The sequence below is a fragment of the Emydura macquarii genome, unplaced genomic scaffold, assembly GCF_026122565.2.
Source record: "Emydura macquarii macquarii isolate MOO-44397 ecotype Brisbane River unplaced genomic scaffold, CSIRO-AGI_Emac_v2 contig_1119, whole genome shotgun sequence".
NCBI classification, from domain to species: domain Eukaryota; kingdom Metazoa; phylum Chordata; order Testudines; family Chelidae; genus Emydura; species Emydura macquarii.
Window position 1 is genome coordinate 8,376,763 of NW_027131256.1, and position 142,236 is coordinate 8,518,998.

Below are 142,236 nucleotides of genomic sequence, written 5' to 3' on the forward strand. Positions count from 1 at the left end.
ATGATGCTACATTAAAGCACATTAGGAGACTTTTAGTGTACACCAGCACACAGACCCATTAATGCGCAGCATCTTAATGCACTTTAGAAATCACTCCACCCCTGGTCCTGATTGCCGCAACAGGTAGATAAGCCCAAAGTATAATTTCTTTTTAGTTTTAGTTGATGCATTGTTCTAGAATTCCTGTCCGAAACTACCGTGCAGCAGTTCTAACAAACACAGGATACATTCCACTCCAGTGACCTCCTTCTAAGTGCAAAGTGACCAGTGCAGAAAGAGTTTTGGCAGATGGGCCCTGAAAAGCACTACAGACTGTAAATGTAAGGGATGGTTTCTAAAAAGGGTGCAGATCTGAAAACATCCCATTTATACCGGTAAAATAAAACAAACAAAGTCACAAGTGCCTTAGTGATGTCCAAATGTAGAGTTCCCATTGCATCCAGCCACAGTTTTATTATATATCATATAACACCCCATCTTCCTGAGGTTGGCAAATTGATCTGGAGGAATGCATACAGGGGTAGGAGTGAAAGGGTCTTGAGTTCTAATCCCAGCCAACGTAGCCTTATGCAAGTCACTTCACCTCTGTGTGCTTCAGTCACCACCTATGTAAAATGAGGCTGGTGATCCATACCATTCTGCCAGGGATATCATGGGTCTTTCTTACTCAGTTTATGTCTGAACACGAGATGCCCTGTGAATTGGAGCCATGCCTGCCCTGTCTGGTTAAAGCCAGTGGAGAAAGACTGGGTTTGGTATTAGTAGAGACTGAGACTATTGCCCTTACAGAGGGCAAGATGCCAGGGTCCTTCACTCTAAAGACTACCTCTTGCTATGGACAATCTTCCCAGCTAGGGAAGTATGACACATTTTCAGCTTCAGGGAAAATAAGGGAGATGATTGTGGCAAAGTTTCTGGAATCCTCAGCTTCCTTGACCTCAGTCAGCCTGGTCTCAAGCCTGGGTGTTGGCTGATCTCCTCCTGGCTACGACAAGGAGAAGGGTCAATGTTGATTCATAGATTCCAAGGACAAAAGGTACCACGGTGATTATCCAGTCTGACCTCCTGTATGATAGAGGCCACAGAACTCTCCCAAAATAACTCCTTTTTAACTATAGAACATATTTTAATAAAGCATCAAACCTTGATTTAAAATTTACCAATCACGGAGAATCCATCATGAACCTTAGAAAATTGGTCCAATTGTTAATTACTCTCATTGGTAAAAATCTACATCTTCTTTCCAGTCTGAATTTGTCTAGCTTCACATTCCAGCCATTGGATCTTGTTATTCCTTTGTCTGCTAGATTGAAGAGCCCATTATTACAGATTTGTAGACCGTATTTGTAGATTACGTATTTATAGATGATAATAAAATCACCCCTTAGCTTTGTCTTTGTTAATCTAAATAATTTGAGCTCCCTGAATCTTTCACTATAAGGCATGTTTTCTAATCTTTTAATTATTCTCATGGCTCGTCTCTGAACCCTCCCAATTTATCAACATCCTTGAATTGTGGATACCAGAACTGGACACGGTAGTCTAGCAGCAGTTGCACCAGTGCCAAAGACAGAGGTAAAATAACCTCTCTACATCTACTCAAGATTCCCGTTTATGCAACCCAGGCTTGCATTAGCTCTCTTGGCCACAGTGTCACATTGTGAGTTCATGTTCAGCTGATTATCCACCACAACCTTCAAATCTTTTTCAGAGTCACTGATTCCCAGGATAGAGTCCCTCATCCTGTAAGTACAGCCTACATTCTTTGTTCCTAGATGTGTGCATTTATATTTAGCTGTATTAAAACATATTGTTTGCTTGCACCCAACTTGCCAAGAGATCCAGATCACTCAGTATAATTGGCCTGTCTTTTCATTATTTACCACTTTCCTCTGTCTTTGAGTTGTCTGCAAACTTTATCAGTGATGATGTCATATTTTCTTTAATGTTAAATAGCACAGGGTAAGAACTGACCCCTGCAGGACCTCACTAGAAACACACTCTCTGAGTGATGATTCCCGTTTAAAATTACATTAGGCGACTGTTCAGTTAGCCACTTTTTAATCAATATAATGTGCGCCGTGTTAATTTTATACCGTTCTAGGTTTTTAAATCAAAATATCACATCGTACCAAGTCAAATGCCTCACAGCAGTCTAAGTATATTATGTCTACACTATCACTTTTTAACCAAACTTACAAGCTCATCAAAAAAAGATATCAAGTTAGTTTGACAGGAGCTATTTTCCATAAACCCGTTTATTGGCACTCATTATATTACCCTCCTTTTGTTCTTTATTAATGGAGTCTTGTATCAGCTGTTCCATTATCTTACCTAGGACTGACGTTAGACTGAAGGCCTATAATTACCCAGATCATCCTATTCACCCTTTTAAAATATTGACACAATGGTAGTTTTCATCCAGTCTTCTGGAACTCCCCTAGTGTTCCAAGACTTATTGAAAATCAATGTTAATGGTCCACTGAGCTCCTCAACCAGCTTTTTAAAAAGCTCTTGGATGCAAGTTTTCTGGCCCTGCTGATTTAAAAATGTCTAACTTCAGAAGCTGCTGTTGAACATCCTCATGAGTTACTACTGGAATGGAAAGAGTGTCACCATCATATGACATGACTAGATCATCTGTAGCTGCCTTCATTACTATTGATTAGGAGGCGGTGGTGACACCCCGCAATGCTGCCACAGTTGCAAATCAACAGCTGTGCTTGAGCTGTGAGACACTGGTTTAAAAGGGAGAATACCAGAAGCGGGAGTTTTCCAAAGATGAGAACCCTTCATGAAGTCCATCGTGAGAGACGAAATGCCCTGACCTTCAGAACCCGCCTAGTGGCTCTTCTATTTTCTTAAGATTTGTGGCAGCTGGGAATGCTAGGCAGGAGGGCAACAAATTGCACAGCTGCTTCTTTGGTTTTCATTTTGTGGGTGTGGTTTGGTTCAGGACGGGATACCTAATTTCAGTTTTTTGGAATATGTAGGTTTTAAAATTTGTGTCAGGGGCGTCGATCCTGGACAGGCAATTTGTCAACTGAAATTAGAGCTACTGGATTGTGAGGCATAGTACTTTTTATGCACCAATAGTCAACAAGAGCATTTCTATAAGACATCTCAGCGGTGGTTTACAAACACTAATTAATGGGGCCCCACAACACCCCACAGACAGGTGCTACCCTTCATTTAGAGAGGATAGACATGAGCAACAGTGTTGAAGGGACATACCTGAGGCTACAGTAGCAGTGGCAGACTCGGACATAGAAACTACACCTCCACATTCCCATCCTGCACCATAACCACATGTTCACATCCTTCCTTAGCTGTTAGGACTCACGAAAGAGATCTTGGAGTCATTGTGGATAGTTCTCTGAAAAGATCCACTCACGGTGCAGCCGCAGTCAACAAAGCTAACAGAGTGTTGGGAATCATTAGGAAACGGATAGATAAGACGACAGAAAATGTCATATTACTTCTTTATAAATCCATGGTACACCCACATCTTGAATACTGCAAATCTGATCACCCCATTTCAAAAAGATAAATTGGAATTGGAAAAGGTACAAAAAAGGGCAACAAAAATGATTAGGAGTATGGAAAAGCTTCCATATGAGGAGAGATTAATAAGACTGGGACTTTTCAGCTTGGAAAATAGACGACTAAGGAAGGATATGATAGAGGTCTATAAAGTCATGGCTGGTGTAGAGAAAGTAAAAAAGGAAGTGTTATTTACTCCTTCTCATAACACAAGAACTAGGGTCACCAAATGAAATTGATAGGCAACAGGTTAAAAAACAAAGAAAAGGAAGTATTTCTTCACACAATGCACAGTCAATCTGTGGAACTCCTTGCCAGAGGATGTTGTGAAGGTCAAGACTATAATGAGGTTCAAAAAAGAACTAGATAAGTTATAAGCCAGGGTGAGCAGGGATTGCTGTTTGCCAGAAGCTGGGAATGGGTGACACGATGGATCTCTTCTGTTCATTCCCTCTGAAGCACCTGGCGTTAGCCACTGTCAGAAGACAGGATACTGGGCTAGATGGACCATTGGTCTGACCCAGTATGGCCATTCTTATGATCCTCGCTTTAAATCAAGGACAGTGGTTCCCAACCTGAGGGTTGCAAACAGTTATTGGGAGTTGTGACACCTTAGCATTTCCCTGTTGCCGAATGGGGGGCATAGTATGGACAAGGGTCAGAACTACTGATTTAGGACAGGAAACCATTTTCTGCTGGAGGTCTCATAGGAGATTGAATCAGTCACCTCTCCTACCAGTTATAACTAGACTCACTCGGTGACAAGAACTGGAATAGAACTTTTTTCTTTAAATCTCTAGAAGGAGAGGTGATTTAAAACAGTTTATGGCAGCTGTGAATTTTTAATGAGAGAATGCTTGAAAAAACAAGTTTCTCTGCCCCGTTCTTCACCCCTGCACTCTCACAATGAGACCAAATGGGGGAGAAGCTTCAGTACTTTGCTTCCAAGGTTAGCAGTGGATGCTCAGTCTGCAAAGGCCCATTTCAACCCTAGAGATTGCACAAACTTGGGGTTTAAGGCTAGGTCTCATGTCTTTCTTATGGTCAGCTATTAAGGATAACACCTGCTTCTACAAGAGACAGAGACAGACAGACAGACACACACACACACACGTCAAAATACCAGATTTAGAGGACTGGGTCTCCCTGTTTTGTGACTTGATCCTATGACCCACAGAAAGTGATGCATGAGCCAAGATAACTTTTATCAATAACTGTAAAGTGAAGCCCTGCCCCTGGCTCGCACCATGGAAAGGACAGCAGCCTCCTAGAGAGAAGCCGCTGTAGGTCACCTGGAATGGTGCATCCCCGAAGATGCACAGGAATAGAGGGAGGGCCGACAAGGCAGAATTACAGTACCGGAGCTGAGACCATGCCTGAGAAAGAGGAGACCTTCCCATAACACCCACTTTATACCCCCCCCCCCCCCAGCAATATGGCTATGGTGTCAGATGACTTCTCCCAATTCTCTTCTTTCACTGTTAGGTCCATGACACGTTCAGACCTACAAGCATGAACTAGAAAGATATCTACAAAGCATGTTCCCCTGCCAAGGAAATATACCCTTGCTCTGCTAAGCAGGACTTGAGAAGCCAGAGGGTGAAACTGACACAAAAGTATTAGGGTTTAAGTCTCTGGCAAAAGAGAAGAGCCGTCACTGTTTCTTAACATGGTCTGAGCAGTCTATGTCGCCTCCTCATGCTAGTATATGCTTATAGAGGAATGTGTTAAGGCACATCGAGTCTCTGCAGGTGACAGCCAGTGAGGAAAGTGTCATTTTGGTTCCTTGAAATACCTAATGGAAGAAAACTTCAGTCTGGCTTGATGCCTTCCATTCATAGCAAGGGAGATAAGGTGGGTGAGGGAATATCTTTAATTGGACTAACTTCTATTGGTGAGAGAGACACACCTTCAAGCTCCACAGAGCTCTTTCCTAGGTCTATATACTCATAGCAAAATACACAGCTTATTCCATTCCCTGTGAGACCAGAAGACATGGCCATGGCCATGCTCAGCCATCGGCCTGAAGCAAGAAATCCCTGTACTTATATGATCCCATTTCAGGGGAGAGCAGAAATTTAATAGTCATGCTTCTCTGATCCTGCTCTACCAGGGCCTAAAAATCCCCCTATGACTCCACTTTAGATTGGACAGATCCTGGTTACTGAAGGATTCTGCTTCATTTGGGTGATTCTACTGTGCCTAGGGCAACTGTGTGTAATTCCCGACATCCTGGAGAGTAACACCACTCTTGTATTGGGACAACTGAATAGAAAGACAACTGTAGAGTTTAGGGGGAAAAAATGGCTTAATGTAATTACAGCCTTTTGCTGCCCTCTGGTGGAGGACTGAGAACATTGTTCAGTGTGTGGCCATCCTGTTACAAGGGACAGACACAGGTGGAGGATGAATTCATAAAGCTACTTTCCAAGCCAAGGTCAGTCACTGGAGCCTGCTGTCAGTTAAAAGGGTCTTAACACGAATGTCAGTGGTATCAAGATAGTTGTTAGCTATGAAATGGTTTTAGCATGTCACTCCCTCCTTATCCACCCAGTTTGAACCACTTCGAGTCAGACAACACAAGGCAAAGATGTTTTGGTTCTTTCATTTCTCGCTGCTTAGGAAACATGTCCCTGGCTGGGAAATGGGCTGGATCAGCTAAAGATGGAAGAGTGGTAACATACCTATACATCCCCTTCTTCTCCCACCTCCAGCTTCCTTGCCAGGGCTGCATTGTTCACTCCAGCAGCTTGTCCAAGCAGTTTGCAAAGTCTCTCTTTGAGCAATCCTAAGCAAAGGCGTTACTGTCTCTTCTGGTGGACTTTTCTGCAGTGTAACAAGTTTTGTTGGTGGGATATTTTGTCTATTAGTGGCTCTAGAACAACCCACCATTTATCTTTAATTTCCAGCCATTATTTCAACCTGCATGACTGTCACCACAAGCTGTTAACAGTCCTGTTGAAAGAAGCTACCTAGAACAATTGTCAAATTCTCACCCCCTACAAGCTGAGGGAGGAGAAATCTGCCTTTGAACAATATTTGTTTCAACGGCTGGTGTTAATAGGCTTTAAGTGGATTTGAACATTCAAATATACCAGTGAGCCCTCCCCCTACAGTTTGAGTCCCTCCCCCCCACAAGCAGTTTACTCAAATGCTCTTTATTTTTCCACTTAAGCTTCACAAAGCATCAACATGGTTCAATTCATAACAGCTGAAAGCGTTCAAGGCCAGAATAAAAGCAAGGTACCTAGCTGAGATCAACTAACTATTGCAGGTGGTGATGAAGAGTGACCAGTTACGGAGAGGAGCTTTGCTGGCACAGTAGACAGCCTCCAGAAGAACTCGAAAGCATCAAAGACACACTTGCTTACAAACCAAGCCTCAAGCCCTGCTGTCTGTCTGCTGGCCCTGGCTAGAGTCCTGCTCTGTATCTGAATCTGTAGCTAGTTGCTGGTGATTTTAAGAGAGCCAATTACTTGGTAAGGGGGTGGGGAGAGAGGTGGGGGAGTGCGGCAGTGTGAGCATGAGGATGGTTGGTGCTGTGATCACGTGACTGGAAGTCCCATTCCCCCCCAGCAAGTAACAGAGTGTTGGGGTGAGAGTGTTATTTCACTGTTTTAGATGATGGGGATTGCCCTGCGGCAGTGACTACTAGATTTTCATTGTATTTATGGTGACAGCGTGTGTGGCGAAAGATGACATGTTAGCGGTGTGGCACTGCTTCAACATTTATTATTTAATTTATAAAAATAATTAAAAGCCGATTGCTAAGAGCCACAATGTTTTACAGTACTTCACTCTAAGTGAAGAACAGCTGTGCCTTCCGGCTAGCCAAGACCAACCAGCAGGGGGTCTTTTATTCAGGCCTTTGTCAATATATACATATAGCTCTGTTATTCTCACACTCTTACTTCAGCTGAAAAAAACAAATCAAAACACACAATAACGTAAAGGAATCTACAGGACAGGAGACATGGTTGGAGAGGAGTCATTCCAATTCAGTCCATGACCTAGATCTTTTCCTGGGAGGGATGCATTGCTGCTGGCTGGAGAGGACATGCAACAGGTATTGCTCACATTTGGTACATATGTCCATAGAAGGCCAGTCCATCATGGTCTTTCTGTGAGAGGCAAGAGGCCAGGCTAGGCAATGGGGTTCAAACATTAATGGTACTCTGAAAATTATAAAAATGAATCCAGGCTTCAGTTAAATGGGTAGAGTACTCCGCCAACCCCTCTCCCCATCTGACCCAACACACATGTTGCACTTCACCTAGAACACAGTCCTGCACCTTCAACTCCCTTCAGGGTACGATGTCAGTGGAACAAGCACACAACACAGCATCTGCATTTTTTGAGGGAACGTGGCTTCAAATGATCAAGATGGTCTGCATCCTAAAGGTCACTGCTAATAGAGCCCCACAGCTATTAAGATGCCTCCTTTACAGCAGTGGTTGGCCGGAGGGGAGAGGGGGGGCGGGAAGGGGAGGTATCACAGCCTTCTGATAGGTGGCCTAGTCCTGGTGATTTGTATTTGTCACCTCCAGCCTCAATCACCACCATGTACCTCGCCTAGCACTGAGAGCGGCTACCCTGACAGAGCTGTAACTGGTTCAGAATGCAGCTACCCAGCTGTTAAGCAGCGCTAGCGGGTCTGATCTCTGAACACTCTGAAAAATAGATCAAATCCAGATGCTGCAATGGAGTCTTGTCTGCCCCAAAGGGACCTTCCACCTCCAAGAATTTCCTCCTACTGTTCTCATAATGGACTATGCAACTCAGACTGGAAAGCAGAGACCTGAGAAAGGAGTCTTCTGACCTCCCACCCACCCACCCAGCCAGCAGCCCATAGCTATGGGGCTCCTTATCACAGAAGCCAAGAACATCTAGACTTTAACACATTCAGGACAGAGTATAAAACTTATCTTTTTGGAAAAAACTTTCCCACAATAGGAGGGGAGGACTAAAAAGTTAATGTACTGGCAGAATGGGGGAAAGAACCAAGAGACTGCTTGTTATCTTTACATATTCTGTGATGCACTCAGCTACTGTAGCCTATACACAAGACGCTATTAGTTTGGCCAAATGGAGGACTCCTCTGGGTCACAAAGTTACCGTCTATGAACATGAGTCCCAGTTTGCCTCTCAGATGGGGAGAAATTCTACCAGCTTTAATGAAGTTGTCCCAGGTAACAAATCAGACTCTGGATAGGTATTACTGGATGAAGTTTTCTGTAATAGCAGTAATGTTTGGGCATTAACTTGGAGAAGGATAGAGATATCATGTGTGGATGTCTTTCAGGTGAGATCTTAAGCTGTAGTCCTTATACCCATCTCTGTCCAGAGCCTGTGATCCAATGGCACCTTTTCAAGAGAGTCATTAACACACCAGAATAATGAGAAGGCCAACAGTCATTCAGTATAACATACACATCATTAGTGTCTTTGGCCAATAGCATAACAGCCATTGTATTTGCCTACACAGGTCCCACTTCACAGAAGCAATGCCTTCCCTTGAAAGGAACTTTGAGATACTCAGAAAGTGAAAGATTATAGAAAGCAAGTCTCATTTCAAAAAACTCACCTAGAACAATACCACTGTTTTACTTCAAACATCTGTGAGGATTTCGGATATTGGATAACTGGGTCGTCCTCCTCCTTCGAGAGTCTCAGTGCTTCTATTAAGCTAAGTGGAAGATGTACACATGATCTGAAGGGCATGGACATCTAGAAGCAGAATGTTATGAAACTTAAGTCACCGAGAAAGCAAATTCTTCATCTGTTTTAGAACACCAAGGCAGTATGGCTCAGTGCAATTTTGACAAATGCAGGATTAGTTGATATGTTAATATACTCCTTGGGTGTGTACACATATTTCATTATTGGATTGGAATCTTGAGAGACAGCTTCTTCCATCTTCTTAGAGGCAACCAGGAGAAAGGTTAAAGGTAGATTTCAAGAGTCAGTGGAGGAGAGAGGAAATATTTTCCTAGGACTAGTTGTTAAAACATGTGAGGGGAAGGAGGTGTCAAGACATAGAAATTAATCACAGACTACTGTACAGAGTAAAGGACTTACCTTAATGCAGCAATCACGGCAGATGATACTAAGGAGAAAAAAACCCATTGTTATTACTTCAGTGGTGTTCAGGAGATCCAATACTGCAGGCAAAGATGCATCTTCCAAATAAACTCAAAGGCATCATTTGTCATTATGATTTGTTCACCTGGCTTCATAGTTAGAACTTTCCTATTCATTGGTAATTTATGAACAGACTAATACTTACTAGTTTAATTACTGATGTTGTGTGAAAAAGCTTCAGCCTATGGAACTGCTCGCTGTTTACCACAAGTACTCAATATTCATAATTCAGTACTAGTGCTGTGTGAATGGGTAAGCCAAATGACAGGATATTTGATCACTGCTGGATGACCCAAGCTTAATGAACTACTTCTGCCTCAAATTTAGTTAAAGTGACTAAGAGTCTGTAATAGGTCCCAGATTTGTTTCATCCATGAACAAATCTTAACATTTTATGATAAAACAGAGGGATCTCAACATGCTCAAAGTCACTGAAGCATTCACAGAAAATTTCACTGTTCGCCCACAAAATCCTGACCAGGAGCTTCCGCCTAGGAGCCTAATCCAGAACCAAGCCACCCTCTGCCCCAGGACTTTGGGGCAGATCAGATTCAAACCTTTGCAGCTGAGGGCAGTCTGCAACATAGGGGGAACAAGCATGGTTCTTGAATTGTAAGAATTTAATTATCTTTCCTGAATTTTAAGAATAAATAAACAGACACTACAAAGGTGACCGTCTTCCCTTCACCCATAGCCATAAGAAAACAATTATGATAGCGCTCCACTATGCAGGCAAAATTAAAAAGCTAAACAACTTGCTCCATTGAGTGCTGCAATTGGCACTTTAGACTAGTTTTATGACCCTTTCTTCTTCCCCATAAAGTCCTTCTACATCTGCTTACCTGCTACAGAGATGACACCGGTAAGGCCACAGAAAGACCATCTGCTTATGGCAATGGAAACAGACCTGTAGATAAGAGTTACCTATGAATGCCAATGGGAAGCAACTCTTGGCAAGCAGTAGATGTTACCAGTTCAGCATAGCATATTCCACATGACATAAGCCAGTGTCCTGAAGGCTTTAGAGCTACATACAGTAACAGTTCAAATACAGGATGGCAGAAACATAAAAATTCAGAGCCAGAGACAAAGAAGTTTTCAGATAAGATTTGAAACTCAAGTGTTGATGACAAGATTTGATTCAGACACCAAGAGCTGCAGTCAAGGCTCTTGACAATGGCTAGATTATGTGGAAGAGCAATGAAGAAACCAATGAAGAAAGCAAGGTGCGGATAGGGGAGCGGAGACATTAAGACAGACTATTATTTCCAGGGAGATTAAAGTGTCAGGGCAAATTTGAATCTGATCCTGAAGTGGATGATGAGCCACAGAATAAACTGAGGAATAGCTTGAACTTTATTTTTAAAGAAAGCACACATGGTGAGAAGTGGTATAGCCATAGATCTCAGCCTAGAGAACCAGAAGCTGGGGAGGCCAAAGAGAAGAGTTTCAATAGTCAAGAAAGGGAGGTGATAATGGAGGATTGTTGTAGAAGAGGCAGAAAGAAATCAGGGTGTCCACAAGCAGTTTTGGAGAGACAGGCGGAAGTGGGAAGAAAGTGAGGATTCAGGGTCAAGGGCAAGAGTTGGACAGTGGAAGTGAACAACTGTGTTAGAAGAAGCTCCTTTTGCACAAGAAAAGCACTTTGGTCTAATAGTCCAAGTCTATCAATCTGAATGTCCTTCAGCTAAAAGCCTGGGGTTTGCATTTGCTTTTATCTTTTAGGGGTGTCAGAAATCGTAGACAAGTTTTTCATTTTAAACCCATTTGATTCTTGTGGGCCAACTATGCCAGAGTCCTTTCTATTTTGGGAGCAAGGGGGCAACAGCATGGCATGCTAGAGGACTGATCGGTCTAGGCTCAGTGTGCAAATTAAATTTAGTTAGAAGCTTAACGTTTGTGTGGTGTCTAAAGCTTCCATGTGGTCTGGGCCAGGACTCCTGAAGATCAGTGTATAAGAGGGATTAAGTGAAGCTACCTAGGATCCATTTGCCTAACAGGCACTTGTTATTCCCAGGAATAGAAGGACATGAGTGCACGGAAAGGAGTGAAGCCAGCAGACTCTTAAGAAAGGGCAGTACATCAAAAGGGAATGGTAAATACCCTGATTCTTGAAGATATACTATAACCATATCTTTGGCGGGAGTCCTCCATTTCAGACACCATCATGGCGTATCTGATGCCAATCAGTTCAGCAATGGTCGGTGATGGCCGCCTTGTAGAAGACGGATAGTCCTAGGCAAAAGAACAGCTAAGAGTTAAAGACCAAAGAAAAGCCAAGGAGAACAGTCATTTGTGAGAGTGATTCTAAGTCAGAATTGAGCTCCAGCCCCAAGTGACTGATAGGTCTGTAGGACAGCAACTGCCAAACTGATTTCAAGCATCTCCTCTCAAGTTCAGTTCTGAAACTATAGAGGGAGCCTGACAAAACGGTGTCTGAGGGGAGGGAAAGATGGCAAGGAAAGCACCTGGCTCCCAACGGGAAGGTGAGCCACGTTCTGAAGTAGTTTTTGAGAACCAGCCATGGAAGACAGCTTCAGGCAGCATTAAACAGTTGTATTCCCTGTTCCCCGCACAAAGAATGACCTTTTCGGATTAGGAAGATGAGCCCAAAAGGCCTCCCGTCCCCGTCACACAAATGTGGTGTATCCCCTTCTGCAGCAGACAGCTGCTGAGTTCTTACTGCTCTCACTCTGGCCTGCAGAGGAGGCAGCACCGACACAATAGCTTTCAGCCCAGGCGTTTGAGCACTCATCTGGGATGGGGGAGACCCAGGTTCAATTCTCCCCTCTAGCTCAGAGGAGAAAGATTTGAACAGGGCCTCTCCTACCTCTCAGGGGACTGCTCCAACCCCTGAGCTATGGGATATGCTGGTGTAGGCTCCCTCAGTCTCTCCTGTTGAAGCTGATCCTCTATAGATAAATACTGAAGTAGTAATTGAGCCAGAGATTACTCTGTAGTCCAGTGATTAAGGACCCACCTGAAAGGTGGGAGACCCTGGGTCCAGTCCCCTTGTTCCAACCACTATTTATCCACAGTGGAACAGCTTCACCAGGAGACAGCCTCACACCAGAATATCCCATAGCTCAGAAGGTTAGAGAAGTAGACGGTCCCCTATTCAAATCCTTCCTCTCTGCCCGGAGATGGAGGAGAGAACTGAACATGGGTGACTGCTCTAACCACTGGGCAAAAAGCTATAAGGTGGGCAAGCCACATCACCTTCCCTCTTGTCCCAGTTGTGTGTGCAGTGAGCCAAGCGCTTAACTCATTCTTGCAAGAAGTGATTTATATGCTTTAGCTGCCGGATTAACTCCTAGACGCATGTTCCTAGTTTGTGGATCGTGAGCAGATAGGCGCCTGTCTCAGAGTGGGGTGGGACTTAACACTTCCCCCTCCCCCTACTGGCATCTCCCATTGGCTAGCTGAGTTGGCTCCCTGTCTAGCATGCTGGCTTTGTGGCTCGTATCTAAGGCACCTCTCTCCCCATTCATTGTATGTGTGCCGAGGCTCCTAGCTCAGGCTTCGTGGGATTGCACGGTCACTCCTATGATTTTTCTAGGCACCTAAAAAAGTTCGGTACTGCGACATTCAACTTCACAGTAGCTATGGTTCTTTGTGGCCTAAGAATCAAGCTACATGTTCCTTGCTAGTCAGTACACAGGGTTTTTAATTTATTTAAATATTTCAAGATGGCTGCGGAAAGGCCATCCACACTCAAGAGTTCTTAAGCCCAGGTTTCTACATAAGTTATTTCCCATCCAAACAGCTACATTGAGCGTACTTTGAAGAAAGTTTAGACAGGGTTTAGATATTCAGCTTCGTCACCGTATGCCTTTGGCTGTACATACACTAGGAAAATAAGTTATGTTTGACAAATTCTCACCAACCCTTCTGTGTTCAACAGTCTAGGGATGGTAGCGACAGTAGACAGAACCTTGCCATATTTAACACTCTGAAAGGTGTTAAGAGTATTAACCTCCCCAGAGTGCATGAAAAAGGGTTCTAGGAGTCTGTACAGAAATCAAGCACTCATCAGCACCCATGCTAAACTACTAGCTGACAGGAGTTGGGCACTACACGATTCACCACTGTGTATGGAAATTTGTTCTGAGCTGGTGAAGATGCCACATTCCTGCTAACAGCAGATCTGAGATCTGTTGCCACTGCACAGCTGAGTTTTTTGTACTGCTTGCTGTAATATCGGTGTTAGGCCTTGTCAACTGGGAGGAAAAAAAGAAGAAGTCAGAGCACTAGATCTCTAATAGTACAGAGTAGCCAGCACACTTACTGTTGCACACTGTTAGTCAGGCTGTTTTTCCTCCTCAGCTTCCATCACTGGTGGGGATGGAGTAGAAAGAAGTGGCTCCTGTGTGACACCTGTTGTCAATCATGGGCTGATTTTCCTAACATATGAACACCCCCTTGAAATTCCTTTTTCCTGATGTTCACTTAGGAGCACTTGGTAGCATGCTTGTCAACCAATTTTGACATGATAGCTTACCAGGGTATGCATTATCCTAGTTTCTGCTGAACATGCACTTTCAGATGCATTTTTAACATTCTTCAGGAGCTCTAAAACTACAGCCAGATACCAATTTATTTTAAACATTACTCAAGGGATAATTACCCCATCGCATATTCAGAAGAGCCAAGCTGGAAGGGAAGTCAGCACCACCTGTGTTAACAACTAGCCGAGGAGCAGGTATTGAAGAGCAGAGCGGTGTGAATAATGGATTTGTTTTGCTTGCTATCAACTCTAACCCCCCCCCCAAAAAAAAAGTTTGGGTCAAACAAAATGTTTTGTTTTGATGTAGAGTACTTTAAAATGGGATTGATTTATATCCTTTAAGTGTTTTAATCAGTCATTTTTAACCAAAAGAAACTAAGTGTTTTTTTTTGAAAGAATAAAAATGAAATGGTTTAGACTTTTTTAGGGTTTTTTTTTTTTTTTTTTACTGAAACAATTCAGTAAAACTCACTAATTCATTAAACATTTTGGTGTTGCCCCACCTGCGGTTTTTTTGTTAAAAAAGCTTCCCCCCCCAAAAAAAAAATTTGTCCAGCTCTATTAAGAGCCCAAATTAAGAAAGCTGGGGGAACCCCATTTCCCTCCCCATTTCATTTTAGAGTTCACTTGTATCCCAACATCAAGCTGCAACCCTTGGGACAATACGCCAGGCCAACGCATTACCAGCTTGTTGTATCACTGGGAGTGGAGCTGCAGGCCCATGCAGGACTCACATGTTTCCTGCTTTGTGGAGCACTCCCTAACGACTGGGATTTCCCTCGGCAGAAAGGCTGTTGCTGGTTTAGCTTCAGAAAGCTGCTCGTTTTAAAGTCTCCTCCCATGGATATTCTCTTGGGAGTAAACATGCAGTCTGCAGAGAAATCTGGAAGTGAAAAAGTAGGAAAGGATGACAAGGTTTTAAAGCATAGACATGATCTGGTAACGTCTAGAGTGTCTCTAGATGACTAGAATGCTTAAGTATTACAGGCTGATCAGTTTCTGAAGGCAGCGAAGCCTGTTCTAAAAACCCTCTTCTCTGCCTTCCCTCATGTAAGATCACAGAAGCACTAAGTAATTGGGTATATCCTGAGTAGAAATTAAGCAAGCAGCTGCGATGTTTTGTTTTTATGTAGGTCCTATTTTAAAATCAAATGATTAATTATTCCTTTTGTTCACGAAAGGAATAATTATTTTAAGCCTCACTGAATGTTTGCTACCATAACATACATCCTGAGGTCTGAAACCGGAACCATGAAGAATTTTGTCACTATTAGAAATGTAAAGATTCAAGAACTCTTACAGCCAGTGCAGTGGAGGAATTGATTTCAAATATCATGCTCCATTCCAGCAACTTAGTGTTATGGAGATCCCATGTCAGATGGCTTAGCAGACAACTGGCTTCAAAAGGAGGGAGAAGCAGAGGAAGATGGACTGGGATGGGGTCATAAAAATGTGGAGCAGCCATTGATTCAAGTATTTAGACCATGTTGTGACAGAGGAGAGTAAGGCAGGAAAGGGCATACTGACCTGTGCTGCTGGATGTCAGTACAGACGATCTGTCTGAGATGGAGCCCAAGTTGAACTCCGATGCCCAGTCTGTTTCCTGTGCAACACAGATGGGAGATTCTTAGAGTGGGTATAAGACACCCCACCCAACTCTACCTCTCTGATGTGAGGGTCACCTCAGCATAATCTACTCCGCATTGACAATGAATGAGACAACAGGGGTTCTTATGAGAGCAAGCAAAAGTAGTGGCAAGATTAGTTTGCTTGTTCTATTCGACTCACACATCATGCTCCATATTATTCAGAAGAGCAATAGTGAGACAAATTCCCCTGGAGTCAATGGAGTTACATCAAGGATGAATTTGACCCAGTAAAAGTTTGAAGTAGAGATGGGACCCAAATCCTAACTTCAACTCCAGCCACGCTCAAAAGTTTCAGGCAGCTGTTCAGATACAGCCCTTGAATCCAGACTCTTCCCCTACAGCTTTGGACCCATGTTGGAAGCTAAATTTTTCCTGGCTCCAGTTTGCATGCAGGAACTCATAAAAGCAAGTCAGGAGATTGTGCGGTGACAAATCCAACCCTAACCCCTAGATGGATACAGCAATGGCTTGGCTTCTCTCTAATCTAAACTAGTGGAAGTCCAAGACCCTACAATAGACAGTTTGAGAAGAGGTCCTTAGAGTATAGGCGACCTTAATAATTGGATTTTGTTTAAAGTCCTATTAGATTGTGCTGCTGCAATCCTGGTAGCCAAGAACATTTGTACAAGCCTTACAACTAAAGATGCACCAATATGATTCTGATGACAGTGTCTCATATAGCTCCACTGATTCTGAATGATCACAAACGTTTCTACCAGCCATACACTTGCTGTGCAAATGCAGTTCATGAATATTTGCAAAAAAAAATATTCACATTTCCATGCCCCCCCCAACTTAAGCAAATCAAGTTTTGCTGACAAAAGTGCATGTGGAAAATAAACTTCCAGTTTATGTGCAAGAGTATTTGTGCCAGAAGTAGTAACTTGCATTAGGGAACAGAAACAAAGACATGTAAATGACTAAACAGATTGAATTTCAGATGCCAAGTAGTCAGAACTGTTCATGATCAATCCATAGGTGGGTTTTTTGTTTTTTTTTTATTCTGATTATTCTAATTTTTGAAGTAAACCATAGTTTGCTCAGATATTCCACAAGCAGAAGAGGTTAAATTAACTTGCAGTGAGCAATCATTCATCTCCACTATGACTATACCCTATACCACATGAAATGCAAACACCTCTGGAGTGGAGAACAGTGATAAGGGGAAGGGAGCAGAAGACGTTTTGGCTAACGTTGGCTACACAGATCCAAACTCTTATGAAAAGACCTATGGGATTTGTGCTGAGAGCAGTGAGAACCTCCGTTTTAAAGGCTCCATCTACACTATATTTAAAACAAAACAAAACAAAACAAAAAAAATCACATTTTTACGCATAGTTTGGATTTCTGTAGGGTAGAACTCGAATTGAATGGTACTCAATTTATTCACCGTAGCAGAAAGAAAGGCCAAGTTACCCATGCTGGGATTTGAACCTGAACTTTCAGGATGCCAGTTTATTTCAAATCAAAATACTTGGGCCATTTCAGCCTCTCTAGAAAGAAATTTCATTTAAAATGACTTACCTGAAATCCTGGGACCAGCAGGTCAGGGACCAGCAGCTGTTTTTTAACTTTGTGAATTTTAAGTCCCGTGCTAGCATTTTGGACAGATAAAACATTGCCACATGGGGAATTCAAGGAAAATATTGACATCACAGAGATATCTGGAAAAAAAATGAATACAAACAAAAACAAACTGCAACATAAATGAGCTGTAGATGCAAGATACTGATGACAGACTCCATGAGTCCCACAACCAGACTTCTCAGAGATGGTGATGGCTCAGCAGCCCTTTGCCTCCTTTTAGTCTCACAGGAGTTGAGCCTTTTACCCCATCTTTCTTGTAAGAGGTCAGAGACTCCAACCCAGGCAACTGGGCCCTAGCAGAGGACATAAGCCAGAGAGGTATGAAAAATAGCAATGCTGGTGCCCCCTGAAAGCTGATCCAGAGCTCCTCTGCGTCCCTTACTTCACCCATGATCAACTCCCACATCACAAGTATGCCTACTGCTAGTGGGTGTCCAGCAGGTACCTTTGTTCCTGCTCCCGTTTTTCTCTGTGGAAGATGGCCGAAGCTTCTGTGGCTGTCTTATTTCCATCATGAGCAGGTCATGCAGACTGGGTTCCTTGGAGGAATTCTCTTTCAGCTTCCTTTCTGCCACCTGCAACATGAAGCTGAGAGCTACGAAAAGCCACTGGATACAACAAAGATCCCCAGAGCAATAGACATGTGTGCTGTTTCACAAGTCAGACTCAACACCTGCCAGAAATACTATCGCCCCAGTACTTGCACTATTTGTAATCTGTGCACTTTCCACATGGATACCATGCTATAGGAGCATTTTAGAGTTTTGCTAATCAATGGAGAACATTTCCATGAACCAACTCAAAGTGGAAGCTTTAGTAAGTGAACCATAGCTTCAGTAGGATTGTTCAGAAACATTTCAGGAGCCCTTTGAGGATTAAAGGGGTTTTCAAAAAAAGGAGGAGAAGCAGTCCTTTTCTCCCTTTGTTATGTCTAAGATCTGAGTCATCTTCCCTTCTCCCTGTATCCTGTTGGCCCCACTATGGCCTTTGAGGGTACCAAGCTTTTTAATTTGTCTTATATAAAAGGGGTGTTCTATCCCATTCCCATGCTAGGTCAGTGTTGCTCCAGCCAGTTCAGTCAGTGCCAGGATCCTTCTGTTCACTCCATCTTGGCATCACAACTAAACAAGTCACCTACTGGCCTTAAAGGAGGCTGGGAAGCAATTGTGTTGCCTTCAGAGCTCTCGCATTTTTGCTCACTGTTGATCTGAAAGGGAGAAAAGGACACTTATGAAGTGATGGAAAGTTAGGTTTTTCTTGCAAAGCCTCCTTCCCCAGAAATGGAAGATGAACTAGGAAATACAGTTTCAAGAGCTTATATAGTCACTGATGGCATTTCACAGGTATGTGTCTAACTCAAGTCAATCTTTTTAGGCAAGCACTTAAACAGGAGCCCTATTATAAGGCAGTCAGTTTGATGAAGTGGCTTCTCACAAGGCTTACCCAGCACTAAGTTTAGGTCTCGGAAAGAAGGGAGTTGGTGGGCGAATATGGTGGCCATTATATGCTCAGTTACAGCTCAAATGGAGCTCATGAATTCTCACCCACCCTTGGAAGTTATTCTGTGGGAAAGACGGTCCTAGGCTACAGGCTGGGTTTAATCAGACAGGTGTCAGATGCCAGGTAGCCAGAGCAGCAGATTCCAAACTAAGCGCGTCAAGAACCACTGCTCACCTTCACCTTGCGGAGGGTGTACCTCTTGTGTCGGATGTCATCTGCCAAGAGCTCGTAGGGAGAGCGGGTGTATGCTTTTGGAGGAATGTTATATCGGGGTTGCTCCATGGCCTTGTGCAGCCTCACGCCATTCTGCAGTTCGCTGATGACATCGTGCCACAAGCTAGCCTGCCACAGGGCAACATGAGCCAGTTAAAACATCTCTGGACTATCTGAGGCGGTATTCTCTCATGTTTAACAATAAGGGGCTTGTCTAGCAAGTACAAACCATTTGTAGCTATGCAAATATCTGCTTGAGATTCTTATTTAAACCTATTTAGAAATCCAGGCAGAGTAGTACAATGCTTACAGTGGGAAGGGGGAAGAGACCAGGACTCAGGTGTGTTCACTTCTCAGTTGCCGCTAACTTCTGATGTATGTCCCTGTGCCTCAGTTTACCTATCTGAGGAAATACAATAATTTAGCTACCTTGTATGACTGTTGAAAGGCCTAGTGTTTTTGAAGGTCTGTTCAAGGTCTTTGAATGAGATATTAGGCAAGATATTAAGGTCATTAAAGACGGCCCTCTGTACAAAATGCAACTTTTCTAATCCTTCTGAATGCCCCAAATATGGGGGTAAGAAGGTTGAAATAACACAAATTAATTTTCAAAGTTTGGGATCCAAACAGACAACTACAATATGTATTTGTTCTGTTCTTACATAAATTTCCAAGGCACCTGCTTTTAGGTTGGTGCTTGGGCCTCCAAATCACCCCATTAACACAATAAAGTGATCCAAATCAGATCCACATGTTTAGGCAACATTGTCAAGCTGCTAATTTATCTCTTTCCTTATCTGGATCTTAGAGGTGAACTGAACAAGATCAAATAAGTAGGTTTTTTGGATGACTTCTTATTTTTGATTCAGGACTGTCTTAAAACTTAAGTTTTCTGCCTTCACCTCTCCCCCCTCCTCAAATCTGCAAGATCAGGTCTTGATTTCTCTTAATTGCAACACATTTGACAAGAGCCACAACTGAACTGCAGCCCCCAAGCAACAGGGATGAGGAGGATGTTTAGTTGTGTGCCTTGACAGTGAAGAATCTGGACTGTCCACAGGTTTAGCCTGGCTACATGTAAAGTCCTATCTACACTAGGAAAATGAAGTAATGTTGTAACTGGAGTAGAGGACAGTCATATTGTGACCATCTTTCCTGAACTATTGTATTTCTGGAGTAGGAGAACATGGAGCTATATTTTTAACTCAAGGATGTCCAAGAAAAGATTGCAGGCACACTCACCAATAGTAAAAGAGAACACCACAAGCAGCTGTAGGACCGTTTAAGCTGAACTAAGACTAAGCAATACAGAAGAGTACTATAATTACTGCCATCTGCACCATTGGAGTCACTTTTCTGGTTGTAACAATACAGTCTATAAAGTCAGATGAGGTGCTAAGTACTACACTAGCCAAATATCCAAGAGACCAACCCATTATTTTCATGTCCAAACCTTGCAACCTTATTCCTAGGTAGACTTTTTTTAAGTGCAGTATGCAGATACTAGTTCTAGCACATTCTCCTCTGCTAGCCTTCATTTGTGTAAGAGGTTGAACCCTCTCAGCCCTAGACCTTAACATGGTTACTCAGATTTTTGTTCCCTCCAGACTACATCATTTCAAAGTGCTCTGTAGGGGGTTATCCTGACTTCAGATGAGAGAATGCTGTTCTATAAACTCGGACACATGTCCCAGGCACAACTGGCATCATCATTACCCAAGCAGAGGAAAAGTTAATAGCATTAACCTCATTAATGCAAAGGGGTGTAGAACCATGGTATATGGATAGAGCATGTGCAGTCATCTGGCAGCAGGAGCACACACTCAAAGGGCAGTGCTACAGTTATGCTCCCAAGAGGCATCTAAGCACTGAGGTCAAGGCAATAGGTGCCTTAGATACTCCAACATACATATTTAGCTCCTGCTAGGATAGTACAGCTCTGCACCAGAAGTGCCTAAGGAGGGCTCTGCCTAATGGTGATGTTCAACATACTAAGTGTATTAATCCAGTGCTAGCCACCAGATGCCATTCAAAGTGTTGACACAAATCTATGGAGCTCTACTCAACTTGGGCCCTGGCTACCTGCCAGGATGGTGCAAGCAGCTGGCTCTTGGGGGACTGGAATCTGGGAGATTAGTGGCAGAGGATTTGTCCTGGGGCTCTTGTTTTTGGAACTTCACTTTTCTTGATTCAGTGAAGTGAAGTCTGAGGGCTTTCAGGCACCACTGCAAAGCCATGCATTTACTCGGGTCTTCCCTGAATAAGCTATAGAGGCTGATTGAGTTAGTGGTCTGGGGAGTGAGAGTTCACTTGTCCGTTTATTTTAATACATGACAAAACTGAAACTATGCCTAAACACAAATTTCACAAACATTTTCATATGAATGGTTTGTTATGTTTCAAAGTGAACACTATTTAGACAAAGGGAGTAGGAGCAGGTCCCTGGGGGGTTCCTGTTGCTGTCTCTTAGACTCCAGTGCATTGGTTTATCCTGGCAAGGCTCCAATCAGAAGAGCTATTTACTTTTGGTTAAGCACTGAATTCACTGGGCTCTGGACAGAACAAAACAAGTCATTGTTCCTGCCGCAGAAAACTTGGAGTCCAACAACTGGAGACTAGAGTGGGTGGCAGGGAAACAAAAAAAACAAAAACATGGAAGCTCAATCTATACCGAGCTGTTCCTAGGAATCTCTCACCATTGCTTTAGCTCTGATGGAGCTTAACAGAGGTGCTAACAGTTAAAGCCAATGGCTTTTAGCTACCTTGACATCTAAACCCACTCACAACAGGTCTCTGTGACATGGTGGCTAGAAGGTAACTGTCTGATCTACAGTAGCACCTCCAACATTGTTAGCACCAGTTCTACAGTAGGAAATCTCCCCAAAGCAGACAGTGTAGACAGGTCCAAAGAGAAGAGAATTGTTCTTGGGGTGGATAGCAATTGCCACAGATAGTAGAGAGCTAGAATTTAGTACAACATGTCGCTTTATTTACTTGGAGAGTTTTAATTAGTTGAGTTTATCTGCATTTGTTTTAAGCTGGGAAGTCACTGGAAGGCCTCACAGAAAGGGTATAAAAAACAAACCAAGAACTCTAAACTCTTACCCAGTAATTATCCTTCTCCCTCAGAGAGTCATTTTCCAGCAAGTCCTCCACATCCATTCTTCTTAGACTCTGTCAAATGAACGTATGACCTGATCATTATCCTGTATTGTGTCCAGTCATTCCTAGACCATTCCCGTCTATCCAGCCCAAGTCACAGTACTGACAACTTGGAAGACAAATATCCGAGATTCATGTAATCTAGCTCTTGGGAGAAAACCCACTCCTTTCACATGCAGGGAGCAGAACTTCAGCTAAATAACTTTCTCCTCGGGGAAAGGTAAGAGGACTAACCTGGAATTAAGTGGGCAGGGTAGGGTAAAAGAAAGAGATGGCACCTTAATGATGGTCCCAACACACCTCTTTGGAGCTCTGTATGGTGAGCATTAGTTTCTGAAGATCTATGTACTCTTCAAAGAGAGCCCTGCAGATCATTCTGTAATAGCTGGCAGCCTCAGAGGGCCTAGGTAAATGATCCTCGCAGATCTAGAAGGAAACGCAGCTATTTATTCAGCATTGATGGTCTGAGAGAAAGTTCTTCTTGACATAAAGGATTTGAGGGGGAGGGATTGCACATCTCAGTTTCCAGTTTACCCAGGTTCTGGGATTAGGGTCATCTTCCCTTGTGTCCCTTGCATATTATCGCTCGTAACAGCCTTCCTTCTGCTCAGAGGGCAAAGGGAAGAGGAACAGAGAAAGAAAAAGCCCAGTTTTGTACCACTTATGATGTAGGAAGCTATATAATTTATTATTCTCTTCTCTTCTATAAACAGGAACTTTAGATAACTAGTTGTCTTCTGGGGAAGCTCCCTTTTCTGAGACAGACACAGGACGTTAGAGGAAGCCACGGTGTACCCTCATGAAGACTTTTGTTCTTATTCGGTTTTCCTTAGTCTAAAAATAAACTTGCAGACTGAAATTATGGCTGCTCTGTGCATTGAGCACACTAACCAGTGGACCAGAGAGTGGAGTGAGAAAACGCCATTGAAAACAGTCTAACGGATGGACCACAAAGTAGGAATCATTAGCATTCAAATCCCAGCTCTTCCAGGAACTTGCTGTAGGGCTGTGGACAAATAAGTGCCTCAGTTTCCCCATGTGTAAAATGGAAAAGGGGTAGTGAGGCTCAGTGTCCGGACAGTGCTTTGAAGCTAGAGCATGGACCAGATCGTGTGTATTGCTTTGGATAAAGCTTCTCTTAGTGGCTGCACTCTGCCTAAGTTCTACTGATAGAAGCTCCCCATGTGAGCAGATATTTTTGTATTAAAAAGATTAGTCTAGCCTAGAGGTGGATTGGCAAAACTACATCATGAGAGTCTGGCCCGCTAGAGGCCAGAGGCCTGGAAAGAGGATAGCTATTATTAAGATTAGATGAACTGCTTCCTTTGGCCTCAGTGCTGCTTTTGAGTAGAGGGTCCCATTAGCCCTGGGGATATGGGAAAGGTTGCTTTGGAGTGTCCACATTCTGACTGTACCCTAGTCTCTCCTGAGTGTCTGCACTTACATCCAGCTGCCAGGCAAACAATAGTTTTAGGTAGACAGAATGCTGCAAGTGCTGACTCTCCTCTTGTCTGCAGAAGTCTCTCTTGAGGCAGCACAGGTGCATTAACACCAGACGTCCTTACAGGTGTGCCCATCACTTTCTTTTTACCATGTGGGGTTGAGCCCTGCAAATCCGCAGATACCTGCAGACCATTTTTGTGGACTGGATGAGGATACACATTTTGTATCCACACAGGGCTCTAATCTGGGGTTTATCAGGACTCCACCCAAACAAGCCAAATGCCCATAGGCAACTTGGAAACCCAGGCAAAGGGAGAGTGGGACAATGGCAGGGCTGCCTTGCAGGCATGTTTCTATGAGGTTAGGCTCAAGGCGGACACTGACACCAGGAGACAGCCACACAGGAGCGAACCGGAGATTAAGGGCCAAGCCATGCTACAGATATTGACTAAGTGTGTAACTAGTGAAGACTCTAAACATGCTGCTGCGTTTTCCCATCTTCATTACAATTAGTAGCTGTGCAAGCTAACTGCGTAGGGTCCTTGCTTGCCAGTGGCTTACGCTGGCACGCAGCTTCCTGCAAGCAACATGGCCTTAACAACGTATGCATGGCCTTAACAATGCCTGTAACTAATCCACCCATTCTTCCTTCCTCCCATCTGTGTGCAGTAGGGTCTTCTGGAGTGCACCATCCCACATGCACTGCTGGGGCCATTGTGAGTACATCCAAGTTTCTACTCAGATTTTCCCAGAATGCACTGGAACAGCCCAGTAATGAGGTAAGAGCACATTTGAGAAGTTGACATGGTTGTCTAGTAGAAATAAGAGGGGGGGAAAAAACCTTGAGAACATCCTGGAAAGTGATTCCTGGTTTTGTTGCCTCAATGTCTAATTTCAGAAGGAGGGAGATCAGCTTCTCCAGGGGCTCACTCAGCTCTCGCTCCATATGGTTGTCAATCCCCCAGTCCAGGGCTTTATAGATCACCATTCCCAGATGCTCGGTCAGCTACAAACAGAGGCCAAGGAAATGGTCTTTCAGATTAATGCAGAAGTAGTTTGGTATTGTGGAAATAAAGTTCACAAATGGTACCCCAAGATTTCTACCCCTCCCAACCATGCCTCATGCTTCCCCATGTTCAATGACACCTGCCTCTTTGGACACACAACATAATCCTACCACAGTCATTCAAGAGCTATGAGATGCTCCCTGGATAAACTGGGGATCAGAGATTGGGGCCAAATTCATTTGTAACACCCAAATACAGCTAAATAACTTGTTTAAAAGAGCTGTGGCAGCAGCAAGAGCAGCCTGCTTTATCTCTTACCCACTTCTGACAGTTTCCTGCCACATCTCAACCTCCCCCACTCTTTCAGTGTATATCTTATGCCCAGTCAATTTGCTTCAGTTTTGAATTTAGCTTGGAGACTTCACCTAGTCTCCTGCATGGCAGTGGAAGTCAACCTTCTAGGCAAGCCACTGGGGCAGCATGAGTGCCAGGACTATTAGAGGACCACGGAATCTTATGAACCTGCTGTGTCACTGAAGAGCAAGACGTCTGAGATTCCTTTAGCTAGTCCTTTTACCAATGCAGGATTAGATCTGTGCATTTGCCAGGTTTAAAAAAAAAAAAAAACCTCACAGGTTCTTGAGAGTGTAATCTCTCAGCTCCAGAGTCTTACCTTGCCCTCTAGTTGTTGAGTCTTGTTAATATCTGAAAGGGAAACAAGTGAGAAAGTAAAGCCGTTTACCAATCCCTACAGGGATAAGTCTTTTGTTATATGAAGTCTACACTAGAGAGGGTAATTTGAGCCAATGTTTGGTTTCTCGCTGGTGGTGGACTCTTCCAGAAGCCTTGGGTCACGTCGATCCTCCACTTTCCAAAGGAGGTAAATTGAATAGGACTATCTGGGGGTCACTAGGGAAGATGGCTGGTGCATCTTGGCACTGTGGCTATGATATACTAGTGGAGGTTTAACCGAAAGAATTAATAATTCTCCTTTCTTTCTGTCTTATAATGTACCTGGTAGTGGGGTTAGGAGTGCTGGGAAAAGAACATACCTAAATATAGTTCAGTCTTTGCACCAATGTTTGATCTTTGGTAAAGGAAGGCATATTTATTATTCTCCTTTCCCCCTCCAGAATACAAGATCTAGCAACATCCACAGAGAGATTTCAGGAAAAAGGAATGTGGGTGTGGGATTCGGTTTTGTCTGAATGAACCCAGGGAGCAAGTAACCTCTGAGTCTTTATCAGTCACTTGTCCCTCTACCCTCATCACCCACAGCCAGGTATAATTCTCCCACTTAGTAGCTCTTTCTTCCCCACTCTCTGTAGATACCCTAATTGGCATGGAGAATACAGCCCTTCACATTAGTATAGAAACTGCGTTCAAAGACATATCAGGAAATACCACACCTTAGTTTTCTATTTGTAGAGGCATTCATGGAATTCACTAAGGAAAGTATTTTAGAGACAGACTCAAATGGCTGTACATGCTCATGGACACGATATAGAAACCCATAGCATTCTCAGAGGGAGAAGACTTTTGTTTAAGAGCAGGACAGAAAGAAGAGCTCCCCCCACTACTGCCATCACTCTTACCAGACTTACGAAGAACTTTGAAGGAAACGGCACCATCAGAGTGGATAAAGATGCTTCCAAGACCTTTAATCATCCCAGGGTGGGGGCCTTGAGCCAACTGCTTCATTTTATAGCAACACTGAAAGCAAAGGGCCCAGGCTTGCTCCTCACTTATTGGCTGGTCACAACATCTCAGAAACTCTCCCAGAGAGACCTTAGTGATATTCCACTCAGCTCTTTTATAATCCATTTTTTACTTTCCCCCATTCCCCTATGCTAGTGTTTGGGGGAGGGCTATTTTACATCTACTCAGATAGCAAGAGATGCTTCTGGCAGTCTTTTATCCATTCTACCTTGACTCTCCTTCAGGTGTGACCATTTAGAGTGACTTTTTGCTACATCTCCTTAAAGGGACACCATCAATTTAATCATCTACTCTGTATTTATACAAACATCAGTGAAGGAACACAGAGAAAAAAATTAAAAGGGGCCTTGAAAGCTTAGAAGCATGAAAAAAAGTAATGTCTGGTGTAACTCCATGAACTGAAAAAATGTGGCTCCTGGGCTCCAAAAGTTAGGTTCAGCATGAAAAAAATACATCCTGAGTGGGGTTGGTAATAATCTACATGAACTATACATACTCAGTGGGAAGGAGACACCTGGGAAACAATGATGCTGAAAGAGATCTCTGGATGGGTGGACAGCAAGGAGGCTGACATGTTTTTAGAAGCCTAGCCCACGGGCCAGCCAGGCAACCGCATTCTGTGCAAACTGGCGCCTCTGCACTGCCTCCAACTCCAGCCCCAGCAACAGGGAGTGACAATAACCCAGCCTGGAGGTGATGCACGCGTGGCTCACTCTGGCCTGAGCCTCATCTGGAGGAAGGGGTAGTGTCTTAGCAAAACGCAGGTGGAGGGAGGCTTTTCTTTGTGTTCAGCGCTGGTGCTTCCCGATCCCCTAGCTAGTAAGGCCCTGCTTACACCAGCAGTGCGGCGGTGGTATAGCCATACCCGTAAAGCATTGCTAGCAGGGACACAGCTTGCCTTGACACACCAGCCTGTCAGTCTAGCTTATTCCAGTCCCCCCCCCCAGGAGTGATGGGACAGCCCCCCCGCGGGTTTCGCACCACTTTGCTGAGAGGGGGCTGGATGGCTGGGATGGGAGGCCAGCTGGGAGACAGGCGAGGGAACATCTTTTATTGGCTCCACTTCACCAGCCAGCGCTGGGCGCGGGCACGGAGCTGCTCCCGCCCAGGGCCGGGAAAGGGGCTCAGGCCATGTCTACACGAGGCGATTAGGTCGGCAGAGCGGTGTCGCTCAGGGGTTGGGGGGGACACCCATTCTCCTGACAGGATGCCCCCAAACGGACCGAACCCCCCCCAGTCATAGACACAGCGCTGGGGCAGGCGGAGGATGCTCCGGACAACACAGCCACGGGCCCGGGGCGGGCCAGGCTGTACCAGGGCAGCTCTGTCCCCCGCGCGCGCTAGGCACCCCAAGGGCCCGTGGGGCTGCGCGCGGAGGCCCCAGGGTGGCCCAGACCCGCACCCACACCCTCCCCCCCCAGAATAGTCGACTCGGCACTCCCTCCGCCCAAACCATTTAGTTCTGCTTCGCATTTCCTTTATCCTCCCCCCCTTTCCCGCTCTGATTTGGTTCCGCCCAGCCCCGCCTCCTGCCCTTGTAGCTCCGCCCCACTCCTCGCTCGTCCTCCGGGCGAGTCCGCGGCTTCGGTCCCTCCCACCCCCGGCAAGATGGCGGCGCCCCTGCAGGGGGAGGCGGTATGGAATCGGCTGCACGTGCCCTGGCCGGCGAGCTGCGCTACGGTGGCCCTGCCGGCCCAACACCCCGCAGGTATAATCCGAGGGTAAAGGGCAGCAGCGCCTGGGAGGGGGCACCGGGCGGGAAGAGCAAGCGCGTGCCCCTGTGGGCCGTGAGGGAAGATGGGAGAGTGGAGGCCTGGGGGCTGCAGTGGAGGGATGCGGAGGGGGAGGCTGCAGTGGAAGGCAGCCCTGGGGTTCAGTGGGGAGGAGGAGGATAGTAGAACTCAAAAGACCAGGCCAGTGTGTGAAGTCCCCCATATCTGCAGGCCCTTCAGTACTTTCCATTCCTGTCTGAAAAACTGGGGCACACCTATGTGATGCTCAGATCATTTGTGACTCTGAGACACAGCAAGGCGCACACTGCATGGTGTGTGTGTGTCTGTCTGTCTGTCTGTCTGACGGGGTTTGTGAAGAATCTGGGAATGGATTTTTAAGGGGTCTGATCTCGTAGCTTTAGTCCCAGAGTTCTGCAGGTTTGTGGTTTGAAAACGGAACAGAACCTGACTAGAAGTGAGCATCAGGATTAAAAAACCCAACACCCCCCCACAACTCACTACCTGGTCATTTTATGTCTTATCCCTTGCAGTTTTAAGATGACAAATCCAGATCTATTGGACTCTGTCTAGTGATACTGCCTAGACCAGTTGAGTTTCACTGTCCAGGCTGAATGAAATGGAAAACAGAAAAAGTGGGGAGAAGTCAATGACTTAAAATTCTGTTGAAATGAAACTCCAATATGTTAGCATCACACGTAAGGACTAAAGAATGTATTGAAGCAAGACTAACAAACTGGTATTTGTTCAAATGTATTTGAAAACCAGACAAGTAGTCCCTAGTTTTTGTGTGATGTGTTTCTTTGGTCCTTGTGCTTTGAGATGTGTATGTTGACAGCATACATTTATGCTGTCCTAATATGATTTATCTTCTATGGAACTTGAAAACAGTTAATTCAATGTCTCTATTTTTTCCCCAGTGAGATGCCTTCCAGCTGTTGTTAAAAGATGTTACAATGTCAGCACACTGCTAAAGAGTAAAGCTGTGGATTCAGAAGGAAGAGTTTTACATTCGATCCTTTATGGTTTCCACAACAGAATGTCTCACCATAAAACCTATTTGTCTCTGAAACAGGTCAGCAGGAAGAAGCTTCATGCAACAATTATGGTTGGAATGAGCTTTCTAAATTTCAGTTATGAGTCCAAAGCACTTTCTTAAAACTTTCTTTTGAGGAAGAAATTTGGCAGGCTTGTTTTGATTCGCAAAGTGTGGGTTTTGATAGTTTCATAACACTTTTTGCTTGTCTTTAAGACCTTGTAAGTGGGTTCCACTGGTTTTTGAACCAAGTCCTGCTCCTTTGTAGTCAATGGGAATTCTGCTATTTATTTCATTAGGAGCAGTATTTAGACCTTTTGTGTTCAAATGAAGACCCTAAATAAATATAATTAGATGCTTTTATCCATGTTATGCTTCTTACAGTTCATGAATAATAGAAATACAAATCTTTGTGTCCCATTTTTAATCGGTGGGGGAAAATAATCCACAAGCTACCTCTGAAATACAACTTCTGCAAACTCTATCCTTGGGAAAGAACTGAGTTTTTCAGAGCAGCTTTCAAAAGTGAAGCTGAATATATTTGCTGACTATGATCAATTTTTTTAAAATTCAGTGGTATTTTGTCTACATATAATAAGCATGCTGCTCATTGCTGTAACAAAATTGAGGTTACAACCCAGGTTTTCTGACTCTCTATCTATCCACTTGACACACTCCCTCCTTCTGAAGTCATTTTTGGAAACTTAATTAAATACCCCCAAATAGCAATATGCAGCCTACAGGATTCAGCATTAATCAACAATCTGTTTGACCCAGTGTAAATTCCAGTCACAATAATGTCAGAGAGAGATCCTGCCACCCTTACTCAGATATTTGAATGTACCAATGTACCAGACCCAGAAGGTCCACAAACTGTCCCTGGCAGACTGAGAAGGGGAAATGTTGCCTAATTTAACAGACAACTCTTAGGCTAAGAAACTTGTTTTTCGGAAAATATCCACCAAAGGAGTTTCTCTTTTCAGGTAGAACAATGCTTAAAGCGTTTAAATCAGATGAACTTGATGGGCTCCATTCAAGACCTGGCTGAGCTGTGCCCCAAGTAAGTTGCATGAAACTGCATATCTTACCACCTGTTATCTTTGGCCATATCTACACTGCAAAATTTGGTTGACACAAGTTAGGTTGGCATAAAGCTGCTGCAGTTAGTATATTGCTTGTGCGCATGCGTGCTTGGCTCCTTGCATCGGTGCTGTGCATACTCACCAGGTGTGCTTGTGTTGATGCACAGTGTAGTGTGTTATCTCTTACACAGTGCACCATTGATAGGTACCCCAGTGTTCAATTTACCACCGTCCAGCTCACTGTCTTTTGGGAAGTTTTGGCAATGCATGGTGGGGCAGAAATGAGTTGCACATGGGGTGCCTGGGAGCAAGGGCTCAACTTCCCAGTACACAACTGTCTCCATCCCCAAATGTCATGTATATCCCATAATTTTCACGCCTTTTTGAAAAAAATCCCATGAAACTGCATGGCCCTCCTCACTGTCCACCATCTCTGACAGAAACAAGGAGCCTGCACAATTCTGCACTATAAATGTTGCAAGCAAAGGACACACAATTCTCCAGTATTTGCAGAGCTGCATGAAGAACCAAGTCAACGAGGAACATGATGATTTCTTGAAGGACAGATTCGCTGTGGGACATAGCCAGAACCAATTCAAGTTGTTAGTGGCATTAACAGAGCAACTGCAGATGGTGGAGAGCCACTCCTGGTCCCAAGAAATGAGCATTGAATGGCGAGATCTCATCATAATGATTAGGGTGATGACCAGTGGCTGTGGAACTTTTGGATGCACAAGGCCACATTCCTGGATCTATGTGCCAAGTTCACCCCATCCATCCAGCACAGGGAGACAAAATGAGAGCTGCATTGACTGTGGAGAAGCAAGGGGTGATTGCGTAGTGGAAACTTGCAGAACTGGATTGCTATCAGTCAGTGGGAAATCATTGTGAAGTTGGAAAAATCCACTACTGGGGCCATTGTCATGTAAGCGTGCAGGATCATTGTCTCCTGATACCTCTCTTTGTACCACTACCTCTTCTAGTACAGGTAAGTTGATGAAAAGTTGACAGGTGTGTCCTGTTACGTTGGAGGCACTATCAGTACATTACTGTAATGGGAAATACAATTTCACTTACCTCAGGTTCCTTCTTCTGCATCGGGCTTGCCCATGCTCAATTGCCTCGACCTCAGTGGACTCTCAAACGTCCTGACTCACGCCATAGCTGGACCCTTGGTCATGTGTCCCCCTTCCTTCTATTATTCCTCTTTCACTTCCCACTCATCCTTGCTGTTCATGTCAGGAGCCTGTGGCTCAGACTCCTTGAAGGTATTCACAATGGTGGAGGGGTCTCCACCAACTATGGCATGCAGCTCTCTGCAGTTTGGCACCGGATTGACTGTTGACCTGTCTGGCCTTCTGATACGCCTGATGTCGTTTCTTTGCTTTCATGCGGTACTGCTGCTGATCTGTGACGTACCCCGTCTTCTGCATGCAATCTGCTCGTAGATGTCCACGTTTTTTCAGCCTCTTCTCCCTGCGGCCCAGGAGAGCCATCATCTGTCTACTCCAAGTTGGAGCACATCTGGAGTATGTAGCCGTCATGGTCAACGGGGCAGTTGTACACAGCAATGGAGAGCAGCTAGGTGTGGTTGCCAAGCTGGACAATACGGAAAAGACATTTAAAAAATTCAGGGGCCCTCAAAAGAGAGGGAGGCCTTCTGATTTCTGTGACTCCTAGGCAGTGGAGTTCATAATTGTGACCAGAGTGGGGTCAGGCATTGTGGGACAGCTGCTGGAGGCCTGTTAGGGTGGACCTAAGTAACAGTTTCTACACTCGTGCTGCGTCAACCTCAGTACATCAACCGTGGCTCAGTGCCACTTGGGGGAGGTGGTGTTACTACGCTGCTGAAACAGGGTGCTGACATTGGTGGGAGACCGATTTAAAAGTAGACACGTGCACAAAGGCACCTAACTTTGTAGTGTAAACATTCCCTCCAAGCTGCTGAAATCCGCAGAAGAAACTATGAATGTTAAGTGTAACCATCTCCTTACCCTTCTATCAATGTAGGAAAAATAAATCTGAAAGTCCAAGGGAGTGCTTAGTTCCCAGCCAGCCTGTGATAGAAGTAGTGGCGGTGAAGATCTTGGGAGGCTGCAAGCTCTTGCTGCGCTTACTGGACTGTTGTTGCAAAGCATTTGTGTATCCTTTCTCTTTACAAAATGATTTTCTAATATATCTCTTGCAGCCCTTCCTATTCAGCTTTCTGGTGAGAACAAAACTGGAACTGCTGTAGGCTTGTAATTGTTGATGGACTCAGCCAAGTAATTTTTTTTTAATTTTATCAAAGAAGCTTCAAGTTTCATGCATCTGTTTTTGTTATTAGGTGTGAAACTCAGGCTGATGGCAGGTTTGCTATTGCAGCCCTGAGTAACTCAGGGTTTGGATATCCGTAGCCTAAACAATTACCAAGGATATTGCTTTTTTGAGCTGCTTTCTTTAAAAAAAAAAACCAAACAAACAAAAAAAGCATTATGCTCACTGAGTTCCATTGTACATTGTTATATTGTTGTCTAACCTTAATCAGCTTAATTTTCAGCCTGACTGTTAAGCATCTGTGTTTGGAAGAATACATCCTCTTGAACACTGTGGTTTCAGGATTGTTGAGCAGGTTATGGTTTGTACATTTTAAAAACTAATCTTTACTTTTCGTTGTCTGTCGTCTTTCCCCTTGGTATTTTAACCAGCAGATGGCATGGTTGTACTTTGGCCTTTCTGCTTAGTGAGCTATCTGTCACCAGGATAGGGTGGTGTAGTCAAGGTACTTTCCTTCCCACTTGACCTGTTGATTTCAGATGTGACAAACAATGTTCTGACACTGGATATCTTGTAGGATGCTGTAGTGGATGTGAAGTGTGCATACTTGGCACTTAGAAAATTTCTCTAGCATTAACTATACCACAGTAAGTGTGGTTGGAATTATTATTATTAATACAAGGTATTCCCATGACAGCAGTTTAACCATAAATTCCTTTATTAAATCCAAAGGCCAAATGATATTTATTTGCTGCTCCAAACATGCCTTAAATGCCTAAGCGATAACCACATCCATATAGTAACATGCAGTTATACATATGGATCAGACACTTACAACAGAACTAGACCCGTGGTACTGAAACCAACTGGACGGGGCAGGTACTAGAAATGACGCCTTTATCAGCCCCTACATAACTGAAATTTTATTTTTGTTTAAACCAGTTTGAACCACCCTTGATAAATAGGGCGTCATCTTCAAGAACTTTTTCTCCTATCTTATCAATTACTTCCCAGGTCTGTTTTTTTCCAATCAGCCTTATTCTTTCAAAGCTTTGCCACAACTGCTAATAGGACCTGCACTTTACGTACACTGCAAAGCATATATTTTCTCTAGCCAAGTTCATTTCACCCTGTGCATACCTGTCTAAATCCTACACAGTGTCAATTTGTCACAACGTTTTTTAACATCTGGGTCTTTCCAGTAACCAGTCTGACCTGCCTCATGCTGAAAATGAAATGGATAGAATGGAGCCCTTCCCCAATGCCCCTGATTATTTTTTCATTGTTTGTCTCTCCACATCATTGCTTCATGCACAAACTGTGCAACTAGACTAAAAACTAATTCATTGAAAAAAATGTAGAACTTCTTGCATGGCTTAGTTCCATATTGACCTGACACCTCCCTCAGGCCAGAAACCAGCATTGAGGAAGCAGTTTACCTTTGGCGGTCAGGCTATTTCTAGGGAAGAACCGGTTTTGAGATACAGGGAAGGGAAGGTGGTTGGAGAGCATGAAGTCAGAACCCAGAAGTGGGGGTGAGGGAAGAAGGAAAGGACTCCTTTAGGAGAAATGGGGAGGGAGAGGGAGAGGCAGGTACTAAAGATTAGTGTACCTGCTCAGTAAATACAAGTTAGCTTGTGTCAGCTGCTGGCTCATGCCCATGTATTTTTTTTAATTTTCCCAGGATTCTTTCTAGATGTGTATTACAAAGCCTCATTTCTTTATATGGGGTGTTGTCTGGCTTGCTGCAGGAGGTGTCCAAGACCCAGCAGATGCCTTATATTAAGGGGTTTACCTTCCCTTCTGAAATCACCAAGTTTCTGGGACCCCTTTATTTGGAGATTAAGAAGAAAAGACCTAAAGTACTTGCAACAAAAAAGGCTACTGGATGGCTGAACAAACTATTCGCAGGACCTGCAACAGCATCCAGGCCCAGTAAAGAGAGAGGCCTGGCAGCTCCCACAAAGGTCAGCAAGAAGACCAAGAACATCCAGCGCCCCATTGACATTGGGAAACCAGTTCTGGTGAAGAGAGCTAACAAAGGTAAAGAGTTCTAATGTAGTAGTTTTGGTGGGAAGAGCCCTGTTAGCAACTTGCCCCAAACCTTGAGGTTCTACCTAATTTGCATAAAATGGAGCAAAATCCAGCTGCCATCCTCGAGGTGTGAGCTCAGGGATACCACCACAGGCCTCTGCATGAAATGTTTCATCTTAAGTTTCTCTGGTCCAGATTCAGGCTGGGATCTGTAACAGAAGAGTGGCAAGATGATGTGCTTTGGCCACTCTTGCCTTTCACATTCTCTTCTGAAGTGTAAAGGTTGGCCGTTTTGTTACTGTTTTTCTGGAAATTTGTGAAGGCTTGTTTGGGGAGAGTGTTAAGTAATGCTTTGCACGTCCACGGTGCATTCCAGTACAGGATCTCAAAACCCTTGACAAAGATGAACAAATTAAGCCTCCCAACAGGCCCTGTAAGGCAAGGCAGGTCATTCTTACCATTCCTCCCCCCATTTTATAAATGGTGGGGACAGTGAAGCCAGGTAAATTGGCCAACTCCCAGTCAGCAGAATCTAGATCCTCTCACTCCTAGTTCTGTGCTTTAACCACTACATAACCCTTCCAGCGGGGATGGTGGCAGATGCCAAAAGCATCAAATTGTATGTGTGTCTATTTTTATCCACTTAATTTTTCTGTTGTCCTCTGTGAATCTTCCCATCCATTTTGTTCCTTTCACCTAGCTGGCGGAGATGTATCGCACATGTGGCTCCTTTTCTCGCCCCTCTTTGAGCACTGATATGAGCCAGTTGTTAGTTAGCAGCTTATGACTTGGTGTCTTCGATATGGCTGTGCAGACTGAACAGCCAAGCTGGGGTGAAAATGTAGTTGTGGGAAAGGACTCTTACCAAAACTAATTCTCTTCCCATTTTTAAGCGACAATCTTTTCTTTCTCTCCCTCCCCAGGGAAGCAGTTGGGATTTGACATCAAGACCTTATGTAGGAAACTTAAACCCGGAGTCCAAGAGGTTTGTGTGGCTTAAATTAACACATGTTGTACCTTTTAAAGATATTAGGGCTCAAAAGGCTTCTTCTGTATTTTTGTGATGGAAAATAATCTCTCTACTTTGCCATGGAAGCCACTAGCTTCACTTTCCATGGCTGACCTTTTCTTAGCTCCTCGGATTGGCATGGAGGCTTTGAGTAGACAGTGTCATTTTATCTTTTGTTTGTGGATGGGAGTGCTTTACAAATGAGGGTATCGGTCTCTGTTTCACAGATAGGGAAGCAAGCAGAGAGAAGTGAAGTAAGCCCCCAGAGTCACAGAGCGAGTCAGTGCTAGAGTTGGGAATAGAACTGTAATCTCCTGAACTCAAGTCCCTTGATCTTAACTACTAGACCACTGTCCCACTGCCTCCCTGTGTAATAAAGGATGTTTCTGTAACACTAAGCATCTGGGCTTCTCTCCTGTTTAGGATCAGTAGGACACTTGGATGTTTTTAAATGCGGATTTCTTCCCTCGTCTTTATTTCAGGATGTAGACTTCAGGCTGACACTTTCCGAAGCAAAAGCAAGGTCAACACCAGTTTCTTGTCAAGCAGTGAGATCCCAGCATGCCAAATCTCTTGTGTTGAGGTTTAGGGAAACCTGCTCTTTCAAAGAACTCTCTGAAGCACTCAAAACAGCTGTTCTCTGGTGCAAAAGCAAAAAGCTCAAGTCAGAAGCTTTCTTTCTGGGAACCAAACTTTTGAAGAGCAAACGGCTGCAGCATGTGGAGGCTCAGGGCTGCAGGTATGTGTAACTTAACATGGATTTGGGGTTTTCAGGGGCGATACTTCAATACATCTTACTATTTAGGCCTCACCTATAGGGGAAAGGTGTATTGGTGTAACCTAAGTGTTCAATTAAAACTAATGTAGCTAGGGTAGTACAAACCCAGGTGTGGATGTTGTTGTTCAGGTATGAATGTGTTTTTTGTCTTGTCCTAAATCAATTAGGAACAGGTTTAAGAAACAAATAAACTTTCTTAAATCAAAGTAAAACTTTAACTCAAAATAAAAGTCCACTGGTGTGCAGTTGCTTAATTAAATCAATTTAATTAAATGGCTCCAAGTTCCTGTGTAGACAAGTACTTGAAATGGTCACAGATCTAGAAATGCAATTGAGAGGAGATAAATTATTCTATGAATGCATTATTCTATTCAGTGATCTGGAGTGAGTTTTTTTTTTGTTTGTTTGTTTTTTTTTAAATGAGTGAATGAATATTCTCTACATCATGGTAAGATGCAAGGGCAGGCAATTATATTTTCTATGTGGGATGGTGACTTTTTGCAATCTTGGGCTTATGATTTTCAGAATGCTTTTATATCTCCTGGCTGTGAAGGAAATGCCATAAAATGTCCAGTTTCCTAAAGCTGAGATGGTAGAATTATGCCACAACAGAAACCATTGTCTTTTTTCCTCACTGAAAAATTGTTTTTTTCCCTTCCCTTTAAAGCTTGCAAAAAAAACTGAGCTGTGTTAAAGCATCTATCTGCAAATACCTTCTCTCGGGCTTGCAGAAGGCATGTTGGCCAAAGCAGTACTGCAGAGCAAGTTCCTGGCAGCAAAGGAAGATCAAACTGTCCAGAAGGTCAAAATCTGTCTCAAAGAAGAGTCCAGAGTTTGTTCAACAAAACACAGCTATCCTTTTTGAAGACAGTATGCCTAGTCCTGTGTCCCTCTGTCCTCATCAGCAGTGTGAGCATTCACTTCACGTAAGAAAAGCAGGAGACTGTAGTGCTACTAAGTGTGTTGGAGACACAGTGGGCACCTCTGAACCAGTGGTGGTGGAAAGAAACCCTTGGCCTACAGTGAAAGGAGCTGGGGAGAACTATGATGATATTGATGACATTTTTGCAGCAATGGGTGTGTAAGTCACTGATAGAATGCAGCAGTCTAGCTTCTTATAACTGACTGTAGAAGATGAGTTGGTGTCTCCCAAGTGAAACTATTAGAAACACTGCTGAAATTAGTTTCTATAATCCACATGCTTAATTCCCCCACAATAATTAGGGGAGGGGAGAGGGGGCTAATGAGGCTGTACTGTAGACAAGGTAGTGGCCCTACTAAATGTTTCTCTGTAAAATGTGACTTTAGGGAACATGTGTCTAATGGACAGTCCAATAAATCATCAGGGGTGACAGGGCCCTGCTCTGAGGGAACAGTGGTTTTATTAGGTACTTTCATCTCTTGAAGAAAAACACAATACCTCCTAGTCCAACTGCATGAGGGTGGGAGACGTGTGTTAAGTGGTGCAATCACAGCAGCTAGCACAAAACACCATGGTTGAAACCACATCAAGGGCGAGGTGTGGGTGGAAGGAGGAGCTGGGCCACCTGCTTCTGGTTATCAAAGGAGCAGGGACTTGTCAAACCCCTCCTATGCCAGGAGAGAGAAGTTTTAAAATACTAAATGTGTGTACCTTAACTACAGAGGTTGTCATCCTTTTTTTTTTTTTTTTTAAGTATATTTGCTGCTACTAGAGAAGCCAAACGGTTTGGCTCTGTAACATCACCATGGTCTGACAGCAGTCTTAGACTTCTGGCATGAGAACGACAAAGGCACTGCTGTAGGACCCAGCCTAAGCTACCCACACTCTAATGGCTTGGCCAGAGCGTGTAGGATCTGAAACCTAGTTCATGGGCGAGTGATCCCTGTGGTAAGTCTAGTGATCAGGTCTGGAGGGACAATCTAAAATCAGTGTCTCAGAGCCGTTAAGGTTCCATGGATCATCCCAGTTCTTAGAGAGACCCTTGCCTCTTCAAAGTGCTGCTTCTGTGCATGAAATAGCTCAGCTTGGGGAAGGGGGTAAGTTGGTGTTTCAGCTTGCACGGAGTATAGCTGAGGCCACTTTAAGGGTAGCATCCAACTACACTGCATTGAAGTCGGCTAGCTGTGGCGTTAAGATTTAAAAAAAGCCTGCCTTTATCCATCAGAGGACACAAACCTGCTTCCTCTGAATTACTACACTGCCAAATAAAAGTACAGAGGATAGGTACAAAGCCTGCCTACTCTTTAGATAGTGTTTCAGTAAAACACTCCATAACATCGCTGGCAAGCCCAGCCAGAAGCAGCTTTAAGTTGGTTACTTTCTGGGAAAGATACAAGTAACTGAATAAGGATGGGGGATGGATACTTCTGGCTAGTATGGTAGCCTGTCTCTACCAGGGACCAGCACCCGATGCTTCAGAGGAAGGTGTAAGAATAGCAGCACCCCCTTAATTATGAAATACTTAACTTCTCTAATGCCCAAGGGCCCCAATCAGCATTGAGGCATGTTGCATTTATTTGTATGTACAAAAACATACAAAGCCTTGGTCTCTGCTGAGAAGAACTCAGTTTATGGTCCTACTTCTACACTCAGTGCTGTACAGGAGTAGCCAGTGAATTCACTGGGACTACTGTGCAGTTACTGTGTGTTCATAGGACCAGACCTTAAGTGCCAGAGGAGGGGGAAGGATGCAATCTCATTTTTAAGTTCTACATTCCCTGTTCCCTAGCTATCACTAGCTGGTTGGTTTCTCATACCCATCACAGCAGAGTAAGCTTGGAGGAGAGGGAGGTGCTCTTGTGATGCCCTTGAAATCTTGCATTTATCACTGAACATCCCCATTGATCTATTTTCACCTGGAAGAATGGTGGATGTATAGAATACCCTCCTATTTATACAGCAGGTACCACATTGGGATCCTGGGCCACAGCTGGAGCTGCTAGATACTGTAACACAAAATAAGCTAGGTGCACATGCCTCCTTACAACCCATCTTTACACTAGTGCCCACAAGAAAGATGATAAAAAGATGGGGTAACTTTGCTTTTCCATCCTCTAAGTATCCAGCCTAGCGTCTCCTCTGGTATATTTTACACTGCACCATACACAGTGTTAAGTATTCAAATAAGTAAAAGTCACACTACCCTAAATCTGAAGACTGATGGTGTTCGGGAAGTGGGAAAAGAAACGCATGCCTGTTTTATATATCTCTATTTAATGATACTGGGCTTTCAGAGTAACTATGCCACTTCTGAATCGTGCATAAAGGTTTTTTCACAAGTTGTGATCTTATTTTCTTTACATACAAATAAATTAATTTCTACAAAAGTTCTCTACGCTGTTATTTACAAAGTTAATTGCTAGGTTCAGACAACAGGCTTGAGTAGTTCTGCAGCATAATACAGCAGGCCAGTCACAGAGGAAGCTGGCTATTTCTTAGTGGTTTGATTGCCATAAGAATTCACCCTTAACACCTTTCTTCTAGAAGATTCATCAGCATTTACAAGCTATCAATGTACAATCCCAAATGCTGTCACCAGTGGATTAGAGGAGTAAATATGGTAATGCCTGCTCTTTCAAAAGGAGCACCATGGGATCTGTAGTGTTCCTACCAAATAGGCAGGATTTCTGTTCATGGTTTTCGGCAGGAGACCCATTCAGAGTAAGATATATGGAACAATGTGTCTTAAAGATGAAAGGTAAGTCAACCATGGTGGAATTTAAACCTAGATTTGAAAGACTCCCTCTAGCGTATTGTATCAAACATTAAATCAGCTATGAAATACCACAGCTGCTGGATTTTCTACCAGCACAAAACTATTCAATGAAAATTATTTCTGACTCAAGTAATAGAATCATTAAGCTTTATGCATTATGCTAGAAGGAAGGAGGAGCCTGCAATTTATTCATCTGTAGCTGCTTCCTCTTGGTTAATAAATGCCTGAAAACTCAGTCTTGTCTTCTTTTAATACATTATGTGGAAAGAACTATTAGCATGCAGTTAAATCTAGGGGAGGTAAGCCTAGAGTCCCCGCTAATGGTGAATCCAAATCTAAAAAGTCAGCATCCTCACTAATATCTAGCAGCTCATTTAAAAAAAAAAAAACAAAAAACCAAAGCCATTTCCATGAAAACATTCATATTAGATTAAGACCTATTGTGGGCCTAAGACTGCTGGACAAGCAGTATTTTAATGCAAATAAGTTCTCATTCATTAGCATAGAGAAATATTCTCCTGTGCCTTGAACAGATTTAACATCAGACTAAAAGCAAGAGGAATGTAAAGCAACTGTTAAAACATTTTATTTTTCATAAATCCCCCTACAAAGAGAACACATGGGAAAAGCAGAAATTCCAATACTTTGTGCTTGGAGAGGTTTATGCAGTGTCATTAGCCAATGATCTCCAGGCACTGAGCATTTGCAGTTATTCCTCTGAAATCCACTTAAGGTGGATCAGGGCAAGGGTATCTGAATCTAATGAGAACTGCAGCACAGTGTCAAACATCTGTTCTCATTTTGGCTTCTAGTCTTCTGGTACATGACAGGCTGCAATAGCTTAAACCAAGAGTTGCTACAAACAAGCATGAAGAACTAGAGCACTTCTAGTATAAGCTTCCCCTGCCTTTTCTTAAAATACTACCAAAAAAACATTAAGATACATTTACAGGCTTGTCTGGCAATTCTAACAAGTAAATGCAGAATTAAGGCTGAAAGCCTAGGCAGACACTCCAGCACTAAGAGCCATCCTAAAAAACCAAACCTGAACCATTATGAGTTACTTTCTTATTATTGAAAAAAATACTCAAATGTATAGAGAACATGTAGTCATAATGTTTACCATCTCAGCACAACACAAAAGCATCAAGATCCATAGTTTGCTTCATCAAAAGCCTTCCTGGCACGTTTCAGTTCTTCATTCATAGTCAACAGGTCTTTTACTCTGGCAAACTTTCGCGGGTCCTTGCGGATCAAAAACACAATGTCCTCAACTTGTACACGACCCTGCCGTCCAATTGACATAGCCTTGTGTGTCTGTTAAAAAATGTAGTAAATACATTTCAGTTAAATCATATTCCCTTTTCCCTCTTGTAAGTTACCTTTCAGTGTTTTTAGATGGTACCCAAGCACTTTGGTTCTAACAAGTGGGGCTTAGCACTTTTGAAGAGGAAACCATTGGTTTCAGAGTTTTAAAGCCACCATGCTAGCTAAACTATGGTCAGGACAGCCTCTCAGTGGTCCGTCAACTACCTTTCACATTGGTCAAATCAGTCTTAAGCAGCAATGTTTCCTGCCAGTTATTTAATATTTGCATATTACCATAACAGGTAGGAGCACGGTTCATGGATCAGGATCCATCATGCTACTCAAGTGTGCAGCCCACTCCAAAACTTAAATACATGAAATCTGGAAATCTTATTTCCTGGCAACTCCCATATCAGTGCGAAGTTTTGAGGCACTTTGTCGTCATTTAAAAAAAAAAAAAAAGCCATAAACATAATATAAAACCAACAAGCCAATGTCTGCACCCTGCACAGTTGCTTCACACCTTCACTGAGTGTTGTGTGTATACAGAATTGTGATCAAACTTGCAGATGACACCAAAACAGGAATAATAGTAAGTGCCCTGGAAGACAGCCCCCATCTGCAAAACCACATAGAGAGAAGAGTCCTAAAGGCTGTAAGCCAATGTAACTTGCTTCGGCAAATATTTGTAGTGTAGACATGGCTTGTGATAGCTTTGGAAGTTACTTTGTTCATTGGGAGGGGGTGGGGACAAAGTCCTGGCTGGGATGATTTAGTTGGGATTGGTCCTGCTTTGAACAGGGGGTTGGACTAAATGACCTAAAGTCTCTTCCAACCCTAATTTCCTATGATTTGCAGGCAGTGAGAAGAAATTAGGGAGTTTTATAAACTGTACTACAGCACTCACGAAGAGGAAATATACAGCTCAGTTAAAAAATGGAGTTCAGGAATCCCTGGCTAAGGACAATAAGGCAAATCTTCTCTTCCAAGAATAGAAATGGGATCCAATGTCCACACAGAGCAGGCAGGACCTTTTTTTTTTTTTTTTAAAGTATAATCTAAAAATGTTATACACACCGCTGAATGCATGAGACTATCAACCTTGGAATGATGAAAGGTTCGTGACTGTGCTGAGATGCAAATCAGATGTTTAATGAGCCAGTTACTGGATTAGCCCAAGACCTTTATTAATGGTTTAAATTTCTGTAGGTATTTTTAAATGTTAGGTCTTTTTAGGGGAAAAATAAAAAGAAGTCTAGTTTTAAGGTCTTTAGAAAAGTAACCTATTTCCCCCCCCCCCCCCTGAGCATCTTTTTTAGAAAGGGCTTTCCTAACCCCTGTCCCAGTAAGAGTTATTTGTCTTTAAATGGACTGATCTCTCTAGTCATCACAGTCTGGAAACAAATTAAGCATCTCTCTTTAATAGGACCTACCATCTCTGTGATGAACTCTATCACCAGGTCTTCAAGAATATCCACTGATTCTGTGTAGGGATTCTGGTCATCCCCAAACCCATACATCATACATCTTACTGGGGAAACAGAAAACATGGTATGACTAAAAGAGCTCCCTTGTTCCAGCTATGAAGCTAAAGTCTTCAAACACACTCAAGTCTACAAGTCTGTGCAAGCCAAACATGAGAGAATTGTGGCAAGAATGGCATGCAGATGCCATGCGGATGGGACTACATAGGTAGATAACAATGGGCTGTCAACAGAAACCATACTAGTAACAACCATTTGAAAAACATACATGTAATATTACCAAAACCATGCTTGATAGTAAACTCTAGGATCAAAATACTGGATTAGATGGATCCAGGTCTGATCTAGGGTGACAGTTCCTATGCTTCCCAAGAACATTTTCTATATTGGTGATGAAAGTGATTTGTAATTAAATTGCTTTCAGAAAGGTTCAAAGGGCCTCATTTTTCAGCTGACGATTTTCAGCATCCTAGGTCAGTCTCTCAGGACTTAACATTTGGAGCCTGTCTACAGAGACAAAATGAGCATATTGAGGGATCATATTGATTCTGGTGTGCTACGGATGCAGGGACTACACAACCCAAATCGTGAATCTTTAATTAGCAGTATGGTGTGTTGCCTTTTTCACAGTTAGGCCGAGCTGTGTTACAAATGATATAACAAGACTTCCATAGAGATGCTGGGGCCTGTCACCTTGACTGGCTTATTTCAATGTACAGCTACATCCTCATTTCACATAGACTATAATCCCTGGAGGAGCAAAGGGTGCCCTTTTGTGTCACCGATGCAGCTCTCAGAGAGCCTGGAGTGAGAGTCCTTACTGACCCAGACATAGACAGACACACGGGTGACCAACTCACACTCTTTGGAGAACAGCCTCTTCCTCTTGCCCTGGCCACCATCTGAGCCTCCTCCGGCTTCCTCAGTGTCCTCTTCAAACTAGGGGGAGGCAGACATCAGAGAAGCAGATCAGACACAGCAGCATAGCAGACAGGCCAACGTGGTCACAGAGCCCAAGGCTCTCCCCTCCCCACACAAGGGTCTCCCAAGCCACCCCACACCCAGGGAACCTCCGAACCACACCACTGTGACAGTGTGGAGAATATATGTGTGTCTAATTATGAATTCCATTTGAGCATGTTAATTATCTGTACTTAAGACCTGAAGAAGAGCTCTATGGAGCTCTAAAGCGTGTCTGTTTCACCAGGAGAAGCTGGTCCAGGAAAAAAAAAATATTACCTCACCTGTCTTGTCTCTCCAATCTCTGTACTCACACCAGTCGGCATGGAAGAGAGCTTCCAGTTTGTGGCAGAAAACAGACTATGTCAAAGAAGCTGAAACAGGGCCACAAACCTTTAGTTGCCCTACCCTGGCTGGACAACGGGGGCTACCTGCTAAGCCAGTGACTTTTACCATCCTCTGCCAACAGTCCAGTGTGTGGGAGAGTGAGAGAGAGATCTCAGGATGGGGAGGGAGGGCTGGAGAATGGCAGGTGCCAGTACAAGACAGGAAGCAGGAAAAGACCCCAGGCATCTCTCTCCATGTCAGCACCAGAGGCAGCAGGTAGAGCGGAGGGAGCCAGCCTTCCTGTAGGGCTGGAAGAACCACCTGCCCGCCCACAGCATCAGCACAGGGATTGGGGTGCCAACCCTCCAGGATTGTCCTGGAGTCTCCAGGAATTAAAGAGCAACCTTCAATTGAAGATGATGTTGTGGGATGAAACCTCCAGCCAAAGCCGGCCACCCCCGCCGGGGATGAGCCCACACGTGGCTGGGTCAGTGACTCTCCTCCCGCAGTGCGGACACGGCCTGGGGCTTTTACAGAGGCTCCGTCCTTTCTTTGCCCATCCCCGGCCAGTCTGACGGACTTCTAGGCCAGAAGGGACCGGCGGGATCCCTTAAGTCATTCCTTTGCTCCCGGCTCCCTTCCGCCCTGGGCTCGCCCGCAGACGGGGAGCTGCCTGCCTGGGGCAGAGCGCAGGGGAACTCCGGCCGGGCGTGGACAGCGCCTTGCACATGGGGGGGAGCCGCCTGCTGCTGCCGCCGCCCTACACACATGCCATCCTGACCCAGCACGGCCTGGGGACAAGCGGGGGGGGGGGGGGAAGGCGCTAGACCTTCCCTTAGCAGGCAGAAGGGGCCGGGCCTGGGCAGCGGGTCCCTACAGCGCTTCTCCCCCGGGCTGGCCGCTTCACTCACCGGCGGGTCCTCCTCCTCGTCAGCCATGTTGCTGCTGCCGGCGGCGGTGAGAAGGAGAAGAAACCGCCGCTCACTTGACTTCCTCTCCCGCCTCTAGGGGCGCCGCCATCTTGTTGTACGGCCCGACCGGCTCCGCCCCCGCGCCCCGGCTGTTTCAAATGCCCCGCCCCTTGCCAGCTAGGGGCGGTGTGGGACGGGCACTCGCAGCTGGGCTCAGGGCTGCCAGGCCGCGCGTGCGGCGCCTGTGATTGGTGGACCCCGCGGCTCTGAGTTCTCCGTGCGGCGCGTGGGGACAGAGGCGGGCCCCCTGCTGGGCCCTTGTAGCGTTGTAGTAGGGGAGAGCACCGTCGGCATCCTCCTGGCGGTGCAGCCCCCCCACCGCACCCCGCAGACCTGGGGGCAGAGCTGTCCCCTCCCCTGCAGCGTGGGGCGCCCAGACGCTGGGGGTTAGCATATAAATATCCAGCTGCCCGAGTGGCCCGCCCCTAATATGTAGCTGCTGTTTGGAGGCGGGAGAGAGCCTGACACCAGTGGCTCTCGCGGGATGAGGCACTGATCAGATACTCCCGTGCTTCTCTTCCCCTCCCTGTCAGAGCGGGGTGTGGAGACCAAACGTTCACAGCCCAATGAGGCTGCAGTCCGCACTCTGCTGGTCCTACATGTGTGGACCGTGGAGGCGGTGTGCGCCTTCTGTGGGAGATCTGGGCCCTCTCTTTTCATTGGCACAGTTCTGTGTTTCTCTGATGGAAACAGGCTACGAATTGTATCCTATGCTTCGGTTTTAGGAGAACGGGTGCGGCATTTCTGAGGAGTTGAGGGGACCAGAAGAACTTTTCTTCTCTGCCACACAACTGAGTGGGGAATCTGGCTTTTGGAATGGTCCCCTGCCACCCTGTTAGAGGTTTTGAGAATAGACTATACCTCTACTGGAGGAAAGGATCAAGGGATGTGAGATGTGGGGGCTTGATTTAAAGGGGGCATGGGGGAGTGGAAGTGATGGGCCATGTTTCTGTATCAGGGACTCCACAGAAGAGTTAAACAAACTAAACCAAAACTGGGCCCAGGCCCCATGGAAACTGTTCTCACCAGCCAAACTGAGGAAAAGAGCTTGCCTGAGACTCATTAACATGGGGGACTTGTTTAATACCCTCTGAGCTGCTGCTTCCCCCATTCCTGTCTCTGGCCTGGTTTCATGCTTGGCCTGGGTTTTCCAATAGTTGCTCTGAGATATAAGATAAATATTTCCTGTTTTCCTTTTGAGGGTTTTTTGGCTGACCGTCCTTTGTCTTGCAGCTTAAACAAGATGAAACGGAGCTCATCTTCTAGTGGTAGCAATGGCCAGGCCTCCCTGCCGCCCCTTCGAGTCCAGGACAGAGGCAGTCTGCATACACCTCAAGCAAGGTGTGTGCTGCTGCTCTCAGAGTATTATGGTGATGTAACTGGGAGGAGGAGGGTTGTGGTTATTTGTTGTGGCTTTGGTGTGAAGGGATTCACTGTTACAATAAATGGCACTTAGATGTCTAGTTCACATCTAACCACACCTCTGAGTGATCTATTTATACTGGTGTAAATTTATAATGTAGACCTCATTTTAGATAGGTGGCATTGGTAGTACCTCCTGTAAATTTCACCTGTGTAGGCAGGTTCATGGAAACAAGAAGACCACAGTGACTTGACTTAAAGGAACAATGTCAATTTAAAAATAATGCATTGTAAACTAATTTTGTTACTAACTCCAAATTAAAATTTTCAGTATGAAAGATTTTTTTTTAAAAGCTATTTAAAGGGACATTGTCTATTTCAAAACTAGTCATTTGTCAATTAAAAATGAGTTAAATTACTACTATGCCATCTAATTGGCCCACTTGCCTATGGGGGTTATTTATGTCACACTCTTATTTTTCAGTGTCTTTTCTTTCCATTGTTGCTGTGCAAAAGACCCACACAAACCGAGAAACTGTGGAGGAAATGGTGCTTCTGACAGCAACGTGTGAATAATCACATTGTTTTTTAAATCCAGAAATGTAATTAAAATAGATTCCTAATAACCTTGGGTCTCGTAACAATAGTTGCAAAGCTACTAGCAGCAGCACAACAACTCTTTAATTTAAACAGTGTCACTGTCTGTTCTATAGAGAACGATCCTACATAGGGAAACTGAGTCTATCTAAGTACACGGGTGATACTCCGAAGCAAAAACCAACTTCTTTGTGAAGAGGTACTGTTACAATGCTTAACTTGTGTCTGTCAGTATTTCCTATATAAAATGGTGAATAGTTAAAATCTAAGCTTCACTGTAAAAGTGGCTTGCAAAGGGGGGAAAATGGATTTGTCCGTCCCCCCCCCCCCTTTTTTTTTCTGCTTTGATGTATAAAGGAGACGTAAAAGATTTTTGTTTTTTCCTCAAAGGCGCTTTTTTTTTCCTGTTTCATTTTTCATTTGTTTGATTAGAGAGTAGACACATAGCTTTTAAGCACAATTACTATGTTAATAAGGATCATGTAAGTGCATAGGAAGATTGCTATCCTATATGACAGAGGCTCTTAACCTTTCCAGACTACTATACCCCTTTCAGGAGGCTGATTTGTCATGCATAGCCCAAGGTTCACCTCACTTAAAAACTACTTGCTTACAAAATCAGACATAAAAATACAAAAGTGTCACAGCACACTATTACTGAAAAATTCCTTACTTTCTCATTTTTGCCATATAATTATAAAATAAATCAATTGGAATATAAACATTGTACTTACATTACCGTATATAGTCTATAGAACATCATAAACCAGTCATTGTCTGTATGAAATTTTAGTTTGTACTGATTTCACTAATATTTTTTATGTAGCCTGTTGTACAGCTAGGCAGATATCTTGATGTACCCCCTGGAAGATCTCTGCATACCCCCAGGGGTGTGCATACCGCTGATTGAGAACCACTGCTGTAGGAGACCACTGTAGCAGGTTCCAAATGCTTCAAAAGGAATGTGTAAATATCCCTATAATGGACAAGTGTGGAATAATTTGCCTGTGGGGCAGTTTTTCCTAACTGCCTTCATTGAGTGGTTGGTTTATGCTCTGAAGTATGAGGATTTTATAGTTCTTGTGCAGTTTTGACATCCTATCTGGTGTAATTCTGGGTTCTCTATAAATGTTAAAAGCACACATTATGTAATCCAAAACAGTTTAAACTTCTCTGTTTGGTTTCAGGACAAGTGGTTCTGGAGTGTCACGAAATACTCTATGGGTGTTTTTTGCTGGTACAGAAAAGTTAAAGGATCCCAGGCCACTTCATGACAAAGCTTACATCCGGCAGTGCCTCCGACAGCTGTCTGAAGTATTCCTTGGTTCCCATACAGTGTGCCATTGCTTTCTGCTATTTCTGCTCATAATGCAGTTGTACTCTAAATGCAAACATGGGATGTTGTTATCTTTGGTGATAATTAGTTTATTCTATTACAGCATTAGGATTGTACAAGTGGTACACAGAAGACGAAGCTGCTAGCTTGTGATAAGCAGGTGTCAGATTGGGGAGGAAAGTGGTGGTGCTCTAATCAGGTTATGCCTGCAATCCCAGAATAGCTGAATTTTTCTGATAAAATGAGCAGTTGATATTAAAGTTGCTTTACTTAGGTAGGGCTTCAAAATGAACGCCCTCTTGAGATGGATGGGGCCAGTTTGCATCTCTCTTGTGCAGCTTAGTAAGAGAGCATGGCGTTGGGTCACATTTGGAAGATTAGCATCTACAAGGGCAAGAATAATGCCATTTGATTTAGTGTTTGCAATCTCTACATTTTCAGTTAAAAACCAGATACTGTTGAGCCATCAGAAGTGCTGGCACAATGAACATCTGTTCAATTAGTCACTGTTTCAATTAGCATTGTTGTCCTCAGCAGGTAAATAACTATCTATGATTATCATTGCTATAGACAGATAGCATATACAAATCTCATCTTATTCACTGGCTCATCAGATATGTATGTATTTTTTCTGAGTCTCTCCATCACCCTTTTGAATGTTAGATTCTTCCAGAAATATGTAGCTGTAATGAGGGAGAGTTCTTGATATTTTCAAATTTAAAACGCATTCAGAATGTATTGATCAGTGTATGTATATTGATTTCTTTTAGGGGCAATCTAGATTTACTATTCCTCACCTTGGTCAATATCTGATTACTAGTCTGCATTAATCTTTGTGTCTTGCCTTTCTTAGTTTCTTGTAGAGAATGGCTATGCCCAGAATGTCTCTGTGAAATCTCTCCAAACTCCATCTACTAAAGAAGTTTTCAGAATTTTTGCTTTTATATATGGCTTTTTATGCCCTTCTTATAAACTTCCTGATTCTAAAATTGAAGAGGAGATCCCAAAAGTCTTTAAAGAACTTGGGTATGTACCAAAGCTGATCGGAGATTGTATAAAGTGGGCACCCTTATGTTCAAAGGGACAGAATTGAGATAAAGATCTGGATTAAAAAAAATTCTGATAACACAAAATTGATAACACCTTATCTTTTCTAAAGCTCCCCACTGCTGAATCCAGGCTGTGTGTGTGAAGAAGGCAGTGGCTCTTGTGTCAGGCACTGCAATGGAACACAGGTGCCACCTTGGTATACAAGGCGTCAATTCCTTTCAGTGAAGGCATTGCCACCAGGTCACTGCAGCCCTCAGGCGGCATGACTGTCTGATTTAACTCAGCCTCTCGTTGGTTTTACTTCATGTTCCCTTAGGGCAGTGGTTCTCAACTTATTTATCGTGGGCTGCATATGCAGCTCTCTGGGTATTACGTGGGCTGCATCTACACATATATATATATATATATATATATATACACACTACCTGTAGGGCCCTGAGGATGTCACATGGGCTGCAGCTGTGTGTTGACTGGGCCCTGGGTTTAGAGCCACTGCCTTAGATATCCTGCTGTCCTCTAGTGTTTCAATCTCCACGTTTTCCTCCCCTTCTAAGAGTTTGAGTTGGTTCTATTTGCCAGTATCGTTTCTAGCTATTATTGGGCTGCAGTGTTCAAGAAACACTGGAAAATACTTGAAGCTGGAACAAGAGCATCTTTAGTCTAAATATTCTAGTTTAAAACATGCACTTCCCTGTATTACTTGAGAGTTAGATTGATAGTTGATTTGGATGTTTTTTGTTTTTTTTTTTTTTAAGGCCAGAAAGGACCATTAAATCATCTAGTCCAACCTCCTGTGTAACACAGGTGATAGAATTTCAATCAGTTATTCCTGTCTTAAGCCCAAAAATTTGTGTGGGACTAAAGCATACCAATAGTAAAGATAACACCCAAACCCATGAAAACTGAAATAATTTTTAAAATGTAATTCTTTCACCACTTCTGTTCTGCTATTTGCCCTTCGTTTATCATAGACAGTGAAACTAGATGGCTGTTTTACTTTCTGGTTCCTGTGCTCTGCCATGATGCTGTTCTGTTTGGGTTTCTGATTTTGCAGGGAAATATTTCTAACAGAAGGAACCATTTCTACTAGTAGATTTGATTTTTTTTTCACACAATCAAAGCCTTGGATCTAACTACTTGAGTTTCATTTTTCAATGTACCTATGCCTGACCAGTCCCACTGTGGATTTCTTCCAAAATTGGGGAAATCCCTGTTAAATGACACAGTGGGGCTTTGTCATTTCTCAGTGATTTCAGATAAAGTATACTCAATTTACAACTCAAGGGTATTTTTCTAATTGCCAGTGCCACAAACTCCACCTGGTGTCCGTAATTGAGTTGTGCTTTTAAAAACTTCTTTACAAGTTGTAAAGATACTGCAATTTGACCATAGCGGACAGATTTTGTTGATGCCTGTAAGAGGGGAAAAAAATCAGTTCATAATCTATAGTTCTCACAATAGTGAAAGTTCATCAATAAAACAAGCAGAAGTCTGTGTGTGTCCAAGAAATCAAATTTATTTGGCAGAAAGATGTCTTCATTCTCTGCTGATTATAATCACGCTCAAGTAATTGGAAACTGCTCTGACTTTTCTTTCCTTGTAGGTATCCCTTTCCATTATCAAAAAGCTCCATGTACACTGTGGGTGCACTGCATGTCTGGCCTCTGGTCTCCGCTGCACTAGTGTGGTTAATAGACTGCATCAAGGTATGGCGAGACTGAGTTGAGAAAAAGGGGAAGTCAGCTCTGATCTAACGAGTCTGAGCTGGGAGTAGGGAAATATGGGTTTTGTTCCAGGTTCTGCCATTGACCTTGGACTAGGTAGGGCCAGAATGTCAAGGTATTTAGGTGCCTGAAGAAGCAGAGAGCCCCTAGTGGGATTTTCAAAAATTACCTAAGCAGGGTGGGCACCTAACTTCCACTGAAATTGATGGATTTTAAGCACCTAACGTATAGGCACCTAGTAGGATTTTCAGAAGTGCTTATCTGCCTCTTTAGGTGCCTAAATACCTTTAAAAATCTGGCCCCTAATCCATATGCCTCAGTTTTTCCATCTGTAAAATGGGTACGGTAATACTTCCTTACTGCACAGGTGGGTTGTGAGTATACATTCATTATCTTCTTTGAAGTGGTTTGAAATCCTCAATGAAGTGCTACAGAAATAAAAAGTAGTAATAATGACAAATAATACCTGCAGCGGGTAGGTGGTGTAAGAGGAGAGAATAAACAAGAGAAAACAGGTCTGTATTAGGTTTTGATAGATTAAAATCCTCAATTCACTTCTGTAATCCTCCAGGGTCTGGAATTGGCTTCTTGTAGCTATATGGCTCTACAGCAATAGATTCAGAACCTGTCTGGCTTTTTCACTGAGATCAGATGCCTCAGCAGCTTTGTCTGCTTATGACGTCTCTGCATCTTTTGGAGGAAAAGTGGCTTTTTCTACAGTAACTGCCTCTTATCTTATCCACAGTCTGTTTTCCTCTAGAAAATATCATTTTATTGGTAATCTTTGCACATTGTGGAACCCAGCTGGGTGCATTTCTGGGGGTGGGGAAAATAAGCCATCTCTTGTACAAAATCTTGCAGTCTGATGATCTCTGTGAAAGCCCATTAAGGCGATTGCTATCTTACTCATAGGACTTTATGGTGCTTTTAGGTACACCTGCCTTGTTGACTACTTTCTGAGTCAAGCTACAGCACTTTAAGCTTATCCTCAAAATATGTTTTCTCTTTCCTCCCATGATTTTAACAGTGTTTCCTCAGAAGTTGGTATTCCATTAAAATGTCATCTCTTTGAGATGCATTACCATTAGTTCACTAATGGTTTGACCCCTGCAATCTGAATCTTTTTTTTGACCGGATCAGTTACGTTAATTGTAAGGTACATGTCAGTTATCCAGGTGGTGTGCAGGGACTTGTTTTTCACTGATAAAAGTCACAGACAAAATATACTGACACTTTGACAATTGAACAGGCTGCTCTGAGCAGAATGTGGTGCCGCTCCCATTAATCCTGGGGTATTTCATCCATTCTTTCCATCGTTCCTGCTGACATTGTGTCACATCTAACCTTCTGCTAACAAAGATTCCAGTGCTCCATCAATGGATGTAATGCTATTCTATGAAGTCAGGGGTCCACCTGACCAGGTTACTGTGTCGTCAAAACATCATTTCCCATGCAGTTTTGCCAAAGGAAACTTTGGCCTAGGAATCCCCAAGATTCTTTTTTCAGCATTTTGCTGTGGTACCAGGGTTCAGCTTATTGTTTGGAGATAAAAGGATGCTTCCACACCAAATAAATGGGGAGCTCCGCGGGCGTGCAAACCACCCTGAGGGGGCTAGCTCTGCCTCTTTAAATTGTTTTCTTAATACAAATGTGACTCTGATATGGAGGCTAAAGAGGGGGAATGTAGAACAAGGATCTCCAGTCAACAATGTGCACTTCTAATTTGTGAGATTTCCACTCTGTCCCTTTTAGATATACAGTGTCCTGAGAGAGAACTCAGAGGGGCTTGCTAATGCTCAGTGCTGGTCAGGAGAGGCAGACAATGAAATTGTACTTCAAAAGGTATCGTACTGTATTAATTCATCAGACAACATTCACTACACTGTCAGGAAAAGTAGTGAAGGCAGTAAATGTACTCCCATTTTGTGTGGGGTTTTTTATTTGGATTTTGATCTGCCTTTTTTCTGTTCATACTCAAGTATGTATTGTTCTCCATGCTTTTCCAAAGAGGTAGACAGAATGTGAACGTAAGAACTGTTCTATTAAAATAACAAAACAAAGAAACACAAAAACCCCACACTGCTTTCTATAACCAGTTGGATACCTCGGTTTACAACTGGCCTGGGATGTCGCTCGCCATTGGATTAGTTACGGAAGGGAAGGGAGAAAAGAACAGCCTTCATGTCTAGCTTATTTCGGGAGGCAATTTGATCTGCTGGATAACGCATGGGATGGGGGGTCAAAGCCGGACTCAGTTCTTCACTCTACTACTGACTTGCTATGTGGTCTTAGGCAATTTACTTCAGCTTTGTTTTCCCTTGTGTAAAACGAGGATACCACTGATCTACCCTTGGCAAGTACATTGAGAGGTATGGCGGAGACGTGCTATCTTACTCAAAAGGCAAATCATTTTAGACTAAGAAGTTTGTACTCATCATTTGTACCTTTATAATACAGTGCTGGGAGAGGAATGGATCTGCCATCCTCTGGGGTTTTTTTTTTGTTTTTTGTTTTCCTCTCCCCCCACCAAGTGGCCAATATCTTGGACCATTGCCTGAAGCCACCTCTCTTTCCTAACACTGTCAGCACATGCTGCCCTTCCCACAGAAGCAGTGGGAGTAGATGAAGGGAACATACTGCTTATGCTACACTGGGATGAAGTGGCATGGAGGCATGGCCAGTTCCTTGTAGGGGGTCCCACTTTGGGACCACATGTGTGAATCAAAGGCTTTTTCCCTATCCCAGTAGCTAATTACTTGACCTCTCAAATCACAGCAGCTTTTCTCTGCTCCGAGGACGGTTGGTTGTTTAACTACTCCTCTCTGCCCACCCATAAATCACATGGCAATCGGATTTGGGAGTACCAATCCCACCTCAGATAAAATTAGCTTCTTCGTCTGTGAGGCCTAAGCTGGCTCCTTTGTGGTGGGGGCCGGAGAGGGATTTTCACAAACCTGTGTCGGTTTCCCACCTTAGCACCTGGGATGCTGCCCACATAGTTCTGGTTAGCTTTGGCTCTGATATCAGGCCCAGAGAAACCCAAGTCACAGCCTGCAATGAGCAAGTGGACACCCAGGCTAGGGAACAAAAAGATCCGAAGTGAAAGCTTCTTTTTAAAAGCAACAAAAATAACCCAATCTTCTAGTTGGAAACTTGTTCTAAAGCATCATCTTAGATTTAAACAAGGTGGTTTGTATGGGCTGTCATTATGCTCAAGCTTTAAACAGAGCTTGGGTTCTTATGTCCATTTTAATTATATTTAACTAACATGTTGATTTGCCACGTGGCTTTGTGGGTCAAGATTACTTAATGTGTTTTTAAAAGGATCTAAAAACCGCATTGTTCGTCTTCAGCTATTTATGGAGTACACTGAAAAGTGTTATGGTCATTTCATGAATGGAGGAGAGGCTTTTGAAGAGATGGATGCAGAACTGCAGGCAAAACTCAGTAAGTGTGGCTATATGAATTATATATTGAAAGGAACCACGTGCCGGCTAGTAGAATTCTGGGCCTTGTTACACTTATTGCCTTCCTTACATGGCTTATGGTAAAGCCAACGTTTTCAAACAGCCGCATTTTTCAAATACTGGTGTCCAGCTATGGATTTGAGTGCCTAGAGTTAAGCACCTCAGTTCATAGTTAGATGTCTTAATTAGGAAAACGTCGATGTTTAAAAGTGTTGGTCTAAGTGTCTTCACTACGGCCATGATTTTCAGAAGTCCAAGTGACTTCTGGTGCCTCAGTCTGTGGTTGCCCAATTGGAGGTGCCTTAAAGGGGCCTGACTGTCAGAGGGCGGGCACTCAGCACTTTCTGTAAATCAGGCCCCTTTATAATGTCTCAAGTTGAGCACCCAAAATCACCAGCCACTTTTTTTGCCTATACGTCCTAAGCTCACCATCTATTGATTAAGACAGCCGGTTTGATATCGGGTTGGGATTCCACACCCTCTCCTAGAACTAGCAGCAGCTCATCTGCCTGCTCACAGGACACTGCAAGGTGCTCCTTTTTAAGAGTGACTCTCTTTTTGTGTGGTTTCTCTTTGCAAATCACTTTGAATATTGGAAACTGACTTCCATTTTCCTTTTCACACTGTTTCGTTCCCAAGACCGGGTTTCTGTTGATATGCTATAACAAGAGATGACACTGCCACCTGTCTTTTAAGCATTTCTCAAGTGCCTGACACTACAGTGTTGCAGAACTGTTGTCTGGCATGAATGTAGAGTCTCAAGGGTTATTCAGATCCAGTTTGTTTCCTTGCAGAGACAATGTTTAAAGTAGACAATTCCAAAATGGAGACCTTAGAAGCAGAGAACAAAAGGTTGAATGAAGAGCTTGCAAGGCTAGAAAGAGAGAAAGCAAGCAAGCCGGTTAGTAAACACATCTTTCTACTTCTTTTAACTATATCAAAGCTGGGTCTCCCCTTACTGGGACTCCAGATACTGCAATCTCACCAGTAACATGTACATACTGAGCAAGATGGGGGGCAGCTGAACCAGAGGCTCTTACATTTTTGCTTCCTGAGGTGATAAGAAGAGGCTGAGGTGTATTGCAAAGGGAATGAACTCCAGAGCTGCAGGTATCACCTGAGAGACTCGCCACTCTTGGCCCCAGCTGGTGGAAGAGCCAAGTCACTGTCTCACTCTCCTAATAGCATCTTGCTTTAGTTTTAAAAAAAGTCCTATATGAAAGTTCTCATTTAAAGCTCTAAATTCATGGAAATCTGAGTTGAGGCTTCTCCCTGTCCTTACAGAGTTATGACTACTTACTGCAGTGCATCTGGTACATGAGACTTAAGCATTATTAGACTCCTGTGATGCATGACAGCCTCAGCTCTGATCTTCTTTTCTCCAATAAGTTTTAGTTTCTTTGTTTCAGTTTAGCTGGTGTAATGATGGAATTTAAAATTCTAAACTCCCAAGAGCTAATTTATCAGGTCTGGAATAACAATATCTGGCAGGCTGAGACTGAAAATTTGATCCACACAAGCCAAAATAAGATAAAGGAAGGAAGAGGCTTTCAGGCTAGGAATTGTACAGGGATAGAAAGTGTGGCAGGGTTCACCGCCATTTAGGCTTGTGAGGAAAATCAGCTGGTACCAAGGCAGATAATTAAAAAAAAAAAAAAAAAAAAAAATGCAGCTGAAAATCTGTCATCCAGCTACTAATGTTTCTAGTAGCCACTGTAAAGCAGGTATTCTTCTATATACCAGTTAGGTTGTTCACACTCTTCTCTCTTCTCAAAGGATCATCTAGACATGCTGAGGAAGCTGAAAGCTTCACTGCAAGCTGATGTCGAAAAATATCAAGCTTACGTAACCAATCTGGAATCCCATTCAGCCATTCTGGACCAGAAATTACATAGCCTCACTGAGGAGTGTGAGGCATCAGGTGAGGAGGAAGCTGCATCAGAGATGATGGATGATGATGATGCGTCAGATTGAAGCCTCTAAAACAGAAATACATTTGTTCCATGGATGGATTTGTACTAAAGGAGAATTTTACTTGGCAAGTAGTTTTGTTGAACTTTATGGGAAAACAGTGAGGTGGTACATGCAGGGGTAAGTGCTTCTGGGACCAGAAGGTGCTGAATGCATCTTTAAAAGACACTGCCTTGATTTCTAGGGGAAGAGGAATTGTCTTTTGAGACCGAGAGATGTAAGTTGTCTGGCTGTTGAGTGTGGGAGATTCTGCCCTTGTGGACCAGCTTCCTTACAGTTGGTCTCCTTCCATAGCTCAGTGAGGGAAGGAAGCAGAGACTGATCTCGCACCTAAGCTTTCTTGCTTCAAATTAAAGGAAAATCCTTCCACTCTGAATAGTGAAATCACAACTGCCAAAGTTGAAAGCCCTCCACTCAGATCTACTGATTTTAAATGGATCTCCCTATTCTAGAACAAAGTGGCAGCATGAGGGGGAGAAGGGCCGTGGCCCTCTGAAATGTGCACATGGAGCCTGAAGTGGAGACCATGCTTAAGGCTCACCGCACTTTTGTGCGGTAGGTTAAAGTTTGTAGAGCACTTCGAAGACGGAGAGGGCCATCCGTGTAAGCAGTGCGCATCAGTATTACACCTAGGAGTACACATCACTGATGAACGGCATGTCCCTACTGGAAAAGCAGGGGTGGCAACTTAGCAAATGTCCAGAGATCTCTAGCTCCTCTTTTTGTTGTTGACTACAGGATTGGAAGCTGAAGTGATGAAGCAGGAAAATGCCCGGCTGCAGCACATTGTTGATAATCAGTTGTACACAGCTGTGGACATCGAGAGAATAAACAGCGAGAAAGATGAGCTTCAGCAAACCATCGGCAAGCTGACCAAGGAGCTAGAGACAGAGCAGCAGCACCTATGGGCCGAGGAGCTAAAATATGCGAGAGGCAAAAAGTTGGTGAGTGACGCCGTTGGCAGGAGCTGGGAGAGGCAATCTGGCAGTTTGGATAGTAGGGGTCAAAATACAAAAGAAAAAGCTGGGAGCCGAAGCGGTTGCTATCAATTATTTTTCTAATTACCACTAGACCAGGGCAAGCTGAGTGACTCTAACAGCTTAAAAATGATTTGTTACAGTTCACATGTGCATATTTTTGCTCTTACTTCCAGTAGGCCTGGAGTCTGTCTGTTCGGGTACTTGTTTGTGCACCGGCAGCCAAGGCCTGATTCAATGCCCACTTGAATCAAGGGAAATCCAGGCCCCAAGAGGCCACAGCAGGAAAGTGTATTGCATTCAACTGTAGTGGCAGAGAGAGCAAAGGAATTTGAAATAGTCTGAAGAACCTGAACATCATTATCCCCATTTTACAGATGAGGAAACTGAGGCACAAGCAATTTGTTACCTGCCCAATGACCGACAGTAATTTAGTGGCAGAACTACGAATTGAACCAAGGGGCCAGATTCTCTACTGGTGTAAACTAGTGAAACTTCTTTGACTTCAATATAGCTATGTTGACTTACACCAGCTGGCCCAGTAACTAAGTCCTAGTCTGATGCCCTTTCCTCCGGACTGTACGGATTCAAATGTCTTCTCCTGTTTTCCCTGCCCTTTGTCAAAGTGAGACGCCTGCTTCTAAATGGGACCCTTGTGCTTCATAAAGTTTCCCAAGCCACTTCAGGGACTAACACCACAGGCAAGAGAGGAAGGATGGTCCAGTGGTTAGGGCACCAGTTTGAGAGTCAGAAGACACGGGTTTTATTTCCTGCCCTGCCAGACGTCTTGCGGGACCTTGGGCAAGCCATTTAGCCTCTGCTTCAGTTTCCCATCTGTAAAATGGGACAACGGCCCTGCCCTATCTCACAGTGGTGCTGAGGATAAATGCATCCGAGTGTGAGGCACTCGGTTACTATGGTGATAGGGGCCACATAAGTATCTTTGACAGCCTTTACATTTGTAAGGCTGGGTCACTTAACTGTATTCTAATTACTTCTAAGACACCTCCTAGCCAAAAATCTTAAATTTTTTACACACACGACTCCAACTTTACAGATAGGCAAACTGAGGCACGAGGGGGTGAAGTGTTTTGCCCATGTTCACTAAGAAATTTGCAGCAGAGCAGAGAACAGAGCCCAGATTTCTGTACTCACTTTCCCATGCTTTAGCCACAATACAATCTGTCCTTCTTACAAGTAGCTTCTAAGGATGCAGACTGGGTAATCTTCTTTGAAGACTCAAGGGATAAGAACTGTTCAAGTCTACCTGTATAGGCCATTAAGCTTCTAGGGACCTTGATCAAATCACATTACTTCTCTGTGCTCTGGTTTTCCCATCTTTGAAACTGCGATAATGATACTGACCTTCCTATGTAAAGTGCCTTGAAATCGAAGGATGAAAATCTGCTGTATAAATAGCAGAAATGGTCATTTCACGTCAAAGCTTCCAATGCGCGCTAAAATTTCAAAATGTCTGTGCAGCTATGAAGCCATCTGGCAGTGACACCCTCTTGGAGGTGGCAACAACAGTGATCTGTCATAGAAAGTTACCTTTTCTATTCATTGTTTCTCTCTTACCATTCCCTCCAACTCCATGTGTCTCAGATTGAAGCACAACTGGATGATTATCACAAACTGGCTCGGAAACTGAAGCTAATCCCAGCAAGCATGGAGAATTCCAGAGGTCATGATTTTGAGATTAAGTTTAACCCGGAGGATGGACCCCTTTCTCTGACCAAATACAGAACGCAGATCAACGTAGGTGTGCTTTGACTGCTTTTGTTCACAACATTTGAGTCCTTGGAACAGGGCCCATGCTTCAGCTGTGAAATGTTAGTTAGCACACAAGAAGGGTCGACCTTGAACAGTCCCTGCTATAAATGCAGTACAGTCTAACCTAGTTGCTACTAGAACTGGGTGAATACTTGATTTTTTTCGGTTTGGTGTCCCAACAGAAAAATCGGGGAAAATATTGGGTGTCTAGAACAGAAACTGACTTTTTTTTTCCCCCTACAAAATGAAAAACCAAAAAAGTTCAGGTTGAACTAAATGTTTGAATCTACATTCAAACCAACATTTCCAAAATGTTGATTTTTCAGGTGGGTTGGTTTTTTAGTTGAATATATATGCAAAGAAAAAGCATTCGTTGCTCAGCTCTCATTGCTACAGAATGGCGTGCTGGGGGGGGGGCGGTGTTCTGGAGGAAAACATCAACAAGCCAGATTTCTTGAATCAAAGAAGGAGACAGACATACTTGGGTTACAAAGAAAAATGCAGGGATTGGGTAAAACTTGCAATACCTCAGAGGAAAACTGAAGCCATCTTCATCTCACTTTTTTCTTTGTCTGCTGCAGCACCCTTTACTGCAACCATTTCTAACCTACTGAGCTGCTTCTATTCCTTCACCCCTGCCTACTGTGCCATGCTGGGCTGCCTTTTAGAAACATAATGGAAAATACCTGCCACCAGGCAACCATGTCTGTCCGCCACATAGCTGTATCTCTGAACTGTCTGTGCGTCTCAGCAGTGCTGCACTTGTTTTGAAGTTTCAGTGAGGTTAAAACACTGACCTGCCTCTGATGCAGGGCTGAATTTTACCTGGCAGGGGGTAACTTGTATGTATGGGGGGAGGAGGAAGAGAGTACACGTTTTGGGATGTGGGGAGGAAACCATTCTCTAGCAGGCTTTTTTTTTTTTTTTTTTAAATCTTCTAAATCCCACAGATACCCATTAGTGGGCAGAATTCAGTCAGTGATGCCTCTTAAATTGCAGACCTGTTAACTATATCACATGGCTCTCATCTGTGTGTGTATGTATCTCTTCCATGTGCATTACAGGTTCCACTTATGCAGATAATAAATGAGACTGAAGAGGCAATAAGTAAAGCTAGTAACAGGAAAATCAGTTTAGAGGATACATTAGAACAGGTGAGTTAAAAGCTTTACACATCATTGCTTATGATTAGGTATTAAATATTATTTTCAGAATGGTTGCATTCTGGCAGTGATTCAGTGGGCTATATATTATATATCGACATTTCTAGTTAGAGAAACCTACTAATCATATACTATAACTTCTCTTAAATCAGCTTTCTTTAATAGAACACCTGCCACACAATATTTTCATCCAACTGTGTATCGTTTGGTGCCATGAAAGCATGTAAATATAAGCAGAGGAAAGCTAACGTCCCACTTAGCTGTCCAGCAGAGGGTATGGATTATAAGGCCAACTACCAAATTCCCTATAGGTGTTAGTGCAGATCTGTAAGTCAAGCAAATGTGGATTTTCTTCTATTCAATAACATGCAAGAGTAAATGAATTCGGCAAGCAGAAATACCAGGCCTATGCTATATAAGATGACCTGTTTTGTAAAATGGTGAAACAGCCAATTTAAGTGAAATGTTTAAACCCTGAACACAGAGAAAAATGTACTGTCAAAATATATTCTTAGTTGGCAATAAGTCTGCTGCCCCTTGATTTGTTTCAGCAGGGAGCCAGACTTGACAAGGAAATACAGATTACTCCTAAAAAAGCAGTCAGCAAATTAACCTGAGTTGCAGGTGCTATGTATGCTAAAGTGGATACCGTATTGCTAGTAACACAAATAGTCATTTGTAATCAGCATCAGCAGTTTACCACCTCAGTTCTCCAGGCCTTGGCTGCTCAATTAATCCAAATGAATTGAGCACTGTACCACCTCCTGAATCTGAAGTATTATACCTCTACCCTGACACCTGCAACAAAGCACGTAGGACAAGTGATTCAGCACTGGAATCACTCCACAATCCATCCAACAAAAAACAGGCTAAATGCCGAGACACAGGCTTGGTCCCTATGTTGGGTCAGTGGAGGAGGTAGCAGCAGGATAAAAGCCTGTTAGCCACTGAAGTGTTCCAGCAGACAATACCGCTTGAGCTAGGTAGTGGAGACTCAGACACTGATACTTAATGTACATTGGTGTCCAGTTAGTCTCTAAAGAAGCAAAGATTGCTGGAATTAATCCAGAAGAGAGAGAGAGAATAAAATGTTCATAATTAACCTTATCCTTCCTCTAGTTCAGGAAATAGGAGATGCATTAGTCTGCTGAAGGTGTGTGATAGAATAATTACTGTACAGGGAAATGCATTGCATCACTCCTGGAGACAAAACTATTTCACATTATTTTATATAATAGAGAGTTTATATTTTGTTTTTACTACAAGTCCATTCACTTTTCTGCCTTTTCCAGATGCCCATTGAAAAGGGTTATTTTCTTCTTGCTTGTATAAGTGCAAGCTACCATAGAATTATAGTGCTACTGAAAATAATTTGTATGGGTCAAAGGTAGTGTACAAAATTTGAGCATATGAGTTTGGGAAATTTTCACCTGAAAAGAATAATCTCCCAGCACCTTTCTCTGTTCCTGAGAGAACATAAATTCATCTGACTTCCTGATGTGAGAAAATTAACATGACATTAAATCGTTCTACAGTAGTTCCTTTACCTTAATGTCTATACTGTGAGTTCATGCTGAACATTTATCTCTAGCACCTGAGTAAGGGTCCTTGGCCTTCATTTCAGCCCCCTATAACTAGTCTGTTGTTTTGAAGTGCTATATTACTCTGAGGTTTTGCAAGATGTTTGCAAGATTATTTTTTTAACCCAATCTGCTCTTGAAGTTGAATGTGATGATAGCAGAGAAGAAAAGTTCCATAAAACTGCTGAAAGAAGAAGCCCAAAAGTTGGATGATCTCCACCAGCAGAAGCTCAAGGTAGGTAATTACTTTTCTAAAGTGAAAACAAATGAGGAGATCTTTGAATGAGCAGGCCTAAATTCTACACTGACTTCCATCCTATGTCACGCTGAATTTAGCCTGATTGTTCAAAGCCATATAATGATTAATCAAATGGGCCTGTTCTAGATGGCATGCAGCATATAAGTAAACAGCTGGCATCTCATCAGTAGAAACTGCTATCCCTCTGCCTAACTTCCAGCAGAAGAGCTCTGTTCCCCACACACCCTTTGGATGTTGTTTGTTGTTGGAGATACGCTGCCTCTGGTTTCTTTCTGAACGGTTGTCAGGTATGGTGCCCACTTTCTGTTGAGATGGAAGTATTTAGATGCCCAGTTTAATTCTTGGAACAAATCTCTTGTTACAACCTTTTCCCACAGCCCTTTCTGGGCCTGGAACTGCCTTGTTGATGGCTTCTCTATAGAAGAAAACAGTCAATTCATACCATGCTGTGGTGTGTTGAGGGCCTCAGACTGCCTTAAACTGGTCCTAATCTCACTTGTTCCTCACCTACGGTGAGGGGGTAGAGAAAACCCTGTGAGGTTCTCAAACACCATTCCAGGCAGTGTGCTTGTCTAGGCAAGTGCCAACATACATGGACAAGGCAAAAGGTCTTTTTAAAAATAAAATGGTGCACAAAATGTTTCCGAATGATGGTGGTGGAGGAGGATTTGGTGCAGCAAGGACACGTCTGGATATGCAGCCTGTCGCTATGCCTGGCTCGTTACAGCACGTGCCTGTCCAGATGCCAGACTCATCTAGTGGATGCAGGCGAGACAAGTGTTGCTTCCTGCTTTCTTTTTTCCGTTCTTGCGAGATCATTTTGAACTCCACTCAGATTGGGGGCTGAGTGGCAAGCTGCCTGGGAGAACAATGGCTCCTCTTAGAAGAGAGAGAGAGGGGAAACCTCTGAGGAGTTACTTGCTATTTTATTAAAGGGATCTAATCTTTGGGGTTATTTCTAGTCGTGCATGAGCCTCTCCCATTCCACGCAGTCCTGCCATACTGTTGTAGTGGAACCTTTACCGAAGAACACTTGCTTTGCCTTTTAAAACAGGCTTGTGAGTTGCACTGCTACTTGTGGCCTTTTTTAAACAGTTGCTTTTTGGTTATATTGATTATCTTGCAGGGGTGTTAATTTTTGTTACTAGTTGGGAATTTTGTCCTTCTGAGGTCATGGTTTGATCCTCTCATAGGGAGAATTCTTTGGGTTTGCCTGTATTCTTGTGCTGGCAAGGAGCTCCACTCTCCTAGCACGTTCTAGGACTTGAATTATGGGTAAGTAGGCTTGGTCTGAAGAACATGTTGCTGATTGGAATTTGTTTATTCTTCCTTAGGAGGAGGAAGAGGAAGAAAAAAAAGGTGCAGCTGAGCTGCAAGCACTAGAGATGCACAAAAACCTAATTGAGACTGGAGTCAATGAGGGTCTCAATGAAGCTCTGAATGAGCTGCATGAAATTCAGAAGGAGTAAGTGCAGCATCCAGATATTTGTTCTAAACAGACTTCACTTGAGACAAATCTGATGCATTGCAGTGTAGTGAGAAGACCATACTCTAGAGCAGTGGTTCTCAACCTTTCCAGATTATTGTACCCCTTTCAGGAGTCTAATTTATCTTGTGTACCCCACGTTTCACCTCCCTTAAAAAGACTTGCTTATAAATTCAGACATAAAAATACAAGTGTCACAGCACACGATTGCTGAACGATTGCTTACTTTCTCATTTTTACCATTTAATTATAAAATAAATCAAGTGGAATACAAATACTGTACTTAGATTTCAGTGTCCAGTATATAAAGCAATATAAACAAGTCAGCCTGTATGTAATTTTAGTTTGTACTGACTTCGTTAGTGCTTTTTATGCAGCCTGTTGTAAAACTAGGCAAATATCTAGATGAGTTGATGTACCCCCCTGGAAGACCTCTGCGTATCCCCCAGGGTACACGTACCCCTGGTTGAGAACCACTGCTCTAGAGTGTTGATGGTGAATTTCTGTAGTTTGTATAGGGTTTCCTTGACTGAGTAGATAATCAGCCCTTAGTTTTGCATGTATATTATGATCCCCTTCTCACTAACTCTCTCCTTCCAGAATCTTGCAGTACGGAGTATTAATTCATGCCTAAATAGCAAGACTGGTTACAATTTTCCATCTTTTTCAATGGAAAATTGAGTGTTCAACTAAAGACAAATGTAAGAAAAGTGCCTACTACTTTCAGTGGAACACTGACTAGGTCAAAAAAATTTCACTTTTTGAAAACAAATTCTTTCTTGTTTGACTAAATTTATTTGTGGGGAAAATAACCCAGTTTCAACCATCTAACCAGCCTTGCTACTGTGAGTCTACTTAGTGAGTCCTGAATACAGGTATGTGTTTGGATACACTTTGATATGCTGTGAAACTCAGAAGTTTTAACTTTCAGTAGCAACTAGACTGTAAGAAAGGAAATTCTGTAGTTAAAAGTTTCAATGTCTTTCACAGGTCATGCATTCTCTGACATCCAGCCATGTGAATGTTGTTATACAATCCAATAATACCAAGTCCCATCTCTGTTTTCAAGTTCTATAGAAAGGCCCTTAAGACTTGACACAATTGTTAGGACTTTTACATGTTAAACATTATCACCTAACTCTTACATAGCCTTTCAACCATAGATCTCCAAGCACTTTACAAAAGGAGATCAGGATCACTATCTCCATTTTACAGATGGGGAAACTGAGGCACAGGGCAGGGAAGTGCAAGGTCACCCAGCAGACTGGTGGCAGAGCCCGGAATAGAACCCGGATCTGAGTCCCAGTCCACTGCTTTATCTCACATAAACCATATGCATTCAAAGCCTAGCCCTATACATCTGACTGCAGAATGTTAATATTTTTAATTAACAAATTACTAAAACACACCAAAGCACACTTAATATTGTTGTGTAAATAAGATTTATCTTCCTAGATTACATCTATACATAATACTTAAATAACCCAGTGTACATGGACTATAAATCTCTTTATAGAGCAAAGTGCCTATTCTGTGATGTAGTCTGATATTTTTGAACTTGTGAAAATGTATTGGGAGAAATTACAATAACCACCTTCAGTCTAATGTCTGATAATGCTGAAGTGGGTAGATATTTGTTAGAGCATGTATAAACTGTATGGGTACTCAATTTTATCTACACAGCCTTCTTTCATTTCAGAGCAGATATATTTCTACAAAAAAAAAGTTTTTTGTTTTTTTTCCCCAAATCTGTTTTAAAATACAATCTGAATTTAATACAAAATATATTAAGGCCTAAATTTATTATAGTCTCTTAAAACATTTAAATAAATATGCTGAATCCATGAGTCTTCATTTTTAAAAAAAACAAAAAACCTTTGCGTTAACGACTGCTTTTCTATATATAAGAGATGTTTTCCCTCTAAGTTTCAAGGTCAAGTTTTTTTTTATAAGTATGGCACAATAGGTCAGCCTGAGAATTTAGGAGACATACCTAAGTCTCTTGAAAATTAGAGTAGGAATGTAAGCTCCTGTCACTTTCTCTTAGGACTATTTGAAAATTTTCCCAGGCTGACCTGAAGTAACTAGTTTAGTTTAAATTCACTGAGTACAGTTAATTCCTCTAATACATCATTTAGTTGTAAATGTGAAACATGTTTTGATAAGACATCAAAAAACATTTAAGGTTTTATTTAACAAAAATAAACTTTATATGCAGTTTTGTTTAAATTCCAGTTACCATCCTAATGCAGCTGGACACAAATCATGACTAAAAAATTAATTATCTAGTAAATAAGCAATATCATTCCCCATTTTTCTAACATACTAAAAATGTAGTTACACTAGAAAACTTATTTTCAGATTATCGTCTTGGGTAGCAAAAAGATGAGCCAAATCTAGAGAAAAGGCTCTGTTTAGTTGTAAATCAACATGTTTTAAGTTATGTCCAACAATGAGGGCACCTTTCTTTAGAAAGAAATTGAAGTACAAATTGAAAAGTTGGTTGAAATCTATTTAAATCAAGGCTTTCCACTAGGTGATTTTAAATTGCCTTGATTTTTAAATTACTTTGACTTGAATTTTCCAGCCTGTTTAGTTTGTCTAACATTTATTATATTGTCAATGTTAAAATGAACAGGTTTCTCTTTGACCTGGGCATACAATTAAAGGAATGTACATGTATTCCTCAGACACCAGATTGTTGTGAGGACAACAAATGAGGAGAAGATGAAACTGCTTGATAAGTTGTACCATATGCTGGAGATGGTGGGTTTTCATGTAGGGTCTGTAGAGGTAAGTCATACCCATTACTGTTCACACTAAAGCAGGGGAAGGAAATATACATTACCTAAAAGGCAACCTAGGGTCAGTTCACCTTTTTTCCCCTCCTTTCTAACTTCCCCCCCCACATCCTGCCCCATTCATGGCAGGCTATGAAGAAAAAAGTGGTCTGTTCTCCCCAAAAGTCTCTCTCTGTGGAGTGACTGGTTGTTTATAGCATCTCCAAGCTCCTTGGAAAGAACAGAGCTCTCTCTCGTGACATGCCATGCTTGTCTGGGCATGCTGAACCTTGTCCCTTCCTATACAGAAAAACCCACACTTTCTCCCTTAAGTGACACTATAGCAAATTCTGGGTGGATTAAAAATGTGATGAAACTAACTGCCCTAGGCAAGCAGAGCAACCAGCCAGTATTTGGTGTTAGGAATAGCAGCCAAGTACTCTCTCTTGTTCTAGGATTTCTTGTATGGTATTTAATGACACGGGCAATTGCTCATACATACATCTAGGAAAAAAGCATACTTCATAGCTCATCTTCCCTACCTGCCCCTCAAACTACTGGCAAAATGGCCTCTTGTAACGCTTCCCGTGTCTATTAACCTCTTGCCAAAAAAGATTGGAGGCTGCAAAGGTACAGGCACTATGCCCCACCAACCTCCTCTAAAACAGCTGTCACCAGGCTGATTGTATGCAGCATGAAATAGCAGTAACAGCTGCAATGTTCTTCCTGGGCTGTATTGGAAAAAGGAGAAATTGTAGCTCCCCACATTCATGAATCTTTAGTGTTCAGTACTGCTGATATGGGCGGCTGAATGTTCTAGTTTGTCCATACTTTATCAGGACTGCAAATGGTAGAGATCATTTTGGAAAGATGATCTGACAATAGCCTCTCCTCCTGTAGTGTTCAAAGGCCTATTAACCAATCTGCAAAGGGTGGGATGATTGATAGATTGTCTACCTTGTCTATTTAGAATGTAAGCTCTTTAGGGCAGGGACATGCAAGGGTCTCTACAGAGACTAACAGGGTTGGGATCTCTAGCTGCCACTGTAATACAAAGTGTAAGAGGGGATGCAACAGGCACAGAGAGGGGGCAGGGATTCACTCAAAGCTCCCCAATAGGCTACTGCCAGAAATAAGAATAGAACAGAACAGGAATAGTTCTCCTGACTCCTGCTCTGTTGCTCTATCTACTAGACCATGTTGCCAATACCTTTTTTCAGGGAAAACCGTCTTAATCTAGAGGTCTTAAAGCCATAAAGGGGTGATTTAACACAGCAAACTACACACCAGGTTAGTGAAAAAATATCGGGACATCAAAACCCCTTCTAAAATGGAATTACAGTTGAAGTGACTTTGCAGGGGATGGCTATAGAAGTGTGAGAAATGAATGCTTGGGCCATTAGAACCAAGATAGGTGAGGTAATATCAATTATTGGACCAACTTCTGTTGGTGAAAGGGACAAGAGCTTACCTGAAGAAGCACAGTGAAGCTTGTATGGGGAAGGTAACTGGTTAGAACACTAATCCAAATGCAAGATTCTATTTGGAAACGTGCAATCTGAAAGATGCACATTCAAGGGAAGAGAGAACTGTGGAAACTAATGACAAAAGACTAAGGCGAGAGACCAGGCACAATTAGAGTGAAATCCTGCCTCATTAGCTTCAGTGCAACCACGATTTCTCTGAAGGTTTGTATCATGACATAGCAGAAAAAAACCCACTATCATTTAGGTCGGTGAATAAGAGTAGTTATGTCACGGACCAGAGTGCTACCAGTCCCTCTGCAGACATTTAAGAGGGATCTAGAGTGTCCTAAAAATCAGCAAATTATCCATGCTCCTTCAGTGCTCTGCCATGCTAAGAACAAGAACAAGGTTGGTTTTTATACCTTCAGGCCATGATTTGAGATTTAATAGGCAACACAGGTATGTCTTTCTTTCTTTCACAAGAATTCCTTGGAATCAGATTTGCACTCTAGGAATTTAGAAAGTTTGGTGGCATGCCAATGTCAAACATGGTTCTTTTTAACCTACTTATTTTACCTTGGTATTCATTTGGTTAATTTTTATGGAGGAAACTGGTTTAAATATTTCGCTTATGGAGAGATGGCCTGATACCACTGCAGTGGATGATCATGAAAGAGATGCACATGGCGCTGACAGAGAAGTTGCATGTCTTTTAGGTTAAAAATAAAAGTTGCACATCTCACCTGTTGCATTCTCTTCTTAGGAATACCTGACTGAGCATAATGCAAAAGCTGATATGGTGTCTGAAGAATTTATGTCTGAAGATCCCTTGGCCAACCTGAAACAAATCCTAGCCAAATATGAAAGTAAAGCTGATGCTCTCTAATCCTTGCATGGAGGACTGCATCTATTCATTTTATGTCTGTGGCACAACTGTAACGGGTCCAGTCCTGCATTCCTTCCACTATGAACTCCCAATGAAGTCAATCCAATGGTAGTTACGTATGTACACATACTACAGGATTTGGTCCATAGTGTGCTGAGAGCTGTTACTCCTAAGCAGATGTAAACTGTATATCTTTGACATTACAGACTGATACCTTTAAAAATGAGTATTTAATAAAAGATTTTTGCTAGCACTCTGTGTAGTCTGGTTTTGATAAGAACCTAGGCGTCTGTAGGCAGATACATATCAAGTTATAAGACTTAAGCTACAATTTTTTCCCCCAAGAGTGTCCATTTAGTTTAGGTGTTTAATTTAGCAAGACCCCAGAGCATACAGCACCCAGCAATGGATGGATGCTTCTGGAAAATGTTATTTCAGCATGCTAACAAACACTATTCACCAAGAACTGCCACTGAGCCATAGCATGTATGCCAGGACCACCGCTCATGAGACCTGTACCCCCTGGGAAACTGGATGTTGGGACAGCACATCTGCTGTTATGACACTCAGTGCTTCTAACAACGGTTACAGAGGGAGTCATAACCCCACTCTCCCTTTATTCTGCTTGACAGCAGGAGTTAGAGCATTTGATCTCCTCCTTTGCTTGCAGCACATAGGAATTAGTATATTGCCTTAGGCCACTGTTCCAACCACTCCCAGATCCTGTCGCTAGGAGTGGCTACAGTTATTGCCATCTAGTAGACCCTGCTAGACAGATACAATGTGCCCCTGAAAACTAGGAGGCTGCAACTCTGACTGAGGGACAACGTAGGGCCAAATATGCAGCACGTACCTCATTTGCAATGGAAAGTCACTCAGTTATGTCAGTCATCCTCACTGAAGAATTTTGGCTTGTTCCGTTAAAGGTCCACAGTGAATTCAGTGCTAATAAAGAACACAGTGCAAAAAGGAGAAACTACCCTCCTTAAAGGCAACCAATGCCACTTAAGTCCTAATTCTTCCAGCAGAGTACCAGTCACTCAACTGCTGTTTTCCCCACACAACTAACTAAGCAAGAAGTCACAGCTTTCCTCCTCCTACTTCATGTGCTTTTTCTTCTGGGAACTGACAGACTGGTAGAGAGTCCTCACAGCCTGGAGACAGTGATGCTTGATTACATTAGGGTAATTTCCTTTTGTAGCACAGAGTGGAGTTACCTCCTGGTAGAGATATCACACAACTCCATGCTGCCTGTATACCAGACTTCCTTTTCAGGCATCATCCTCTCATAACTTCATAAAGGATAAGTCTTTTCCACCTCCAGGGATGAAGTCCTAGAGCAATACAGCAGGAAAGAGTTTCATGTTTCCTTGATTGGTGACAAAGTAGTAAGGCTGATGTAACACATTAAGAGGTTTAAATGCCATATGGTCACCTTCATCTTTTTTTATATATTATCTCCATTAAAAACAAATTAATTGAAAGTCTCATCTGATCAGATGATTTAGGATGCACTTCATAAAGGGTACTGCCATATTCAGGGCCCCATACACTTTGTTGGTGTTTACCTTCTGCCGTAGAGCTATGTTCTAGCAGCTAAGATTTCATTTAAAACCTGGATCACAGTTGAGGCTATCTTCCTAAGAAGGAAGGGACACAAGTGAAAGCTTTTTAAAACATAGCCTTTAAAGGATACTTTATTTTGTCAACTCAATAAAATACCACCAAAGAATGAATCTGAAAAATAAATGATTCATGCACCAGAATGATTTAAGCTTCCTTAAATTCTTTCCCTGACAAGTTATTACAAGTCCCAAAATAGTTTCAATATTTTAAATTATTTACAAAGCAAAAAGCAATGTCCAGAGCAATATGTTTGCTACCTGTTGTGCTGGCTGAGTAGAGTACAAGAGGAGAGAGGAGTCATGGTCAGGACTGCATTAGGGGAAGGTTTCCTGTAACATGGGCTATAAAACATCTCAGCAGGTGGATCCCAGAATACTCTATGGAACTGTGGAAACAAAGATGTACATGTTCAGCTCCTTGCTTCCTTCAAAGGCAGGTGCCTAATTCTGCTAACTTGCCTGCTGCCATAGCTTGGAGTAACCAGTAACTTCAAAGACAGCCAATTGTTTCTGATACATTTTAAACCACATCAATAATTTAGTCCCACAACAATCAGGAAATGTATAGTTCCTGCAGCAACTTTAATTCTACCCACTGTCCATCTTTCATACATGATCACAGAGTGGGATCAGCAAAAAATGTTATGGTACATCACAGATTCTCTTCATTAGTTTCATGTGTAGAAGGACAGATGTGTCTTTCTGGTGCAAAAATGAAGCTTTGCAAGAGTTTGAAACTGCAGCTCAGTGGTGCTCTAAGCATTTTATATACAATGAAATTAAGTGTTCTTCCATTTAGCTTATTGCTGCAATAATAACTGGAAGTTGTGACACTCTACAGCTGACGTCTAGGGTGCAACAAACCTTAGTAAAAGTTTAACAACTTAATTAGACACATTCAAAATAAGGTGATGTTTAATATTTTTACTAGGGCTCTCTGCTGAGATTTTATTTTAAACAGGAAAAATGTTACATAGTATTTCCCCCCCTACACACACCACTTAATTTTAAATTTCACGGGTCGAATCCTGGCCTATTGACTTCAATTTTTCACCTATAGGTGAACATTTCACCTGTGTTTCTACCTGAAGGAGCTACAGCTGAACTCTTATCAGGTATACTGTGCTCAGCAGTGGAAGCTTGGCTGTGGCGCATCACTTAATTCTGGATCGCATTATAAAGAGACGTCATCATGTTACAAACAGATGTACTCCTTTACAAGTTCTTATCTTACAAAATCCAGTGCTGATCTCCCTGACACCCCGCGGCCCCACAAAAACTGACAATTGCTCACTGCTTGGTATCAAATAAAAAAAAAAATCTTGCGCACACATGCTAGGAGACACATAAGGGCAGAGCGACCCTTAGAAGGGAAATATGACACTAAAAGCGCAGGCTTTGGGTAGCGGCCAGTGGCTGTAGAACATCACTATTCTGATTTTTGGTAGCCTTTTACATCGATGTAAGTGACCTCACAAGGTGCAGAGCTGTGGATATGTGGGTTCTATCCCAAACTCTGCTGCAGGTTTTCTGTATGTCCTTGGCCAAGTCACTTAGGAGCCGACATAGCTTTGTGGCTCTAGGCCTCTATTCTGAATATTAATTCTGTAAAAATAGCATTTTGGGGTCCCATGCTTGTGACTCGCTCAACGTCAACCGTGCTCTATTTACACAAAGATTTTTTGAATTGCCACAGTATCACCGCAGAAGCTGAAAGTCAAGCTGGGTTCTTTCCAAAATATCTGCCACCACCCAAGATTGCATATGCCAAATTCCATTCAGTTACATTTGTGCCACACAACTGGTTCAGTGAGGTGGTATCAAAACTTGGTTTCCTGTTCTGTTAATGCTGGATCCAAAACAGAATCCAGTTCCCTCTCCCAGAGTTGTATAAACCCTGCAGGGCTAACAGGAGTAAGAATAGTAAAGTTAAAGTTACACACAGAGCAGAGCAGTTACGGAAGGTGCTATTTTTACCTTGATCATCTTCAGAGTAAAACTGCAAGTTAGCTTCTATGCCTGTTCCCCAATCTAAGAAGGGATACTTTTTATAGAGTCTTAAAAGCAAAGGAGTGTTAATTTGTATTAGGCAGCACAACTGCAAGTACTATCCTTCATATGTCTAAGAAAGCCACAATCATTTCAGACCAGGCCCCGGTCAACAGCAACTAAGATATTACCTATACATGGTCTGTTTAAAATGAGTTTGGTGGTCTCTGACAGGCATTCACACCACAAACCCCACCATCATACATTGTGCCTCTGCTGCCAGTCTCATCTGAATGGCCCTTGAAGGCTGAACTCTCTTCTCCCCTCTAAAGGTGTTCTCCCTCAAATAAGGTGGGGTCACCATGAGGGCAGCTTGCCCTGACACTGCCTACAGTACCTGTTCTGGGCATAAACAGGAGCTCAGTCTCCCAATGTGTCATACCATTCAGTGAGTTTGGTTTTTTTCAGGTGCTTAAAAATAAGACATGAGTAGAAGTGAGCTTTACCTGACTGGGAAGAGTTGAGGAAAGCACCCCTGAGTTTGTTTCTCTGCAAAGTCTTGGATCTCCAGTACATTTTTAACCAACAGTCCCTTGGACGCTTTGTCAATTTTTGTTAACACAAGCTGCACAAATCCATAAAGAGAAGATTTAGGGAGGGGGGGAAAATGTTACTTTACTGTAAGCCTGGAAATGTTTGCCAAGATGTATCACCCTCCCACAGCTTTCAAACTACTTCATGTGCTATCTATGAATGCTGAATATCTAGCCTATTAAAATCAGGCATCTTTAAGGGGTCTCAAACAGGGGGCACCAAAAATTAAGTCCATTTTGAAAATCCAGGACTTAAAACAAACAAACAAATAATAATAATAATAATAATAAACACACACCGATGTTCAGGTCTCCCTATACATTATGAATAAAAAAAACCAGGGGGTACAATTTTTTCCCCCTATGCAGATCACCTTTAACTCACTCACTGCTCGAACTCTATTGCTGAGGTTCAGCTAGCTGAAGGTACAGAATGTTTATAGAATACCCTTGACTCTGGCCACCGCTCTCTAGAGTGTTTTAAAGAAAAAGTAGAACTTACAACATAAGGGATACCAAACTCCTCCAACATTTGTATGGCAATATGATCCGCTTTCTGAAATCCGACCAAACTGTCCACTAATAAGAATGTCCTCTTCAAGCTAACAAAGATACGGATAGTGATACAAGTAAGGGGCAATGTAATAATGGTTGTTTCTGTGTTAACTAGCAAGAGAACTGAGAAGCTAGATTATAGGATTTGGAGATGGGAAAAGAGAATTAGCCTCATCTAGTCCATCCTGAGAGGAGTCAATACAGGATAGCATTTAAAGGGAATATTTTCTGGTGCTCTGATCCATCCAAGTTTCAAAAAAGGACTCAAAACAATGGTAATGCCACCACTTCGCTGTGGAAGCTAACACATGGTCTAACACATTCCACCCCACTGTTGGCAATAAAGTCTTGATATCTACACTTAATTCTTCCATCTTGCTATAATCTATGCAAACATCCACATCCCATCATTCTGATGCACCGTGAGATTGCAGGTAGAATACAACATGCAATGGTTCTCTTACTTTTGACGCTCTTGTAAATAGGCCTCCACCATCTCACCAAAGTCTTGGGGGGCTCTGTAGCCATAGCCTGGCATGTCCACCAATGTAAAGTATTTCCCCACTTTGTAGAAATTCATTTTCTTTGTGTGGCCCTGGAGAGAGAAAGGTTGGGCTTTATTAAATATTATTAAACAACAATGGCATTATGGATTTATTTTAAAAAGTACTTTATGTCCAATACTAGACAACTGAGCTGAATGTGGACAAGAATCCGATAGACCTAGAAGACTGGGGAAAGTGTTTTAGATTCATTAGAAATGCTGAATTGACTTTGTAATGTATCCTGGGTGACTGACAAGCTGACAATGAGGAAAGCACTCCATGGTTTAGCAGAGACAACTCTGTGACACTATCCCAATGACTGATACATCAGTTTCAGTTTGTCTGAATGTGACTACACAAATCTGTATGAGCCCATGTAGAGGCGTTCAGTGGGCACATGATGTATTGGATTTATATTTTTTGAAATTACAACCCTAGAGCAGAACACTAGCACTGGCAGTACCATTTAGCCATGGTAACGGAAAGGATTTTGGGAAATACTTTACAGATCCTGGTCTCCACACATAGCCAGAGAACTTAGGCTCTGCCTAGGCGAAGTTCTCAGTCTGGGCAGCGTGGATGCGGAGGAAGGGGGTTGGAATCCTCTTCCCACCTCATATGCTGGAAGCAGGACACAGGATACCTGTGAAGGTGTTCCAGCACCACTAGTGAAGACGCCATGCTGAAGTAGTATCTGTGACACACTGAAAAAGCCCATGCTGTGTTTAAGCCAGTAGATCCACAGAGTCATGGCACCATATTCCCCCAAATCTTCCCTCTGTGGGTCTCCAGGGTGTGGAGACCCCTTGCACAACCTCCCTGCGCCCTGCTCCTCTCCATTGAGTGGACCGTGACACTTCCACTGCTTCAGACACCACCCACAGCCATTACCTGAGTAGAAGGATTTATCTCAGATTGCCAAACTACTCTCAAAAGGAGACTAAAATTAGCTTTGCAGAGCTCCATGTGTGTTTCATCTCAGTGACCACACGTCAAAGTGTACACGGCTTCTAAGTAGAAAGATTATTTTTTTTGCTCCCAACTGCTAGCACTGCAAACTCACCCTGTGCTCTAAGAGTCAAGCTGGGTTCTTTTCACTTCATATTTCCAGTAATAAGGCTTTTGCAAATGAAACTTAAAACTGCTGTTGAAGATCCACAAGCCAGAACAGAATCCAGCTAACTCTCCCAGAGCTTTGTGTTACCTCAGAGCTAAAGTTAACCCTCTTTCTCCCATCTCCCCCGACTGGCAGGAGCTTCCAGTTGAGATGGAGGGAATTCCAAAATTTCACTTACTGGATTTTTTGACACTCTGACTTCAACATTGGGAGCCAATGAAAACAAGGCCTTTATTAAGGAGGATTTCCCAACATTGCTTCTGCCCACAAAGCACACCTGGGAGACAGACAAGAGAAAAGAGCGAACATTGTTAGTTTTCTCTCCCTCGTGCAACCCCATTTGTACAACATGAGTGGGTCATTCCTGCAAGCCCTCAATTAGTTCACTGGACCATCCTTCCTCATGTAAGGTAGTAAGGCCATGAGATCAGGGCATTCACATCAGACTTGGGAGAGCTGGGTTCAAGACCCTGGACTCCCATAGTCTTCCAGCGTGAAGCTGAGCAAGTCATGTAGCCTTTCAATTCCCCATCTGTAAAATGGTGATAACAGCACTTTGCAGAAGGGGAAATGAGAGGCTTACAGGGGTGCCATTACTAGACCATGAGGTGCTCAGATACTATGGTGATGGGGGCCATATATGTAACTAAGATAGACTCTCAGGGAATGTCTGGGTGCTAATTCATATCCTCCTGTATAAAAAGCTGCAGGAAGGGCCCAGTTAGGCAGAAAACTTAGTAGCCCTGACAACATGAAATTTCTATATCATGGTCCTATGTGTGGGGATAAATATTTTATTCCCTTCATAAGGGGCTTAGCCCTTCAACCCTGTGGAAATCCCAGGATCTGTAAAATCTTGGGACATCAGCTGAAATCCCTATTCCTTGGACCCCAGGTCCTTCCCTCAGCACCCCTGCCAGTGTAGACAAAAATGCGCTACTTGCTCTGAGGGAATTGACAGTGCAGAGCAGGTTTCCCTACGTAAGCTCATGCTGACAGGCTCCATGGTCGCAGAGGGCTGAGGCTGCCCTGGGTTGCTCTCTTTTAGCTCCACCTAGCCAAGCAAAACACCAAAACTACAGCACCCAAACACATGAATTCAGGGCAGGGTAGATGGGGGGAAAAAATGCCACATAGGCTGAACTCCCCACCACCCAGCATGGGTTCTGGCCATAGGAGCCAGGGTACCACATTCCTCTCAACAGCATCCCTGGAAATGACCTCACCTCAGGTTGCGACAGCTGTGGCGCATGATCCATGCGGATGGCAGAACTGAAATAATCAATCACATGTCTGGCCGAAGGTTTGAAAAGCACCTCTGCCCTGTGGATGTCATGCAGGCTAGGGTGGAAAATCCGGAAGCTTGCAGTGTTCACATCTGGGGCTAGATATTTCTCTAAACCCTGGAGAGGGAAAACTACACCAGTGAGCTTCTTATCCTCCAGCTGCAGCACTTCCGAAAACGATGAGCTCTTCCAAGTAGCGCCATGTCTCCGGAGCAGGCAATTTGGCCCCACAAGCCTCCCCATCCTTTGTAGCTGGAACATCTCTGCACCCTCTGCTCAGACTCCTGAAAGCTCCTCAGCCTGCAACGGTTTAAAGAGTTCTCACAGGGCTGGCCCAACGGGCAAACCAAAGCCAATTTCACACTCTAGGCCAGCTGGTCTCATGCTCAAAGCCCTGAGTGGAGGGAACTTTAAGCAGGGCGATTATACTTGCATTGCAGTGACACACAGGAAACCTGCTCAGGCCAACAGAAGAGGATGCCCCTACAGCGTTTATGATCTAGGGGTCGGACAGACACAACAGCAGAGCAACCCCGACAGACAGGCTTGAGGAGGATGGAGTCACCCCTGGCCAGGGTGGCACTGGAACAATTTTTATAGCAGGGGGGTGCTGAAACCCACTGGAAATCCCTGTGTGTGACAGAACCCGCTTCGAGCCGGGGCCAGCCAGCACCTGCCAGGCAGTGGCGTGCGGTGGGTCGCCGGCACCGGGGCCAATACTTGTATTTGCGTCCCCCCAGTTGGCAGCAGCGGCAGCACCCCGCGGGGGTGGGGGGAGTCTGCGGGTTCGTTTCCGCTCTCCCCATTTCGCCCCGTGGCGGCGACGGGGGGCGGGAGTGACCGGGGGGGGGGCTGTCTGGCCCCTGTGCGGCCGGGGTCCCGGGGCTCCCTCACTGCGCCCAGCGCGGGGGTGAAGGGTCGCCGGGGATGTCAGCGGAGGGATATGGGGGGGCAATGCAACGCAACCCGTGAATAGGGGAGTTGAGCAGGGCAGCGAGAGGGAAGCGCTGAATGGCCGGCAGGGTCCCGCAGGGAAACACGAGCGCTGCACCCGGGGCCGGGGCGGGGACGTTGCAATTGGGCCAGGCGGGCGCAGCAAGGGGGGGGGGGGGAGATGCCAAAGCACATGGGGGTGGGGTGCAGGGAGCGCCCCGCCTGCAGCGGCTGCTCGGGGGAGAAAGAGCCGGGCACGCACGGCACGCGGGGGGCAAGGGGGCTGCCGGCGCGGACTCACTCACGCTCCCTAGCTAGCGACGGCGGCGGCCCACGACCGACCCGGCCAGCCCAGCCTCCTCGGGGAGCGGAGCAGAGCCCTCCCCCTGACCCCGACCAGGGAGATCACTTCCCGGGGCACGGGCGGGAGATGGGGCGGTTGCCATGGCAGCTGGCGTGGGGCTCCCGGGCCTTAACTGGGCCTAGCCCGCCGGCTGCTCGCGCCCCGCAGTAGCTGTCGCGAGGCTCGGCGTTTGCCCGGGGCCCGCTGCCGGCTCCGCTCCCCGCACGACCCGGCCTAGCTGCTGTGGCGGGGTTCGCGCCTGTGACGCGCTGCGGGCAGGAGGCACCGCTGGGCGAGGGGAAGCGGTGCTGCGGGCCGGCCTGGCCTGGGCCCGGCCTCTGCGGAGCGGGCGGCGGCTGGGAACTAGATCCACCCTCCCCGCGGGCGGGCGGGCGGCCGAGCAGGGACTAGGCTGGCCCGGGCATCCTGCGGGGGGGCTACGAGGGAGTCTCCCCTCGGCCCCAGCGCCACGCCCCCTCCTCCCCCGCCGGGGCCTGCTTTGCACCCACCAAACCCCCCTCCAGACTTGGCACCCCATCAACACCCCAGGGACTTGGACTGTGCGCGCCCTTCTCTGTCTGGGCAGCTAGAGATTCCCCCCCGGCTGATGAGGACTCACAGGTGCTAGAGCAGCTAAAGCTGGGTCATTGAGAGGGGCAGTGAGTTCAGTCAGCTGGTTTGAATAACCTTTGTTACTCCCTATTTAACTCCAATGCCTGCTAAACTCTGGAGGAAAAATAAGAGGTCTTCTTAAAGAATCACCCAGCCTCTCTTTTTCACTTAAGGACAGAGGAAGCTCACAGTGCACATGTAACCCCCCCAAAACCAGGGAAGATCAGACTGGACGTTCCTCCTTATTTCTAATATTTAATAATCATAATTTAAAAAAATAATGGGGAGGGAAGAAACACACCTTTCAAGCCTTCTTCCCCCCTTGTAAAGCGCAAGTGTAAAGAAGTGCTGACCCTTTTTTTTCCCCTTTTCAGTTCGTCTTTAAGCTACCTCTCTCTCCCCTCAGCATCCTACAGCGGTTGATTTCAGAGCAGAGCAGCCCAGCCACTTCCCCAGCACTGCAGCAGATCTTAAATGAGAATCTTTTTCCCCTTCTCTTACAACCAGGGAGCTGAGCAGATCTAGAGAGCGATGGGTTGGCTCTTAAAAGTAGAGCCCTGGGCAGATACAAAATTTGTATCTGCATGTGATCCGCAAAAATGATCTGCAGATATCCACATTCGATATTTGTGGATATAAAGTGGATATCCGGGGATTTGCAGAGCTCTGCTTAAAGGACCTTCAGTTGTATAGTGCCAAGCTCAGAGCTACTTGGAGGTTGTCAATTCAATACTGAAACTGACAGTGCAAGTTTAAAGGTGTCCCTGCAGGGAGTATGGAAAGTAGGGGAGCCTGGAAGAGGAAGAAGGTGGCAAGGAGGATTAAAAATGGGTTTTGGCTGCCTTTGCACTTAATGCTTATAATATGCAATTTAAAAACAGAAGGCAAAAATAATTACTATAGAACCCTCTCCCCTTGTTGATTTTCTGGCTGTCAACCCCATTGTGAGTGTAGGGCTTTCTGTTTCTTTTATTCGGGAGGTTTTATTATGCACTGTTGGAGTTAGTGCAAACCTGTGTCATTACTAAAAAAGTTCAACTGGCCAATCAGAACGTGTCTTTGTCTTTGGACAGTCTGTGTTCCCAGGCAGACTCCCAATAGTAAGGATAAGGCTGATCCTACAGTTTATCCATTTCAAATCAGTGAAGGAGAAACAAACTAGAGGTAGGCCTTACCTATACTGGGTTTTTTGTAGCTAGACAGATGTACCTGCATCAGTGCAAGCGCCTAGTGCAAATGAACTACTCCAGTGCAAAATGTGATTTGCACCAGCAGGCTTAACTTTTCAAACTGAAAATGCCAGTGCAGATGAAGGCCATAGTTAACAATCCAGTAATAAAAGCCACAGGAATTACTTGCTCTGATCAGTAGGTGGCAATAAAGGGGCAGTCAGTTAAAGAGCATTCTTTTAGAAACAATCATTATAAATTACAGACAAAAGCTGTGTTAAAAGAACATTAAGTTTGCAAAGTCAACTGCTCAAACTAAAGAAATACCAGATTTAGAGCTGCTTCTGAAACCTTACGTTGCATATGTGCTTACCTTGTGCATATACATTATGATACAGCCTTTAATTATCTCTATCTTAGAGTTTTATACTGACACCCATCACTGCAGTAGCTGAGCATCTTCCATGTAAAATCAATAGGAATAGCAAAGCCCCTAGCTGACTTCATGGATTATCTGATGCTTCTCCCTGTTGGGATCAAACCTCTGCAAGGGGGTTTGTTTGTTTTTATTTTTTTAAGGATTCTTTCTGGTTGGTTTGGTTTGGTTTTTTGGCTGGGGAAAAGGGAGATGGGTTGGGGTTTGGAAGCAGAATTAGATGATCACATGCTAATTTTTCCACAGGACCCCTACACAGAATGGACAGTGATCACTAAATGAGCACCTATTTTCTCCTCATTGTTCAATGTGTAATCCCAGGCCTTATTTACTACACACTGTTCAAACCCTGCTCAGAAGGCAGAACTATTCATTTCCTCCTACAGTATCTGAGTGCTTCACAAACATTACTTAACATATCTGCACAAAGTGGTGTTGAGGATATTAGCCCCATTTTACAGAGGGGGAACTGAGGCACAGAGAGATTAAGATCAAAAGTATCTACTCATGTTAGTTGACCAACCTAAGACACGTAGGCCCAGATTTTTTAGAGTATTTACCTTTATATATTTAGGTATTGCTCCCAGTGACTTAAGTTGCAGCTGTGAGTGCTCATTCCTTCTGCAAGTTAGACCCCAGGGTGGGTCTCAAGGGAAGCATCCAGAAAATGAGAAACACACAATTAGTGACCACCTGTGAAAAGTTGTTTGAGTGACTTGCCCAGCATGACAGGAACTCTGTGGCAGAGGCAAACAGAGAATCCAGTTCTCCAGGGCAGCATTCATCTGCTTTAACCTTGAGACCCTCCTTCCTCTTTCTGCAACCCCCTGCTACATTCAGTACACACCTTCCAATTTTTGCAACAAATGAAGCAGGGGTCCTACCAGCAACAGTCTCCTGTACTACGTAGCTGCGATTCTTCCCCAGAGCAAGTCCATGCTGAATGAGGCAGGGTTTCTGTGGAAAAAAATAGTCTGTGATCACGCAGTTAAAGACTGACACAAAGGCCACCCCCTACCAAATTTCAGTTGCTTGCTCCAAAGAATGGGGGTGCTAGAGTTTCTCAAAGAAAAGTTCATTTTCAGAAATGGCTGGAGCATTTTGGCTGAAACTTTCCAAAAATAGCCTGAGGCAGACATTCAGCTTGGGAAATTTCAGCTTGAGTGGTTATAGTTTGGCCATTGATAAGCAACCAAAAACAGGGTCTTATAATGGGAGTGTTCGGCAACCTTAAAATAGGTAGTTTTCTACAACAGTAGAATAGGTGTATACAATATTTGAAAACGGGTCTATGTTCTACAGAGCATACATTTGCATGTGCCAAAGATCACTGAGGATATAAACAGCTGGAGCTGCTGAACTGTGCCAAAACTGTTGATAGAACCTATTCTCTGTTCTTCCCAACAAGCTGAGGTGTATATTAACAGAAAAGGATTCTCTGCGATAATGTGGGTACACAGAGTGTAAATAGTGTATAAATAGGTACATAGAGTGGCCAGATAAAGTGCACAATGCCAGAATTTTACAATAAAAAATACTCTGCTCTTTCAAGAGTGAGCAAATGGGAACTGCATTATCAGTATCACCTATCAATACTGATGGTGTTTCTGTCTCCATGGTGCCCCTGCATGCCCAATATTGCCATGGCTAAAGAAATCTCTCTCTGACTTTATAAACCCACGGAGAAAAAAACACCACTGCCCACTGAGCAAGTGCAGGATGGGGGTGGAGTGCGCTTTTGGAAGACTGATATTAAGATGGAGATGTCCACTGACTGCACTGGGATCTCTGTATGTTTTTATTAGCTGTCTGCTGCATTTTGCGCAGGGATCTGAAAACAAAGATGAAGTCGTCAGTCAAGGCTACACTGACCAGGCAGCCACATTAGCTTTGACCTGTGTGCTAAACAAAGAAGTGACTGTTAACCCTGCTTGCAGTTTGTGGGTTGCATGTAGTTTGAAACCGTGTAGGGGAGGTGAATGTAGGGCATCAGCTAGATAATATGCCGTAATGCCGGCCTGTTTCGGTTTTTGCATTAAAAGCACCCTTGTAAAACTCTCTGTATTTGTACTGTAAGATAGTTTATAGATTCTTTGTTTTTATGGCGGTGAGGTTATTCTCTGTCTGGCTGTTTTTCAAATGATTTATGATGCAACAGGGAAGACATTGATTTGTATTAAAGACCAATGTAACTGATGTGCAAAGTACACACGACCTTTTGATTCAAACCCACATTTTTTTATACTTAAATATATGCAAAAGCCATACAAACCCATGGACAGGGGCAATATTTGCCTTAGGAGTGCCTGAAATAGAGGTGCATCATCTCCTTCCATGTACCTGGCATAGTAATTGAATGACTGGGGAAAGGCTGAGAAGGGGCAGGAGAAGCTGGTGTAGATGCCAATTGTGGTACGGACCAATAACAAATCCCCTCAACCCTCCATACACTGCTATGGAACCAGCCACAGGAGAATTCCGCCAGTGCAGGCATACATCAGACAGCTGCAGGCTGCCCTATGAGGCTCCCCACCACCCCAAAGAGGAATATGGATATGGCAGAGTTTACAGGAGTGGAGCCACAGCACTACAGCAATACTGGGCTAGGCTGCCTCCCACAGGCAATTCGGATCGGGCTGCTGTAACTTAGGTAGCTCGCTGGAGCAGACCAGAATCAGGAGGGCACTAGGTGGCTTTTAACCACTTTTTTGCCCCCTCCCCACTCACACTTCCCTTGGGCTATGAGGTTTATGTTGGGCCTCTAAGAGTATGTCTGCACTGGAGCTGGAAGGTGTAATTCCAGCTCAAGTAGACTTCCCCACGCTAGCTCCGATTGAACTAGTGCACTAAAAATAGCAGTGTAGCCGCAGTGGTGTCAGTGGCTAGCCATCTGAGTACATGCCTAGGGCCTCAGATGGGATCATACTCTGGGTGCCTAGCCCATGCTGTTTGCACTGCTGCGGCCACACTTCTATTTTTATCACATTTGTTTTAGTGTGGGTATGTCTTCTAGAGCTGGAATTTACACCTTATAGCTTCAGTGCCGACATATTTAAGGTACAGCACAAAATCTCCTCCCGTCTCTCTTGTGCTTCTAAATAGCTGTTAAACAACTGGGGGTGAAATTCTGTCTTCCCTGTGCATTGCTGCCTCCCTTCTTACGTATTCCTGCATCAGTTCCTTGTCTCCCCACTGTACCACTCCCTGATTTCCCAAGTGTGCCTTTTTCAAAGTCACTGGCACATGAGATCATTAGTCTGGGAGCATGGATTTTTAATAAATCTATTTATTCAGGGGGGCTACCATGTGACTGGAGAATAGCTAACATTGTACCTATATTTACGAAAGGGGGGAAAAAAGTGATCCGTGCAATTACAGATATATTAAATTGTAAATGAAAGAATAATTAAATTCATGGGGATAAATGGAAAAAGGGATGTAATGCCACAAGGGTTTACCAAAGGTAGATCATGCCAGACTAACCTGATATTCTTCTTTGAGAAGATAACTGATTTTTTAGATAAGGGAAATGCAATAGATGGAATATAGCTGGACTTCAGTAAAGTATTTGACATGGCGTCACATGGGAAATTATTAGTTAAATTAGAGAAGATGGGGATTAGTACAAGAATTATAAGGTAGTTAAGGAACTGGCTCAAGGGGAGAGGGCAACAGTGTTGAAAGGTGAACTATTATTGTGGAGGAAGGTTACTAGGGGAGCTCCTCAAGGACTGGTCTTGGGACAAATCTTATTAAATATTTTTATTAATGACCTTGGCATGAAAAGTAGGAGCATGCTAATAAATTTGGTTGATGATACAACCAAAATTGGGAGGCATCATCAATACAGAGGAGGATCAGAACATTACACAGGAAGATCTGGATGACCTTGAAGGCCGGAGTGACAGAAATGGGATGAAATTCGATAGTACGAAGTGCAAAGTCATGCACTTAGAGTCTAATAATAAGAATTTCTGCTACAAGCTGGGAGCTCATCAGTGGGAAGTGACAGAGGAGGAGAGAGATCTGGGTGTGTGGGTCGATCAAGGATGACTATGAACCACCAGTGTGATGTGGCTGCGAAAAAGGCAAATGTGATTTTAGGACATATTAGGTGAGTCATTTCCAGATCGAGATAGAGAAGTATTAATGCCATTGTACAAGGCACTGGTGAGACCTCATCTGGAACACAGTGTGCAGTTCTGGTCACCTATGCTTAAGAAAGATTAATTTAAACTGGAAGAGGTGCAGAGAAGAGCTACTAGGATGATCGGGATTAAAGGGCCTATGTTATGAGAAGAGACGGGAAAAGCTTGGCTTGTTTAGTCTAGCAAAAAAGAAAGCTGACAGGGATATGATTGCTCTCTAGAAATAAATTGAGGGAGTAAATTCCAGACAGGGAGAAGAGCTATTTAAGATAAAGGACAATGTTGGCACAAGAAGAACTGTGTAAACTGGCCATGAACAAATTCAGGCTGGAAATTAGAAGAAGGTTTCTAAACATCTGAGCTGTGAGGTTCTGGAACAGCCTACCAATAGAAGTTGTGGTGGCAAGCAACTTTTAAGACAGAGCCGGACAACTTTGAGTGTGATTGTACGATGTGGTTTCTTGTGATGACAGGGGGCAGGGCTCAGCAGCTCTGAGGGTCCCTTCAGTTTTGTGTCTGATGTTCCTAAAATCTTATGCTTGAGGGCATCAGTTGGTCACATGCAGGGGTCAAGAAGGGATGGCCACAGCTGAAGATGGCACACTGGATGAGGTGGGGTGATGCTCTCTCTCTCAGGGGCTTGGCTGGCTGCTTCTTACTCATGTGCTCAGAGTCTAACTAATCACCATATGTGGGGTCAAGGAGGAATTTTCCCCCAGGTCAGATTGGCAGGCACCTTGGGATTTTTTTTGCAAATCTGGGTGTATCTCACTTAATCATTTCCCTGCCATTGCAAGACCCTCGGGCACTGGTACACATCTGTCGTTCCTATTCTCTGCCTGTGGCACATAATACTTGAGTCTCCTGAGGGCTGTAATACCTGGTTTAATTTTGGTTGCTGGGTTTAGTGTGTAGGTGCTGCATGGTGTTGATGATCTGTGATAAACAGGAGGCCATCTTAGCTGATGTGGTGGCCCCTTCTTGCCTTAAATTCTGTGATTCTACAACCTTCATCTTATGATACTTACCCTCATCTAATCCTTCTCTGAGTTCCTATTGTCTGTGTGTTTATATGAACAGATCTGCTCTGCTTCCTGGACTCCCAGTGATTCATAAACAAGTAACTGGGCTGAGCTGATTTGCACCAAGCCTGTGAAGCTTGTTCATCTGAAATGGGCACTATAATGAAAAAAAAACTGCATTGGAAACCATTGTGATGTCCCACAGAACCCTGAAACGCTCAGGAAGTAGATAAAAATAACAATTTCAGTTCACTTGTGAATTCCAGCAATTACTTGGAAGCCCCGTTCCTTTCTGTATTAGATGAGGACTAGAGTTAGAGCTCACAGTTACAATTTCACACAACAGCAGTAAAAGTGTGTGTGGGCGGTAGATGCAAGATAATGAGAGAACAGGGATGTAATGAAGCTAGGGGTGTTCTTTGCAAATGGAGTACCACAAACTTAGGGTTGCCACCTTTCTCATTGCTGGTAACAAGACTCCAGAGGCCCCACCCCAGATCCATCTCTTCTGCCCAAGGCCCCATCCTTGAACTGCCGCTTCCCTCCCCCCCAATCATTTGCTCCTCTCCACATCGCTTGCTGGATTGTCTCAAGGAGTCTGCCTGCAGCTAGGAGGCAGCCCCAGCAGAGCAGGGGCTGGCTTGGATTAATGATCTGGCACCTCCCTCTACCCCACAATAATTGGACTTTGGTTTGGGTGCCATTTAGGTTTGCCAGGTCCCTGAAAACCAAGCACCCCAATACAGAGCTAAAACTGGGATGTCTGAGTAAAAACTGGATGGGTGGCAACCCTACACAAATTACTTATTTTACAGGAAAACAGACTCTTGGAAAATCACTCTCTCACAAAGGAAACTGTTTAGACATTAGAGGAAAGACTAATGTGTTTGCACTGGAGTTATTTGCACACATGATCTTGGAAGGCCTTCTCTGTAACTGTAGAGGCTTTGTTAACTATATTGAAGGTGGAGATCAGATAACCTTGATTAATCTCTTAATTACTTAGAGTGGCTTCCTGGGGAAAAGCGTTGTCAACTCTCATAATTTTATCTGGTGTTTCTTAAAGCACCAGCTACTGAAGGCATGTGATTAGGTGAGAACTTCAGCTTTTTTTTTTAATTAAAATCATTTTCTAGCCTCATGATTGCAGAGAAAAGTTTCAAAGTGTGACCTGTGTGTAACCTAACGGCTCAAAAACCAGAAAAGAACGCCCAATTGATGATTTTGATGCCAGTCTTGTGATTGTGGGCAGGCCTGACTCATGATTGTAAGATGCTTGAGGTTAGCAATACTGAGACAGTGTCTATGGGAAGCTCAGGACTGCACTCGCAGGGTAGTAAGACTGCATTGAACCAAATAGTGGGGGGGAGTTATCTATCTGCCTTTCTGCCTTATTTAGGTTTTTTGTTCTCAGTGTTATCCCTTGCTAGCTGCCTGTGTCTTTTTTTTCTTTGCGGAGTCACTCTACCAATTTAGATGGTGGAACCAAAGCTAAAACCCTGGCTGCTGCCCCTTTGGCAAAGTTCGTCTTGGGATCTGACCTCTGCAGCTCAGGGCCCATCTCCAAATACAGATGTGAAAATTCTGTGCGTGAAAAGTCTGTTCAAAGCAAGCTCCTAACCCTAGACAATTTAAACCGAAGTGTCAGGCAGTGGGGAAGGTGGGGGAGGAGAGCAGCCGCCTTACTGAGATGGTTTGTCTGTAAAGTGACTTTTAGAGAAAAGAAACTGCGGTTGCTGCTGCTGCTGCCACAATGGAGATGGGAATGAAGATTTCATCACAAAACCACAGTCGGTGTTTAGAGTTTTTCTGGCCATTAATGGATGCAGTTGCTATTTGCAGGGCTTAACTCACAAGCGTGAAACCATAGTCAAGGGACCCGGGGTTCAGCAAAGCCTTCCAAAAATAGATGACACATTAGAATGTTTTGCTGAATATCATCCTCTTGCCTCAGCAAAATTTAGTGCAGGGTATTTCCAGGATTTTAGCAATGTCTCATAGTAGGCAAGAATTTCAACATACTCATCCCAGGCAGCAGCTGCAAGCGAGGGCTAGAATGTGGAACAAAGGACTGGGAAGCAAGAATTCCAGCTCTCTCACCACTTCCTTTTGTAGCCTTGGGCCCGTCTCAACCTCTGTGTTTCAGTGTCCCCAAGGTATAATGACCTCTCACCTCTTGGACACCCTCTTGCATTGTCATCATTCCCAGTTTGTGACGTACTCAGTCCTCCAGCTGGGTCCCCTCTTTTGTCCCATCCCTTCTGAGACTTCACAGTCTGTGGCAACGTCCTTCACCATCATCAACACCTAAATAATGAAGCCCCCAAATCCTCCCCCCAATCAGGGTTTACTTTTTCTCAGATTCCCACCAGAGTGGTGCCAAACAAGCGCTCTCACCACTCATTCTCGGTCCCACAGGTTTGAGAACTCCTTCTTCCTCCTGGATTCCCTTTTATCCCCTGACCTCTTAGTAGGTCAGTGACTCATGGGGTTTCTTTCCCTCAGCTTCTTGCTCCCTTCCCGAGGGTTCACTGTGAAAGCTACTCCCAGGCTCCAACAGCTTGTTTTCTTTCCCCATCCTGGGTCTGCTCCAGAGGAGAGAATACAGAGCCTTCTTACCCCACATCTTCCCACCCCATTTGCATCCAGTCACTTGCCTTGGAGTTTCATGCCCAGTCTGGGACTCACACCTTCTCACAGTTCTCTTCCCCAAACCCTGGATTCCTGCCCAACCTTCTCTTCTCTTGGCCTATTCCACTCCCAACTATCGGAGAGTCTCCTCTTGAGAGATTTCCTATTCTCACTTTCATTAGCACCAAGGGCCACGGATACCCTCCTAATCAGGTACAGCTGGGGAACACCTTTCCTTAAAGGGGACAATCATCCTGGAACATAGGGATAATTGACTTCCTTACCTCAGTTCAATCATATCTGCATAGCACTTTAAAGATGTAAAGCACTAAATATTATTACTCTGATCATCAATATTTTGATCGTAAACTCTGACTGGTGCAAGAAAACAGCCAAACTTACATATATACCAGAATTTGTACCATCTTGTCTTTGTCCTTTCCCTGACTCCTATTCTAGGCTTCCTGCAGTTGTCTCAGTATCACCAGTGCTGAGTCTCATAGTATTTGTAGTTGTCCTAAAGCCCCAACTCCTGGAATCATGTGATTGTGTGAGATCTCAGTTTTAATCTAAAAACAGTAACTTCCTAGCTTGCATGCTTATTGCAGAGAAAAGGTTGAAAACATGAACCCTAAAGACTTAAAGGCCAGAAAACAAATAAAAAGAACCCTGCATGGATTATTTTAAAAATCTTGTGATTTTTAAGCTAAATCTTATGACTTTTTAATGCTTTGGTTTGGCAGTACTGTGTTCTCTAGAGCTCATTGCATTTGCTCTATTTTTATTCTATAAAGAACCTAGCACAGATGAAAAGTATAAGGATGACAACCCTGGAGGCCAAGATCCTGTATTTATCCACAAAACGGGAACAACAGTCTCACACTGTCTTTCAAGAAGGCCTGGAACATCCATCTACTGGAGCAAGAGGGCAATTCAATCTCCGGCTCCATTCAATCTCTGGTCACTCTGCTGAGATGGTCATCACTGTTTTCAATTCATATAGCTGTTCAGACGTGGGCTCTTGTGTTTGGGTTGAGATCACAGGTTTGGAGTGAAGATAACATCCTTACGATTGGCCACATATTGGGAGCCATCTTTCTGACTAGGACCATGGTCCTGTTTTGATAGTCCAGCCAGTCTGGATGAGTTTGTTAGTATGATTCATAGAGTTTAAAGCCAGAAGGGACCATTACATCACCTAATCTGATCTCTTGTATAACACAGACCATAACATTTTGACCAATTACCCCTGTTGTGAGCCCATATCTCGTGTTTGGCTAACACATAACTTCTGGAAAGGCATCCAGGCTTGATTTGAAAATATCAAGTGATGGAGACCTCTCAACTTCCCTTGGTAGTTTGTTCCAGTGATTCATCACCCTCACTGCTAAAAATGTGTGCCTTATTTCGTCTTTGAATTTGTCTAGCTTCAACTTCCAGCCTTTGTTTCTTGTTATGCCTTTCTTCATTAAATTAAAGAACTCTTAAGCACCGGGTGTTTTCCCCTTGTGTTGATATTTATTCACTGTAATAAAATCACCTCTCAATCTTATATATTTCAGTCAGTTGGTGTATTCTAAATATTTTACCAAAGGTCAGGATAGCTTGTAATACACTTGAGGAAATAAATAAATCAGTGCCAGTGGTGATAGTTTCTGTGACGGGAATATTTGTCCACTAAAAAATAGGCAGCCACTCTCCAACTCTTTTCACAGAGGCTGCTTCCAACTCTTGGGGCTAGAGCTGATGTAAATGGGCACTCCAAGCAGGCCTATGTAAAACTAAACCATCCCTGACAGGTGTTTGTCTAACTGGTTCTTAAACACCTCCAATGATGGAGATTCTATAACGTCCCTAGGCAATTTAATCCAGTGCTTAACTACCCTGACAGTTAGGAAGGTTTTCTTAATGTCCAACCTAAACCGCCGTTGCTGCAATTTAAGCACATTGCTTCTTGTCCTATACTCAGAGGTCAACGAGAACGATTTTTCTCCCTCCTCTTTGTAACAATCTTTTATGTACATGAAAACTGTTACCATGTCCCCCTCTCTGTCTTCTCCAGACTAAACAATCCCAATTTTTTTCAATCTTCTCTCATAGTTCATATTTTCTAGATCTTTAATCATTTTTGTTGCTCTTCTCTGGACTTTCTCCAATTTGTCCACATCTTTCCTGAAATGCAGTGCCCAGAACTGGACACAATACTTCAGCTGATACCCTATCAGCATGGAGTAGAGAGGAAGAATTACTTCTTGTGTCTTGCTTACAACACTCCTACATCACAGAATGATGTTTGCTTTTTTTGCAATAATTGACTCACATTTAATTTGTGGTCCACTATGACACTCAGATTCCTTTCTGCAGTACTCCTTACTAGGCAGTCATTTCCCGTTTTGTATGTACGCAACTCATTGTTCCTTCCTAAGTGGAGTACTTTGCATTTGTCCTTATTGAATTTCATCTTGTTTACTTCAAATGATTTCTCCAGTTTGTCCAGATCATTTTACATTTTAATCCTACCCACCAAAGCACTTGCAACCTTTACCAGCTTGGTATCATCCACACACTTTATAAATGTACTCTCTATGCCATTAACTAAATCATTGATGAAAATATTGAACTAATCCAGACCTAGGACCGATCCCTGCAGGACCACACTCGATAGCTTGAATGTGAACCAGTGATAACTACTCTTTGGGAATGATTTTCCAATGAGTTACACACCCACCTTATAATAGGTCCATCTAGAGCTATATTTCCCTAATTTGTTTATGAGAGGGTCATGCAAGACAGTATCAAAAGTGTTACTGAAGTCAAGATATACCATGTCTACTGCTTCTCCCCATCCACAAAGCTTGTTACTCTGTCAAAGAAAGCTACCAGGTTGGTTTGACATGATTTTTTCTTGACAAATCTATGCTGATTGTTACTTATCCTATTAATATCTTCTAGGTGTTTGCAAATTCATTGCTTGATTATTTGCTCCGTTATCTTTCCTGGTACTGCAGTTAAGCTGTAAGTCCTTGAGTTGTCCTTCTTCCTCTTTTTACAGATTGGCACTATATTTGCCCTCTTTCAGTCCTCTGGAATCTCTCCTATCTTCCATGAGTTTTCAAAGATAATTGCTAGTGGCTCAGATATCTCCTCAGTCAGCTCCTTGAGTGTTCTAGGATGTATTTCATCAGGCCCTGCCGACTTGAAGGCATTTAACTTGTGTGAGTAATTTTTAACTTGTTCTTTCCCTACTTTAGTCTCAGATCCTACCTCATATTCACTGGCGTTCACTACATTAGACTACATCCAATCACTACTAACCTTTTTGGTGGAAACAAAGAAAAAAGGCATTTAGCATTTCCACCATTTCAACATTTTCCACTATTGTCTTCCCTTCTTCACTGAGCAATGGACCTACCCTGTCCTTGGTCCTCCTCTTGCTTATAATATATTTGCAGAATGTTTTCTTGTTACCCTTTATGTCTCCAGCTAGTTTAATCTCATTTTGTGTCTTGGTTCTCTAATTTTATCCCTACCTGCTTCTGTTGTTTTTTTTATATTCATTCTTTGTAATTTGATCTAGTTTCCATTTTTTCTAGGACTCTTTTTTGAAGGTCAGATCATTGAAGATCGACATGCTTGACCTGGGATCTAATCTGCAGAAGTGCTGAGCACACATAGCTGCAACTGAAGTCAATGGGGGGCTGAGCTCTTAACATATAAAGTGCTATATAATGCTAAGTCCTCTGAAAAATCAGGCCCCAGGGTCTCGAGTTGGCCACTCAAAATGAATGGATACTTCTTTTCCTTTCTCTCTCTGTCCCTCACTTTTAACCTATAAAATGGGATCAATATATACCACCTCACTTCACAGAGGTGTTGTGAAGATGAATTTATTAATGTTTGTAAAGTACCAATATACTACAGTGAATGCAGCCCAGAAAGCCGAGGAGAGAATTCAATGTATTCAATGCAGGGTTTAGTGTGTGTGCTGTAAATAATTCATGGGAACACACATTGAATGAGGAGGGTAAAAAGGGAATACTGAAGAGCCATCCATTTAAGTGCCATTTTCCTGAGCACTCCATAAAGCAGAAATCCCATGGAAAAAATAGTATGTGATCACGTCATTAAAGACTGCATCATTTTGCATACTAGAGTTGTCACCTGTCCAGGTTTTCCCAGGATTGTTCCTTTTTGGAGGTAGTTGTCTAAGGAAAGCTGTAAGGGTGCTCAGTACATGATGCCAGCTGTCCAGTTTTTTTATGGGCTCAGGATCATCCTGGATGTCCTGTTTTTTTGTACCTCGAAGGTGGCAACCCAACTGCATCCACACAAGGGGGCTGAAGGAAGGTCGAACAGGCCATTGGAATCTGGCATTTCCTAACCTGTGAGTGCTTGACTTTGCAACCTTAATAATGTTCTTTTAATGATTTTTAAGGTAATATGTCGAGGTGGCCAAACTTACTGACCCCTTGAGACCTCTCTCCCCTGCTGGGTAGAATTCCCTAGCCCCACCACCCTGCCGCAGGGCAGAAGCGCCCAGCTCTCCCCCCCAACCACCCCCAGCCTGGTAAGTGGAGAATGGGGGCGATGTAGGGGGCTCTGCAAGCCGCACTTTAACTGTAATACAGCCGCACACAGCTCACGAGTCACAGTTTGGCCACCACTCTAATATGTTTATGATATTGGGACAACCTGAATAAGTAATGAGAGAAGCTTCTTCTGAAAAAATCCTGAGATTGCCCCTATCTTTCCCCCACCAAAAAGGAACAGAAATCAGTAAGTTTCAAGCCTTCCCCCACCATGCATACTTTTATCTGCGAGATTGCAGACTTTGACCACAGGCTCTTATTCTTTTTCATTTGATGAACCTGTCCACCAGAATATCACAACAGAATCCACCCACATCCTGTTAGCATGTAGGATTTCCTTAGGGTTACTGTCACCGGAAAGCTATGTATCTTTCTTCTAGATAAGATACTTATATGGCCTCATTACCCTAAGTGTCAAAATGCTTCAACGACCTGTAATGTATTTATCCACACAACACCCCTAGGATGGCCACGGAGGCATCCCCAGAATGCAGGGCATCCTCTCAGTGCAAGGTCATGCTGCACAGAGGATGCCATTTTGCAGAGCATGATGCTCCATCCCGGATGGCGTAACCTCGCATGCACATGCAAGGTGTGTATGAGGTCTGCCACATGCAGGATGCCATTTTGCAGAGCATGATGCTCCATCCCGGCTGGCATGACAGTGCACGGGAGATCACGCCGGCAGGGCAACGCAGGGCAGTGCAACATCAGACAAAGCCATATCTGGTTTTATATCAGTTCCGGACAAGGGACAAAGCTTACAAAAACAGGACTTAAAACTGAACAAATGGCCTACCTAAATACCCCTGTGAGGTAGGGCGGTGCTGTTATCCCCACAGTACAGTTGGAGAACTGACACACAGAAAGACGAAGTGACTGGTTCAAGGTCACACAGGAAGTCTGTGGTGCAAAAAGGAATAAATCCATGTCTCCTAACCCCAAGGTTAACACTCTAACCATTAGGCCTTCCTTTCTCTCTTGCCTGGGGTGTTATTCAAAGGTCAGGGAAACTTTATGAAGCACTAGGGCCTTCTTCTACATAGGGCTTCTCACTTTGGCAGAGGACTGGGTGAACATGTGAGGCAGATAGGTGCGCACATAAAAATGGAACCCCAAATTTATGATTTTAGGAGGAAAAGAGTTTTCACTCTGGCCAAGACGAAGTCAAATGTTTCATTGATTTTGAGGGTCAAAAATGGCTGTTCAAAGTTGAGCTGTTGAGCGTAGGCAGGGCTGGCAGCATCACCTATTACTAAGGTCATGTCTACACTACCACGTACGTCAGCAAAACTTTTGTCGTTCAGGGGTGTGAAAAAACACCCCCTAAGCAATGTAAGTTTTGCCGGCATAGATGCTCATGTAAGCTGTGCTATGTTGGCGGGAGACACTCTCCCATTGACATAGCTACCACCGCTCATTGAGCTGGTCTTATTACGTCAAGGTGAGAGCTCTCTCTCATCGGCATAACGCAGCTACATGAGTGCTCTTACAGCAGCATAGCTGTATCGGACCCTGTTTTCAGTTGCTTACACCATTACCAAACTTTAATAGTGTGAGCTGAAATTTTCCATGCTGGATGACTGCCTCAGGCTAAACGTTTTTGGAAGTTTCAGCCAAAACAATTCAATTATTTCTGAGAATGAGACTAGGGAAAAATACATTGTTTGCCCCTTGAAAAAAATTCTGTCATCCTTCTCTTTGAAAAGCTGTAGCCCCCTCCCCCATTCTTTGGAGTAAGGTCTTGAATTTTGGTAGGGGTGTGACCTTTATGTCAGGGATATGCCTTTGCCATCCCCTCACAGGCCCCCTTAATTTGGGCATTTCCTAACGTCTGAGTGCTTCACTTTGCAAATTTAATATTGTTCTTTTAATGTCGGGGTTTTTTTGAGTGACATTAAAATATAATTAAAACAGAAAGGGCATGTTATAAGCAGCTGTGGTTCTCAATCTTCCTAGACTATTGTACCCCTTTCAGGAGTCTGATTTGTCTTTTGTATCCCAAGTTTCACCTCACTTAAAAACTATTTGCTTACAAAAATCAGACATAAAAATACAAAAGTGCCACAGCAAACTGTTCCTGAAAAATGGCTTACTTTTTCATTTTTACCATATAATTATAAAAATAAATTGATTGGCATATAAATAATATAAATATTGTACTTACATTTCAGTGTATAACATAGAGCAGTATAAACAAGTCATTGTTTATGAAATTTTAGTTTGTACTGTCTTCACTAGTGTTTTTTTATGTAGCCTGTTGTAAAACTAGGCGAATATCTAGATGAGTTGATGTACCCCCTGGAAGACCTTTGTGTACCCCCAAGGGTACGCGTATCCCTGGTTGAGAAACACTGGTCTGTTAAACAGGACCTGTCCCTTGCTGAGCATGGCTGATTGAATGTATGATTGGTTTTCCCTACATTCTCAGTTCCAGCTTTTTGCTAATTTTACCCTTTTTGACATTTTTTTTTGAGCCGGCCTTTTCAGAAGAGTGGAGATGGTGCCTGTTCATTGACCCAGAACCTCAGATGTCTCAAACTATCTACGACCCTGCTGACTGGGTAAATGTTTAGATCCGTGGACTTTCTGAGCCTGAAGTTATCGGAATGGGGAGGTTCTTCATTTGCATGAAGGTGACCTAATTGGACCCCATTTGGTGATGCCAGCCACCTGCCTCAGAAGAGGAGTGCTCCTGTCTGATTCATCAAGAATCTCCTGAGAAAAATTCCAAGGAGGAGGAACAAGCCAGGATTCCTGATCTGTAAAATGGGGATTAATGACATCTTCCCCCTTTTGTAAAGTTCTGTGAGATCTATAGAACACCATACAAGAATTATTATTAGTGGTTTCTACAGGGATATTGATTAGCCCTTTGGGATCACACACACAAAAGCCTCTCAGAAACCTGCTCTACAGAGCTCTTTAGATAGTCACACAGAAACGTTACTTGGGCCTGTTGGCGTACAACACTCAAATCCTGTGCAGGAGAACTGGCATAAAAATGCCCCTGCCCTCTGCTCACTCTTGTCACTGTTTGTCTGCTCCACCTGCTTATGTTCATGTCTTTTTTCCACTCCCTCCCTATGGCTGGAATGACCTCCCTCTTCCTACACACCATGCATCCTTCCTTGCCTTGCCCCTCCAAATCCCTCCCCCTCACTTTGCTTTGCACCACTGATTTCCTTCGGCGCAGCTGGCTGCCCCTCTCCTCTTGCCATAACTCCATCTCAGTTTTTAACGTAAGAGAACACGCAGCTCACCTTACTTTCAGAATATGCCCCCCAGGCCTCCAGGCTAACAAGCAAAATAAAAGGATGGAGGGCCTGTTTTGCAGTCACCATGCATCTTGTGCTGTCCTCTACACTAGTGCGAAGCAGGTGTGAAATGCTCCTCCAAACAGGATAGTAACATTTTACACCCAGTTTATACTGATGCAAACACCAGCACAACAAGCTGCAGCGCCACAGAGAGTCAGGGGCCTGATGTGTTCTGGTTTTCCACGCACAAGGTGCAAGCAGATACTTTTGGCCTGAATTACTTATTTTAGATGAACAAGTGAGATGTTTTTGCTGTATACAGACTAACACGGCTACCCCTCTGGAACTATTCTAAGTGAGAAGAAAGGTAAAGTATCCATGAGAGAACTCAGTGCCTTCCTTCGCTGTGACCTTGTGCTCTGAACTGAACACCCTCATCTTTACGCAGCAGAGGCCTTCAAGGTTCAAAGGCGATTGCAGAGAAAACAAAAAGTGTAAGAGTCACGTAGCTAAATAAAGCAAGGAGTTTGAAGGGAAAAGAGGAGAAGCTTCATGTTGAAATCCTCCTTTCCACTAGGGTTCACCCCTGCTATCACTACACACGTGCACATGAGAAGTGATTTTGTGACTGAGGCCTATCTGCAAATAGCCTCCCCTCCTTTCTCACCTGACCTTTACAGAGTGACCTGCAATGAAAAGTCACTCCTCAAAAGGAGGGCTCACCAGGAATGTCTGCAAACATTTTCCCTGCTGGTGTTTGTGGCATGACCTAGTCATCCAGTGCTTAAAGTGTGTTTGAGGAGGTGGGGGAGTGTTGCAAGGGGTTGCAGACCGGCAAAAAAGAAATAAATTAAAAATCAAGCTAGGTCACTGTGGGGTGCACTTTAAACAGTTTTCATTACCAAAGCTACCGCTCCCAGATTAAGATAGCATCTCTACATTTTTCAGACCCCTTTATGCACTGCTGTCATCTAAGAGCGTGCTTTCATCATTGCTTTTCCACGCACTGTATAATATCAGTGAGAGGCGAAGTACCTCTATCTGTGGAAGTGGGTGAGGAGGGGGGAAATCATATGGTTTTTATAGGATCCCTAAATTAAAAAGCTTTTTTCACTTCTCTTTGATTAGCAAATCAAAGATAAAGGGTCAGTTTCTTTTAGCTTGTAACTTCAGTGAAAGCCAGGTGTCACACCACACTGTGATTTGGCCTAGTACGAGGGTCAGGTATCACCTAAAGTAGCTGTTTTTGGACGTGCACAAAGTCACATTCTTCCTCTAGACTTTGTGCTGCCTAGTTGCTTTTTTTGCTCATATTTGTTCTCTTGATAAGTTTATGCTGCGTGCCAACAAACAAATAAAAATTGTAACGCAACATTAAAGGTGAGATTTTAATCAGACAGTACAAGTCCGGAAATGCAAAATTAAGGTTACCACAGCAACAGTATCTCAGCCACATTGCAAATTCTGTTCACAGTTATGCTACTATAAACCCAGAGTAACTACATAAACTACAATGGATTTACACTGAGGTAATAGAGCAAAATGTGGCCCAATGTACAAATTAAAGTTTAAATCTAAACAACTTGTACAAATTAAAAATTAAGACCAGGAGGCTATATTGTAGTACTAGTCAGTCTACACAGCATTATTGCATTTCTATAGAACTAGTCAGGCCCCCCCTTGTACAGACTTAAACTGATGGACTAAACAAGGTTCATTTCATCCACCTGTCACTGGATGAGTAGCAACAATAATGCTAAAAACTAAGCAAGTTTAGGGAAATAAGTGAATACTACCTGAAGTTTCTCTTCTCCTGCCTGATAACACAAGAGCAAGACATTATAATATAGCAAATTCGAAACAAATAAAGGAAATACTTTTTCACTCAATGCACAGTTGGGCTGTGAAACTCACTGCCACTTTATGTCAGAGACTAAAATCTTAGCAAGACTCAAAACAGGATTGGACATTTATATGAATATTCTGAATTATAGTAGTGCAAACACATTTTGAAAAATATTAAACTTCATGTGTCAGGGCTTAAACCCATCTCTAACTATTAAGGCCTAAGAGGTTTCATACACCTTCATCTGAATAGGGTGACCAGATGTCCTGATTTTATAAGGACAGTCCCGATATTTGGGGCTTTGTCTTATATAGATTCCTATTACCCCTCACCCCATCCCGATTTTTCACACTTGGTCTCTGGACATCCTGCATTTGAAGCATCTGGATCTAGCCACTCTCAGGGACAGGATACTGGACTAGATGGATCTCAGGTCTGATCTAGTCTGGTAATTCCTATGTATGGAATTGAAACTGGAGAGGGATATAAGACAGAGTGTAATTAACTGTGTAGAAATTTGACCAAGACACCAGGGAAAACACCCTTGTAAAAAGTTCCATGAGATCTTTAGTAACCACAGTTGGTCAGGACCTTGGTTTTACATCTGACCCTGTTCTGGTATGAGCCTCCTGCATGATTCTCCCCATGACCAATGGAACAGAGGTTGGCTCCCGGTGTGTTGGAGACCCAAAGACAGAAGCAGTGTACTTCCTGGAAATAATTATCTGCTTCCTTTCTCCCACCAGCCCCCCCACCCCCCAGCTCAGCAAGTCATCCAGCCTTCTTTGAGTCTTTTCCTCTCCTCAAGGAGCTTCACGACTCAATCAGGCACCCTTCCTTTCCAAATGTGCTCAGATCCCTTTGCCCAGCTGGCAGCATTATTGGTTGGATAAGAAATCTTTCTAAAAGATAGGCTCTAGTTCATAGCTGAGTTATTGGACTAAAAGAAGGAAAGTTCTGGTGATGGGTGATGGTAAAAGGGTGATGTTCTGTGGCCGGTGCTCTGCAGGAAGTCAGACTAGAGGATCATAATGGTCTCATCTAGCTTTAAAATTAACTTCAATGGAGCTATGAGAATTTACACCTACTGAGGATCTGCTCCTATAAATCTTGGAGAAAGCAGGTATTTCATTCTGGAAGCAGAAAGATTGTAAGAGACAGCGCTTCCAAGCCTCCTGGGGGGAGAGGAGGAGGATTTTCCAAATAAATTTACTTATAAACCTACTCCTCTAAACTGCCTTGAAATGCTGGCAGAAAATTCTCTGTCTATTTATAAGTATATAAAATGCATACCACAAAAAAGGAATTTACACCTGTAGATTCAAGTTCAAAACAATTCCGGTCCTTCAACTGGAAAGAAAAGAAGCTAAAGGCACCAAGTCAGAGCTCAGTAATTTCAGTTTTGATATTAAATAAAAGCTTCTTTGATATTTGGGGGTGCTGCACTCTGCCTCTCCTAGCCTCCCGTGGGAGTCACAAAAGAAACCATATTCTCTTCGAGACTTTCAGGTGTGTGGGTGTTTCCAGGAATAAACAATACTAACTAGCCACAGAGCACCTACGAAGCTGCTTCAAAAACAGCCCCAACACCTTTACTACGTGACGTTCTCCTCAGCGTTTCATTGTATCACCCTGCTAGGGGAACAAGTTTGGTTGGAGTTTGTTGTTATTTTGTGGGACAGAAACAATAGGAAACGACCATGGCGTGACATCATTTACAGGCAGCTACAGGTAACAGCTGAAGCTAAAGAGTCTGTTATTGTAGCTGCCTTTGCAGTCATGTTTCAGGTGGGATTGCTGGTTAGATTCAAGATGTTCTGGCAGAACTCTTTCAAGGATTATGACAGGAATAGCAGGGTGCTGTATGACAGGCTTGAGGGGCAATGGCACAGCTGAGTGAGTCTCAGAGATGGATTAACAGGAGGCTACAGGTCAAAATTCAGGAGCATTGGCAGAGTTGTGCCAGGGGGAGCTCAGGACTAGACTAGCTGGGGGGCTGCAGGTCAGGATCGGGAGTCATTGGCCGAGCTGTTTGTTGAAGAAGTTTGTACAGCTTCTGCCTGCACAAAAACTGGCTCTACCTAATGCTTTTGCTCATTCATTTTTATGACCACACACAACAAACCCAGCAAATTCTTTTTTTTTTTTTTTTTTTACTTTTTTTAACATTGGGGAAAAAAAGTTTAAAAATGAAAAAAAGCCAAATCATTTAGTAAAGTCAACAGAGGTGGGGAAAAAAACCTATCAATAAATGTTAAGTCTCTGCAAATCATCAGGAGACAGGAAATTTGCTATTAAGCTTGCTGCTCCAACCCTTTTAGTGTCTGGAGGGGAGTCAAAGGTTCGTTAAATAGACGTATTGTGGGGAGTATAGTGCACCATGCACTGGAATGTAAATGCAGCCTTCTTACCAAGTTCACAGGCAAGAGCAATGCATTTCAGTGATGGGCTGTTGTGTGTGTTCTGGGCAGGTCAGTGAAAGTATCAATAGTGTGGAACCCAGCACCCTTGACTGATGAGACTTTTCACACGTATCTCTTTATGTCCAATTTACCCAGAGACATCATCACTCATTTGGGTCTCAAGACCCAGGACTCTGAGACACTGTGGTTGGCAAAATAGGACAGATCCTCCGAAGTCAAGGGAACTATGCCAATGTACACCAACTGAAGATCTGACAAAATAACCCCCTGTCAGTATTCAGGATATATTAAGTAGTAACTTTACTCCCAAAAACTTATTTCCTATCTACACTTAGATAGTTAAAACGTATCTTCACAAATCCTGCACCTGCATTACATATTGAACACATTATTACAATGAGTTCTGCTGTCAGGAAAGGCTTAAGACTGAGCAAAAACCACTTCAAACAGAGCCGGTCACAGACTGTGCATATCTCAAATAATATCTGATAATGCTATAATAAACAGACAGTGGATCTAATGTAACCCACATTAAAAACCACAATGCAGAACCCATACTTCAGCTACAAGAGCTGGCTTGGGATTGGCAGCTTGTCAAATCTGCATACCATTTCTGAGAACTGGTCCTTGTGTGGACTCTTTGCTGTAGTGCTATGGTAAAACCTTGCAACGCAACAGAATGTGTAGTCCGAGGCCTCTCAGGATGCTTTGGTGCCCCTAGGTGAACAGTAATGGCTTGGAAAATAGGCCTGAACGGCAATGGGGGCAACTCAAGAAAAACCTCTGCCCAATGCACAGCAGAGATCTAAAAAGCAAAGAAAATGTTCAAACATATAAGGGACGGAATGGAAAATATTATAAAACAATAGTATGTCCTCCTGTGTAGTACTGTGCTCAGCTCTGGTCACCTGAGGACACAGCAGAAATAGAAAGGGGACAGAGCCAGATGGCAAAAATTATTAGAGACTTATGTATGAAGAAAAACTGGGACTGTTTACTTCAAAGGAGATTAGTGAGATGGAGTATGCTAGAGGTACCTGTATACAAAACAATGAAGGCATAATTAAGATAAATCAGGTGCTCTTATTTACCTTCTCTCATACTACTAGAACAAGGGGTATTCAATTAAATTACATTTAAAACTAAAAAGAAGATACACTTTTTTAATATAACACAATTCACCCAGGGAACTCTTTGCCATATGATATTATTGAGGCCAAGAGCTCAGGCCTAGACCTTTTTATGGTTAATGAGAACATCCACAGTAACATTAGGCAAGATTAAAAGAACAATAAGTGAGATAAATTATCATGCTTCCAAGCATAAACTATCCTTCATTTGCAGAGATTAGGAAAAAAGTGCCTCTAGGGGCAGGATGATCCATAATTGTCCACTCTGTGGTTTCTTGCACCGTCCTCTAAAGCATTTAGTACTGGACACTGTCAGAATGGTGGACTAGGTGAACCACTGAACTGATCTCTTATGACAGTTCTTGTCCCTGCTCTTTCCTCTATGCTAATCTGACACCTGCAACCCACTCCCTGGCTTGATCTGTTCTGCCTCCACCTCTCCTCTCTTCAGTATGCCCCCAACATTTCCCAGAAAGTCTATAAATCCTGGTCCTGCTATATCCAAGAAGTGTTAACAAAGTAACCACAAAAATTACATGCCAAAGTCATGGGCCTGACAAAACACATGCCACCTTCTCTACTCAATCTGCTTTTTGTTATATCTCTGTTAACAACAGTCACAAAAGCAAAAATGTTGGTGTTTTAATGGATTAGTGGAAAAATGCCCATGCAGGGTATAAATAAAGGGCTTATGAACATCGGATATTTATTCACTCTCTCCTTCCACTGGATGGTCATTCTCTGGAATGTATCTTGACCAGAGGAAACTGGCCATGGGAGCATCTGACTACAGCAGTTCCGATCAATACATGGCAACCGGGTGATGGCTGAACATGCTGTGGGTTTCCAGTTGCTGATGGAGACTTGAACAGTTTTATTTCTTGGTGGATTTCAATCTGTTTACTTTCTTTACTGTCCCTTTTGGCTGTCATTTTTTATTTTAATTATTTTGGGCTGTACCTTTGGCCCCATGGAAGCCCTCGCAATTCTGCTGGACCAGAGAGTTCTGCATGTGAAATGCTGTTGGTTTAAGAGAGAAGCAGCCGGCGCTCAACCTGACCTGGGAGGGCCAGTGAAGAAGAGGAGAGAGGGGGCCATTGCTTCAACTAAAAGACAAAAATCTTTCAACCTGAGAGATGGGCCAGTTCTAGAGCTGGTTGGGGAGACAGCTGCCAAGCCTGGAAGGCTAAAGAACTTGTGCCCAAAACTAAAAATAGGAGGAGTCTTTTCTTTTTCCTCACTGTGTATTCTCTCCTCTGAGGTCTGAGTGGGCCTCTTGGTTTAAGAGCAGGATTAAGACCCTGATCCTGCCAGGGACATAGAATGTCCTGAGGGGACAATTGTTAAAGGAAGTCATTGTGTATAAGGTCTTAGAATGGAAGCTCTTCAGAGAATGAACTTTTCTTGTCTGTGAAGTGCTGAGTGCACTGTTATTACTATATGAATAATATGTTTGCCCTAACTTCCCACGATTAAAATTCCCTCGCTGATAGTAAGCCCAGGCTTGAAGAATATGCTTCATTTTGACTCCATTCTGAGCTCTGCTGTGGAGTTTATCTTCACACATCAGCACTGCGAGGAGAGCCAATGAACGGAAGGCATAGTTCAATCTGTTTCCTCAATGTTTGCTTTGGCTCTCAGCACAGGAAGCCTAGTGCTATGAAAAGGCAGAAGAAGGAGCCTCTCCACCCCCAAGGAGCTAATCAGTCAGGAGCACACGGAGTCGGGGTGGAGAAGTGGAATAGTGAGCAGAGACACTGTCTGGCAAGGACAGACGGTCTCAGAGGGCAACATCCCACGTCTGCAGCTGTGCTTACAGCAGGATGGATGGGAGTGAGCGAGCTGTGTGAGCAATGAAAGCAAAAGCTGATATGAATTTTGTTGGGAAGACTTTTTGTGCCTTCATTCTGCTCACCATCTCAGTGGCGATGGTAACAATGGGTAAGTTTGACTTCTCTTTGGGATCAAGCAACTGCTAGGGATGGAAGAAAGGGGAATGTGCTAGGCTGTTTCCTTCACATAAATGTTGTACCTATCAGTGCTGATTTCATTAAAGGGACGCTGTAGTTTATGTATTGTTAACTGGCATCTTAAACCTGCTCTTCATCTACTACATCTGCCTATGATCACTAGGCCTTTTGTCACTAGGCATGTGCCATGTATCTGGTTTACTTAGCAACCATGACTGATTCACAGTGAACAATATTATCAGCTGCCATAAGGCTCTTCACCTGTATCTTTAAATTCCTGTCAGCTGAGAAGTTGGTTTACTGAACAGACTATAGATCACACCGAGAATGGTGTGTGCAGTCCCGTCTGTGAACTCAGAGTCTTAGCGAAGGGGTCTAGTCTTGGTTTGGTTAGGGAGGCTGGCGGTAGTGGTAGGATGGAGGTCTTCAATTTCATTCTGAGCACAGGCGAGCAAGCCTATGTAGGGAGTGGCGAGCAGTCCTGAGATTCATTCTGAGAGCTGGTGGGAGTTGTTACCATAAGGAGCATATGTCGGTGTTTGATCTAAAACGGCTTCTGTGGTGAAAACTCTGTTTCATCTAAGGTTGTGCTTCCTAACCTTTTAGGGCAGTTGTCTCAGTTTTATTAGACTTCTCACTGCTCCAGCTCATGTCCACCAGCTCCCCTTCACCTGGTATTTGTAGAGCAAGCGCATCCCTGAGGTGCACCCCATAAAGGCATCATTAAAGCAATGAGAGGCAGCCTCATGCACCAGTCACAAAAACCTGAAGTGTTAATGCGAAGTATACGTACTGGCAACGAGGAAGGAACTGGTCGAATGCACTGAGCTGTTCAAACATAGGCTTCCAAGATGGGTCTCACTTCTCAAGTGTTTTCCATCAGATGAGTTCAAGACATGTTACAACTGCTGTTTAATTCAGTCTCAGTACCCCTGAGAGGTAGGTTAGTGCCTCGTCCCCATTTTACAGATGGAAATACTGAGACACGGGATTATTAAGTAGCTTGCCCAAGGTATAACAGTGATCTCATGGCAGAGTCAAGGGTAAAACCCCACAGTCTTAAATAGAGCTAGCCAGGGAATGAGGATTTTTTTCAAGGAAAATTTTGACAAAAAAAAGAAAAATTCATTTTGACTTTCAGTCAAAAATCCTGAAAACCTCTCAGCCAAAAGGTCTTTGAATTTAATTTTTTTTTTTGTTTTTGACAAGAAGATGAAATTTTCCATAGAAAGCAGATCACTTTTCACAAAAAACAAATGTTTAGTCAAAAACTCAGTTTTCCCACAGAAAAACAGTTGACAGAAAATTTCCAACCAGTAGCTAACCTTGAGTGCCCTGTCACCCGGATCATGCTGCTTCCCTCTTCATAAGGTTGAAGGCAGGAGGCTGACGCAGAACAGGTAGTAAGACCAAGGCAACTCCTTTCTAATTTCTCCATTCTGGCCACCATGCGCTCAGAGTCCACGGCTTTAGTGGCGTACTTGGGCCCAGTGCATCTACAGCTGAGACTTTTTCAGATAACTTTCTACACACACAAAAAATTTTTAAAGGCAGATCTTGTTTTAGAGCTTCAGAGATGACATTTACATTGTCCTGACCAAGGACTGCTGTGCTTGTATGAAGCTAGTTTTGAAACACCAGCAGTAAGGGGGTTTGAAAATAGCATCCTGACCACATACAGTATTTTACTTTTTTTAACTCTGACATATGTGTATAGATATACAAACTATTGAAAACTCACATCTGTTATTTTTTGTTTTTGAAGAGGTGATCATTCACATGTACAGAAAGGGCAGGGAAGTCAGAGGCCTTATGTGTTTCATACAGCAGCTTCATCATTTCTTAGAAAAATCCAAAGAAATTATTGTGTAAAAAATCAACCCCAAAACTATTATGATTGAAATTTTTAACTGTGCAAAAGTGAGGACATTAAGCACTAAGGACATCACAGACACCTTAAATCTGCCAACTTGTACATATAAATTACAACAGGGTCTTTCTTTAAATCATCATAAAATGTACAGTATATAGTCAGACATACAAAATCCTAAGGTTTTAATCAGACAAAGTCAAGAAAGTCAGATTCAGCATCTAAGATTCCAGGAAGAGGTGCAATTTCAACAGAACTGACAGCACAAAATTCATTTTACTTCTTCTCCCTGGAGAAGTAGAATTGAAATGTAGAGTGATCCTATGAAGCATCATATAAAATGCTCCATGTCCATTTCTTCAGTGAGGAAAGAAAATGGAAGGCCCTTTGTAGTTGTTTGCTAGGCAGTACGTCGCATTTAGGCCATGTGAGGATTCCTCTATGCTGGAGAAAATACTCACTTCCCTGCTTTAGTGCCCTTTGTACTTACGGGAATGGTGCTCAGTGAGGACTGACCTAGCCCCATAATTCTGACTTTCTTGACTTTGTCAGATTAAAATCGCAGCCTTCATGGACTTTTTACTTTGCAGGAAAAATTATTTTAAAAGACAAAAAATAATTTAAAATAGAAAAAAATCTATTTCAATGAGTGATTAAAAAAAAATCACAAGTCCAGAGCTACTTTTATATGAATGACCAAATCTCTAGGAATAGATTTTTCTTCAAAGGTTGCAAATTGATTTCCTTTCTGGACTGCAAACATGAGACATTTTGGCTTTAAATGAAATTGTTTCTGAACATTATAAGCCAATAAAAGTGCCATCTCAATTAGAAAAATAAAGGGAACAGGTAAGGTGAAATTCATGAGAGAGGCTGAAGTAAAAAGTACAGAGGAGTTTTCACATTGAGGCTGGTGTGGATCCCTTATAACCTCATTCCTTGCACATTTCATCTGCACAAAGCCTGATTGGAGGCCACATTAGTGCCATAATAAAAGCACAGATTCAAATCTCAAAGCCTGAAGTGGACAGACTACAGGGAGGTAGCTAAGTGAGTAAACATCAGTTTTCTCCTGGTGTACTGTCACGTTGTTTGGTGCGGTACAAAACATGGAAACGCAGACCTTGTCTTACATAGTTTACAGTTTAGGGACCAGATCTTCAGCTGGTGTAATCTCTTAACTCCACTGACTTCAATTCAGTTATGATGATTTGCACCCATTGAGGACCGGCCCTAAGTGTCATGCAGAATGAACTATTCCAACCCATTACACTATACGCTGGCTGTCGGGATGACAGACCCATGTTAAAGTGATGCAACAATCCTTTTTCCTTTTAGGCTGTGTCCAGATTAAAACATAGCCTACCTTTCCTAGCCTAAAGATGACCTGAGGATTGGGTTATGTGCTTCTTACATTGCTGAAGTATCACTGGGAAGACTCCACCTAATAAGTGAGTTTTTAGGAAGGATCGGAAGGAGAAGAGGGAGTTTCTTTGGTGCCCAAATAGAAAGAGGGAATTCCAGGCATTTTGGTGGCATGGAAGAAAGTGCAAAGACAAGCAGAGTGTTTAGGAGTGAGGGCCGAGCAGGTTCAAGGGAATGAGAAGGTAGTGGGATGAAATAAAAGCAGATTCTTGGGCAGGTGCAGAGTTGTGTTTAGCCCTGAAGGTGAAGACAAGAAGCTTGGATTTATTATTTAGCTTTGTTATTATGCTCAGCACTGTACAGCACATACAAGTAAAGTCAGTCCTTAGCCTGGGGAGTTTGCAGTCTAATGATAGACACATCATCGATGGGACACAAAGGGGAAACCAAAGGTGGGGCTGACTTTATGTGGAATGATTTAGTAATTTGTCAGTAATGGTGAGACGAAGCCATCTGGGGCAAGGAAAGGATTCACACAGAGGAGTGACATGGTAACAGTGGCAGAAAAGGCAGATGATTGCAAGGGAATGAAAGGAGAAGCTGGGAAATGAGAAAGCAGGAAGTTGATGTAATGGAAGCGAGAGATGATTAAATAGACTAGGGTTATGATGACAGAGATGGAATGGGAAGCCTGGGTTTAGAGCGATTGTCAAAGACTCAAGAGCCTGGATGTCGGGGTGGGAACAGGGAGCTGAAGGTGACACCAAGACACCAAGTGTCCTCATTTATGTGTGATCCCTTCAGCAAGCAATTGAACCCTTATCCCCTATAGTTCACAGCTGCAGGGAGGCCTACCAACAGACTACTAGTAATACACACCTACTCTTACAACTGAAAAGAACAGCCTGCTGTTCAGAGGACAAGTGTGTTTCACAAACACTTTGGGACACAGTCATCCCTGGTGTAACTCCATTCACTGCCATCGAATTATACCAGGGATCCATTGTCTGTCTTTTACGTTCTCCCAGCCCAGCCTTGCTTACTGTCACAGATACACAGTGACAGATTATAGAAAGAGATAAAAGACTATGCATCTTCAGCATATTACACCTGGCCTCTTCCAAGCAGCAAATATTGCCCCTTGAATTGCAACTTACTGTGACTCATGTAACATCCATTCCATGATGCAGTCAGTCATCTGCTTGTGGTGTATCATTGTGTGAGTTTGTTATGCCAATAATTTTAATACGTTCCAATCTGCTGTACGTGGGGGCATGTACTGAAAAGTTAAAGAGAGTTGTTGCTGCAGGGACTCGGTATACAATAGGACTATCTTTGAGCAAAATCATCAATCTCCTTAGAGGGCAAAATCTCTTAAAAAGCTGCAGTTTCTTAAAGAGGCTCTTAAGGAAATTTAAACAGTCTCTGGGCATGAGATAAAAGTTCAGTCATGAATTAGAAACTGAATTTCACCAGTTTGAAATCTACTCAGTTTGAAAAGCGTTAAAAGTATTTTCAGGTTCTACACCTGTCCCCAAAATCCCCTGCAGTTTTACTATCATATATTCTTTTTTTTTTTAAATGTTTCTGTCTCCTTTTGCTGTGTGACAGACTCAAAGAAACAGGAAAAGATGACTAAGTCTTTGACTATACATGGGAACTAGGGAAACTGACTATATTGTGCTGTCAAATGCACAACGTAAACAAACGAAAAAAGGAGAGAAAAATATTTTTCCCTAATTGCTTTCAGTTACAGTAATCTTAGATTTTGCATGTGGTAGCTGACAAATTTTCAAGACATACATATGACTTCTAAAATGACTGCGTCTCTTTGATAAAAAAAAACAAAAAGGAGGTAAAAAGGCCCATTTTCAACAAGAACAGGTGTAAACGGTGGGATACCCCAAAGACTTAAACTAGGACCAATGCTACTGAACTTTGTTAAACATTTAACAAATGTTTGTTGTTATTAATGACTGGCGTGGGTTGAACATGGAAGTGGCATCATTTAGAGATGGTACAGAATTATTGAGGTGAATCAAAGTTAGAGAAAATTGAGGAATTTGAGAGGTTTGGAGATCAATGCTAAGATGGGGCGGGGGGAAGTGGTGGTACTCTTCCAACTTCCACCCATAACATAAGCTCCATCCACGTGAGTCTCCATAATGAAATACTGCTTACATGAGATTTGTGCAGATCAAATATGGACTGGGCTTCTAGAGCCTGATTTCCCCTCATTGGGGCCCCTAGGCTGTGCTAGGTTCCTTGGGCTGGGCTCCCTTTGGCTGAGCAAAAAAAAAAAGTGGTGATATCTCCCAAGTGTCACTGACATGTCACACAAAAATGAGAAATTGCTCACAGTAAATTGTGACACACTGTGATCCTCCATCTCCTCTCTTACTCAGGGAATGAAATAGTTGACATTTAAATGATCATGCCTGAATAAATGCCTCACTGAGATGAACAGGACACATCACACTTCTCAGATCTGTTGTTCAATCTCTCTGCAGACCTCTTTGTATTGATTACACACAGGAAGGTAAAGCGGTATAAGGTAAGGTGTGAATTTACACCACAATAGTTAGACCAGTATAGTTCCCCATTTGGACACTCATATTCTGGAATAAGAACGGGTTTTTCTGATATAACAAACCACTTCCAAAATAACAAAGTAAACTGGAAAAAAAATCACTTTTATTCTGGAACAAAAATGTCTATACCGGGAGTAATACCAGTATACATATACCAGCATAGTTTTGCTGCTCAATTTCCCTGTATAGACAAGCCCCAAATTCATATTTTTAAAGGTTTTCTTTGCAACCATAACAGCTATAGACTTTCTCTTTTTTCAAATGAGAGCTGAGATTCTGGAAGACAAGATACCATCTTCAGAGGGGTGGCATTATGGCATACGGTGTGCCCTGGCTGTTTCCATCCAAAACAAAAGGATAAAAATATTTAAGGAATATAAGCCCTCTTGCTTCAGGACATAAAATAATCAATAATTACCTAGAGGAACCCTCAGCAACCTCTTTAGAGCTGCTTTAAGATCCTGGCAGCACAAAGGGACCTTACCATATCTGGTCCAGCAACGGGTCTGAACCAAATCCATCTCAAGTCTGAACATCCCCAAATATGGGAAAAGTTCATGGCTGATGAACTGCGGGGAGGATAAGGTTGAGGACAATTTCCATTTAGAGACAACCGTTTATCCTGAAGGATCCCAAAGCACATTATAGACAGATGCACGGAAATCACTTCACGCAACAGCACAGCCACCTCTGGGGCAAACATAGCAACCGGTTAGCAATACCCAATACCACTTCACAACAGTTTGGGGGAGGAAGTGAAGAAGAATCCCATATCCAATTGAAACTGTGGGGAGATTTAGGGATACAGAATTGGAAGTTGGCCAACATCACTCCCTGATAGCACCTGGGTCTTTTTTGTATGCCTCTCATCTAAGTGGTGACCAGGCCCGATCCTGTTTAGCTCGTGAGACATAAGATTTAGCCCATCCCATTTAAGACTATCTGAATCTACAGCCTTTGGACTCAATGTTATGCAACGTTTCACTCCATTGTATGGTAAAAGGGAAAATAAATCACCTTTGAGCACTTCTCCCTGGTGTAGGCTACACACAGTTCCCACCACCATGATGATCTAGAGGAGAATGAAGATGGCTGAAGGCTGGACAAAGCTATCCAAATCCTACCTTTTACCTCAGGGTATATCTACACTTAAAATGCTCCAGCAGCACTGCTGCAGCACTCCAATGTAGACCCTCACTACAGCGACAGGAACGGTTCTCTTGTTACTGGAGTTTATCCACCTCCCCAAGATGCGGTAGCACTCTCTACACAGTGGGTTAGGTCGGCATAGCTATGTCTCTCAGGGGGGTGGATTTTTTTACACACCTGAGAGACGAAGCTATGCCTATGTAAGTTCTCTGGGTAGCCCAGTCCTCAGGCTCTCTCCAGCTCAGAGGTGGACTACTGTCATCATGGGGAAAACAAACCACGTGTTAGCTGTTTCCTGGGAAAAGGTTAATGGGGCTCTGACATGAGATAATTGCCTGAGCTAATAAAAATACTTTGTCCTTCTACAGCAACTTTATTCAGAGGCCTTCAAACCACTTTATTAACATTAATTAATTAAGCTTCACAATATGCCTCTGAGGTAGGCATTACCTCCATTTCATGGATGGAGAAACACAGACACAAAGGTCATGCTTCTAGCACCAGACATTATATCAATGGCAGAGCAAGGAATAAAAACCCAGATTCTTACTTACATTAAGGCCTCTTTACTCCACTCTGGCAGTTAAAGGGTCCTTTAAGAGAAAGCACATTATTATATAAACCCCAGTTTAAGGTCCCAAGCAGAGTGGTGTAAACTAGTCTAGTGTACGTGAGATTCAGGTCCAGAATATTTTAGACTCCTGCTTAAACAATCTTGCCCATCTAAAAACTTCCTCATTAAACAGGATAAAGGGGAATTCAGAGCCATCCTACCACTTTACTGTAAACCTAAAAAAGAAGATTTTACACAAACATGGTTCAGCAGCTTTCAAGCTGACTGATGTGGCTTGTGGACATTGAGTGATTTGTACCTGACTCATTCCTGGCCAGTTGTGACAGAAGCTGATGAAAAGGTATAGCAGGAAGCACCACTTTCACTTCTTCTTCCTTTCTTGCTGCTGAAGGACAGCCATTGTCTTGGGGAAACTGTACCACATCACAGGTGGGTTATTTAGGAGAAGAAGGCCCAATAAGCCAGTAAACTGATGTCACACTTATTTGTCAAGAAAGGTATCCAAGATTGTTTCGGTCATGCAGTGCAAAGTAGCCGAGCCATCAGAGTCCATTTGCACTCTTATATTTGCTTAGTCATATTTTGATGAGGCCAGTGGAATTGATGACGTGGCCTGACGTGCTGATGCGCCTGACAATGATAAGTCAGGCAAGGAAGCTCTTTGTTCTCCAATTCATTTTAAGAGACTTTCACAGAACTAAAATCAAGAGCCCATCATGAGACATTCAACCTCTCTCATTTCCTCCTCTGATGACTTTGTTTGAGTTAGAAACAACCATTGCACAAGAATCTTTTATTGAAATTCATTTACTCAGAACAATTTGCATATATTTAAAAATAAAATGAAACAAAAAACAACAAAAAAGCCCCTGCTCATTTCTAGCGCATTGTTTGTGTAGTCAGAATGCAGTAGTCAATTTAATAAAACGGGCAAAGATTTGTAGGAGGGAGTTTTTCGCGTACAAACATTTTAAAAATAAATACAGAACAGGCACCGGAAAATGAGAATATACTGAGGATTTCCATCTTCAAAATACTTTTCAACTACTAATGGAGTAATTATCCCAACAGCACTCCTTGGAGGGGAGGTAAGTATTATCCCCATTTGTCAGTAAAGGGGGAACATGGAAAGCCACAAAGAAATACTTTATCCCTATATCCCCGACAGTCACCACTAAAACCTGTGAGAGTTACAGATTTGTTTGTCACTATCTGAGCTGAAGTAACAATAATAGATTGTAAGCAGGGCACACCTACTGCTGCATCTGTGCCCAGGACTAGCAGGATGTGGTTTTATCTTGGGAATTTTCTGTTCTGCACCTTCAGATTACATATCGTTACAGTGCTCCAAATACCGAGAAAAGACACAAACATGTAGGTGTGTGTAATCAGGAAAAAATGAAATGAATTGTATTCACTTTGTAAGTTACATATCATTCTCATAGGATTTTAGTGAAAGAAAGAAAGAAAGAAAGAAAGATCCTAATTAGGTATCTTATTTTTCTGGTTCTTTAACCACAAAATATTCCACTTTGAACAGCATTACATAGGATAATGCCTAGGGCCCTACCAAATTCACAGTCCATTTTGGTCAATTTCATAGCTAGGGGTTTTTAAAAGAGTCAGTTTCACGTTTTCAGATGTTTACATCTGAAATGTCATGGTCTTGTACCATGGGGGTCCCAACCCAAAAGTCGGTAGGGGGGTCGTGGGATTGGCACCCTTACTTCTGCCCTGCTGCTGGTGCAGGCGCTGCCTTCAAACTGGGCAGCCAAAGAGGAGGGCTGCTGGTCAAATACCCAGCTCTAAAGCCAGTACCACTGCCAGCAGCAGCACAGAAGTGAGGGTCGCAGGGTGTGGGAGGGTGGGTTTTCCCAGGGGGGTGTCTGACAGCTGGAGCCACAGCCTCTCTGTGCTGGGGGAGGGCTGGGGATGGGACAGCTGGAGCCGCAGCCTCTCTGTGTGGGTCAGGGGGCTGACAGCTGAAGCCGTGGAGCTTCCTGAAGCTGGGGGAAGTTCCTGGAAGTGAGTCTTACCCACTCTGGGAGCCACCCCTGCAGGGGAAGAGGAAGTCACATCCCTCCCCATCCCCGGCCGGGACTAGCAACTGGAACCCTGTGCAGGGTAGGAGCCCTTGTCTGGTGCCAGATTTCAGGGGGAGATGAGATTTCATGGCTGTAAATTTGGTACAGCCGTAATAATGACAAGAGTTTAGCCATCATGATAAAGGTGAAGCCAGCTACAGTTTTTCCCCACACAGTCTAATAATAATGGTTTAACATAATTAATAATAATACTTTGCACTGACTTAGCCCTTTTGGTCTAAAAAAACCTCCATGACCATTGAGGAACCAAGCCACACAATGACCTGTGAAGGTTACGATTATCTCCATTGTAAGGCCATGTTTACACTAAGGGGATTATAATGTCACAACTACAGTGCTGCGGGTATGCTGGCATAACCCCATAGGGTAGATGCAGCCTAGAGCAATGGAAGAGATTTTCCCACAGCTGTAGGAATATCCCCTCACCGAGCAATGGTTGCTAGGTCGATGGAAGCATTCTTCTGGCAACCCAGCTGCGTTTACACCAGAGGTTAGGTCAGCATAGTGTGGATTTTTCACAAACCTGAGCGCTGCAGCTATGTCTAGTTAAATTTTCAGTGTAGCCCATGCCTAAGAGATAGAGAAAGAGAAACATGAAAGGACTAAGTGATGTGCCCAGGGTCACAGATGTAGCCTTTAGCACAGTCTGGATTAGAACCCCCCCTCCTAGTCCTTTGCATGATATCACATTCTCACTCAGCTCTCCATCGCAACAATACTCTCAGGACAGTTCGTGAAGAGGTGGATTGTCAGCAACCAGCAGGGTAGAAACTCCTTTTGTTTCCCTTCTGATCTGAAAGTTATACTCCTTTTTTTCCTTATATAAAGGTTCACAGGCAAGAAATTCTACCAGATTTGATATCGAGCCCAGTCAAAGAAACAATTCAAGCCCTGGCAAGAAGGAAGATTTCCAGAGCATACAAAGTCCAAACCAAGCTAATGGTAACATATTTCCTGATCTAATGGCCATCACTAAGTGGTTAGGGAAGAGAGGGTGGCCTGGTGCTGTACAGTGCTGGCATAACTCGGAGCCCTGAGACATCCATCACCCTGTGAGACACTGGGAAGGAGAAGTTAACTTTATACTTGGGGCCAAATCCTCTCATCCTGCCCAAAGTCTCATTATTATTCATCATTATTTGTATTATGGTAGCATGTAGGTGCCCAGTCCTGGATCAGGACCTCATCGTGCTAGGTGTTGTACAAAGACAAAACAAAGAGATTGTCCCTGTCCCAAGAAGTTTAAAATCTAAGTGAATAGTTTTGCATAGAGAATCTTCATGGGGTGAGAGAAGGGGATCCGCAGTTTTAAGGTTCCATGGATAGGACAGCAGTCCATGGGCTGTAGCAGCATCACGGCTTGCTAGAGCCCTGCTATACAAGGGATGGGTTTGCTTAGAGATCCACCCACTAGACTCATCCACCCACTGGTATGCTCCTAGCTCACACATACAGCCTGCCGGCACAGGGTTAGTACGCTGCAAATACCCTCCCAATGCAGGCTTTCCGTGGACAGGAGAACCACACAAGTTCCTCAAGGAGTATGCATCCATGAGTGGAAAAATTTGTCCTTGGATGCTATACAGAAACCGAGACCACTGGGGAGAGTGAGACATGACACTGCCCCTGTACCGCAGGGGGTTACACTGCATCACTGGGTGCTGTTTAAGTTGGGAATGACCCAAAATGATGGTGACTGTCAGGTCACTGGAGGATAAACAGAAGTGACCAGGGTTTACGCCTGGGGGATTATTACCACAGTGCCACAATTCCAGGCTGAAGGGTTTTTCCCCTTTCATGTAGGTGAGGTAGGTCATCAACTCAGTGTCCTCGTATTAGCCCCTGTCAACAAAGAATCATGGAACCATCGGGTTAAGAGGGACCTCAAGGGTCATCTAGTCTAACCCTCTAACAAGATGCAGGATTTCTTGTGTCTAAGCCATCCAAGACAGATGGCTATCCAGCCTCCTTTTGAAAACCTCCAACGAAGGAGCTTCCACAACCTCCTTAGGTCTTGCTCAAGTGCTTAATTATAAGAATGTGAATAGTTCCATTCAAGTTCAGTGGAATGATTCAGCTTAATACTAAGCATGTGCTTAAATGCTGAGCTAAATCAGGGCCTTTGTGAAGGGACTGAATCCCATTCATTTATACACCACGTAATATTTGGTAGTAGCAAGGAGTGTTGTGCCAAAGAGCAAGTGCAATTCATCATTCCCAGGTGACTTCAAACAAGCAATACACCTCTCTGCAAGAATATACCTCTTCCCCTTGTCCTCTCTGGAGGAGCTTGCCAATCAGAGGCTCTTCCCCTTCCAAGCAGAAGAGACCATGTGGTTACGAGCCTGACCAGAAAAGCACATGGGATGGTGACTGAGACAGACAGGGAAGTGGAATTCATGCCCACACACTGTCTCTAAGGCATTTTCAGAAAATCTCCTAATGTTGCATTACTGCATTGCAGCTCCATCGGTGATAGCAACAGCAAGAGTTTTAGTGTAGACCAGCCATCAGGGTTTTTACTTTCATACAGTCTAGACTTGAGCTGAGTGAATAAAATGGTTTTTCAGTTCAGTGGCTGAGCTGAAAAATTAAAAATAAAATTCTGTTTGTTTCAAACCCAAAACAATGTTTTCCCCCTCATCAAAATGAAAAACGGGAAAAAATTGTGTGGGTTGAATGAAATGACATTTTCAAAATGAAATGTCGATTTGAAAAGACATTTCAAAACCAAATAGTTCATTTCTAAATGAAATATCAAAACAAATTGTTTCGCCCTTTTAAAAAAAATTTCCTCGTTTTTAATTTGGCCAAAACTATTTGATCCAAATCCACAAATAATGTCAGTTACCCTGCAACCACATTTTCAGCAAATTTACTATTTGCCAATAAAGTTTGCCCAGCTCTAGTCTATTCCTGCTCCGATCTGGGTTTAATGACATAGTAGTAAATATATGCCTCTGGCACTAGTGCTTGTACCATGTTACTAATGGCAGCAGTGCAACAGGAAGAAATTTCCCAAGAAAGAATTTAGATTAGACAAGATCTAAATATTGTGTAGCTCACTGAGGACCCAGGATAAAAGTTAGTTTCTTCTTTTGTAATGCAGTAAGTGCCTCCAGAAAGGTAATTTTAGGGTACCTAAACAGGTTGAAATTATCCTTTTAATGAGCGCTGTAGTTTTTGTGATAGACTATAAATATTATGTCCACATGAGTCTGTAACACATTTGATGTTACTGATGATTCTACCATGCAAATGAGCTGTACCGGACTTTATGTGGATTTTAGATTCAGAATAGTAACTCTAAAAGGAGATGGAAGGTTCCCTATTTGTTCTCAGCACTTGCAGGACAAATTTGTTCCTCTTACCAGTAAAAAGATTTTTCTAACTGCCACCTCCAAAACCTTCACCTGGGATGTGAAAATGCAGCTGGGTTCTCTGTTCCTCTTACTCCACCATCGACAGTAAAGAGTATTTCGTTGGAACTTAGTTGAGAGTTTTGTCAATGCTCGGTGAGGCAGAATAGGCTCCTGTATCAGTAAGGGCTCTGAATGCCTAACAGGAGTAGAAACTCGTTATTGCCAGAGAAGTGACCAGATAAATATCAAATACACACATTCAAATTTGGTTCTCAATAACATCAATGTAAATCTGGCATAACTCCACTCAAAACAAAGGAGCTAGTTCAGATTCACTCCAGTGTAGCGGGGTAGAATTCGGCCCCAGGAGGGTAGGGGCAGAAAGATACATTGAATAGAGACTATTTTAAAAATTGGACTGTTTTCCAAGAGAACTGAATCTACACTAGGGCTTATACTGGCATGGCTATGTCGGTTAAAAAAATCACACCCCTATCTGACATAGCTAGCCCAGTAAAAGTTTTCCATGTAGACCAGGCCTTAGCATATAGATTTTCTCATCCTGCTGAGTTCCGGCTATTCCAAGATGGTAACTTAACTCTCATTGTGGATGGAACAGCAAGAAGTAGCTCAGAAATGTCTACTTTTCCTGGTTTGTGCTTACTTCAAGGGCAGTATAGAACAGGCACACTGCTAACGTTACGTCTTCCCCATCATTCATTTTCCACACAACTGCTGCCATATCAAGAAGAAAGTTAATCCAGGAGCTCCTCCAATATAGCTGTTCCCTGCACTTCAGTCAGGCTCCGCTCCACAATAACATCTTCTGAAACTTGGCAGTGATTGAAGTAGAGGAGCTTCTATGGAGTGTGGGAGCAGCAAGGTTAATCAGATGGCCTGGTGGCACAGCCAAGTGTCAGGTTATCAGTCACTGTTTAAAGCTATAGATGCAAAGAGATGGGTCTAGTATCTGCAGAGGTGGGCTCTTACTATGGAATATTATATAATACTAGAGATGTTACCCCTAGTGAAACAGAGCTCTATGGCTGTAATTACATTCTAGGTGACCTTTTCAAGTGTCCTTTTCTTGCATCTTTTCTAGATAACATCGGGATATTTAAAATAGCTGGTTCCAGTGTTCATCTGACCAGTCATAAGATTTCAGGGAAGAATCTGGTATCAGTAATATGGAAAATAGGAACAAATGGAACTCACTGCTTATTGTCATACAGCGCTCATGATAATATAACATTCAGAAACTGCAGTGAGAGAATGGATTGGAAATGTAGCCCGGATACTGATTGTGCACTTCAGATACAGAAAGTGACACTCAATGATGAGGGATGTTATATCTGTGAAACTGTAAGACAATGAAGGAACTTTCATTCAAAATTACCATCTGACTGTATTAGGTAAGTAGCAGGCTGTGTTGTACACACACACAGATTCATGCCTGACACGTAAACCTCGCCTTCTCTTAGAATGTTGAGTATATGGGTTCAGAGAACTCCAAAAACGTAGGAGTTTAGGATGCCTGCTGGGTTAATCCTCTTATGTGAGTTCATTAAGGTCTCTCCTCCAATCCAACTTCTTTACTACCTCTCTCCTGGTTTCTATGGCTGGAAAGGTTGGGCATGAGCTAGTTTTCTACCTGATGTTAACATCAATTTTTGGCTCTTTGGTAGAGAGGCTTCTATACAACCATCTTCATCCCAAGCCATTCCCACAGGAAACTGTTCTTAGACAGTTAATTTAGGCCCAGATCCTCCTCCCAACTTCCATTGGTTTCAATGGATGTTAGGAGCCTAAATACCTTTGAGGATCTGGGCCTTAGTGCTTGTGAGAAATTCCAGCATGACAATTCTGGAGACTGAAATCCTCTCTCCAAAGACCATGAAGAGCAGCCAAGTTAATTCACCTTAAACCCGATTTAGTGAGGCCACTTTTAGGAATAGGGATAGTTCAGCCCCCCCTTCCTTGCCCGTGTTAATTGTTCCTTGGTCTCTCTTCCGAGACTGGATGCCCATTGGCACGTGTAAACCAAGTCCGTTAGCACCAGGACTGAGGTCAACTCAGTTCACGTACTGTAGATAGTAATGACATTCAGTTCCTGCAAACTTGATCTGATTTAGAACTGATGAGCTACAAGTAAAAGGTTCTATTAGCCCACTACCAGCCCCCTTGGACATCCAGTTCCTCCTATCCCTACCCCTGTAACATTTCTGGCTCAGGGGTAAAGAGGCTATTTTCTAGGAACACCCTTAGTGTATTATCTTGTGCACAGTGAAGGAGGATGACCTTGGTGACCAAGCTGACACTAGGGCAGTAACTAGATCAGAATACTGAAAGTGGCCCAGATCATTTTGGAAAATCTATATTAAATCACTTAGTATAACCATAAGAATTTACTACTGCAAAAATCGACTAAAACAGAGGGGAAGAGAGAGACAAAAACACACCAGGGATAAGAAATATATGCAGATCTCTGTGCTAACTCCCACTGGAGACCCGCAGGACATGACACAAAGTCTGGATCAGAATCCAGAGCTGAACTTATTGGATATGGGTTTTTGGATTCAGGCCATTTCTACACACCCTCCCTGAGAAAACTGACAAGAGTATGGGAGATTGTTAGGAATCATGATGAGGAGATAATTCAGTGAAACCCTGGATAACAGATGAGCTCCTGGTCCCATCCATACAGTGTGTGGGGTGGAGCTGGGAAACTTGGTACTAACAGTTTAAAGAAAGGGCCTACAGGAATGCACCTTTGCTTATTGTGGTTGCCACGCTTCCTCCTCTCTGCTGTTTTTCCCACTTCCCACTTCAGCCCTGAACATTCTCTAGTTCTGATTTGAATATAGGTTTTTTTGTTTTGTTTTTTTGTTCCGACGTGCCAGCAGAGGGTGTATGAGAGCTTATATGTCTCAGACGGAACCAGGATAGATTGCCATGTGAAGGTACTCATTTCCCCAAAGCCATGTCTTGGAATATTATCTATGGTAGTCCAAATGGTACACCCAAGGTTTTTACTCCCCCTCTCATCCAAGGGATAGCCCTATTTCGAGAGCTGTAAGGACTCTGTGTTATCTCTTTTGCTGTAACAGGTGTTTGCTATTTATTGCAGTACTATCTCCACTCCTATTCTCCTCTTTCTATGTTCTTTTTGTATAGGAACGAGGAAGTTGCCATCCCACATGCAGCAAACTAACTTCAACTCTTTCCCCTTTCCTGCAGTCCCTCCTGAAGTGACCTTGACATGTAACAGTAACTTGACCGCTGTGTGCAAGGCAGCGGCAGGGAAACCAGCTGCATGGATCTCTTGGGACCCAAATGGAGATGCCAGGAATCAGTCTGAAACTCACACCAATGGGACAAAGACTGTGCTCAGCACATACACGATAAGCAGCCCCAAAGAGACTAATATAACTTGCGTGGTCTCTCATCTAGCTGGGAACATAAGCCAATCCAAGGAATGCCCATCAGGTAACAGTACACATCTCTTTTCTCTATATAGTCTTCATTTATAACTGATAAATCCACGTGCTCCTCTGATCAGCAGCTCCAACAAATATCAGCAAGGCTGGTGAGGGCACGGCAGAGACTTTGCGAACTCAGCTGACCATTCCAGTTTGCTTCATAAAATGTCTAGAGAGGGAAATCTAGAAAATGTCTAACCTGGGGGACTGGATCAGTTAGGAGATTGTTAAATGGCTGTGTAGCCTTTCATGAGGATGTCACCAGGTCACATTTGGCCCAGCTTGGTAATGACCAAGTCAGTGACATATATGACAGGGGTGGCCAAACTTACTGGACCTCTGAGCCGCATACAACAATCTTCAGAAGTTCGAGAGCCAGGTGTCTGCCGGGCCTCAGGGCTTCAGCCCTGTGGTATGGCTCGGGGCTTCTGCCTCATGGAGCGCGCCTGCTGGGCCTGCTGCCCCACTCCTGCTCACACCCTGAGACCCCTCCCTCCATGGCTGAAGCCCTGAGCCTCGGCAGATGTGCCCCATGGGACTGAAGCTCCAAGAACCCCCTCCCCACTGGGCAGAAGCCTCTAGCCCTACCACCCCAAGCAGGGTAGAAGCCACAAGTTCCCCACCCCAGCCTGCTGGGACCTGAGGGGCTGCCCCTTTAATTGTAAAAGAACTGCATGTGGTTCATGCTGGCCACACCCTGATATAAAATGGCTGAACAGTCTCATAATCTGAATTGTAAATGGCTGTTATCTGGACTGTTTTATTTATTTGGCACATGTGTGTATTGACAAGATGGTCAGCTGAAAGGCACATAAATTTGCTTTGAAGTGATGTAGAAGATAGTTTGAATGGTGAGATATGTAAATGGCTGTTATCCTTCTGTTTTATTTATACCTGATCTATGTAGAAGGTTATGGTGCATAATTGGCCAGTAGGAGATATGGGTTCAATTTCCAGATTTAAATCTCCAGGCATGACCTTGAACAAGCTATTTAACTTCTTTGCCTCAGTTTCCCCTTCTGTCAAGTGGGGATAATTATTTTACAGGCAGGCTGGGAGGTTAACTTAATGTTTAAAGCAACTTGTGTGATCCCCAGATGGACACAATAAAGGAATTGATCAGTGAGGAGATATAACTGAAATGGTGATTCTCTCTATTTAGAAAACTATGATTCTCTCTTAGAAAATGGAAACACATTTCTTCAGTTTCTTTGGTATTTCGCCACCTCTGCTAGTCTCCTGGGCATCCTCTTCATTCTGGCTTTCATTTTCTTCTGTAAAGTCCACCGTGGCAGGTAAGTATGAGATGGCACTAAGAAATCAATTTGTCTAGAGCTGAGAGGAAGCCTAAGGTATCATATCAAACGACATCCAAGCATCTCTGCTTCTGTCACATTCATGCAGCATGTGGCATGTTGCAGCACAAAGAGGCACAGCATAGCTCAGTAGATGATACGCTGGTGAAGGGGGTGGGGTCATGGGGCTCTTAAGATACCCTCTTCTGTGTCCAGGGAAGCTTCCTGTCACTATGAAGAGCTGGCAAAGGAAAAGTTGCTGTCTACATACTACAGAATCCATAAAGCTGCTTCTCTGAACCAGCACTTTGGGGGATCAGTTTCCCTACCAAACAAATGTCCCTCAGCTCCGGAGGACTGAGCACAACTGTCCTGTCAGAGGGTTAATAAAGCTGAATCAAGCAGCAGAATCTTTATTCCTTTGTTGTGTGAGGAACCTTGATGGCTGGAGCGAGATTTCAGTTACCTCAGGCCCTGCTTCAGCGAGTCTGAGGGATGCAGTTCCACGGTAAAACAGCAGAGAACACTGTATTTAAATATAGACAATTCATAACAAGGACAGTTCTTCCCCGGTGTAGGCAGTACCCCAGGAGAACACACTCAGCTCATCTCCCCCTCTGCTCCAACTGCTTAGCCTCATGTCCTCCTCCTCCCCAAAAGGAATTAGTTCATGAAGAGTAAAGCTTACACAAGGCAAAGTTCTTATCCATCCAGAGGACCTCGCCTCCACTCTTCTGCCCACCCAATGGGCTCACGGCTCCCACAGGCAGGGTATGGGCTTCAGAAATGTAGAGTCAGGAGATCAGAACAGAAGAGCCACCCAGTGAAGGATCTGAGAGCTGACATTTCACCTCCTTCTTGATAACTTGAAGAAGGGGTTTATTAGTTGTGGGTTACAGGCACTCTCAAAAGCAGGACCCTCCTGCCCCAAGATGTGTGATCTCAGTGGCCCAACCTAACACTGAAGTTAGAATTTGTTATACTTCCCTGTTTTTCCCCCCCTCTTTTCTCTTCCACAGAATTTGTTATAAACCCAAAAGCCCTGAGACTGCTCCCACACACAACATGCAGGTAAGGAAGAGGATGTAAGTCAAGATGTCACTAAATCAGGGATATGCTTCCAAAGTACCTCGGAAAAGTTGTATATGTTAAGGGACGCTGTCAGATTTTGGCTTTCCATACTTTCTGCGCAAACTGTCACTTGACACAAAGCAAAACAGAGTCCATCTGCACCCTAAGTACCAAGATTTAGACTTGTAATACATACCTGTACTGCACTGCCACAGTCAAGACTCAAACTAGCATTCTCGTTATCTGAAAAGCAGCAGCTCTGCCAATTCTCCCGGATCGTGCCAGGAAGAGCTGTGCTGAGTACAGCTGTGATACAACGAGTGGTCTTACAGCAAAGTTATTGCGAGGTGGTCGGGGCGGGGGGTGTTTTTAAAGTTTTTTTTTATTCCTGTAAATGAAAAGCAACTTTTTTTTTTTAAATCTACAAAAGGAAAGATGTCATGTAACAAAATGGACTGTGAAGTCTGAAAAAGGCAGTAAGATCTGAATGGCCAGAACTGTAATTTGCATATCCTGTACAGCTCCTTTATGGTCCTTAGCGAAAATGAGAGTCAGACCCACGATTTAACAATAGTTAACTCTGCTGCGATCAAATCATGCTATAATACAGGGGAGCTGACAGGAGAGGGAAGATGGGTCAGGAGTTAGGGTGCTAGGCTGGCGCTCTAGTGAGCTGAGGTCAATTTGTTTATCTACCACAGACTTCCTGTCTGACTTTGAGCAAGCCACTTAGGCCCAAATTTTTAAAGGTATTTAGGCATTTATGTCCTCACTGTTGCAGCATCTAACTGATTTAGGAGCCTGAGTCTCATTTTCAAAACTTTTGGGCACTTTGGAGCCTAAATACTATTGACTGTTTTTGCTGCCACATCATGAAATCCTCATTAGCATAGACTGGAACTTAACCTTATTTTGAAGTTTTAGCCTGGTTTATTATTACTGGTTTTTGTAATAGAACTTGTAGGCACCAACTGAGATCAGGGCCCCATTTTGCTAGGTGCTGTACAAAGACACAGTGAGAGGCTGTCTCCAAAGATCTTATAGTCCATGTAGATAAGAGACAAGGGGTAGGCAAGAAAACAGAGGGGAAATACCATCTCCAGTTCACGCAGCCAGTCAGTGACAGAACCAGGCATAGATCCCAGTTTTCTTGAGCCCCAATCCATCGTGCTAGGCATTAGACCACGCTGCCTCTTGATGGCTATATCTGTAAGACAGACAGGACATCAGCTGTTTCCATAGCATCAGCCTGTGATCATTCATATATCCGAACCCATGGACAGTTGAAGCATTGCTTGCTGTGTTTCTTAAATTTAGGGGAGGGGAAACATCTTGTTGCCCAGTTCATACTTTTTAAGAGTCCAGAAAGAACCATACAGTATTTCAAAATAAATCCAGTCCTCGGGCTCACAGTTTTTGTCTTTGATTTACTAGGACAGTAACGAGCAGCGAGAGTTGGAACCCTATGCCAGCTATATACAGAAGGAAAACGTGATCTACAACACAGTGTACGACGTAGCAATGAGTGAAAACCTCCCACCAGGGCTCCAGTCAGCAACATGAGAACCCAGCTGGGACTGATTCACTCACTGTGTGAAGAAGGGGAACAGCTGCAGGGAAGATTAATGATACTGGATTCCTTCAGAAGTGGATCTCCATCACCAAACGCTTTCTTCATGAGATACTGGGAAGCAAGGATCTGCATAGTCACTGGGCACTTTCAAACGTATCCGCTTGCTGATCAATCTCTCTGGTTTCCTCTTTCCCTTTTTGTTCCCATCCTGGGAATTGAGTAGTGGTGCTGTGAAGGTCTGAGTGACCTGCTGCCATTGATTTCACCATGGACAGCTCTTGTGCTCACAGGTGCCACTGGCTGCCCCAACATTCGCTTTTAGGCATTAGTTTTATGCCACTTTGGGAGTGGGGAGGAGGAGTGAATCTCAGGTTGAATGAAAACACCCATTGACCAACAGCAAGTCCACTGTGTTCCCAAGTTAGCAGAGTAATGGCGTTGGTCAATAGAGGATAGATCAGTGGGGATGTGAGATCAACAGGGTAGCTCTTTATCCACCCAATCCTGAGAGGAAGCACTATCTATTGAGGAGGTCCATCGGGTAGGAGGATGGTTCACAGATATGTTGACTAACTTGTCAGGTCCCTCGTTTAACACAAAATGTTTTCTGTGGACTGTACTTACAAGTCACTCTCAAGAGTCTTCCAAAGGTGGAGTCTCCTCCTCCTCCTGGAAGCACAGGCATTACCATACAGCAATACAAAAATGGTCCAGCCACTCCATTAACCTCTTTCTAACAGTGGCCAATGCCAAATGTTTCAGGAAAAGAAGCAAACCCCCATAATGCATCTAATGGGATTGTGCAATAATGGACCAATTCAGGGAATTTCTTCTTGACCTCAGGTGGTACTTAATTTGTCTTGAAGCATAAGGCTTGCTGGCCCTTGTAATATTTATTTTGCTAATGTTAATTGCAGAGGCTGGTTTCAATCATGTGCTGAAACCTTTCCTTGAATCTTATTAAGCTATTTTATCTAAGTATAGTTGCAGCACAAGGTTAATTTACTTCATATAAAAATGAATTCCTCCATTTCAAACATGTTATCCTTTAATTTAATCAAAGTGCCTCTTGTCCATGTGTTATGGACTGAGGTAAATAAGACAAGGCAGTTGTCCTCTCTACCAGTGTTTCTCAACCTTTTTGGTTTGGTGAGCCCTTATCTGAAGTCAAAAATTTCCATGACCTCCTTATGTTTATTATAAGAGTAAAAGATGTATTAATGCTAAGCCTGTATGATCTGTTTGTGTGTATGTTCTGAGAGGCTGAGAGAGGCCACCTGACCTTGAATGGCGTGCAAGGTATAGAGGAGTGAGATTTTCTTTGCTTTAGACTGTAATAACGTTTTCAACATCTTGTGATCCCTTGATAGCCTTTTGTGGTCCTCCCGGTTGAGAGAAATACTGCTCTCTCCTGGTCATCATTCCATATACCTCTCACTGGTCTCCTTTCCAAGCTGCTGTAAATAGTCCTAGACTCAAATGTTTTCTCCTGTGGAAGGGCTACCCCACTCCTCAATCTTCTAAACACAATGGTTGTCCTTCTCTATTTCTAATATGTCCTTTTTGCATGGAGGTGGCCATCACACCAACATGTAAAATGGGAATAATATCTAGCTTTGTAAAGTATTGAGCTCCTAAGACACAAGATGCTATATTACTATTCACCCACATTAAGCATCATTATTATTTATTTGTGTTATTGTAGTGCCTACTAAGAGTCCCGGTAGCTTTCCAAGCAATCTGATCCATTTTTCCTGTATTTAGTTATGTTTAGGAATTACAGCAGTCCCACTGATTTCATCCCACCAGCTTTCAGAAGTGATAAATATACCTAGATTGTCTCCCAATGTCACCTGTTCACTCTCATCTCCTGCTCCTGAAGTTCTCATTTATAATTATATTGCTGTCACTAGTAGATTGCATGGTCTGATTGAACTGCTCTGCAGCACAGACCAGCTTGCCTCCAGCTACTAGTTTAAATCATTCCAATTCACCCCCCTCCCATCACCACCACCAAAATTTAGATTTATATTGCTAGCATAGAGACTAGAGTTAGGGGAATCTTCCATGATTATTCACTTCAATAAAGCTGAGTTTACTTCAGATGCCTTGTTGCCACCTGTATTTTCACTTTGCACAAATATTCTAGGAAATGAGTTGATTGGTAGTAATGTTAAGGAAAAGAGCAAAGATTAGAGAGCATTCATTCAAACAATGTCTGAATATGCATAGCAGGAACATGAATCTAAGAGTTATGTTTAACCAGTAAGGGAAGAGAAGTAACTCTAGATGATGTGTTCAGTCATAACTAGAAAGATCAATTGCAAAATACTCACATAAACAGCCCATGCAATCTAGATTCACAGAAAGCACTTGATAATAATTTTGAACAGTGAATTAATTTAAGACAAGCCTTCACTTCCGAGGCCCTTCATGGCCTATCCCCATCCTACTTATCATCTCTCAGTCATTAGTGAGAGGTCAACTCGTGCCTCCACTCAGTCCATGATGCCAACCTCCATCATCCACTTGTTAAATTTTCAAACAAGCACCTTCATGCTTTCTCTCATACTACCCCCTCACACTTGGGAGAAACTCCCCATAAACATCTGCAAAACTAATTCATTATCCTCCTTAAGAGTCTCCTTTGCCTTGATACCTGTAAAAAACTTGACAACAGTTAGGCAGCTGGTATGTTGAGAAAACTGCCTATCATGTTGACCAATATTGTCTCATTATTTTCCTGCAGTGCCATCTGTCCCTAGCCATCTATTATCTTGTCTCATAGTGAGATTGTAGGCTTTTTGGGGAAAGGATCGATTTTTTGTTCTGTGTTTGTACAGCGCCTAGCACCATGGGGTCTTGATCCATTGCTAGGGCTCCTTAGCACCACAGTAAAAAAAACGAATAATAAGATGCTCACAGATAATAAAAAAAACAGAATGAGAGGTTACCTTTGTGAAGTATGTTATTCATTACAAATTATTCCATTTGCTGTAGTAGAGAAGCCTGCTGCACCAAGAATAAACCGAGAATCTGCAGTCACCTCTGTCTAACATGCATTGTGCATGGAACCAGGATCATTTCACAGGGCCTGGACACCATGGTTTTCCATACACAAAAATCAACATTCAGTCAGAATGACCGAGCAGGGCAACTCCTTGCTGATGCCAACAATGTGTCCCTTCTGCCCGTAAAGAGTTTATCTCTATCTGTGTATCAGTCACATTCTCCTCACTTTGTACTCTCACTGACTTCAGTCCTGGTCACCTTGCAGCTCCTATTATCTTAAATGTCCAGGCAGCTGTGAGACATGAGCCTACAAGGGAAGACCAGCAGGGAAAGAAAAAGAACCAGTTCTAGTGCCCCCAGAAAACTTCAAGTCTCCTGTGAGCAGTAAAGGTCTGCCAGATGCTGAGCTGGTGGGGAAAAAGTGGCTGAAGATCCAGAAGCCTGGGTCTGTATCCAAAGTCAGCTCCCCGCAAAAAAAGGAAGGAGAAGGTGTGTGCCTAATCCTCTCAGTGTGTGTACACAATCCCCTGTGATTGATTACAAGCAGGTTAGCCCTGCCTGAACAACAAGGACACATCAGCAAGAGACTTGAAGCAAATTCCTGCATGCAGACTCATACCTTATAGGCTGAATGCTGCTTTTGGTTAGACCTTATCCTTACGCCCTGAAGTTAATGGTTTTGCACAGGTGCAACAGCAATGTCTGACCATATGAGAATAAATCGGAGCAAATTTAACCTCCTTGAAGTTGAGTGCAGCTGGTTTCTCTTAACTGATTTTAAAAGAAATTTGTATCATAGGCTGCTTCTAAAGTATTTGTATCGTATTATTTAAATTTACCAAGATTCTTGTTCTTTTGATGTCACATTTTAGCCTTATTTCTTCTAGTTTTCAGCCTACTGAAATTCAATAGCCTTGAAGTTAACACCTCACTGAGATAAGCAAGGTGGAGGAAAAGAGAGTTCACAACTTGTTTACTGCTATTTAGCTGCAAAGAATTGTCTGCAAGGACAGGACTAAAGCAACCTGTGGGGAGGGGAGGAGGGGCAGAGAGAAGACAATGGATATGCTTCATTTTGATGTCTAAAGACAACTTCAAAGTTTTTCCTCTTGAACCCCCCAAAAATTGGGCTTTTAGGCTTGGTTTTTACACATTTTATTTGCTGATGTGTCATGGGAATAGAGAACTTTCCAATTCTACCCAGGTGAAAATAGTTGTTCATCATCAGAGGCAAAGATCTAGCAAGAGGTGGTAGGAGGTGCTGCAACCTCATACCATTGCCAAAGCAGACAGTCAAAGTCATGCTCCAGGAGAAGAATTTGTGTTATAGCTCCTCAAACACCCTCCATCCAGTGCTGGAATCCAGTGGCTCTCAGATTATGTTCTACTTCTTAAGTGATCCTCTTGTGTCTTGCCGTCCCAACCTCCCCATCCCAAACCCATGTCTCCTTGGACACAACTGGGATGTTTAGTTACCTCATAAGAGGATAGTAGGCCAATGTCAAGGAGAAAAGACAAAAATCAAGTCACTCTAATGAAATACACCGAACAAGCAGGCTCCCCTGCTCCTCTGACATGTTCCACTGGCTAATAACCCTCCAATAAACCCCACATTAGGTTCTACATAACACAAAATTGGAGTCTTCTTGGGGGTTGTGGTAGTTATTCCCCTCTCCTTTCCAGTCATCTTCTGGGGGTTGCCAACTAGCTCATTCCCTTTTCTTCTGGAAATGCCCAGGGGGTCACAGCCCACCAGCTCAACTGGGGCAGTCACCAAAATCTTGAGGGGAAAGCCCACTACATTCTTTCTGCAGTTAGACAGGCCTGGGGAGGCTGGCAGGCAGACGGGATTTAAAGCTGGCCCTGTGTTTTAGAGGTTGGGCTAGAGAGATCTCACCCTGTAATGGGGAAAGATTCCTCAGCACACAGAAACACTGCACACCAGGATATGAGTTTCCCTGACACTGTCCTCCAATTCACTGTCTCCTCATGATCCCCCTTGACCATGACAACCCTGGCCCTCTAACAGCCCCATGCCCCCGTTACAACCATACACCCTAAACCTCCTCTCCCATTACCCGCTAGGGCCTAGTAGCCCTCCACCTCTGCAATTTCTACCCACCCAAGAACCATGGCCTCCCCGACCCCCATTTCCCCCCTGCCCCACTCAACAGGACCTTTGCCTGAGGAAGTGCTTAGCATCCAGCAGAGTTACCCAAATGCTTTAGGTGGGCACTGTTAGCTCTCTATTATTATACCATAGAAAGAAAGAATCCAGAACACTGTTGTCACAATACTACAATACTCTTTTGCCTTTCAACAGCATTTCCTACCGTAGGCCCTCAAAAGCATTTTACGAACTGCAACACTTTTAGCCTCACTAACCCCTTGTGAAGCAGGAAAACATTAGCCCTATTTTACAGATAGCGAAAAATGAAGCAGAGAGAGGTTGCGTGATTTGCACAAGCAATTTAGAGACTCTGTGGTACAGCCTAGGACTAGAACGGTGAATGGCCTCCAGGGAAACCAGGGATGACCACATGTGAAACTTTAGAGGATTTAGCTGTGGGGGGAACAAAAGTAACATCCGTCTTCCCATCACTCCTCTCACAAAAACGTTAGCCCTCTTTATAAACCAGAAAGAAGCAAAAAAGAATATGAGCACAATTTAAATAACAAAATCCTTTGCAGGTCACCTTTGAGAGTATGCTTTCTTTTGTAAGTTGGCTTTACCTTTAAATTGAAAATACAATCTTACACTTATACCTTTAAATTGAAAATACAATCTTATTGCTGTTTCATCCTGAAGATTTCCAAAGTAGTCGACAAACTGCTGTAGATACAAGAAGTACCTCAATCATTACTACAATGCAGCCATCTCTGAGGCTGAATACAGCAGCTGTACAAAACTGCTCAGCAATTCAACAGTTTTCTGACAGGAAGTGAAGAATAGTAACATCAAATCAAAATTGTGGGGTGGAATTTAGCTGGGCAGGATGCCATTAACCCTGTGTTTGAATTGAGGCAGGAAACTAGGGATAACACCCTTAGAAAAAATGACATAATGTATTTAAGGGTTGTAAGTTTTATGTCCATTAATATTTGATGAAAGGTGTCACTTCCACCACAAGAACTAATATCTCAGCATTGTGCTGACATGAGGGAAAGGTACCATCTTTTAAACAACAGCACTTTCTTCAGCACACTGGGTTTTCTTTTAGGGTCTTGTATTCAAATGCTGATCAGGCCCAGCCTGAAAGATCTGATGAGATCACACGCTGAAGCTGATGAGATAAGCAAGGCTGAACTGCTAACATTCCCAAGGCTGAAAATCTATAAGCACTGCCACGTGTACGCAAAAACTTTTCAAAATAGAAATAAAAGCAACATACCAAATAGGGAACTTTGTTGTACTGAGTCGGCATTTGCTATTTCAAGGTCTTTAACTATATGGCAGTGTTTACAGCAAAATATTATTTTGCCTTACAAAAAGCTTCATCATGTGTCTTCGAATGGGAAAACCACAAAATCACTTACAGATTTTATCTTTGAGAAGGAGAGAGACAGTCCAAGATACTAGCTTTAGGAAGCCGCAATAAAGAAGATACATTGGAATAGGAAGAGTTCTTAAAGACAGCATTCCAGAAAGAAATATCTTTCCTCTTTTGCCCTCTCGTCCCATAAAAAAATAAAAGAAATGGGCAACAGCTATATTGCAGCTGAAGGGAAGAGAGAACATTTGCAACATTTTCCATTGTTGCGTTTCAATTTACAGCCAGATTCCATTAGCCTCAGTCATCCCTTTAAGAGAGCAAATCTGAAGTCACATACAGTCCGGTATATACTTGCTTAATTGCTTTTAAAGATAGAGGATCGTATTCTCTATACAATGGCAAGGGATTAAAAGAAACCAAGCCAGGCAGAACATGGAGATGAAACCTTATGTTGGTGCCAAGCTTAGTTTTGTTTTGGTTTTTTTCCTCTCTTTTTTTTCCCAGATTTCCATCCAAAATATGCTTACTTTGGCAGCCCACACAGAGAACTGTGAAATCATAGTAAATATGTCCAAATCTTATCTCTGCAGGACAGTAGACCAAATTTAAGACTTGCAATTAGCAGCTGTTCTTATGAAAACTGTTTTGCAAGATTAGAGAAAAAAATTTTTTTTCCTTTAGGTGTCACCAGTCCCTAGAAGGACTGCACAACCAGATTCTTCCTGGGAGTTCTTGATATTGTTTTGCTGATACCTGCTTTTTAATTTCATGAAGTTTTGTTGTAGGGCAGCAAGGTGATCTGGGGTTTTTAAGAGCTACCTTTCAGCAGACTGAATGTATGGCTGAAAGGGACTGGTGCCCGGATATTGGGCTCTTGACTCTTACCTTGCTGACTCAAAGTCATCAGCAGGTTGGACCTCACTGAAGGTTGCCATTTACTTTATTATTATTAATAATCATGTTTATTATGGTAATGCCTCGGGACCAGCCAAGCGTGGGACCCCATTGTGCTAACACAGAAACGCACACAGTACCTGCCCCAAAGTGCTTACAAGCTAAACAGACATGACAGACACAAGGGAGCAGGGAGGAGTACTGGCTGTTTGGTGGCCTATGCAAACCGAGTTGGTGTTCTCAGCCCTCTATCCCCAACATGTCATTCCAGGAATCACCATGGCCAAAGGCGGGATTTTCAAAAGCACCGGTGGGAGTTAGAGGCACAAATCCCACTGAAAGTCAGTGAGATTTGTGCTCCTAATGCCCTCAGATGTAACACTCCCTAGAGTCCAGGGATGAAACCCTGGCTCCACTGAAGTTAATGGCAAAATTTCCATTGACGGCAGTGAGAGCAGAATTTCATGCCAGATATCTGGGACCTGATTCTGAGTTTAGGTACACCAGTACCAACCTGAAGTAACTCCATTGAAGTCAAAGACAGCAATAATAGTAGCCTCTGTGTAGTACTTTTCATCAATAGCAATGCCCAAAGGTGGGTATCATTATCCTTGTTTGACAGGTGGAGAAACTAAGGCACAGAGATTGTAAAGAAGCTAAGGCGATCTAGTTACTCTGCACTTAAGCTGGTGTAACTGAGATCAGAGTCTGGCCTGTGAGCTTTAGCAGGACCGGACAACAGGCTCTATGCTATCAGAAATATAGCAACTGCAGATCCATCTAGAGAGAATGGAAGGTGATATACAGATTACAATAGAGTGGTCTTTGCTCTGATAGTCAACAGATCTTTGCAGGGAGAAGGCCCATTTACCCAAAGTCGTGTTGATACACAATGGCAGGATGAAATGGGGAAGTTTGCCCAACTCTTGTATCAGTTATATGAACAATAGAGAACCCCAGGTCTTATGACTATTGATGCAGCATCCTTCATGATCAGCATTACATTCACTTTTTAAAATCCTTTATGGAGTCAAACTCTAGGCACTGTAGTCAGTGGCATGCTCTAATGATGCATGTCTATATTGCATTCCTCCCTCTGATCTACAGTACAAGAAAAACATATGCCTGAGCTGAGCAATGTGAGAATGTTATTCCACAGGATAAATCAAGGGCAGATTAGCTAAAATTTAAAACAAAATACACAAACAAACAAAGTTCCCTCAGGAATCTTATCTGGCAGCTTATTGAGGAAACTCAATAATGTAAATATTTACAGTTGAAAGCACAAGGATTTCACATAATTTTGTAACTGGTTCCAATTCAGAATACTTGCAGTTCCACTTAAGGGCCTTCCATTTCCTTTTGAAACATAATCCATCTCTTACCAATTATGTGCCCAGATACACAAACTTTGTTACTTTTTCATCCTTCCCCTTCCTGCCTGTGCCCTCACTCAGTTGCTTTCTCCAGAGTTTATATTACATTTTAAATCTCATGTGATTTTAACTGTTACCAAAGAAAGAAACATTTTATGGACAAAGAAGCAGAATCACAATTTGTAGTTTACAAAGCATTAGTGTGCAGTAGCTATTCTTTCTTTATTATTATTTAGTTGTATTACAGGAGCACCTAGAAAGCCCAGATGAGATCAGGACACCATTGTGCTAGGTGCTGTACATACATATAGGAAGTAACAGTCCCTGCTCTGTAGATCTTACATTCTAAGTAGTCAAGACTGACATAGGGTGGGAGAAAGCAAGTATCATCATGAGAGATGTGTGTTTTCACTAATTCCAACCCCTTTTGCCCTAATCCCACCCCGGCTCCCATCAGGGAATTAATAATTGAGTTGTACAGCTGGGTGCTGCACCCATTGGCAGTTACAGATTCAAAAATCACTAGCACAAGTATGGTCCGAAGACATTGTCAGCAGTAGTGTCGCACTGGTGCAGTGCATTGACACGAGGGTTTGCAGGGCTGTGAGTGCATCAAAGTAGCAAAAATCCATCATGTAGACAAATCTTAAGCCCCTTAGTTTTAACTAGTGCCAGACAAACCGCAGACAACTCAGAGGGCCAAATAAGCCTTTAAAGTTCAGATTTTACCTAAACCTCATCTGAATTATCCAAATCTCTTGGGTCTGCAAAATGGCTGCAGACCTTGCAAGTACAGGCTTCCATGATGGTTTGCCATTCCCATTTCCAAAGCCGAGATTGATTTAAAATAAGTTTTAAAATGTGAAATAACTTTCTCCCCTCCTTCAAGATGGTTCCCCTTAAATTTGTAGTTAAGGTTCATTGGAATGGATGAGGAGAGTGTCTGAATCATTTTGCCCCTCTCTGGAAGGTACCATAGGATCCACACTAGGGGACTTATTCTTTCTTGGGAGAATATGAATAACTCCCATTGATTTCAATAGGATTTATTAGTATCTCTTGGTGGGAGAACAGAGCCCCCAAGTTGACTGTCACAATAACTAGATCCACTTTCAAAAAAACGGGAACTTTTGTGACACTCAGTGGCTCACTGGGCTGGTAACAGGAAACCCAGACTTTCCTCAGCCTAGAACAGCAGAGCCCAAAAGCTGTCACCATCTGATGGCAGATGTCCAGCCACAGATCACTATCACTGCCGGCACTAATTGGGCCCCTAGCTGGTAACTGTAGCTCAGGGGCCATGGATTAAACAGGCACACTGTTGAGATAGCACTCCCCCTCTCGCCCTACAGGTGGTCCCTTTATGTCAGAGTTGAGGCACATTGGCAGGACACAGCATGAGGAAAAACTTTCACAGCTAGTGTGTGTGAATAAGGCAATGGCTTCAGTCTCACCAGGGCTGTCAAAGCAACACCTTTTCACCAGCACTGCAGAGAAAACAGTAGTACCACCAGGCATAGACAGCTACATTGCAGAGTGAAAGTTGAGCCAGCTCTGTCCTGTTGGCTGAGCACCAGCTCAGTGTAATTGTCAAGGAAATCTAGACAACAACTAGCTCTGTGGTAACAGTGCATTGAAACACAGCCCACAGCAATTCACGTTAGACCTAAATCTAAAGTCCACAGCATATTATCAAGCCAGCCCTGCGTACTTCAGATTCCAGGATGCAGAGTTTTTTTGGGAGCAACGGAATAATTGCTTGGTTGGATAAATGTCCCCGGATCGGGTGACCAGATAGCAAGTGTGAAAAATCGGGACAGAGAGTAGGGAGTAATAGGCGCCTATATAAGACAAAGCCCCGAATACTGGGACAGTCCCTATAAAATCAAGACATCTGGTCACCTATCTCTGGATGGGTCATTTCTTTGAGGAGCTTAGAAAGAGTCTCCTTTTTTCACAAAGCCTCAAGGGGCCGGGAACATAAAAACAATCCGGGGACTCTTTCTTATTAGGGAATCAATTAGCTCTGAGCCGCTTTCAGCAGTCTGCCCCATGCCCCCATGTCTCCAGTCAGATGACTACTGTTCCTGCATGAGCCCTCTGAACGTACTTATTGACTGAGTCAGAGCCAAACAGCAAACTCTCAATCTACTTCCCCAGGACAGTAAGGATCAGTAGCTGAGTCTCCGGAAGGCACAGAACTAATAGGGCAAAAGCTGTGGCTGTCCATGAACAGATTCATTGGAAGGATGTGCCCAAAGCCTCTCTTCGACCCCCAGTGCAGGAGTAGAGCTGCACCTAGTGCAATGGGATCCTGGTTCACGTCTGGGGCTTCTATGCACCACAATAATATAAAGACTGCTCATATTAATGTAAGTGTAGCAGTCCCTGAAGTACTAGGATCGTTGCTCAGTTAATATGTCCAGTGGGGCATAGCTAGTCAGCTTGGGAGCATGACGAGTAGTTGGAGGGCATTCACAACAAGCACTGTGGGGAGCAGCAGTGGGAATGCTGCAGAGTGCAGTGCACCCCAGCCTGCCTGAGCCATTGTAATAGGCAAAAGAGCTCCTGGACCTTTCGCTTAGCCGTTAACTCTGTGCAAATGCCTCACACCAGTACTGTACAGCTAGCATTCAACACTTACTGACGACGCATCCCCTCTCCTCTCCAAAGTGAAAGCCATCGTATGCTAATTCCACTGGAATGAAGTTCAGAGGCTACAGACTCTCATAATATGCTGATGTTGGTACAGAACCTGCACCATAAAATAGATTCTGGGGTGGAAGATAAAACTCTGGATCTGAAAGCCCTTTGAGGAGCTGGCAATGTTTCAGAATCTGAATGTGGATCCAAATTTTGTAGCTGGCACCAACCTCGATAATGGATCAAACGTCCAGACTCTTGTTTTTGCCAGTGGGCGCCAGCAGGCGGGAGGGAGGGTGCAGGAAGAGTCAAGGTGAGTGGGGAGGACATGTGACTAGTCACATGTCTCCTCTGTGCCATGTCATCCCCGCACATTGCGCCTTGCCCGTGGCCGCTGAGCTCTCCCTGTCCCTCATTGCCTACAGGAGGGGGCCTCTGTCCTTCTCCGGCTGCAACCTCCCGGCACATTTGGCAGCTGTCTGCGAAGCAGCCTGCCTGGGGAGGTGGCTTCTGCTCCCTGCCCAGGCTTGGCTGCCAGGGACAGGGGCCGAGTGAGCCGGCAAAGTGCCATGGGTGGGAGGCAAGGCTCCAGCTCACTTGGCTCTGATCCCCAGCAGCTGAGCCCAGGCAAGGAGCAGATGCTGCCTCCCCACCAGGCTCTCTTGCAGGCAGCTGCCGCGCTGCACAGCGCAGAGGCCCAGCAGCCGGAAGTGGCTGGTCCCGCACTTTATGCTCCTGGGAGCTGCCAAACAGCTGATTGACAGGACTGCAGAACAGCTGATTGGCGGGGCCTGAGAGCCACCAAACAGCTGATCTGCAGCCAGCCCAGTGGGTGCTGAGCACCCCCTATTTTTTTCCGAGTGGGTGCTCCAGGGCTCATGGAGTTGGTGCCTCCCAGATCCTTATGTTGTGGGTTTCAGCCCTTCTCCCATGTGTAGGGGGCATGGTTATCTCTACACAGTGATGATCCTCAGCAGCTGAAGCATAGGGACCTTTGGCAGTCAATGAAAGAGACAGCAGTTGTCAGATGACTGTGTCTTAAGGGAGGGAATGATCTAGCACCAGGGCAGCACTTGCACAGAGAAGCCACAAAGGTAGCCTGAAACCACATTTGCCCTAACCCCCTTTTCAGTTGTGCCAGGTGCAGCTCAGTCAGGCTGGAAAACCTGGGTCAAACTGTGGAGAACAAACACACTGTAGTTTCAGATCTTAGGCACACAAATTCTGTGAGCCACAAAGGGAAATGACTGCCCCATGGGCAAATCAATGTCTTTCTATAGCAGCAAGTTCTATACCCCACACTTACTGCCTCGTCTCAGGAAATAGCCTGAAGGCGAAATCAGCATTGATCTGTTTGTTTTTATCTTCTCCTGGGAGCATTTATGTGATATTAGCAAAATAAATCAATTTTAAATAACTTAGTGTGGGAGCTTACAACAGACCAATTCTTTCCAGCATCCCTCAGGGACATTGCACAGTCCTCCACCATTATGAATGAATGAATGGGCTTTAGTTGTGCGGCAATAGAGTAATTTGTTTTAATAATGTCTGAATGCACACTGAGGTAATACTTGTCCGACCCCAATAGCGTTCTTAGGGCAGGAATTCACATTCTGAGAGAATAGTGTTTATTTACATTTAAAGAGCAGTTACAAATAGAAAAGAGACTTGTACGAATGACATTGGGAGGGTCCATATTTATTCTCTCTGTGATTCCAGATCAGATTTGTTTGGTTCACAAGTCCAAATGTGATTTTTCTAACAGCCAGTTCTGGAAACCCCACCTGGGAGCTGAAAAGTCGCTCTGGGCTCTTTCTGCGTCTTACACTATCAGCCACACTAAAAGATCAGGAAACTAGATTTAGATGAAGGCCCCTGCAGAGAGTATCAGAAGAATGAAGATGTCTGCAGTCTGGACAGCATCATTCAAATCTTTTCCCAACAAACCCTACTTTCTCCCCCAGGCTCTCCTACTCTCAGAGTGGGAATACAAGCCACACAAACATTAAAGATGCCACAGAAGTGCAACATATTAGTTTGGGATATCATCTCATGCCCATGCCCCAAAAAGTTCCTTCTCCCATGAAACACTAAGATAGCCTCCATTTTCTGTATATCTTGTGCACTTTAAATGATTTGCTAGTGTTATTCTGGAGAAGACTGGCTGGGGATGTGTGTTGGTATCTCACAGTAAGATCAAAAGTGGGACATCCATGCTTGCTATTTGTCTCTCTCCACGACTTTAATAGGAAGCAATGTCTCCCCTTGCTCCAGCGCTAAGTTGTTCCGAAGGTACCTCCCATCCTGACATGTCTTTGTAGAAACTGCAGTTATACAAATGTCCTTTTAAATTATGCAAACTCCATGGAATTCCAACCTCAGTCTCCAAAAACGATTTTTTAAAAATAAAACTATGGAATCTTATTAGCTGTAGAAACACAGAAAACAACATCATACTTGGCCAAGAGTTAAAGGGCCAAAGAAACCTGTTGATAATCAACATATTCATAGTCCTTTGATAGATGCTAACCAGCATTCACCTCTGGCAGGACATCTTGTTCAGCCGCAATGTTTTTCAGACCTAATAAAACAAGGTAGTTGCTAGTTTTATACAATATACATATTCTTTGGATTGAACAGGCTCTTGGTTGAAGATCTCTTGCTTACCACATGACCTTTCTCAAGGCCATCTGCTTAGTAGGTCTTCTTATTAGGTTATGTTTTTCTCCATGTAGGGTCCAACATGTTTTTGTTTAAATAGCTCATGGAGTTATAGAGGTTTGCCCCCGGCTGCTCCTATATTGCTGCTTTAACAGGAGCAGTGGTCATGACAACACTGCAAAGGTATGATGCTGTAGATAAAGTTGAGATGGAATTTCCATTCGTGACATATAGCATATAACCATCTCTTTCCACCAACAATGAAATCCTGTCTGGGCAGCAGCTTCTGGTGCTTGGCCTCATCTCAGAAGCAAATCTTTTCTTTGGAAAGCTTGAGTTCAATCATTTGGCTGCCTCAGAGTTACCTGATGTGAACAAAAATGTTTCTCATCTGTTAAGAGCATTGTGGAGCCCAAAGGAGCAGAGGAATCATTCCAATACACCGTATGCCTTATTTTTCTCCCTGTGGTATTTTACTTTATCTGTCTGAGGACCCAGAACCTCTTGAAAATCTGTTTGACAAACTGAATAAAACCAGCATGCCTGATCTTGCTGTGGGATAGAATCTCAATGCGAATTACTTCATCCTCATGATTCCATTCTGAATGTGATAGGTTCTGTTAAAGCTGCTGACTTTGGGAGGAGTTTTGCTTTAGTAAGGAATGTAAAACTGGGTCCTTGAAGTATAATCTTTCTGCAGGGCTTTAACCTTGAGGCAGATGCTGACTATGGAAGTACAACGTGCCATGCAAGTTACTTTTATAATAAAAGCTCCATGACAAAAAAAAAAAATGTAATACAGGAAAATTTCACTAATTCACACTGACCGAGAGACTCACTGTGAATGACTGAATTTTTCAAAGTATTCAATATATGAATGAACTCATCACAAAATAAATTTTGGTTCTTTGACAATTGCAGTTACTTTATTAGCAGAAATATGGTCCAGTGGTTAGGGCACAAGCCTAGGACCAATTCCATGTTCTGCCACAAACCTCCTGCGTGACCTTGGACAAGTTGCTTACTTTCTTTGTGCCTCAGTTCCCCATCTGTGAAATGAGGGTAATAGCACTTCTCTATCTCATAGGGGAGTTTTGAGGGTAAATGCATTAAAGCCTGAGAGGTGTCAGACACTGCAGTGATGGAGGCCATATAAATCCGGTAGATATAATACTTCTGAAAATACTAGTGAATGTTCTGGAGTCCAAAAAAGTGAAACTCATAGTAACATGAGGCCTCCTTATAGAATTTTGGCCCTGATTCAGCAAAGAATTTACACACATCCTTACATCCATCCCTATTCAGGAAAGCACTGAAAGCTTGTGCTTAACTTGAAGCAGATACTTAAGTACCATAGATGTCAATGGGATTTAAGCACACACTTAAGTGCTTTCTTGACTAGGGATCGGGGCATCTGGTATTAAACCTTTGCTGAGATGTTAGCAGAGGCCACCATTGTACTGGGCAGTCTATGAAGAGTACAGTTTACTGACATACCACTGGGTTTAGATTTTTTTTTTTAATTCACTTCTAACCTACAAAATATAGGAGCGTTAAAAAAAAACTAAACAAGGCTTGACTGTCATGAAATAAAATGGCATGTGAACAGGTTTTTTAAAAAAGTGCTATGGTAACACAGCACAGATTGCACAAGGCCTGTCACTAACTTCTTGCGAGGTGTAAGGGCGCCTCCTCCTCACCTGTGGACAGTGCATTGCAGAAGGTTCTGGTCTCTAGCACCTGCGACTGAGCTCTCCCTCAGATCTGCAACAACCTTTCTCAGGCTGCACCTTCTCTCATCTCCCAGTTCATGTAAAAGCCTAAGCCAGGGTTGCACAAACAAATTAAAATAAAAGTCCAAACCAATCTTTATATGAATAGCTCTTCCTCCAACCCAGCCTTCAGTGTAGGTCCCCTGTCAGTCTACCTCAGGGCTTCTCAAGCAGGAACCTAGTCTGCTCCTGTGGTGTTCTTCCTCCCTTGTTACCTGCTTGTTAAACCCTACTCTAGGGCTTTTCTCCCCCAGAGACTTGTCTCCTCTGCAGTTTCTCCCCCACACTGAGGGAGCTCAGTCTACTTATAAGATCTAGAATCGCCTCCTCTGGCCAGGAGGCAATTAGTTAATCACGCCACCCCCAAGTGCAGAGCATGATTCATTGGGGTACTCACATGAGAATACAGTCAAACCCATGTTACCATTTTTGTGGGGGACAGGATCACAAAAACAGTTAAGTTCCTAAAAAGAAAATGCAGCCTAGCTAAATTATGCCAGGAAGTCAGCTTTACAACCATCACCATACTATATATATATATAATTACCCATAGTGTCTTGTTCTCTGATTATGCCCTTGAAACCAGAAGTTTTTGGTGACCACTCTGAGTTATCCTTACTGCAGGGCCTCTGAGGAATGATGCAGTGGTTATTTCTCAGGAATATGAATAATAAAAATGTCAACAGTGGTTGCCTTTAAAAACAATTCGCCAGCTCAGTTATAGGGTATATAGTCCTTTCCTATGGAGAAATGCATGAAAGCAGCCAGGTTAGCCATAGATGGCTTGTCCTAACTGATAGGTGTTTTAATACTCTTCAATCTAAGTCAAAATGGTGACTTTCACAAGTTCCTAGGAGAATCATCATTCTGACTTTGCTGACATTTGCATAATAAAAATCCTGCACCCATTCCTTAACACAGCCGCACTGATGCAATGTTATTGTTAGTATTAGCCTTGTTTTTAGGGTAATAAACTTGGGCTAGATTTGATTTTAAGCATGTGTGTGTGTGTGTATGTGTGTTCTTTCCTGCTTCTAAAAGAAAAAGAAGTTAAAGCATACAAATGAGATAGAGCTTTCATCTGCTTTTCACTCGACTCAAATAATGTTTGTTAGTGTACTGTCAATACATCAGCTCTCGGGGTCTGATCCAAAGCCCACGGAAGTTAATGGGAGACTTTCTGTTGACTACAAGGGGCTTGGGATTGGACCCCTAGTAAGGATATTTTGCTGTTGCTATGGACAGAGGATATAAAGAGCTGGCTGTTGTCTGAATAAAAACTTAGTGGATGCATTTACAGAAAGTGCTGTGACATCTGGCGAAGCCTGGGATAGGAAAGCAGGGCTTCTTCAAAGCAAGAAGAAAAATTCCTTTACATTAAATTTTAAAAAATCTGCATTATTTCACACATCTTTTTTTTTTTAAAGAAAAAAATGATATTTTATTCTCTGCTATGATGAACTGTCAGCAGCAGATGCATCACCTTTTGCACTGATCCTACCACTTTTGGGAGAACAGGGTGGCTTCTGCCACGGTGTGGGGATGTTTCACAAATCAGTAGGACTAGAGATCAGCCTGTGTTGCAAAGTCCAGACACAAACATCCCCACAGTTTGGGAGGTGGGTTATGCTATGAGTCAGGCTTTTTGTTCAGCCCCACCATTAGTAAAGCCATTTTAAATATACACTTTTTCTTTTAGAATGAGCCTCACATAATTTGCATTTGCCAGCCTATATCCCAGGCACCACCATTGAAAAATATTTCCTTTTAAGCTAAAACTGGCCTTGTGGTTTATTTACCACTGGTTTTCTGGGTCTGATCAGGTCAGCAGCAACTGGGAGGTTCCCTGACCTAATTTTCTCAGGCCACCCCCTCTTGTAAACAAGTTCCAGGATAGAAGATTTAGTTCCATTGTGATCTATTCAGTGGCAGTGGGCCAACTGCTTCCTCCCCTCTGAGAAATCCATTTCCTTGTTTTTAAGCAGGACTCAGTTGACAGGGACAGGGAAAATGCATCACAGCCAGTGTTTGAATGACTGAATATTGCTATTCTTAATATCCGATAATAAAAATAAACACTTTTTTATATTACTGCTAAATTCTAGGGATTGGCCTGAGCTGTAAAGTTCAGACTTGAACCAAAATTTTCCACAACATTCAGAGCTATTTGGAATTGGGAGTTTGGTTTGAGCTCATCGCTCTGAATTCATGCAAGGCAAACTGTAGTATAGGTAGCTACAACACTATGTGTTTTGTTTTTGTATATTGCATCTTTAAATCTCTAAGGACTCTGCTGTCAAAGATGCAGGTGGCCATTTTGTATTTGACCCAACGCAGAATGCACCATGCTCTGTGCATGGAGATAAAACAAGAGCTAAGGTGATGAAGATGGTATTATAAAAAAAGCAAAACACAACAGCAAAGAAGCAGTGAAGGGATTTTCTAGTTAAAAAAGAAAAGTTGGAAAGATAAACATCCACTTACAGAAATATGTTAGAGTTCCAGTTTACAAGTAAAGAAGAACAATTTGAAATATACTTGCACAGGTATAGCAGTTACAAATTAATGCACCAAACTGGTCTCTAATGTCATATAAAAATTCCAGTCCAGTCCCTTGCACTGAGGCAAGACTAAGTATTGTCTAGACTCTCTCTCACAAGTGTTTGTCTACTCTATTCTTAAAAACTTCCAATGATGGAGATTCCAC

The 142,236-nt window shown here is 43.3% G+C and overlaps 6 protein-coding genes across 16 annotated transcripts; 3 read left to right on the forward strand and 3 right to left on the reverse strand.

Moving 5' to 3' along the window:
- Positions 1-7,158: 7,158 nt before the first annotated feature.
- LOC137151723 (protein spire homolog 1-like) lies at positions 7,159-26,626 on the reverse strand. 4 transcript variants are annotated; one of them, XM_067546089.1, is made up of 16 exons: positions 26,357-26,626; positions 25,426-25,457; positions 24,587-24,751; positions 22,603-22,728; positions 22,246-22,314; positions 19,102-19,269; positions 18,566-18,634; positions 17,873-18,002; positions 17,365-17,504; positions 15,719-15,794; positions 14,926-15,074; positions 11,788-11,919; positions 10,527-10,591; positions 9,622-9,649; positions 9,128-9,270; positions 7,159-7,718 (listed from the first exon to the last, which is right to left on the reverse strand). In XM_067546089.1, exons 1-16 carry the CDS (start codon positions 26,574-26,576, stop codon positions 7,532-7,534), a joined length of 1,899 nt encoding a protein of 632 aa, XP_067402190.1. In that variant the 5' UTR covers positions 26,577-26,626; the 3' UTR covers positions 7,159-7,531. The 4 variants fall into 4 exon arrangements, with proteins under 4 accessions (XP_067402190.1, XP_067402191.1, XP_067402189.1 ...); XM_067546090.1 differs by having other exon boundaries at positions 7,159-7,664; positions 26,348-26,626; XM_067546088.1 differs by having other exon boundaries at positions 26,348-26,626.
- A 1,440-nt stretch (positions 26,627-28,066) lies between these two features.
- On the forward strand, positions 28,067-38,829 carry NEPRO (nucleolus and neural progenitor protein). 2 transcript variants are annotated; one of them, XM_067546096.1, is made up of 9 exons: positions 28,067-28,179; positions 29,122-29,276; positions 30,221-30,297; positions 32,330-32,461; positions 32,859-32,936; positions 34,260-34,618; positions 35,533-35,594; positions 36,101-36,357; positions 37,064-38,829. In XM_067546096.1, exons 1-9 carry the CDS (start codon positions 28,080-28,082, stop codon positions 37,479-37,481), a joined length of 1,638 nt encoding a protein of 545 aa, XP_067402197.1. In that variant the 5' UTR covers positions 28,067-28,079; the 3' UTR covers positions 37,482-38,829. The 2 variants fall into 2 exon arrangements, with proteins under 2 accessions (XP_067402197.1, XP_067402198.1); XM_067546097.1 differs by lacking the exons at positions 28,067-28,179; positions 29,122-29,276; positions 30,221-30,297 and adding an exon at positions 30,729-31,904.
- Positions 38,830-40,664: 1,835 nt separating this feature from the next.
- TAF13 (TATA-box binding protein associated factor 13) lies at positions 40,665-45,208 on the reverse strand. The gene is made up of 4 exons (XM_067546102.1): positions 45,085-45,208; positions 43,747-43,825; positions 42,836-42,933; positions 40,665-41,411 (listed from the first exon to the last, which is right to left on the reverse strand). The coding sequence occupies exons 1-4, from the start codon at positions 45,109-45,111 to the stop codon at positions 41,241-41,243; spliced, it is 375 nt and encodes a 124-aa protein (XP_067402203.1). The 5' UTR covers positions 45,112-45,208; the 3' UTR covers positions 40,665-41,240.
- Positions 45,209-45,330: 122 nt separating this feature from the next.
- LOC137151725 (kinetochore protein NDC80 homolog) lies at positions 45,331-69,244 on the forward strand. Of its 3 annotated transcripts, none has more exons than XM_067546093.1 (16): positions 45,331-45,985; positions 46,378-46,485; positions 48,291-48,417; positions 49,293-49,465; positions 51,093-51,195; positions 52,966-53,055; positions 54,567-54,660; positions 55,475-55,581; positions 56,457-56,601; positions 57,390-57,595; positions 59,234-59,386; positions 60,466-60,555; positions 62,287-62,379; positions 63,738-63,868; positions 66,580-66,682; positions 68,899-69,244. In XM_067546093.1, exons 2-16 carry the CDS (start codon positions 46,388-46,390, stop codon positions 69,019-69,021), a joined length of 1,836 nt encoding a protein of 611 aa, XP_067402194.1. In that variant the 5' UTR covers positions 45,331-45,985; positions 46,378-46,387; the 3' UTR covers positions 69,022-69,244. The 3 variants fall into 3 exon arrangements, with proteins under 3 accessions (XP_067402194.1, XP_067402195.1, XP_067402193.1); XM_067546094.1 differs by having other exon boundaries at positions 45,331-45,530; XM_067546092.1 differs by having other exon boundaries at positions 45,331-46,485.
- On the reverse strand, positions 68,283-77,356 carry GTPBP8 (GTP binding protein 8). Of its 5 annotated transcripts, XR_010919345.1 has the most exons (8): positions 76,672-77,356; positions 75,624-75,722; positions 74,248-74,378; positions 73,731-73,830; positions 73,142-73,260; positions 70,905-71,032; positions 70,590-70,661; positions 68,283-70,355 (listed from the first exon to the last, which is right to left on the reverse strand). XR_010919345.1 is itself a non-coding variant. In XM_067546100.1 (7 exons), the coding sequence occupies exons 1-6, from the start codon at positions 76,990-76,992 to the stop codon at positions 70,951-70,953; spliced, it is 852 nt and encodes a 283-aa protein (XP_067402201.1). In that variant the 5' UTR covers positions 76,993-77,356; the 3' UTR covers positions 68,283-70,657; positions 70,905-70,950. The 5 variants fall into 5 exon arrangements, 4 of the variants coding, with proteins under 4 accessions (XP_067402201.1, XP_067402200.1, XP_067402202.1 ...); XM_067546100.1 differs by having other exon boundaries at positions 68,283-70,657; XM_067546099.1 differs by having other exon boundaries at positions 68,283-70,661.
- A 25,770-nt stretch (positions 77,357-103,126) lies between these two features.
- On the forward strand, positions 103,127-124,556 carry CD200R1 (CD200 receptor 1). Its single transcript, XM_067546377.1, is given in 7 exon segments — positions 103,127-103,214; positions 117,362-117,624; positions 117,626-117,671; positions 119,497-119,745; positions 120,922-121,033; positions 122,053-122,104; positions 123,539-124,556. Coding segments are annotated over 7 exon segments (939 nt in total). The 3' UTR covers positions 123,668-124,556.
- Positions 124,557-142,236: the final 17,680 nt, after the last annotated feature.

Bases quoted from the DNA above. Each gene is read 5' to 3' on its own strand.
- LOC137151723 (XM_067546088.1), bottom strand. From the start codon at position 26,576: ATGGATTATAAAAGAGCTGAGTGGAATATCACTAAGGTCTCTCTGGGA. The intron at 15,075-15,718 runs GTCAGTATGCCC...TTTCACTTCCAG, and splicing joins ACTGACATCCAGCAGCACAG to ATTTCTCTGCAGACTGCATG. The intron at 10,592-11,787 runs GTATTTACCATT...TCTTATCTACAG, and splicing joins GTATATCTTCAAGAATCAGG to GTCTGTTTCCATTGCCATAA.
- NEPRO (XM_067546096.1), top strand. From the start codon at position 28,080: ATGGCGGCGCCCCTGCAGGGGGAGGCGGTATGGAATCGGCTGCACGTG. The intron at 32,462-32,858 runs GTATCCTTTCTC...CTTAATTTTCAG, and splicing joins TGTTGTTGCAAAGCATTTGT to CCTGACTGTTAAGCATCTGT. The intron at 34,619-35,532 runs GTAAAGAGTTCT...CTCCCTCCCCAG, and splicing joins GGTGAAGAGAGCTAACAAAG to GGAAGCAGTTGGGATTTGAC.
- TAF13 (XM_067546102.1), bottom strand. From the start codon at position 45,111: ATGGCTGACGAGGAGGAGGACCCGCCG. The intron at 43,826-45,084 runs GTGAGTGAAGCG...GCCTCCCCCTAG, and splicing joins ACGAGGAGGAGGACCCGCCG to TTTGAAGAGGACACTGAGGA. The intron at 42,934-43,746 runs GTGAGTTGGTCA...CTGTTTCCCCAG, and splicing joins GAGGCTGTTCTCCAAAGAGT to TAAGATGTATGATGTATGGG.
- LOC137151725 (XM_067546092.1), top strand. From the start codon at position 46,277: ATGCTTGGCCTGGGTTTTCCAATAGTTGCTCTGAGATATAAGATAAAT. The intron at 48,418-49,292 runs GTATTCCTTGGT...TGCCTTTCTTAG, and splicing joins GCCTCCGACAGCTGTCTGAA to TTTCTTGTAGAGAATGGCTA. The intron at 66,683-68,898 runs GTAAGTCATACC...TTCTCTTCTTAG, and splicing joins TTCATGTAGGGTCTGTAGAG to GAATACCTGACTGAGCATAA.
- GTPBP8 (XM_067546100.1), bottom strand. From the start codon at position 76,992: ATGTTCCAGCTACAAAGGATGGGGAGGCTTGTGGGGCCAAATTGCCTG. The intron at 74,379-75,623 runs GTAAGTGAAATT...TTCTCTCTCCAG, and splicing joins TCAGAGTGTCAAAAAATCCA to GGCCACACAAAGAAAATGAA. The intron at 71,033-73,141 runs GTAAAGCTCACT...TTGTTTCCACAG, and splicing joins CCTCAACTCTTCCCAGTCAG to TTCCATAGAGTATTCTGGGA.